At 42.5% G+C, this 121,387-nt stretch overlaps 4 protein-coding genes across 14 annotated transcripts; 2 read left to right on the top strand and 2 right to left on the bottom strand.

Moving 5' to 3' along the window:
• Positions 1-6,829: 6,829 nt before the first annotated feature.
• Positions 6,830-10,211, bottom strand: tnni1c (troponin I, skeletal, slow c). Of its 2 annotated transcripts, XM_071416711.1 has the most exons (6): positions 10,155-10,211; positions 8,890-8,931; positions 8,615-8,746; positions 7,947-8,036; positions 7,607-7,789; positions 6,830-7,452 (listed from the first exon to the last, which is right to left on the bottom strand). In XM_071416711.1, exons 1-6 carry the CDS (start codon positions 10,185-10,187, stop codon positions 7,354-7,356), a joined length of 579 nt encoding a protein of 192 aa, XP_071272812.1. In that variant the 5' UTR covers positions 10,188-10,211; the 3' UTR covers positions 6,830-7,353. The 2 variants fall into 2 exon arrangements, with proteins under 2 accessions (XP_071272812.1, XP_071272811.1); XM_071416710.1 differs by lacking the exon at positions 10,155-10,211 and having other exon boundaries at positions 8,890-9,362.
• A 4,055-nt stretch (positions 10,212-14,266) lies between these two features.
• Positions 14,267-77,432, top strand: c2cd5 (C2 calcium dependent domain containing 5). Of its 10 annotated transcripts, none has more exons than XM_071416700.1 (28): positions 14,267-14,872; positions 16,111-16,219; positions 16,359-16,445; positions 16,814-16,985; positions 18,154-18,249; positions 18,365-18,520; positions 20,355-20,586; positions 25,217-25,377; positions 37,030-37,118; positions 39,813-39,921; positions 53,666-53,719; positions 55,382-55,496; positions 55,625-55,798; positions 56,172-56,363; positions 56,480-56,666; positions 56,811-56,975; positions 58,040-58,177; positions 60,175-60,238; positions 60,351-60,412; positions 65,066-65,164; positions 65,306-65,395; positions 68,040-68,112; positions 68,270-68,362; positions 68,979-69,017; positions 69,387-69,488; positions 71,870-72,066; positions 72,226-72,372; positions 76,007-77,432. In XM_071416700.1, the coding sequence occupies exons 2-28, from the start codon at positions 16,130-16,132 to the stop codon at positions 76,130-76,132; spliced, it is 3,309 nt and encodes a 1,102-aa protein (XP_071272801.1). In that variant the 5' UTR covers positions 14,267-14,872; positions 16,111-16,129; the 3' UTR covers positions 76,133-77,432. The 10 variants fall into 10 exon arrangements, with proteins under 10 accessions (XP_071272801.1, XP_071272802.1, XP_071272800.1 ...); XM_071416701.1 differs by having other exon boundaries at positions 14,267-15,094; positions 69,387-69,458; XM_071416699.1 differs by having other exon boundaries at positions 14,267-15,094.
• Positions 77,433-79,711: 2,279 nt separating this feature from the next.
• lmf2a (lipase maturation factor 2a) lies at positions 79,712-94,477 on the top strand. Its single transcript, XM_071416697.1, has 15 exons — positions 79,712-80,040; positions 86,513-86,629; positions 86,726-86,862; positions 86,958-86,986; positions 87,338-87,531; positions 87,783-87,961; positions 88,083-88,224; positions 88,341-88,466; positions 88,541-88,646; positions 88,788-88,884; positions 89,191-89,373; positions 89,545-89,713; positions 89,856-89,967; positions 90,643-90,751; positions 93,557-94,477. The coding sequence occupies exons 1-15, from the start codon at positions 79,947-79,949 to the stop codon at positions 93,992-93,994; spliced, it is 2,232 nt and encodes a 743-aa protein (XP_071272798.1). The 5' UTR covers positions 79,712-79,946; the 3' UTR covers positions 93,995-94,477.
• Positions 94,147-97,287, bottom strand: miox (myo-inositol oxygenase). The gene is made up of 10 exons (XM_071416698.1): positions 97,104-97,287; positions 96,553-96,636; positions 96,374-96,454; positions 96,008-96,170; positions 95,861-95,928; positions 95,628-95,737; positions 95,357-95,424; positions 95,211-95,260; positions 94,962-95,074; positions 94,147-94,881 (listed from the first exon to the last, which is right to left on the bottom strand). The coding sequence occupies exons 1-10, from the start codon at positions 97,119-97,121 to the stop codon at positions 94,773-94,775; spliced, it is 864 nt and encodes a 287-aa protein (XP_071272799.1). The 5' UTR covers positions 97,122-97,287; the 3' UTR covers positions 94,147-94,772.
• Positions 97,288-121,387: the final 24,100 nt, after the last annotated feature.

The following is a 121,387-nucleotide window of genomic DNA, read 5'->3' as shown; positions in this document are numbered from 1 at the left end:
AAGAATGTGTTCTTAACGGTCTTGCCTAGTTAAATAAAGGTAAAAAAAGAACATTCCTCAAGAAGCTGGTTGAGAGAATGCCAAGAGTGTGCAAAGCTGTCATCATGGCAAAGGGTGGCTACTTTGAAGAATCTCATATATACAATATTTTTTTTATTTGTGTAACACTTTTTTGGTTACTACATGATTCCATATCAATCAATCAAATGTATTTATAAAACCCTTCTTACATCAGCTGATGTCACAAAGTACTGTACAGAAACCCAGCCTAAAACCCCAAACAGCAAGCAATGCAGGTTTAGAAGCACGGTGGCTAGGAAAAACTCCCTAGAAAGGCCAGAACCTAGGAAGAAACCTAGAGAGGAACCAGGCTATGAGGGGTGTCCAGTCCTCTTCTGGCTGTGCCGGGTGGAGATTATAACAGAACATGGCCAAGATGTTCAAATGTTCATAGATGACCAGCAGGATCAAATAATAATAATAATCGCAGTGTTGTAGAGGGTGCAACAGGTCAGCACCTCAGGAGTAAATGTCAGTTTGCTTTTCATAGCCAATCATTCAGAGTATTTCTACCACTCCTGCTGTCTCTAGAGAGTTGAAAACAGCAGGTCTGGGACAGGTAGCACGTCCGGTGAACAGGTCAGGGTTCCATAACCGCAGGCAGAACAGTTGAAACTGGAGCAGCAGCACGACCAGGTGGACTGGGGACAGCAAGGAGTCATCAGGCCAGGTAGTCCAGAGAGAGAGAGTGTGTATATATATATATATATATATATATACAGTGGGGAGAACAAGTATTTGATACACTGCCGATTTTGCAGGTTTTCCTACTTACAAAGCATGTAGAGGTCTGTCATTTTTATCATAGGTACACTTCAACTGTGAGAGACGGAATCTAAAACAAAAGTCCAGAAAATCACATTGTATGATTTTTAAGTAATTAATTTGCATTTTATTGCATGACATAAGTATTTGATCACCTACCAACCAGTAAGAATTCCGGCTCTCACAGACCTGTTAGTTTTTCTTTAAGAAGCCCTCCTGTTCTCCACTCATTACCTGTATTAACTGCACCTGTTTGAACTCGTTACCTGTATAAAAGACACCTGTCCACACACTCAATCAAACAGACTCCAACCTCTCCACAATGGCCAAGACCAGAGAGCTGTGTAAGGACATCAGGGATAAATTGTAGACCTGTACAAGGCTGGGATGGGCTACAGGACAATAGGCAAGCAGCTTGATGAGAAGGCAACAACTGTTGGCACAATTATTAGAAAATGGAAGAAGTTCAAGATGACGGTCAATCACCCTCGGTCTGGGGCTCCATGCAAGATCTCACCTCGTGGGGCATCAATGATCATGAGGAATGTGAGGGATCAGCCCAGAACTACACGGCAGGACCTGGTCAATGACCTGAAGAGAGCTGGGACCACAGTCTCAAAGAAAACCATTAGTAACACACTACGCCGTCATGGATTAAAATCCTGCAGCGCACGCAAGGTCCCCCTGCTCAAGCCAGCGCATGTCCAGGCCCGTCTGAAGTTTGCCAATGACCATCTGGATGATCCAGAGGAGGAATGGGAGAAGGTCATGTGGTCTGATGAGACAAAAATAGAGCTTTTTGCTCTAAACTCCACTCGCCGTGTTTGGAGGAATAGAAGGATGAGTACAACCCCAAGAACACCATCCCAACCGTGAAGCATGGAGGTGGAAACATCATTCTTTGGGGATGCTTTTCTGCAAAGGGGACAGGACGACTGCACCGTATTGAGGGGAGGATGGATGGGGCCATGTATCGCGAGATCTACACCAACAACCTCCTTCCCTCAGTAAGAGCATTGAAGATGGGTCGTGGCTGGGTCTTCCAGCATGACAACGACCCGAAACACACAGCCAGGGCAACTAAGGAGTGGCTCCGTAAGAAGCATCTCAAGGTCCTGGAGTGGCCTAGCCAGTCTCCAGACCTGAACCCAATAGAAAATCTTTGGAGGGAGCCGAAAGTCCGTATTGCCCAGCGACAGCCCCGAAACCTGAAGGATCTGGAGAAGGTCTGTATGGAGGAGTGGGCCAAAATCCCTGCTGCAGTGTGTGCAAACCTGGTCAAGAACTACAGGAAACGTATGATCTCTGTAATTGCAAACTAAGGTTTCTGTACCAAATATTAAGTAATGCTTTTCTGATGTATCAAATACTTATGTCATGCAATAAAATGCAAATTAATTACTTAAAAATCATACAATGTGATTTTCTGGATTTTTGTTTTAGATTCCGTCTCTCACAGTTGAAGTGTACCTATGATAAAAATTACAGACCTCTACATGCTTTGTAAGTAGGAAAACCTGCAAAATCATCAGTGTATCAAATACTTGTTCTCCCCACTGTATATATACACAGAAGAAATACTCCAGATATAACAGACTGACCCTAGCTCCCCGACACACACTACTGCAGCATAAATACTGGAGGCTGAGACGGGAGGGGTCGGGAGACACTGTGGCCCCGTCCGACGATACCCCCGGACAGGGCAAAACAGGCAGGATATAACCCCACACACTTTACCAAAGCACAGCCCCCACACCACGAGAGAGATACCTTCAACCACCAACTTACCATCCTGAGGCAAGGCCGAGTATAGCCCACAAAGATCTCCGCCACGGCACAACCCAAGGAGGGGCACCAACCCGAACAGGAAGATCACGACAGTGACTCAACCCACTCAAGTGACGGACCCCTCCTAGGGACAGCATGGAAGAGCACCAGTAAGCCAGTGACTCAGCCCCTGTAATAGGGTTGGAGCCAGAGAATCCCAGTGGAGAGAGGGGAACCGGCCAGGCAGAGACAGCAAGGGCGGTTTGTTGCTCCAGTGCCTTTCCGTTCACCTTCACACTCCTGGGCCAGACTACACTCAGTCATAGGACCTACTGAAGAGATGAGTCGTCAATAAAGACTTAAAGGTTGAGACCGAGTCTGCGTCTCTCACATGGGTAGGCAGACCATTCCATAAAAATTTAGCTCTATAGGAGAAAGCCCTGCCTCCAGCAGTTTGCTTAGAAATTCTAGGGACAATTAGGAGGCCTGCGTCTTGTGACCGTAGCGTACGTGTGGGTATGTACGGCAGGACCAAATCGGAAAGATAGGTAGAAGCATGCCCATGTAATGCTTTGTAGGTTAGCAGTAAAACCTTGAAATCAGCCCTTGCCTTAACAGGAAGCCAGTGTAGGGAGGCTAGCACTGGAGTAATATGATAAAAAATGTTGGTTCCTAACTGAAGTTAATTTAGCGCTTTATCCAGGTAGCCAGAAAGTAGAGCATTGAAGTCGTCTAATCTAGAAGTGACAAAAGCATGGATATTTCTGCATCATTTTTGGACAGAAAGTTTCTGAATTTTGCAATGTTACGTAGATGGAAAAAGCTGTCCTTGAAACAGCCTTGATATGTTCGTCAAAAGAGAGATCAGGGTCCAGAGTAACACTGAGGTCCTTCAGTTTTATTTGAGACGACTGTACAACCATCAAGATTAATTGTCAGATTCAACAGAAGATCTCTTTCTTTCTTGGGACCTAGAACAAGCATCTCTGTTTTGTCCGAGTTTAAAAGTAAAACATTTGCAGCCATCGACTTCCTTATGTCTGAAACACAGGCTTCCAGGGAGGGCAATGTTGGGGCTTCACCATGTTTCATCAAAATGTACAGCTGTGTGTCATCTGCATAGCAGTGAAAGTTAACATTATGTTTCTAAATGACACCACCAAGAGGTAAAATATATAGTGAAAACAATAGTGGTCCTAAAACAGAGCCTTGAGGAACACCGACATTTACACTTGATTTGACAAACCACCCACAGAGACAAACTGATATCTTTCCGAAAGATAAGATCTAAACCAGGCCAGAACTTGTCCGTGTAGACCAATTTGGGTTTCCGATCTTTCCAAAAGAATGTGGTGATCGATGGTATCAAAAGCAGCACTAAGGTCTAGGAGCACGAGGACAGATTAAGAGCCTCGGTCTGACACCATTAAAAGGCAATTTACCACCTTCACAAGTGCAGTCTCAGTGCTATGATGGGGTCTAAAACCAGACTGAAGCGTTTCGTATACATTGTTTGTCTTCAGGAAGGCAGTGAATTGTTGCGCAACAGTTTTTTCTAATTTGTTTTTAAAGGATTGGCAGATTCGATATAGGCCTATTTTTTTATTTTTTTATATTTTCTGTGTCAAGGTTTGGCTTTTTCAAGAGAGGCTTTATTACTGCCACTTTTAGTGAGTTTGGTACACATCCGGTGGATAGAGAGCCGTTGATTATGTTCAATATAGGAGGGCCAAGCAAAGGAAGCAGCTCTTTCAGTAGTTTAGTTGGAATAGGGTCAATTATGCAGCTTGTAGGTTTAGAGGCCATGATTATTTTCATCAGTGTGTCAAGAAATATAGTACTAAAACACTTGAGTGTCTCCCTAGGTCCTGGTAGAGTTGTGCAGACTCAGGGCAACCGAGTTTTGGAGGAATACGCAGATTTAAAGAGGAGTCCGTAATTTGCTTCTAATGATTATGATCTTTTCCTCAAAGAAGTTCATGAATTTATCACTGCTGAAGTGAAAGCCATCCTCTCTTGGGGAATGCTGCTTTTTAGTTAGCTTTGCGACAGTATCAAAAAATACATTTTGGATTGTTCTTATTTTCCTCAATTTAGTTGGAAAAATAGGATGATCTAGCAGCAGTGAGGGCTCTTCGATACTGCACGGTACCGTCTTTCCAAGCTAGTCGGAAGACTTACAGTTTTGTGTAGCGCCATTTCCGTTCCAATTTTGTGGAAGCTTGCTTCAGAGCTCGGGTATTTTCTGTATACCAGGGAGCTAGTTTCTTATGACAAATGTTTTTTGTTTTTAGGGGTGCGACTGCATCTAGGGTATTGTGCAAGGTTAAAATGAGTTCCTCAGGTGGTTAACTGATTTTTGTACTCTGATGTCCTTGGGTAGGCGGAGGGAATCTGGAAGGGCATCTAGGAATCTTTGGGTTGTCTGAGAATTTATAGCATGACTTTTGATGATCCTTGGTTGGGGTCTGAGCAGATTATTTGTTGCATTTGCATATGTGTTTTTTCATAGTTTTGATGTCTTCACTATTATTCTACAAAGTAGAATGAGCAGGTGTGTCCAAATGTTTTACTGGTACTGCATATTAATAGAAGTCTGGTAAAGCTGAGGATCTCCGGGACAGCTATGAACTTCATGCTCTGTGATCTGATTTCAGGCCTGCCAAACCTGCAGGTGTTGGACCTCTCTAACCAGGTCCTACAGACTGCATGGTTTTGGCATTTTGAGTGTGAACACAACCCTATATTCCCAGGACTCAAAGAACTCATCCTGAGAAAAAACAGGTTTAGGAAACTCCATGCTATCGCCAACCACACCCATCAGATTAAGTGTCTTGAGTTACTGGACTTGAGCCCCAACAGAATTGAGTTAAAGGAGAATTCTTATTGGCCCTCTCATCTCAAACACCTGTCTTCGAGTGAAAACCATTTAGGTAAAGAAGTCTTAACTTATCACAGACAGGGATAGAGCCTCATTCACAATGTATTCCTGCTTCTGACAAACCTGAGCGGTCTCTCTCTTAGTTCAAACAAAATCAAGAGACTGCCTCGAAACCTTTACTTACCATCCTTGGAAGAGCTACACCTGGACCACATCAACTCCTTCCACCAAGACCCTTTTACCTGCGACTGAGTTGTACTGGTTTATGACCAGTTTTGACAAAACGTCAGCAGGTGTTTTTATCTGCCAAACTAGATGGAACAGCACTGTGACTCCTGCAGCAGCAGACCTACCAGGAGTGGCTGGCGGAGGAGCATAAGCGCAGGGTGTTCTGGTCCAGCCTGAGGGCCATGCTGCATCCTGCAGACAGGAACATGGAGATGCACAGGGTGGCTGGAGAAGTTGCTGACCTGTGCCTCTTACACACAGGCTCAGAGAGACACTGACTGACCCAACTGATTAATATTTTCTACAATGTTAGCTAGCTATTTGTATTGCTGTGCCAATGCATAAACTCTTTATTGTGAAATATTGAACAAGTAAACAGTGTAAAACTACACTGACTGTGACAATATGCAGTCAGTCAGAGCAGCTGAATGGGTCTACTTTAGTTTTAGCAATAAATAAAGAGTTTACAGTTTGATGTTCCTAATTTTTTTTATCCAACGTGATGTTATAATACGTTTGTTTGTGGTTTGGTCGCACAAAATTGCAAAAAAACTATTCTGAGTGAGCAAGTATTTTTTTTTAAATCTGTACATATACAGACAACGAGCGAGTGAGCCGACACACAACCCTGTGTTCCACCTCTGCTGGCCTCTGTTTTTTGCATGCCTGAGGTGTTTCTGATTCTCAACCTTCACCTGTCATTCCGAGGTCATTCAGTGATGTTATACTGTGATGTGTCTGAGGCATTTGTCAGAGTGGAATGAATTCTTGGAAGGAACAGAGGCTAAGTATATCCTGGGTCAGAGGTTAACACTGTGCCTCTGCCTTTACACTGTCAGGATGTCTGAAGACAAGGTCATCCCATTCCACACACACTGAAATATGCTGTCAGCTGCCTGCATGGTGGTATGCAGAGTACATTCATCACTGTCAAATTTATATTGAAATTGTCAATTCATAAAATAGAAAATTAAGCATCTAATTGTTTTGTTGACTCATGAGACGCCACAGGTGTAACCGTGTAACTACTATGTTCATAATACAGTATACACATTATGTACAGTAGTCTATAATAGTGGTACTACAGCATGTTGTGCAACTGGCTGTCAAACATTCATACATACAACCTTCGGTTTTTGAATTACAGTGATTTTTAATATGTTTTTGTGGTTATGTCATTTCATTTGGCTATGTTACTACAGGCAAGTCAGTATGTGTAGGCTAAGTCAACACAATTACTATTTACAAGTTTCTGACTTTTTACAAATAACATTGGGCAGTTTAGTATATTCACATTCCTTAAACTTAACTTGATAAAAAAAAGATACTACTTGAGAAAACATTGGTTAGACTAAATACAGTAGTGATTTGATAGATAGGCACTTTTGTAGCTACGCTATAACCTGCGGCAGGCAACATGACCTCTACAGCAGTAATACCTTTGACATAGAGACTCAGAAGTGTGAAGTGTGGTGTCTAAAAGCCCTGTTTTAGGACCTGAGTTGTGCACCTTTAGTTTAGTTCAGTCATGGACACGGGTTTTCCCAGTCCCTCCCACTATATCCACTCTCTATTCTCTCTCCTACATTTTTTTTTTACCCCTCTGTGTCATGGAAGTCTGTGTCCCCACCCCCATGTGGTGAGGAACCACCTTATTGGCCACCGCCAGCATCGAACATCTTCTTCCTGCCCTCCATGCCAGACATGGCCTCCACGTTCTTCCTCCAGTCTCCCACTTCCAGGTTGCCCTCCTGCCGGGGGCAAACAAGACCACATTAGACCAGAAATAACTGCATCAAACCAGTCCTAGCTGGCCAGAATCAATTCATCCCAGATCCCAGTTTTGCTGTCTGTATTCTATGTCTGCATATCTGTCTGTCTGTCTGTAGTTTCATATTTGCTCACCTTCTCCTGTTTGATGTCTTCTTTCTTGACAGACTTGAGGTTGGATCGGAGGTCCATGTGTTCTTTGTGTTTGGTGCCCAGCAGTGCTCTCATCATCTCTTCTGCTGATACTCTGACCTTCCTCAGAGCTGGCTTCTTAAACTTACCCCCCATGTCCATCACCTTCAGCTTCAACTCGTGGATCTGCAGTGGAGGGGGGGATCAGATGACTGCTATTTGTTGTACATGGTCCCTGACATTAAACTAATAAAATGATCATCAATTAGATGATGGATGATTGATGTTTGTTTAAATAGGTGTGAATGTGTGTAGTACTGTAGGTGGTTACGTGGTTTCATACGTCTTTGCCGTTCTTGTAGACTTTGGCCTCACAGTCGTAGCGCTCCTCATCCACTTGGTCAATCCTGGTATGGAGCTGCTTACACAGTTTCTACAACACATACACACAGTATACATGCAGCCCTTATTTTGTACTTTTATTTTATTTTGTACTTTTACCCTTTTTTTCTCCCCAATTTCATGATATCCAATTGGTAGTTACAGTCTTGTCCCATCGCTGCAACTCCACTACGGACTCGGGAGACGCGCAGGTCAAGAGCCATGCGACCTCTGATAAACGACCCTGCCAAGCCGCACTGCTTCTTGACACACTGCTCGCTTAACCCGGAAGCCAGCGGCACCAGCTGGCGACCAAAGTCAGCTTGCAGGCATCCGGCCCGCCACAAAGAGTTGGTAGAGCGTGATGGGACAAGGAAGTCCCGTCCGGCCAAACCCTCCCCTAACCCAGACGACACTGAGCCGATTGTGCGCCACCTCATGGGTCTCCCAGTCACGGCCAGCTATGACACAGCCTAGGATCAAACCCGGGTCTGTAGTGACGCCTTAAGCACTGCGATGCAGTGCCTTAGGCCGCTGCGCCACTCGGGAGGTAGCCCTTATTTCTAATGGTAAAGTACCTCTTTAGTTCTTCATGCTCCTCCCAGATTTGCTGTACTGTCTGTCACTCACCTGCAGCTCCTCCAAGGACAGGCCAGACACCTGCAGGGGCGGGAGCTGCTCCCCCAGGTAGCGAACCTTCTCCTCCTCTCTGGCTTGTTTCTCTGCCTCCAGCTCCTCCAATGCACGTGACAATAGGAGGATCTGGTGGGGGTAGATGTGTGTGTGTCTGTTACTCTGTATCAGCTGTTTTGAGCAGCTTGACGGTGTGGAGGAGATGGTGCTTTTGTGTGTGTGTTTGTGTGCATGTGTATGTGTGTGCATGTGTTTGCGTCCATGCTTGCTACCTTCAGTGACACCTTGCGGGAGGATGAGATCTTGGACTTGGGCTGAAAATATAACAAATAAATTATATTTAAATAAGTGTTTAATAATTGGGGGTGTGACATTCTGTTCCAAGGTCCTAGATTTGGGCCACATCTGTGTAAAGCCAGTGTGGAAGTTTGCTTGTTTCAAAACAGTTGGAATATGTGGTATTGCTCCTTAAATAGATCTGCCTTTTTGGTTCCAGGTATAACTTTTTTTGGTTCAAGGTAGAACTCTTTTGGGTTCCATGTAGAACCCTCTGTGGAAAGGGTTCTACATGGAACCCTAAGGGGTTCTACCTGGAACCAAAAGGGTTGTACCTGGATCCAAAAGGGGTTCTTCAAAGGGTTCTCCTATAGGGAAAGCCAAAGAACCCTTTCTGGTTCGAAATAGCACCTTTTTTTTCTAAGACTGTAATACTGTATATACAACCCTAACCCACATAACTCTACCCCACAAATCCCTACCCCAATAATCCCTACCCCACACAGACTTACCCCACATGGGCCTACCTCACAAGTCCCTACCCCATGCATTTTTACCACACACAGCCCTACCCCTCAAAAGCCTACCCCACACAACCCTACCCCACACATTCCTACAGTCCTACCCAGTGCTCGAGGTGGACTGAAATAGGTGCCAGTATTCAATTTGGGTGCCGGTACTCTTTATATTTAGGTTCCGGTACGCATTATATTTGAGAGCAATGGCCCTACCCCACACATTCCTACAGCCCTACCCCACTCAGGTCTATCCCAGAGCCATAAACATAGAGAGATTGGCGATGGCGGTTTCAACCAAAAAGCACATGAAGACACATTTACACAACATTACATAATTCAGCAGCAGCCATTTTGCTTCTTCCTGGGCAATAGTGGCCCAGCAGTTCACATATTAATTTATTAAGTTAACTACACAAAGCTAGCTAACTGAACTGCAAAAATTATAATGCAAATACTTGTTAAACTGGATTAATAGAATGTTCAGAGGCAGCAACATGGCGTCCAGCTCTAAAATTAGCCAAAGTCTCTATGACTGGCGTGCGGTACCCCACTCAGTCCTACCCACACCTGTCATACCTTTCCCTGAAAAAAACAAACAAGAGAGGTAAAACAAGAGAGGAGAGTTAACATTGATATTGATAACACCTGTAGATGTGTTGGGAGCACTTTGTGTGTTGTGTTGGTAGCAGAGTTCCAGACACATTTCCATTGTAACAGATGGACAATTATTACATTAGATCTACCTTGGTGTGTTCCACCTTTGGAGCCATTGGCATGGGGGCATTCTGAGGACACACACACAGTCAGTACACATACATATCAAAACATTTCATTTTGATTTACTTCAAAAGAGTTAAAAGAAAAACTTACATCACTGCAATGGCCATTTAGAGTTTAAGGAGGGAGAGAGAGAAAGCCACCCATACAGACATACACAGACAGACAGACATATGAATGCATGGACTTCACTCACTTCTGAACAAAACATTAATTTCAATATGACAAATGAGCTATTTAGGAGTAAATAAACACTGCCTATGTAACAACATTCTAAAAAGTAGTACTTACTCATCAGCCATTGTTGAACCTTTGAGAGAGAGAGAGCAGTCTGTTTAGTATCAGAGACATAGAGTCAGAGAGACATCCCTGAAAAACTACAGTTGAGGCATAAACCCCTCATGGTATGAGTATGATAAATTAACATTAACTAGCTACCAATCAGTGCAATACATTACCAAATCAATAATAAGACAGTTTGATTGATAATAATCACTAAATCCTCTACTGATGTTCCCTTACCTGTTTTGCACTGTTAGGTGCTCTCTTTATTAAAAGCTTTTGGACTGAAGGCTTTTATGCAAGCATGTAGGCATCGGCTGGTATATATAGCACACACACACACACACACACACACACACACACACACACACACACACACACACACACACACACACACACACACACACACACACACACACACACACCAGACAATGGTATTGGCTGCCTGTGTGAAGCATGCCATCCCTCCTGTGACACTGCTGTAAATCTATCAGTCCATCATGCGGGATCAACTGGAAATCTCAGACTGTTAACTCATGTTACAGATTCCCACAGCCTGACAAGATTATCACCCAAACAGTACACAAGACACAGCTCTATCATTGTATTCAGTGAAGTTACTGTAATGATCTGGTGTGATCGAGCTGTGCTGTTTGAGTGAGTGTATGTGTGTGAGAGAGAGACACTCTTAAGAGGTACACTCTTAAAAAAAAGGTTCCAAAAGGTTTTTTTGCCTAGGAGAATCCTTTTTTGGTTCCACATAGAACCCTCTGTGGAAAGGGTCCTACATTTTTTTATTTAACTAGGCAAGTCAGTTTAGAACAAATTCTTTGGCCATCATTGTAAATATCAGGAAACAGTGGGTTAACTGTCTTGTTCAGGGGAAGAATGACAGATTTTTACCTTGTCAGCCAGGGGATTTGATCCAGCAACCTTTCAGTTACTGGCCCAACACTCTAACCACTAGGCTACCTCCCGCCCTACATGGAACCCAGAAGGGTTCTACCTGGAACCAAAAAGGGTTCTTCAAAGGGTTATCCTATGAGGACAGCTGAAGAACATTTTGAGGTTCTCGATAGCACCTTTTTTTCGTGAATATTGGGAGAATTTCAATTGCATACTCCTCGCGTCCTCTCTCTTCTCTACTCGTCTCCATCTCAAAACCCATTGGATGAGAAAGCCAGAGGTCCCATCCCTCTAACTTTCTCCTCCAATGGGTTTTGAGAAGGAGGCGAGGAGAGAGAACGCAAGGAGAGTGCAATTGAGATTCTCCCATAGTCTACTGTAAGAGCCTGGGGTATGTTATGTTAAGTCAACAGCAGATGTTCCACTGTGTTCTATTTATTCAGTAACCTTTCTGCTGCTATCTCTGTCTTCAACACAATGCTGCGGCCCGTTCTTCCATCTGTCTCCCACCCAGCCGCTGCCTCACCATAGATCATTCACAGGTGACAGACTCACCACAGCCCTGTGCTATACCCAGCCTCAGTGCTCTCATAACCCTGTACACTAACCTAACCAAACCTTCTCTCATAGCACTGTATCCCAGCCCAAACTAACCCAGTTACAGCCCAGCCCCAACTCCCAAGCTCCAGCCCCATCCTCAGCCCCAGTCTAGCCAGCTTGTCTAGCCAGCTTGTCTTGCATGTGTCTGTGCCCAGAAATCATAATTAATGACTACTCTGACACCACCATAATGTAGCCTCCCCATTGATTTATGCTTTTTCTGGCATCCACAGTGTTTACTGTTTAGAGTCACAAATAAAGACGTTCTCCACGAAGGGCATGCAATGGCAGTCGGGTCTGCAACAGAAGGGCCAGTTGAAGCAGAGGGGTGTTAACCCCTACACCATTAGGTGGTACCACTCATTCCTGACTAGCCAGACTTAGCAGGTTAGCGTTAATGCAACCCTCTCTGAGTCTAGAGACATTAGCACTGGGGCCCCACAGGGTTGTGTGAGGTCTCCCATCTTATTCACACTGTACACAAATGAATGAACCAGCAGTCATCCTGATAATTACATTGTATAGTTTTCAGATGATACCGCCATTCTTGGTCTATTGTATTAAGAGGCTGATACTACTGTGTACAGGTCAGAGATTCAAAGGTTTGTCAAGTGGTGTGATGAGCACAATTTCATCCTTCATGTAAAGAAAACAAAAGAGATGGTGTTTGACCCCATATCTGTCGGTGACCACACACGCCTGTGGTTGTCCACAATGCCAACATAGCATAGGTTAGTTCATACAAATACCTAGGTGTACATATGGACAATGTGCTTAGCTAGAAGGTCCAAGTAGAGAGTGTCAGAGTCCAACAAAGCCTCTATTTCCTACATAGACTCAGGTTTTTGGAGTTGACCAGAAAAGAATGCTCCTTTTCTATCATGCGGTTATAGAGAATATCCTGAGATATGGGATCACAATTTATTTTGGCAATTTATCAGTCCAACTGAAATCTCAAATTGCATGCCTGACACAAACTGCCAAGAAGGTCATGGGTGTGAAGCAACAGCCATCCCTGCAGACAATTTTTGAAAAGACCGTTACCAGACAAGCGCAGAAAATTATTTGTACTTCATTCCATGTATAAGCGCCTCCCCTCAGGCAGACACTATAGGGTCCCTACATGTAAGCTTCATTCCTATGTCTATTGAATACCTAAACAACAATATGTAAAGCTGAGCTGTGTTAGTACGCCATCACCCTCAGCGGGGTCGGAAGAACTCAGATGCCTCCGGTTTTCAGGGGCAGTGGTAAGAGAGCCTGTGATGCAAGGGAAATGTAAGGGAAATGTGCAATATGTATTACGTGGCCATATGAGATGTGTACAATGTGTATGACATGGGTAACGTGCAATGTATATATTATGTTAAGTGTGTAATGACCAGGGTCTATTTTTGTATACAGCAGTCTATTCTCTGTATCCTAAATGCCATCCATTCCTAGGAGTGGGGGTTAGGAGAGGAAGGAGAGACTGAAATGGAAATGAGCTTGGCCACTCAGCCTGCCATGTAACCTTGATAGCGGCCATCGGGTCTTTGGCAGAGAGGGGAAAAAAGGTTCCAAGGATGCTATGGATATCTGTGTGCTCGGAGATTAAAATATCAGCCTATCCCCTCACACACCCCCAGGGACAAACTAACCAGGTGTCAAGAAGAAGGCTTTATAATTTAATTCAGACAAATCTACCTAGCAAACAGCACGGACACACACACACACAGTCTTGTATAACTTGGGACACACAATTCAGTCCGATTCAAAATCCTATTTTCCCTAACCGCTAACCCTTAACCTAACACTAACCCTTACCCTAAACCTAACCTTAACCCTAATCATAACCCCAAAACCGAAGCTAATCCTAACGCTAGCTCCTAACCCTAATTCTAACCCTAACACTAATTCTAACCTTAACCGTAAACCCCCTAGAAATAGCATTTGACCTCCCCAGTTGGTTAAATTGCTGTTTGTTTACTATTCTTGTGGGGACTTCTGGTCCTCACAAGTATAGTTAAACACGTACACATGTGCACACTTACAGCCACACACACATCACATGCACACACTCTATCTTTCCCTCATTGTAGATAATTTTGAAGGGCATAAGTGATACGGCAAAATCTGATGCATATGTATCTATTTTAGTGCATATTACATCTACCGTTATATTAATACTGTACACACTTCACCTCATTGTGTATGGGACAGCCCAACCGGTCGCAAGATGGCGCTATTATTCCTTTTATGTCGTTGTCTGACTAATGTGGCCATCCGGTAAAAAATTACTGGCCCCCATGGACCGGCTTGTACATGAGACATCCTCCATTCAGGGTGCAAAGGCGTTGATTTACTCAACTGTATGTGAAAAAAATCGTGTTTTTGTTTTTTGGATTTTCGGACAACTTCTGGATGTTGCACACCTCTTGCGCCTGTTGTTTACCCCTGGTTGAACATGGTGGGCAACATCAGCAAGTAACGTTAGCATTAGCCACTCTAGCATGGTGGTTGAACATTTTGTTTTATTAAGACAGTATGCATATGTCCCCCGTTTTTTTCACCAACAAGCCATTAAATCGAGCTAAGGAGGTTACGGACACATGTGCAGCCTGAGTGGAGGATGTTTTATGTACGATCCGGTCCATTTGGGACACAAGTGTATTACTTGCTGGCCACAGTAAAGCGTAAGATAAGATTACAAACGACGTAAATGGAATAATAGCGGCATCATGCGGTCAGTTGGGCTAAGTACGAGAAAGCCTAACGTGAAGCCTGAAGATGAAGCCGGTGTTACAGTTTTACATCTCGTGAACAAGATTTTAGTGACCACCTTTCCACCGGAAAAGAAGACAGCGCTGGCTAGCATTTTCCATTCGTTGAGCTGGCCGGGGATGCTAACTGCAATGTGTGTACAGTGGATTTGAAATATGAATTAGCTTATATATTTTTAAGCAGTCAATGGCGATAAAGCGTCGTTAGAGTAAATATTAGCCACATCTACCGGGCTTTTGAGAGAAGATCTCGTCATGTTTGGTATAGATGCGGAGGTCTGGCGCGCGGGCTGTCAACAAAGTCCGGCTGAAAAAACGCTGCTGTTTCCCCAGCTCTCTCTTATGACATAGTCCTGGTAAGGACATTCAATAACGTCTAATAACAGCCAGTTTGTTATACTGTTTGTAACATAACTAGATTTCATTATGTTGTGTGGCGACCCGGTCTCACAGAAATACAGGGGGTAACGTTATCTGCTAACGTTATGCATGCATGCATGCATGTCAGTCAACTGCTGTGCAGTAACGCTAAGCTAACGGTGTGGCTGTTGTAATAAGCTCTCAATTAGTTAACTGGCTGATTAGCAGAATCAGTAGTTGGCTAACTAAGTCTGTCATCCAAGTAACCTAGTTCTATAAACCAGTTAGCTAACTTATCACAGTAACAAGGTAGAGCGACCACTGTTGGGAAGTGCATTAGCTAGCTACGTGGCCAGAATATGTTGCTTTGCTGGTACATGTCAATCTCTGTATGTCAACTGTCACCAACATATGTCAGCTGACCATATGTCAGGGCCAAGCAGGACTAGTATCAGCCTTCTACTACTCAGTAGCCACAACTGCAGTGTGACCTTAGATCTGGTAGCTCATCAATCAATTAATCTTTATTTAATTTAACCAGGTAAGTTGACAGAACACATTCTCATTTACAGCAACGACCTGGGGAATAGTTACAGGGGAGATGAATGAGACAATTGTAAGCTGGGGATGATTAGGTAACCGTATGAGGGCCAGATTGGGAATTTAGCCAGGACACCGGGGTTAACACCCCTACTCTTACAATAAGTGCCATGGGCTCTTTAGTGACCACAGAGAGTCAGGACACCCGTTTAACGTCCCTGCCGAAAGATGGCCCAATCACTGCCCTAGGGATGTTTTTTTAGACCAGAGGAAAGGGTGCTTCCTACTGGCCCTCCAAACACCACTTCCAGTAGCATCTGGTCTCCCGACCAGGACCAACCCTGCTTAGCTTCAGAAGCAAGCCAGCAGTGGGATGCAGGGTGGTATGCTGCTGGCCAGGTTTTATCATTGGTGAATACAGGTAAAATACACAATATTGGTATTGATTTACCTGTAATTCTTTGATCTGAAGGTGATGACAAAGCTGAATCATGCCGGGTAAATTGAAAGCTAAGATTGTGGCGGGGCGTCACTTACCAGTCATGGACAGAGCCAGCGACCTCACTGATGCCTTCGTAGAGGTGAGCATGGTCCATTCTCAGTTTACCCTGAAAAAAACATCAGGTCAACGTAATCTTACAACCCCTTCAACACATATACTTCGTTACAGTGATGCAGTACTAGCCTTGTGGTGTTCTTCATTGATGTTGTGTCTTACAGGTCAAGTTTGGCAACACAACTTTCAAAACGGATGTCTACCCCAAGTCCCTTAACCCACAGTGGAACTCAGAGTGGTTCAAATTTGAGGTAAAATGTGTGAATAGGACTTCTTGACTTATTTCTCTGTGAAGGAAGGTGTTTGTGAATGGCATAGGATTACAGGGTGAAGAAGCTGGAGCAGGGTTCTCCACAAAGAATGTAAGAGGGGCGCTTCGCCACTTTGTGGACTGGCTGCGCCACAATGTTAAATAAACAACTCTATTTGCCATTTTTGCTCTAGATTGCAGGAAATGTCAGTTACATGTGTTAAAAAAATGCTAAAATCTTTGCCCCCCTCCAGGCATCTCCCGGCTGTACTCAGCAGCACCACCTTGTTAAATCCTGGGGTGAACCCGATAGAGTCAACATGATTGTCCTGTATTATTGTTTCCCCAACTTTGTCCCCCCTCCTCTAGGTGGATGATGAGGATTTGCAGGATGAGCCATTACAGATCACAGTGTTGGACCATGACACTTACAGTGCCAACGACGCAATAGGGAAGGTCTACATTGACATCGACCCTCTGCTGTCCAGCGAGGCTGCTACCGTCATCTCTGGATGGTTCCCCATCTACGACACTATACACGGTGCGTTTCTTATAGATACTGAACAAAAATATCAACGCAACATGCAATAATTTCAAAGATTTTACTGAGTTAAACATCATTTAAGGAAATCAGTCAATTTAAATAAATAATTTAGGCTTTAATCTATGGATTTCACATGACTGGGAATACAGATATACATTTGTTGGTCGCATATACCTTAAAGAAAATGGGCCTCATGATCTCGTCATGGTATCTCTGCATTCAAATAGCCATTGATAAAATGCACTTGTGTTCACTGTCCGTAGCTTATGCCTGCCTATACCATAACCCCACCACCACAATGGGGTACTCTGTTCACAACGTTGACATCAGCAAACAGCTCGCCTATGTGACGCCATACATGTGGTCTGCGGTTGTGAGGCTGGTTGGACATGCAACCAAATTCTCAAAAACAACGTTGCACGTGGCTTATGGTAGAGAAATTAACATTACATTCTCTGGCAACACCTCTGGTGGACATTCCTGCAGTCAACATTCCAATTTCGTGCTCCCTCAACATGAGACGTGTGGCATTGTGTTGTGTGACAACTGCACATTTTAGAGTGGCCTTTTGTACCCAGCACAATGTGCAACTGTGTAATGATCATGCTGTTTAATCAGATTATTGATATGCCACACCTGTCAGGTGGATGGATTATCTTGGCAAAGGAGAAATGTGCACAAAATTTGAGAGAAATATGCTTTTTGTGCGTCTGGAAAATTTCTGGGATCTTTTATTTCAGCTCATGAAGCATGGGGCCAACACTTTACATGTTGTGTTTTATATTTTTGTCCAGTGTAATTCCCCATCTACCACACTATACACAGTCAGTTATATACTTCCACTATCTATGACACAAGTTATATACTTACCCATCAACGGTGCATGGCCACAGTGGTACTTTTCAGATGCATAGCCAGGCCTCTAAAGAAATACACAGTGTTCTCTGTAACAGCCTGTAAATGCATTTTGTTCCTCTCTGCTGTAAAAACACTGCCTTACTAAAAGCTGTTATTTAACGGTATCTATCTAGTAATGATGATGTAGCGCCTGTCTTCCTGGTTTGAGAGGGGAGAGGAGTTTGTTTGTGAAGAGTTGGGGTTTCTAGGGTTAGGTGGTGTTTTTGTCTGGGAGTAATGTTTCTGTTCATTCTGTCCTCTCCTACAGGTATCAGAGGGGAGATTAATGTTCTGGTAAAGGTGGACCTCTTCAACGACCTAAACCGCTTCAGACAGTCCTCCTGTGGGGTCAAGTTCTTCTGCAGTGAGTCCTGGTTCCCTATGGGGATGTACTATAGTAGAGAGATCTAGTCACAAGAAATGGCTGATGATGATAATGAATGATGATGATGATGATAAGGTGTTTATGCGTGTATTAGCAACATCCATCCCGAGGTGTTACCGCGCGGCGCTGGTCCATGGTTTTGTTGAGGAGCTGGTGGTGAACGAGGACCCGGAGTACCAGTGGATCGACCGCATCAGAACCCCCAGGGCTTCTAACGAGGCCCGCCAGCGACTCATCTCCCTCATGTCTGGTACATAACCCAGCTATCTAACTCTCTCTACAGTGTGGGTGTATGTATGTATAATATGTATGTATGTATGTATATATATATATATATATATATATATATATATATATATATATATATATATATATATATAGTTGAAGTCGGATGTTTACATACACCTTAACCAAATACATTTTAAACTCCGTTTTTCACAATACCTGACATTTTATCCTAGTAAAAATTCCCTGTCTTAGGTCAGTTAGCATCACCACTTTATTTTAAGAATTTGAAATGTCAGAATAATAGTAGAGAGAATGATTTATTTCAGCTTTTATTTATTTTCTCACATTCCCAGTGGGTCAGAAGTTTACATGCACTATATTAGTATTTGGTAGCATTGCCTTTAAATTGTTTAACTTAGGTCAAACATTTGGGGTAGCCTTCCACAAGCTTCCCACAATAAGTTGGGTGAATTTTGGCCCATTCCTCTTGACAGAGCTGGTGTAACTGAGTCAAGGTTGTAGGCCTTCTTGCTCACACACGCTTTTTCAGTTCTGTCCACACATTTTCTATAGGTTTGAGGTCAGGGCTTTGTGATGGCCACTCTAATACCTTGACTTTGTTGTCCTTAAGCCATTGTGCCACAACTTTGGAAGAATGCTTGAGGTCATTGTCCATTTGGAAGAACCATTTGCGACCAAGCTTTAACTTCCCGACTGATCTCTTGATGTTGCTTCAATAAATCCACAACATTTTTCTTCCACATGATGCCATCTATTTTGTGAAGTGCACCAGTCTCTCCTGCAGCAAAGCACCCCCACAACATGATGCTGCCACCCCCGTGCTTCACGGTTGGGATGGTGTTCTTCAGCTTGCAAGCTTCCCCCTTTCTCCTCCAAATATAACGATGGTCATTATGGTCAAACAGTTCTGTTTTTGTTTCATCAGACCAGAAGACATTTCTCCAAAAAGTACGATATTTGTCCCCATGTGCAGTTGCAAACCGTAGTCTGTTTTTTTTATGGCGGTTTTGGAGCAGTGGCTTCTTCCTTGCTGAGTGGACTTTCAGGTTATGTCGATACAGGACTCGTTTTACTGTGGAAATAGATACTTTGTACCTGTTTCCTCCAGTATCTTCACAAGGTCCTTTACTGTTGTTCTGGGATTGTTTTGCACTGTTCGCACCAAAGAACGTTAATCTCTAGAAGACAGAACGCGTCTCATTTCTGAGCGGTATGGCGGCTGCGTAGTCCCATGGTGTTTATACTTGCGTACTATTGTTTGTATAGATGAAATTGCTTGGAAATTGCTCCCAAGGATGAACCAGACTTGTGGAGGTCTACAATTGTTTTTCTGAGTTCTTGGCTGATTTCTTTTCATTTTCCCTTGATGTCAAGCAAAGAGGCACTGAGTTTGAAGGTAGGCCTTGAAATACATCCACAGGTACACCTCCAATTGACTCAAATTATGTCAGTTAGCCTAACAGAAGCTTCTAAAGCCATGACATAATTTTCTGGAATTTTCCAACCTGTTTAAAGGCACAGTCAACTCAGTGTATGTAATCTTCTGACCCACTGGAATTGTGATACAGTGAATTATAAGTGAAATAATCTGTCTAAACAATTGTTGGAAAAATTACTTGTGTCATGCACAAAGTAGATGTCCTAACCGACTTGCCAAAACTATAGTTTATCAAGAAATTTGTGGAGTGGTTGAAAAACGAGTTTTAATGACTCCAACCTAAGTGTGTGTAAACTTCCGACATCAACTGTATATATATTACACTATAGAACTATTCTATAGTATTAGAGTATATTACATCAGAACTCCCAGGGCTTCTAACGAGGCGTGTGTGTAGGTGAGCTGCAGAGGAAGATTGGTCTGAAGGTGTTGGAGATGGGTGGTAATGCGGTGGTGGGCTACCTGCAATGCTTTGATCTGGAGGGAGAGTCGGGTCTGGTGGTCCGAGCCATCGGCACCGCCTGCACTCTGGACAAACTCATCCCTGGGACTGCTTCCAACACCATCACACACCCCAACACCGCCCCGGCATCCAATGCCTGCAACTCCCCCTCTAAGGAAAGCAAAGAGTGAGTATTGAACGAATGCATGAGCGTGTGTGTGTGTGTGTGTGTGTGTGTGTGTGTGTGTGTGTGTGTGTGAGAGAGAGAGAGCAAGAGAGGGAGAGAGTATGTGTTTATGCCCTGCCTTTGGACTGACTCCTGTGTGTGTCTCAGTATTTCTGCCTTTCTCTACATTTGTGACCAGATTTCTCTGAGGGCGTATGTCAAATTGACATGATATTATTGTATTTGTCACATGCTTAGTATACACTTGTATACGGGTAAATACAAAAAAAATGCAGAGTTAAAGATAACAAATAAATACACAGTGAATAATGAATAAAAATACAGTGTGTAATTTTGTGGCGTCAGTATGCATATGTGTGTGCATGTTATGTGAGGGAAAGGGATGTTGGGGTGTCAGTGTAAGGATGTGTGTGGGTAGAGTCCAGTGTGTGTGCATAGTCAGTGCAAAAAAGGTTAGCCATTTAGCAGTCTTGTTTAGACGTCTTATGGCTTGGGGGTAGAAGCTGTTCAGAGTCTTGTTGGTTCCGAACTGCATTGGTACCGCTTGCCGTGCGGTATCCGAGAGAACAGTCTGTGGCTTGGGTGGCAGAAGTCTCAGAGAAAAATGTGACACCGCCTGGTATAGAGGTTCTGGATGGCAGGAAGCTCGGCCCCAGTGATGTACTGTGCCAAACACACTACACTCTGTAGCGCCTTAGGGTCAGATGCCAAGCAGTTGCCATACCAAGCAGTGATGCAGCCAGCCAAGATGCTCTTGATGGTGCAGCTGTATAACTTTTTGAGGATCTGGACCAATGCCAAATCTTCTCAGCGTCCTGAGGGGGAAGAGGCATTGTCGTGCCCTCTTCACGACTGTGTCGGTGTGTTTGGACCATGATAGATCCTTAGTAGCGTGGACACCGTAGTACTTGAAACTCTTGACCCACTCCACTATAGCCCCGTCGATGTGCATGGGGAGTGATTGGCCCTCCGTTTCCTGTAGTCCATAATCAGCTCCTTTGTCTTACTCACATTGAAGGAGAGTTTGTTGTCCTGGCACCACACTGCCAGGTTTCTGACCTCCCTATAGGCTGTCTCATCGTTGTCTGTGATCAGTCTTACCACCGCCATGTCGTTGGCAAACTTAATGATGGTGTTGGAGTCGTGAGCAGCTACGCAGTCGTGAGTGAACGGGGAGTACAGGAGGGAACTAAGCACATACCCCTGAGGATCCCTGTGTTGAGGGTCAGTGTGGCGGATGTGTTGTTGCCTACTCTTATGAAGCCCAGGTTCCAGTTGCAGAGGGAGGTGTTCAGTCCCAGTGACCTTAGTTTAGTGATGAGCTTCGAGGGTACTATGGTGTTGAACACTGAGCTGTAGTCAATGAACATCCTTTTCACATAGGTGTTCCTTTTGGCCAAGTGGGAAAGGGCAGTGTGGAGTGCAATAGAGAGTGCGTCATCTGTAGTGGCAGTATGTGATTTGGAGTGGGTCCATTGTGTCTGGGATGATGGGGTTGATGTGAGCCATAACCTGCCTTTAAAAACATTTCATAGCTACAGGTGTGAGTGCTACGAGGTGATAGTCATTTAGACAGCTTACCTTGACATTTTTGGGCACAGGGACTGTGGTGGTCTGCTTAAAACATGTAGGTATTACAGACTGGGTCAGGGAGAAGTTAAACATTTCAGTGAAGACACTTGCCAACTGGTCAGCGCATGCTCTGAGTACGCGTCCTGGTAATCCACCTTTTGAGTGTTAACTTGTTTAAAGGTCTTACTCACATCGGCTACGGTAGCATGATTACACAATTGTCCGGAACAGCTGGTGCTCTCACGCATGGTTCAGTGTTGCTTACCTTGAAATGAGCATAGAAGGCATTTAGCTCGTCTGGTAGGCTCGTGTCACTGGGCAGATAGTGGGTGAGTTTCCCTTTGTAATCCGTGATAGTTTGCAAGCCTGCCACATCCGACGAGTGTCAGAGGTGGTGTAGAACGGTTGGATCTTAGTCCTGTATTGATGTTTTTCCTGTTTGGTGGTTCATCGCAGAGTGTACCGGGATTTCTAAAAAGCGTCTTGGTTAGTGTCCCACTCCCTGAAAGTGTGAGCTCTACCCTTTAGCTCAGTGCAGATGTTGCCTGTAATCCATGGCTTCTGGTTGGGGTACGTACGGTCACTGTGGGGACGACGTCGTTGATGCACTTATTAATGAAGCCGGTGACTGATGTGGTGAACTCCTCAATGCCATCCGATGAATCCCGGAACATATCCCGGAACAATCATGGCTAGCCAGGAAAGATCTTGTCTTTCTCCCTATATAGCTCAGTGCTTTCTCCTTGGCTAAACTAGTTTAATGAGTTTACATTTTAGTCATATTTACGGATCCCATACAAGTTTGTAATTAATGCACGTGAACGTTCACATGTTCAAGAAGGCATTTCTGTCCCCCCAAAAATGTATAAGTATTTTTTTCAAACAGACCTACTGTGAAGTAGGAAATAGCATCAAACGCCCCCTATGAGATGTCCTGTCACACTTGGGGTGTGTGTGTTATATCATGTGACAAGGCTATAGTATTTGCCATATCTGAGATATGCACATGGACACACACACACACACACACACACCCCTTCCCCTGTGTCTGTTTGTCTGTTTTCTAATGGTTCTACTCTCTGTGCATTTGCATGTTAGTGCTGCTCTATCTCTCATTTGACTGTGTGTGTGTGTGTGTGTGTGTCTGAGGGCTGTGCATGAGCTTGTTCCTGCTAGTATGGTCGGAGGAGGGGGGGGGGGGGGGGTGGATGAATGGAGAGATAAAAGAAGGTAGGGTGGGTGCCGGTGCAAGCATTTTCTTTAGCTGCAGCATGTAGGTGGGCGTTATAATGCAAAAGGAGGGGGTAGACAACCTCTCCTCTTTATTTTTTCTTGTCTTTTCTTGTGCTCTATTTTTCTTTGCTGCAATGTTGTGGTGTGTTGTTGTGTTTCTCTTCTTCTCTGCCTCTGCTGCACATGGATTGGCTCTTCTCTTGCTGTATGCGTTTGGATTGGTCCACTGTCCGTCTCTACATGGTGATTGATTCAGGTCTCCTCTGGCCCACGGATGTCGCTCCAGCCACAACAGCCCTGTCCACTCAGCCTGCAGTTCTCAGAGACTGTCCCACTCCCAGAACTTCTCTGTCTCTGTCCCTACTCTGGTCTTTACTGGTACGGACAGAGAAAAATAGTGAGAGGGAGGGAGGGAGAGCGGGAAGGCTCTACCCTGGGAGGGAGGGAGTCCCAGAATCTCTGTGTTCCTACATGGGTCTTCACTCGTACATAGAAAGGGAGCGATTTATAAAAGATAAATAAGGAGACAGACATAGAAGAGCGAGGTAAACTGGAGGAAAAGGGAGAGCCAGAGCAATAGAGCATGAGACAGAGAAACTAATGGATAGCCATCGGTGAGATAAATACCAGTCTTTCCCCCCAAAAAAGTAAACCTCAGAGCCCATTCTTCCTTGCCATTGGATGAGAAGATTGTGACATCACCAGCCCCAAATACTTCCTCTTCCTGTGTCCCCCGCAGCCAATCATAGAGCCCCTACCCAAGCAGATCCATCCCTCCCACCTGTCCTAATTTTGCCTGATTCCGTGTAGTTTTTCCCAAAATTCTGTTCTGCTCACAACAACAACATTGGATGTTCTACGTCCACAAAAATGTTTACACCACAACAGGAGACCACTTTTGAGGTCTGGGAAAAATGAAACATTTAAAGTTTGTGTGTAGTTACCCTTTTATTGCAAGTGCGAACCAGGAAGAGACCGTTGTTTGGTGAGTGTTTCTGTAGCGCTCATGTGATTGCAGAGTTTGCAAAACAAATGGCCACAGGATTGATTTAAATGATCATGATATCATTCTGTCTGGTAGGTATAGGCTACTTTTGTAGTTAACATTTAATTGAAAAGGATTTTGGGAAAGCCTTTCCATCTCTACCAGAAGATTGTTATCATTAGCTTCATCGCCAACGGCTACACAAAGTGTAGACATACATGCGCACCGCACATATATACACAGACGTGCATTCCTGTGCCGTTTCTGGGAAATACGAATCACTGATGCATTTCATTCATGTCTTATGATTTAACTCGGGCAAGTTAATGTATTTTCAAGTAAGTTCAATAAATGTTTGAATATTCATTATATTCCGTTTTAATGTCTGGATTCTGAGATTTTGTCCGCAATGCAGATTTTTTAGGGCCCCAAGCATCCCTCTTAGTTCAGTTCAATCAACTATATTTGTCTCCAAGGGGCAGTCACCCGGGAGTCTGTTGGGCTCAATTCCTTTTCAATTCAGTTTATGTTTGAAGTGAATTTAAATTCCAATTCAAGAAACTACTCATCGCTTTAGTGTTGGGTTGGCCCATGTTGTGTTGTGTGTTTCTGCCATGCTTTCCTCCTCAGTTCGATATATCTGTGTGTGCTTCTGTTTACGCTTCATGTGCTTGGCTTTTTAGTTCCGCAGCCCAGTCATTTGCACTCCACGCACCTCTCTCAAACACACACACACACACACACACACACACACACACACACACACACACACACACACACACACACACACACACACACACGGTGAGGTGACTGATGTGTGTGTGTGTGTTCTCCTGGCAGGCACGTGTTCAGTGAGGACCCAACCCACCCCCTCTCCGTCCCTCCCACCCCTCTCAAAACACTTCCTTCCTCCTCCTCTCCTCCTCCCTTCTCTCCATCCAAGCCATGCAGTCGCCAGTCCTCCTCCTCAGACACAGACCTCAGTCTGACGCCCAAGATGGGTAAGACCCCACCACCCTCCTCACCCTTCCTCACACTCTCTGTCTGCTCCTCACCCCCCACTCTGAACCTGACTGTGTTTAATTTTTCCATCCCATTTCATTGATTTATTTCAAGTCATTGTGTTAGAAACACACACACACACAGCAGCTGTGGACTAGAGGTCGACCGAATATGATTTTTCAACGCCGATACCGATTATTGGAGGACCAAAAAAGCCGATACAGATTAATTGGCCGATTTAAAAAAAAAAAAAAAAAAAAAAAAAAAAAATGTTTTTATTTTATTTTATTTTTAATATATATATTTATATATATATTTTTTTACATTTGCAATAATGACAATTACAACAATACTGAATGAACACTTATTTTAACTTAATATAATACTTCAATAAAATCAATTTAGCCTCAAATAAATAATGAAACATGTTCAATTTGGTTTAAATAATGCAAAAACAAAGTGTTGGAGAAGAAAGTAAAAGTGCAATATTTGCCATGTAAAAAAGCTAACGTTTAAGTTCCTTGCTCAGAACATGAGAACATATGAAAGCTGGTGGTTCCTTTTAACATGAGTCTTCAATATTCCCAGGTAAAAAAGTTTTAGGTTGTAGTTATTATAGGAATTACAGGACTATTTCTCTATACCATTTGTATTTCATATACCTTTTGACTATTGGATGTTCTTATCGGCACTTTAGTATTGCCAGTGTAACAGTATAGCTTCCGTCCCTCTCCTCGCCCCTACCTGGGCTTGAGCCAGGAACACATCGACAACAGCCACCCTCAAAGCATCGTTACCCATTGCTCCACTAAAGCCGCGGCCCTTGCGGAGCAAGGGGAACAACTACTCCAAGTCTCAGAGCGAGTGACGTCACCGATTGAAACGCTATTAGCGCGCACCCCGCTAACTAGCTAGCCATTTCACATCGGTTACACCAGCCTAATCTCGGGAGTTGATAGGCTTGAAGTCATAAGCAGCTCAATGCTTGAAGCATTGCGAAGAGCTGCTGGCAAACGCACGAAAGTGCTGTTTGAATGAATGCTTACGAGCCTGCTGCTGCCTACCATCGCTCAGTCAGACTGCTCTATCAAATCATCAAATCTCTATCAAATCTTAATTATAACATAATAACACACAGAAATACGAGCATTTGGTCATTATTATGGTCGAATCCGGAAACTATCATTTCGAAAACAAAACGTTTATTCTTTCAGTGAAATACGGAACCGTTCCGTATTTTATCTAACGGGTGGCATCCCTAAGTCTAAATATTGCTGTTACATTGTACAACCTTCAATGTTATGTCATAATTATGTACAATTCTGGCAAATTAATTACGGTCTTTGTTAGGAATAAATGGTCCTCACAGTTCACGGAACGCAAGAGAAGTGACAAAATTTCCCTAATTATAAGAAATTCATGTTAGCAGGCAATATTAACTTAAATATGCATGTTTAAAAATGTATTATTGTCTATTGATTTTAAAGAAAGGCATTGATGTTTATGGTTAGGTTTGGTGCAACGACAGTGCTAAATCATCACCCGTTTGGCGAAGTAGGCTGTGATTCGATGAGAAATTAACAGGCACCGCATCGATTATATGCAATGCAGGACAAGCTAGATAAACTAATAATATAATCAACCATGTGTAGTTAACTAGTGATTATGTTAAGATTGATTGTTTTTTCTAAGATTAGTTTAATGCTAGCTAGCACCTTACCTTGGCTTCTTGCTGCCCTCGCGTAACAGGTAGTCAGCCTGCCACGCAGGCTCCTCGTGGAGGGCAATGTAAGGCAGGTGGTTAGAGCGTTGGACTAGTAATCGTAAGGTTGCAAAAACGAATCCCCGAGCTGACAAGGTAAAAATCTGACGTTCTGCCTCTGAACAAGGCAGTTAACCCACCGTTCCTAGGCCGTCATTGAAAATAAGAATGTGTTCTTAACTGACTTGCCTAGTTAAATAACTAGGCAAGTCGGTTGACCTCTACTGTGGACCATAGATTTCTGGTGTTGACCACGTAATAACCCGCACACCCCCTAGGGCAGGACATGGTTCCCCCTACTGGTGGAAATACACCCTAGGAACCCCCCTTCCTTCCTCTCTTCTCTACTCCCTTCTTCCTAAAGGATTTGTATTTTCCTTCCTTATGTTTTCCTGTCAGGTTTAAGATCTTCTGACTTTCCTCCGCTGTCCCTTCTCTGCTTTTCTTGATGTCTTCTTGTTTTCTGGCTCACCCTTCTCCTCTCCCCACCTGCCTCTCTGTCGCTCTCTTCTCTTCCTCTCCTTTCTCTCTCGCTTTCCTCACCTTTTTCTCTGCCCAACAGTGACCTCCTCCCAAGAGAGGTTTGTCTCCCGTCCTGAGATCTTCCTCTGTCCCAGTTCCCCTGCCCTCTCCTCCGACTCCCAGCCCCTTCCTCGCTCCGGGCCAATCCTGCGCAGCCTTGTGTCTGCCCCCCCAAGCCAACACCCTGCCCCCTCCCCCCTCTGTCCAATCAGAGGGTATGTGTTGAGAAAGAGTATCATTCAGTGAAGAGCTGATTGCAGCCTTTGGTAGGAGAGTCATGAAGCTCTATAACAGTCCTGACAACACTCTTTTCATAACACTATAACAGCTTGCAGGAGTCACGAAGCCCAACAACATCCTGTATAACACTTGTTACACTTAAATAGTTAAATAGCCTTTTATTATAGTCTCAGGTAGGGCACAGAGTGCAAAAGTCATGAATGTCTAAAACACCTTTTACAAACTCCCTCTATAACCACCCCTTAGAATCCTCTATAACCACCCCTTAGAATCCTCTATAACCACCCCTTAGAAACCTCTATAACCACCCCTTAGAAACCTCTATAACCACCCCTTAGAAACCTCTATAACCACCCCTTAGAAACCTCTATGACCACCCCTTAGAAACCTCTATAACAGCCGTTTACAGTGCGTTGGGAAAGTATTCAGACCCCTTCCTTTTTTGTTACGTTACTGCCTTATTTTAAAATTGATTAAATAAATGTTTTGCATCATCAATCTACACACAATACCCCATAATGACGAAGCAATAACAGGTTTTTTTGAAATGTTTTTAAAGAAAGAGAAATACCTTATTTACATAAGTATTCAGACCCTTGCTATGAGACTTGAAATTGAGCTCAGGTGCATCATGTTTCCATTGATCATCCTTGATGTTTCTACAACTTGATTGGAGTCCACCTGTGGTAAATTCAATTGATTAGACATGATTTAGAAAGGCACACACCTGTCTATATTATGTTCCACAGTTGACAGTGCATGTCAGCGCAAAAACCAATCCGTGAGGTTGAAGGAATTGTCCGTATAACTACGTGACAGGATTGTGTCGAGGCACAGCTCTGGGGAAGGGTACCAACAAGTTTCTGCAGCATTGAAGGTCCCCAAGAACACAGTGGCCTCCATCATTCTTAAATGGAAGAAGTTTGGAACCACCAAGTCTCTTCCTAGAGCTGGCTGCCCGGCCAAACTGAGAAATCGGGGGAGAAGGGTATTGGTCAGGGAGGTGATCAAGATCCCGATGGTCACTCTGACAGAGCTCCAGAGTTTCTCTGTGGAGATGGTTGTCCTTCTGGAAGGTTCTCCCATCTCTGTAGCACTCCACCAATCATGCCTTTATGGTAGAGTGGCCAGACAGAAGCCACTCCTCAGTAAAAGGCAGTTGACAGCCCACTTGGAGTTTTCCAAAAGGCAACTAAAGGACTCTCAGACCATGAGAAACAAGATTCTCTGATCTGATGAAACTAAGATTGAACTCTTTGGCCTGAATGCCAATTGTCACGTCTGGAGGAAACCTGGCACCATCCCTTCGGTGAAGCATGGTGGTGGCAGCATCATGCTTTGGGGATGTTTTTCAGCGGCAGGGGCCGAGAGACTAGTCAGGATTGAGGGCAAGATGGAACGGAGCAAAGAGAGATGAGGTTGGGTGGAAAAAGGACTTGGAGTGAGAAATATATTTTTTGTCATGGGCAAAGAAACTCAAAATGGGTGATTATACTAATTAATACAAATGTTGATCCGATTGTTCAAACTGTGCAAACAGATCCTCAAGGAAGATGGATTCTTTTTTTTAAAGTGTTTTATTTTAAATTGGACCAAAAACAGATCTGGCTAATAAATCTATGTGGTCCAAATAAGGATGATTCACACTTTTTCAAAAAAAATATAATAATCTATTGAGCTCACAAGCTACGACTGAATCTATTATTATGGTGGGAGATTATATTACGGTTTTAAGTACACTACCGTTCAAAAGTTTGGGGTCACTTAGAAATGTTCTTGTTTTTGAAAGAAAAGCACATTTTTTTGTCCATTTTTAAAATAACATCAAATTGATCAGAAATGCAGTGTAGACATTGTTCCTCTGTCCAGTGTCTGTGTTCTTTTGCCCATCTTAATCTTTTATTTTTATTGGGCAGTCTGAGAGATGGCTTTTTCTTTGCAACTCTGCCTAGAAGGCCAGCATCCCGTAGTCGCCTCTTCACTGTTGACGTTGAGACGGGTGTTTTTCGGGTACTATTTAATGAAGCTGCCAGTTGAGGACTTGTGAGGCGTCTGTTTCTCCAGCTAGACACTAATGTACTTGTCCTCTTGCTCAGTTGTGCACCGGGGCCTCCCACTCTTTCTCTTCTGGTTAGAGCCAGTTTGAGCTGTTCTGTGACGGGAGTAGTACACAGCGTTGTACGAGATCATTAGTTTCTTGGAAATTTCTTGCATGGAATAGCGTTCCTTTCTCAGAACAAGAATAGACTGACGAGTTTCAGAAGAAAGTTCTTTGTTTCTGGCCATTTTGAGCCTGTAATCGAACACACAAATGCTGATGCTCCAGATACTCAACTAGTCTAAAGAAGGCCAGTTTTATTGCTTCTTTAATCAGAACAACAGTTTTCAGCTGTGCAAACATAATTGCAAAAGGGTTCTCTAATGATCAATTAGCCTTTTTAAAATGATAACTTGGATTAGCTAACACAACGTGCCATTGGAACACAGGAGTGATGGTTGCTGATAATGGGCCTCTGTACGCCTATGTAGATATTCCATTAAATATCACCCGTTTCCAGCTACAATAGTCATTTACAACATTAACAATGTCTACACTGTATTTCTGATCAATTTGATGGGCAAAAATAAATCATTTTTATTTCAAAAACAAGAACATTTCTAAGTGACCCCAAACTTTTGAACGGTAGTGTACCTCAATGGATTGTAAAGGAAATCGCACTACAAACTATCACACTCAAGCACTTAAGGAGATAACGAAGATCATGGATACATTAGAACTAGTGGGTATATGGAGGCTGAAAAACCCTGACCTTGTGAGGTATACATGGAGGAGGCTTAATCAAGCTAGCCGTCTTGATTACTTCCTACTCTCATTCTTGCTGGCATCAAAAGTTTAAAAAAAAGTATTAATAGGAGACCAAATACGATCGGCCCACCATCTAATTGACCTCCTTATAACTCTTACAGAATTTTCACGTGGACTGGGATATTGTAAATTTAATCAAAGCCTATTGGTTGACATTTTGTTCTTAACTGAGGCAAAATAATTCATAATTAACTTTTTTCTGCTCAACATAGGTACAGCAGATCCCCTTATTGTATGGGACACTTTTAAATATACTTTTAGAGGCCATTCAATACAATACTCATTAAAACAAAAGCAATTTAAGTCGAAAGAGATTAGACTAATAAAGGAAATAGAGGAAGTAACAGCGCAGGTAGATGGTAATGTAAACTGTACTATAGAGGCACAAAATAAGTTAGAGGAAAAACAAAAAGACATGGAAGTACTTATTAAAGAACGATCAAGTGTAATGTATTACAAAAATAAAGCGAATTGGATGGAAAATGGTGAAAAATGTACACTTTTTATTGGATCTTCAACATAGAAATGCTACCAAAAATAATTTACAGAAACTCATTACAAATGGAGTCATCCATGATTCACCAAATTATATTTTGAAAGATGAAGCAAAATATTTTAAGCATATGTTTACTTTTCATTCTCCTCCATTTCCACTGAATGATGTCAACTGTAAGGATTTATTTCCTAATAATAATAATGTAAAATTAACAAATTTACAGAAAGACCTGTATGAAGGCCTTTCTGTAAATGAAGGCCTTTCAAAAAGTCCTACAGAAGAGGACTTTTTGAGGCAATAAAATATTTTCATTCTGGAAAAACACCAGGGTTGGATGGTATACCAGTAGAGGTATATCATACTTTTTTTGATGAACCCAAGATCCATTATTAGCATGTTTTAATTAGAGACTGTCAGGTACTCAACAAGAAGGTTTGATTGAATTACTACTAAAACAGGACCCTGGTGGTAAGTATAAAGATACAGTCCATTTAAAAAATCTGGAGGCCTCTTACACTTCAGTGTTGTGGTGAAATGCATAGCACATAAAATAAATAAGGTTATACCAGGTATTGTTCATCCTAATCAGACAGGTTTTTTTTACATTATATATTGGAGATACTATATGACAATTACTTGAAACAATTGAACATTATGAAACATCAAGGATACCAGTCCTGGTCTTCATAGCATATTTTGGAAAGGCGTTTGATAAAGTACGACTAGAATTTATATATAAATGCCTGGATTACTTTAATTTTGGTGAATCTCTTATACAATGGGTTAAATTTATGTACAGCAACCCCAGATGTAAAATAGTAAACATTGGTTACTTCTCAGAAAGTATTGAGCTTTTAAGAGGAGTAAAACAAGGCTGTCCGTTGTCTCCATATCTATTTATTATGGCCATTGAAATGCTAGCTATTAAAATTAGATCCAACAAGAACATTAACGGTTAGATATTCTGGGGATTAAAACAAAAGTGTCAATGTATGCTGATCCCTGCACAGTCTCATTGAAGATCTTGATGACTTTTCTAGCCTCTCTGGACTAAAACCTAATTATGACAAGTGTACCATATTACGTATTGGATCGTAAAAAAAACAGTGTTTACACTACCTTGTAGTTTACCAATAAAATGGTCGGATGGTCAAGTAGCTATACTTGGTATTCACATCTCAAAAAATATAAATTCACTTACCAAAATCAATTTCAATAGAAAGTTAGCAAAAATAGGTAAATACTTGTCTATTCATGAAGTTGGAAGCTTACATACACCTTAGCCAAATACATTCACAATTCCTGACATTTAATCCCAGTAAAAATGTCCAGTCTTAGGTCAGTTAGGATCACCACTTTATTTGTGATTTATTACTTTTGTTTCTTAAATCACATTCCCAGTGGGTCAGAAGTTTACATACACTCAATTAGTATTTCATAGCATTGCCTTTAAATTGTTTAACTTGGGTCAAACGTTTCAGGTAGCCTTCCATAAGTTCCCACAATAAGTTGGGTGAATTTTGGCCCATTCCTCCCGACAGAGCTGGTGTAACTGAGTCAGGGTTGTAGGCCTCCTTGCTCGCACATTCTTTTTCCAGTTCTGCCCACAACTTTTCTATAGGTTTGAGGTCAGGGCTTTGTGATGGCCACTCCAATACCTTGACTTTGTTGTCCTTAAGCCATTTTGCCACAACTTTGGAAGAATGCTTAGGTTCATTGTCCATTTGGAAGACCCATTTGCGACCAAGCTTTAACTTTCCGACTGATGTCTTGAGATGTTGCTTCAATATATCCACATAATTTTCCATCTTCATGATGCCATCTATTTTATGAAGTGCACCAGTCCCTCCTTCAGCAAAGCACCCCCACAACATGATGCTGTCACCCCCGTGCTTCACGGTTGGGAAGGTGTTCTTCGGCTTGCAAGCCACCCCCTTTTTCCTCCTAACATAACGATGGTCATTATGGCCAAACAGTTCTGTTTTTGTTTCATCAGACCAGAGGACATTTCTCCAAAAGTACGATCTTTGTCCCCATGTGCAGTTGCAAACCGTAGTCTGGCTTTTTTATTGCGGTTTTGGAGCAGTGGCATCTAGACAGAATCACTATCATATATATATAGTATTCTGTTGGTGGCAAGAATTTGACATAATCATTTAAATTGAAAAACTAAGTGTTGAATCAACTGTTGTTTTTTGTACCAGTTCATAAACCATGTGCCATGGAATCGGTACATCGAAAATATCTTCCCATTTATTTTGCAACCTGTATGGTGCAGCTGTCAACATTTTCGTCCTCAAATTAATAGTATATTTTTCTATTTATGCCAATTCCTTTCCGCTAATTTGTATCTTTAATATATGGCACTTGCCTCCTCCATTTTTGTGGTAATGCTGCAATCAGCTGGTTGTAAATTTGGATTTAGCTGATATTCCCATAGATTTTCGATAGCTGCATATGTGACATAACTCCTCCGTCTCTATTCATAACATCATTAATAAACATAATACCTTTATTTATTTTTATCCATAAAGATTTTTTTTTTAATTAAATCAGTATATTTTAGTTTAACCATAACATTTGTTCTATCTTTTCTGGAGGATAAAACAGAAATTGTAACCAGCGTTGAATGGCCTGTTTGAGAAAGGGCTATACTTAAAACAAAATTTCATTTTGTCGTTAATGACAAGTTGTAATCTGTATTAAGGAAAAAAAGGCAATTTTAGAACAATGGATGAGCCTTTCTTAATAATCAACTGGAGAACCATTTTGGGTTTAAGTATAATTTATGTATGAGTGAAGCTTTTAGTGAGAGGTTTAAACCGTTAATATTTTTAGCCCCCCAAAATCATATTCATTATATAAATAGGCACGTTTAATTTTGTCTGACTTATCATTCCCAAAAAATATATATATTTAAAAAATCTGGAGTAGGCAGTGCCATTAGTAAGTAGAGTTGAAGTCGGAAGTTTACACACACTTAGGATGGAGTCATTAAAACTCGTTTTTCAACCACTCCACAAATTTCTTGTTAACAAACTATAGTTTTGGCAAGTCGGTTAGGACATCTACTTTGTGCATGACACAAGTAATTTTTCAAACAATTGTTTACAGACAGATTATTTCACTGTATCACAATTCCAGTGGGTCAGAAGATTACATACACCAAGTTGACTGTACCTTTAAACAGCTTGGAAAATTCCAGAAAAGGATGTCATGGCTTTAGAAGCTTCTGTAATCATTTGAGTCAATTTGAGGTGTACCTGTGGATGTATTTCAAGTCCTACCTTCAAACTCAGTGCCTCTTTGCTTGACATCATGGGAAAATCAAAAGAAATCAGCCAAGACCTCAGAAAAAAAATTGTAGACCTCTACAAGTCTGGTTCATCCTTGGGAGCAATTTCCAAATGCCTGAAGGTACCACGTTCATCTGTACAAACAATAGTACGCAAGTATAAACACCACGGGACCACGCAGCCTACACACCGCTCAGGAAGGAGACTTGTTGTCTCCTAGAGATGAACGTACTTTGGTGCAAAAAGTGCAAATCAATACTAGAACAACAGCAAAGGACCTTGTGAAGATGCTGGAGGAAACAGGTACAAAAGTATCTATATCCACAGTAAAGCGAGTCCTATATCGACATAACCTGAAAGGCCACTCAGCAAGGAATTCACAGCAAAATCTCTCTCTCTCTCATATATATATATATATATATATATGGGGCATACAACAATCTCAGCTCTGTAGATTTTGCTGTGAAGAGACAGAATCACTAGATCATTTATTCTGGTATCTGAATACTTATGTAAATGTAATATCAGTATAAAAAAAAAATGTAATACATTTGCAAACATTTCTAAACACCTGTTTTTGCTTTGTCATTAGGGGGTAGTGTGTATAGATTGATGAGGGTAAAAAAATTCTAGAATAAGTCTGTAACGTAACAATGTGGAAAAAGTCAAGGGGTCTTAATACTTTCCGAAAGCACTATATTTGCACACGTTTTCCAAACCACCTTAGCCCTACTTGACCTTACCCCACTTAACCTTGGGTAAACTGTCCATCCCTGCTGGTATCTGGGCCTCATACTGACTGCCTTGGAGTGACCACCTTTCCCCTGCCCATTTTTCCACCTCAATGTGTGGTTTAAGGCATGTCCAGATCCCCACCCCTGTTTTATGAGTCTATAAGGTGGCATAGTCTGCAGCCTCCCAGGCCAGTGGCAGGTAGAGTAGTGTACAGAGGGGATAATAAAGCATCTATGTGCTATGGGAATGTTGTCATTAACAAAGATGTGGTAATTACAATGTACACTGAACAAAAATATAAATGCAACCATTTCAAAGATTTTACTGAGTTACAGTTCATATAAGGGAATCAGTCAATTGAAATATATAAATTAGGCCCTAATCTATGGATTTCACATGACTGGGAATATAGATACCTTATATATTTTTTTAAATTGGGGAGTGGATGAGAGAACCTGTCCGTATCTGGTGTTAGCATCCCAAACATGCTCAATGGATGGGTGACATGTCTGGTGAGTATGCAGGCCATGGAAGAACTGGGACATTTTCAGCCTCCAGAAATTGTGTACAGATCCTTGTGACATGGGGCGTGCATTATGCTGAAACGAGGTGATGACGGTGGATGAATGGCACAACAATGGGCCTCCGGATCTTATCACGGTGTCTCTGCATTCAAATTGACATCGATAAAATTCAATTGTGTTCGTTGTCCGTAGCTTATACCTGCCCATACCATAACTCCACCGCCACCATGGGGCACTCTGTTCACATTGACATCAGCAAAATGCTCGGCCACACAACGCAATACACGCTGTCTGATACAGTCGAAACCGGGATTCATCCGTGAAGAGCACACTTCTCCAGCGTGCCAGTGGCCATAGGTGAGCATTTGCCCACTGAAGTCAGTTATGACGCCAAGACCCTGGTGAGGACAACGAGCACACAGATGAGCTTCCCTGTGACCGTTTCTGACAGTTTGTGCAGAAATTCTTCGTTTGCACCATCCCACAGTTTCATCAGCTATCCGGGTGGCTGGTTTCAGACGATCCCGCAGGTGAAGAAGCAGAATGTGGAGGTCCTGGGATGGCGTGGTTACACGTGGTCTGCAGTTGTGAGGCCGGTTAGACGTACTGCCAAATTCTCTAAAACAACATTGGAGGCTTGTGGTAGAGAAATGAACATTTAATTCTCAGGCAACAGCTCTGTTGGACTTTCCTGCAGTCAGCATGCCAATTGCACACTCCCTCAAAACTTGTGGCATTGTTTGACAAAACTGCACATTGTAGTGACCTTTTATTGTCTAGCATGAGGTGCACCTGTGTAATGATCATGCTGTTAAATCAGCTTCTTGATATGCCATACCTGTCAGGTTGATGGATTATCTTGGCAAAGGAGAAATGCTCACTAACAGGAATGTACACATGTGTGAACAAAATTTGAGAGAAATAAGCTTTTTGTGCATATGGAACATTTCTGGGATCTTTTATTTCAGCGTATAAAACATGGGACCAACACTTAGCATGTTGCGTTCATATTTTTGTTCAGGATAGATATTAGCCGAGTAGTCTAAGGGATACGATTAATATGGGATTTGCATGGTTGTCGAGGCGTTCCGGCTCACACAAGCCAAGGCCTGGCAAGGGTACTTACTTACTTCCTATGGTTTTTGAGGAATGCCTGCTGTCTGTAATGAAGCGTTGTGATTGGTGAAGTGTTAATCTCTAATCCTATCAGGGATGGGGAGTGGGATCAGCGTTGGGAAAGAGGCAGGGCCTCTGAAGACCCTCCTCAGACAGCAGGCCCAATCAGCATTGGAGCAGAGGGTACGCACACACACACACCGCACACACCGTACGGCATTGTGCTGTGTGAAAGGGTAATTGTGAAGTGTGTGTGAGAGTGAAGTATGATTATGTAAGAGTGAATAATGTTCCCTTTCTCCATCCTCTTGACCACTCCGTCCTCTCAGGGAGCCTCATCCTCTGGTATATTTGTAAACACCAGGGTATGTCTCTCTTTAACACACACTCACTGTTGTGGATGCTTCTATCAAACCTGTCTTACCTGTCTGGGTTCTGCTCAGGGGTTCTACTCTTGAGTTGGGCTGTTTCTCAAAATTCTACAGTGACTTCATCTTCTCCATCTGCACTGATCTGGTAACAGGACAGGAAGAAGCAACATGGAGGATACCTGCTAGCAGTATGCTTTTACCTGTCCAGTTCTGTCATTTGTCACCAGTGCAGATAGAGGAGAGAAGAAAGGTAGATAGTTGAGATGCAGCCTTAGTCCCCTGATCGATGGTAACAAGCACGCTCCACTCCGTTACCATGGCGATATCACAATCACTCAGGTTAGGAAATTGCTGGTCTAGACCAGTATGCTGTAGCAGTTCGTATGCATAACATTGGCATGGCTGAAACACACAGCCTCACTCTGCATGGGGAGATGCCGTCCCACTCACTACCCCCTCATCTAAATGACACCTGTCCTGGATCACACTTTTCACACCTGGGTTGACTATTGACCGTCACAGCAGGAGGCTGACTCTGTCAAACAATGACATTTTCAATTAAACTCTGCATTGTATTACTGGTATGCTGTTATTGTATAAACGGTATATCAGGGTTATTCAAATCCAGACCTCGAGTTCTGTACTGTTGGTTTTCATCCTTCCCCTTCTAATCAGGGACTGATTCAGACCTCGGTGATAATCAATTAACTGAACTAACTAGCAGGGACAAAAAGCCAACCAGCAGACCTCCAGACCTTGACTTGAGGCCTGTTGTATACTCTGTCTGCCTGTCATCTGTCTAGTTGTGTATCTGAGGTAGAAGAGATGAACCAACACTAACTCATTTAGCAGATTACTCTGCTGCTGCTACTAAATTAATGACATATGTTAATACTACTTTCAGTCAGTGTGGGTTTTTATCATCCATTTTATGCCCTTACAACCCTGCATCTTTTTGTATGATGAGGATAGGGTTGAGCGCGCAATCCTTAACATCTTATGGCTGCAATCCCGTTAACGGGATGATATGACAAAAGCCAGTGAAAGTGCAGGGCGCCAAATTCAAACAACAGAAATCTCATAATTAAAATTCCTCAAACATACATGTATCTTATACCATTTTAAAGGTAATCTTGTTGTCAGTGTTCGATTTCAAATAGGCTTTACAGCAAAAGCACCACAAACGATTATGTTAGGTCACCGCAAAATCACAGACAAACACAGTCATTTTTTCAGCCAAAGACAGGAGTCACAAAAAGCAGAAATAGAGATTAAATTAATCACTAACCTTTGATGATCTTCATCAGATGACACTCATAGGACTTCATGTTACACAATACATATATGTTTTGTTCAATTAAGTTCATATTTATATCCAAAAACCTCAGTTTACATTGGCGCCATGTTCAGAAATGCCTCCAAAATATCCGGAGAAATTGCAGAGAGCCACGTCAAATAACATAAATACTCATCATAAACTTTGATGAAAGATACATGTTTTACATAGAATTAAAGATACACTTGTTCTTAATGCAACCGCGGTGTCAGATTTCAAAAAGCTTTACGGCAAAAGCACTATATTCAATAATCTGAGGACAGGGTTCAGCCACAAAAGGAAGCCATATTGTGCAGTCAACAAAACTCATAAAAAGCATTATAAATCTTCACTTACCTTTGCTGATCTTCGTCGGAATGCACTCCCAGGACTCCCACTTCCACAAGAAATGTTTGTTTTGTTCGGTAATGTCCATCATTTATGTCCAAATAGCTATTTTTGTTAGCGTGTTTGGTAAAAAATTCCAAAGTCAGGAAGCGCGTTCACTAAAAGCAGACAAAATGTCAAAAAGTTCCGTAACAGTCAGTAGAAACATGTCAAACAATGTATTGAATCAATCTTTAGAATGTTTTTAACATAAATCTTCAATAAAGTTCCAACCGGAGAATTACATTGACTTCAGATGTGCGATGGAACAGAGCTCCCTCTCATGTGAACGCGCATGGTCAGAGCATGGCCAGGTCATGGTAGACCTGACTATTTCCTGTCTCCTTTGGCCCCACTTCACAGTAGAGGCATCAGACAAGGTTCTACAGACTGTTGACATCTAGTGGAAGCTGTAGGAAGTGCAAACTCATCCATATCCCACTGTGTTCAATAGGGGCTGTGTTGAAAATCGACCAACCTCAGAATTCCCACTTCCAGTTTGGATTTTTTCTCAGGTTTTTGCCTGCCATATGAGTTATGTTATACTCACAGACATCATTCAAACCGTTTTAGAAACTTCAGAGTGTCTTCTATCCAATACGAATAATAATATGGATATATTAGCAACTGGGACTGAGGAGCAGGCAGTTTACTATGGGAACCTCTGTGCACCTTTCATCCAAGCTACTCAATACTGCCCCTGCAGCCATAAGAAGTGAATTATACTGTTTCCATGGTAACCAGCGTTCACGGAGACAGGTTTGACCCCTAACCAGACTTTTTTCTGACCCTGTGTATTTTCAGGAGTTCCCCTTCTTCACGTTGACTTGTTTTCCCCCCGGCTTCCTGGTTCACATCGGGGGAGTGGTCAGCGCCCGCTCGGTCAAGCTGCTTGACCGCATACACAACCCTGGTGAGTTCCCTACAATCGCACAGTCCCAGCTATTGGAGAACACAGCAACGTGTGTTACAGGTTGTAATCCATGTTGCAGTGTAGGTTTTGTTTCCAGGCTAGTTAGATTATGACATGACCGATCACTCTTGTTAAAGAGATGTTTAAACTCAATGGGATCATCTGTATTAAGGATCAATAAATGGCTAGAGGGGTAACACACATAGTGGGATCAGTGTGTTAGTCTGCTAGAGTTTATAAATATTAGCGATGTGGCTATATCATTGATCCTATTCTGTGTGTGCTAGCACCAATGATTTATATACATTATTGGTCCATTACCCCCCCGATTCTACACCCTTCTCCCCAAGTGTGTACTACTTCTCCCGAAGGGTGGAGAGTGGGAATAGCCTACAGCCCATGTTTACAGCAGGTGAATCCTTCTACAGTTGCTTCCTAAAGCCTGAACCACCATGTTCCAGCGAAAGAGAAAGGGAGGTTCACATTAGGCCTTCAGCCCTATCCTGCCCTGTAGGGAACTGCTAAGCCCTAACAACTGGGAAAGGAAAGGGAATACCTAGTCAGTATTACAACTGAATGCATTCCACCGAAATGTGTCTTCCACATTTAACCCAACCCCTCTGAATCAGAGGTGCGGGGGGCTGCCTTAATCGACGTTCACGTCGTCAGTGCCCAGGGAGCAGTTCTTGGTCTGGGTTAACTGCCTTGCTCAGAAAGGGCAGAACGGCAGATTTATCCACCTTGCCAGCTCAGGGATTTGAACCAGCGACCTTTCGGTTAATGGCCCGACGCCCGGGTCACTGATACTGGGTCAGATTATGTTTTCATCCTCCTAATGGTTAGGATTTTGGGTGGGTTAATCGGATCCTAGATCTGTGGTTACGGGGACTTGTATTTGCTAGTTGTGTGTGTGTAGTAGCTTCCTCTCTGTGCTGTGTGTGGTGTTTGCTGCCCCCTGGTATTGAGGTTTGGTAATGCATGGCTGGGGTGTGCTGTGGCTTGGCTGTGTCGTGTGTTGGGTCTTTTGGGCTGAAGGAGGCTCTGGCCTGATGTGGTCTGTACTCCAAAGCCTTAAGGTGGCTACAAGCTTCACTCCGTTGATGGACGTGCATGCATGTGCAAGGGGGCGGAGGCAGGTTTTTTTATGGGCAGCACGCACTTTTGTCCACATAGACGTTGCGTTCCACATAGAGAGGAAGTCCACCTTGGTTAGTGTATATGCACTATGGGGCTTGGAGAGCCAGAGCAGTTTACCAAGCAAGAGGGTCCGTGGCTCTCTTTGACTCTAGCTAGTAGGGATGTGCTGTATCCTGATGTTCATAACCGTCATACCGTTTCTGTACCATACCGGAGTATACGGTATAACCGGAAGTGCACACAAGGGGCACTGTACATTTTTTGGGAGATGCACAAAACGATTTAGGCAACAGGGATCTACATCCAGGAGGGGATTGAATGTCTCTGCTGTAACCAAGAAGCTTGATCTTGACATTTAGCCACTTAGCTAGAAAGTTAGTAAACCAAATGCATAGCTGGAGCACTGAGCAGGATATCATTTATTTGACACATCTTAGGTTTCTTATAGTTATACTTAACTTATAGTTAGTTATAAGCAGTGACGTAGCACGGGGAAAAAACAAAATAATAATATTATATATATATTTTTTAAATGGTATTGAAAATCTTACCGTTATTTTTAAATACCCCAGTATATGGTATAAACTGTATATTGCCCATGTCACGTTCGTTGAATAAATAAGTGGACCAAGGCGCAACCTGAGTAGAGTTCCACATTTTATTACAGGTGAAACTTCCAAAAAAACAACAAAGATATATGAACGTACAGTACGTAGCGCACATAGGCACTAAACAAAACAATATCCCACAACGCAGGTGGGAAAAGGGACACACTAAGTATGATCCCCATACTCAGTACTTCAGCTGCCTCCAATTGGGAACCATACTCACACACCAACATAGAACTATAATAACTAGAAAACCCCCCTAGTCACGCTCTGACCTATTACACCATAGAGAACCCCGAGGGCTCTCTATGGTCAGGTCGTGACAGCCCAAGCCTCGTAGCTACTGACGACATTTTAACTTTCTGATCCGGTGTTATATGCCTTTTGTGTTTACAAATATTAGCTAGCTGAATGTCTGGCTAGTCTGGTGTTCTATGCTTTTCAATGCAATTTTTTTTGCCACAGAAGCAGTAGCCAACATGACTCTCATGAATTGCAATTGCTAGAGCTTGAACAGCAAGAGTTTAAACTGCTCTTACTACTCAGGAGGATAAAAAGAAAGACTGAGAAAATGGCAAGAAGTTCATCCACTGAACACTGTAAGAGACATTTTCAGTACTTTCGGATGTCTGTTGCCAGATTTGACAACTTGCTTCAGCGGCGTTGGAATTATCAATTTTGTGCAGGAGCTGTCGACGGAAGACATTCGGGTCCAAGCTCCGGCAAACTCAGGCAGCGAGTACTACAACTACAAGGGCTTTTTTCTCATTGATCCTAATGGCAGTCTGCGATGCAAAGTACTGCTTCACCATGATCGACGTGGGCTCATATGGTTGGAAGGGAGATGCGGGAATCTTCTCACAAAGCAACTCCGGTTCCCTACTCATTGCAGGCCAGCTACCACTACCAAGGCCAGAATGCTTGCCGGGGATTCAGAAACCCGGGGCCATATGTCTTTGTGGGAGACGAGACATTCCCCTCTGAGGGTAAATCTGATGCGACCATATCCAGGTAAGATGCGGTAAATACATGTGACTATACATTAGGGCGGACCCCATTTTTAGTCGACTGGTCGATTGTTTGGTCAATAGGCTGTTGGTCGTCCGAGATTTCTTTAGTCGAGCAGTAGCAAAATAATAATAGTAATAATAATCATGGTGTACAAGACACCTGTCTGATTTGCGCCTTTCTGAGTGGACTGATCCATTGTGAAGGCCATTGTGGTGGCACAGTCCATCAGTCCTCTTAAGGATCTGACCTTTTTTTTCTCTTCAATTTTCACCTAAAATGACATACCCAAATCTAACTGCCTGTAGCTCAGGAACTGAAGCAAGGATATGCATGTTCTTGATACCATTTGAAAGGAAACACTTTGAAGTTTGTGGAATTGTGAAATTATTGTAGGAGAATATAACACATTAGATCTGGTAAAAGATAATACAAAGAAAAAAAACAACTGTTTCTTTTGTATTTTTTTTGTACCATCTTTGAAATGCCAGAGAATCGCCACACTATTATTCCAGCTTATGCACAATTAAGATTTTGGCCATTAGATGGCAGCAGTGTATGTGCAAAGTTTTAGACTTGATACAATGAACCATTGTATTTCTGTTCAAAATGTTGTATCAAGACTGCCCAAATGTGCCTAATTGGTTTATTAGTAGATGTTCAAGTTCATAACTATGCACTCTCCTCAAACAATAGCATGGTATTCTTTCACTGTAATAGCTACTGTAAATTGGCAGTGCAGATTAACAAGAATTTAAGATTTCTGCACATATCAGATACATCTATGTCCTGAGAAATGTTCTTGTTACTTAAAACGTCATGCTAATCACATGAGCGCACGTTAGCTCTACTGTCCCGTGGGGGTGGGGGGCGATCCCATAGAGGTTAATAAGATGTGCTACTGAAAATGTATATTATGTAAGAATGGTGCAACACAAATAAAAATGATATTTTATAACATGCGCTTTCTCCTGCATTGGATAGTGGTCGCTGTCCGCGGTTCTGAAACACAGTGGCTGTTGAATTGACGACTTTTCCTAGACCATGTTGCTATGTGCATAATAGCAAAGTTAACCAGCATATTGGTGTTGAGAACAATGCTGCGGAGGCTGCAGCAGAGTTAGGAGATGAGAAAACAGCCCTTACCTTAACTGTCTATGAAAAGTGAGGAGAGCGGAAACCCAACTTAATTAGGTGTATAATCAATAGCCTAACTGTTAAATGTGCCTGGATTCCATATATATCCATATCTACAGAAATAAGACAGATCCTGCTTCTGTTGCCTGTTTGAGTGTTTGGTTGATAGCCTACTGATTCAGTGAGAACCAAGACTCACGCAACAATTTCACATATTCTGCTGTTTTTAATCTTTGCTCTGCTGTAATAAAGACTTTACACTTTTTTTGTTAGACCAGCCTCTGGTATTATTTATAATTTATGTAGTATTGTTTACACTGTTCCAAATTGTCAGAGATTGTATTTATAATAATAATAATAACCCTCATTTTCTCTTGATCTCCTTCTTATTGTTATTATTACTGTTATTATTATGATCATCAATATAATAAGTAATGTCGTTATCATTAGTAGGCTTAGTATAGTAGCCTTGTATAACCACCATCGAGCTGTAGGCCTGAGAGTGCATTCTGTTTAGTCTTAATACCATAACTTACTTAGGCCTGTATTTCAATACTTATATAGGATACTGTATCAATAAAAAATGCATTAGTTAATGTCATCACACAGCATACGAGTCATTCATGATGTGAAATGCAATCAAGCGTTTTAGTTTTAAAATAACAAAGCAACCATTGAATAAATAGCGTAAACAATAAATAGGCCTAAACCGTTCCATTTCAGAAATTGCATTCACGAATGAATGCAACTATTTTTAGTTTTTGCTGTAATAAAGGCTTTACAAAAAAACTGAACGTTACATCAGATTCTCTGGTACGCTTATAATGTATTTTGTGTTGTTTACATTGTTCCAGAAGGTCAGAAAAATGATATTGTAATCTAACAGCGCCTGTTTGACACACATAGGCCTAATATGCACGCAGAGCTTGCTCCATCCATAGTTTTTTTTAAATCTCCAATATTTTCCGTAATTAGTCAAATTTATTCCACACATCTGACTTCCCCTTTACCTCCTGCGCAACCAGTAAACATTCCCCCGTTTAGAGTTTATCACGTCCTCTGCATCCATTTTGCTGTCATGTGTTATGGTGTTCAGAGTTTGTTATAACCAATTTATTTTTGTGAAATGATATGCTATAGGTCAGGCCCTATTGGTCAAGTGCGAAGCATACATGTGTCACATAAAGAGAGCAAGGGTTGAGGGAATTGAGGGAATGGGTTTTTGAATTTCTTTCAGAACTTTTCTGAAAGAAATGGCTGTAATTATGTTGCAGCTTCAGCAACACTGTGCTAGTCTGTTACTCGCTGTATTTCTTTTAACACAGCACTGCAAGTCTGAGCCAGTCGGCACAATCAAATCAATTGCGTTCAGACTCCCTCTAGTCTGATTGAGGTCAGGGCTTTGTGATGGCCACTCCAATACCTTGAATGTTGTACTTAAGACATTTTGCCACAACTTTGGAAGAATTTTGGGGTCATTGTCCATTTGGAAGACCCATTTGCGACAAAGCTTTAACTTCCTGACTGATGTCTTGAGATGTTGCTTCAATATATCCACATAATTTTCCGTCTTAATGATGCCATCTATTTTGTGAAGTGCACCTGTCCCTCCTGCAGCAAAGCACCCCCACAACATGATGCTGCCACCCCCGTGCTTTACGGTTGGGATGGTGTTCTTCGGCTTGCAAGCCTCCCCCTTTTTCCTCCAAACATAACGATGGTCATTATGGCCAAACCGTTCTATTTTTGTTTCATCAGACCAGAAGACATTTCTCCAAAAAGTATGATCTTTGTCCCCATGTGCAGTTGCAAACCGTAGTCTGGCTTTTTTTATGCCGGTTTTGGAGCAATGGCTTCTTCCTTGCTGAGCGGCCTTTTAGGTTATGTCGATACAGGACTCGTTTTACTGTGGATATAGATACTTTTGGTGTTTATACTTGCGTACTATTGTTTGTACAGATGAACATGGTACCTTCAGGCGTTTGGAAATTGCTCCCAAGGATGAACCAGACTTGTGGAGGTCTACAATTTTTTTTCTGAGGTCTTGGCTGATTTCTTTTGATTTTCCCATGATGTCAAGCAAAGAGGCACTGAGTTTGAAGGTAGGCCTTGAAATACATCCACAGGTACACCTCTAATTGACTCAAATGATGTCAATTAGCCTATCAGAAACTTCTAAAGCCGTGACATAATTTTCTGGTATTTTCCAACCTGTTTAAAGGCACAGTCAACTCAGTGTATGTCAACTTCTGACCCACTGGAATTGTGATACAATGAGTTAAGTGAAATAATCTGTCTGTAAACAATTGTTGGAAAAATGACTTGTGTCATGCACAAAGTAGATGTCCTAACCGACTTGCCAAAACTATAGTTTGTTAACAAGAATTTGTGGAGTGGTTGAAAAACAAGTTTTAATGACTCCAACCTAAGTGTATGTAAACCTTTGACTTCAACTGTATATGCAGAGCTGTGTTCGGGTCCATTCGGTAGGCTTTGGCGGTATACCGTATATACTGTATACTGGGGTATTTGGAAAAAGCCCTGGGATGGTTTTTCATTACTGTCAAAACTATTCGTTTTTCAATTAATTTGAATATTTCTTTTTAAAAGAATTGTTAAAGGGTCTATTTTGGATTTTGGCAATGATGCCCTCTATCTACTTCCGCAGAGTCAGATGAACTTGTGGATACCATTTTTATGTCTCCGTGTCCAGTATGAAGGAAGTTAGAGGTAGTTTCGTGAGCCAATGATAACTAGCGTTTGCACAAGAATGGAAGTATATGGGTATCTACTAGCATGCTAGAATATACCCATAGACTTCCAGTCATTGTGCTAACTCTAGTTAGCAATTTCACTAGTGTTAGTTAGCAGCTTCCTTCAAACTGCATGCAGAGACATACAAATGGTATCCATGACTCCATCTGACTCTGGGGAATTAGATAAAGGGCCTCATTGCCAAAATCCCGATGCTTCCTACTAGTGTTTTTTTCCTCCTCGGTTCTTTTCACATCTACTCCATGTACACATGCTGCTCTTCCTTCAGAAAAGCATGCATCCCAAATGTGTTAATTTGGACAATTTCTCTTGTTCACTTTCGCATGTAAATGTCCACACTCACCAAAAATTACATTCGGTAGCTACTAGCTATGCCGGTAATACCGTAAATCCCGGGATGAGACAAGGACGGTATGACGATATGAAAATGTTGAGCCTACCATTCGGGTTCACTCAGGTCTATCAGCTATAGTTACATAGACCCGATAACAATCAAACAAGACCTGACCCGAGGGAAAAGTTTACATTTTGGGCCCGGACCTGTTCAGGTAGGGGTGGACCCATGAAAACCTCAAGGCCGGACAGATTAATATTTCTCACTTGCAATTTCTTCCATCCAGAAAAGAGCGGATTTAACATGTTCAAACTAGTTTTGCTAAGCATCACAAATAGGGCTGTGGCGGTCACAACATTTCATCAACCGGTGATTGTCAAGCAAATGACTGTCGGTCTCACGGTAATTTACCGTTAATTAACATAAACACATTTAGCATCTCCTGGCTTCCACACATAGCCTACAAGCCACTGATGCTGACTTTTGGAACATCTACATTTGAAAAAGTCTAATAAATCAATGTAATATAGCCTACACCTTCACAATAAATCCATTATTTATTTTAGATGGGTCTAAAGAAGCATGATATGAAGAAAATGTAGTCTATTTCAGAAGAACAGAATAGCATACTCTGAGTTGTCCTTATGTTAGGTGGGCTACACTAGTTAATTTAGCAGACCAGATTTGCTTCGAATTCCGTGGCATTATTTTATAATATGAAGAATACAATTAAACAAAGCTGAATAAAATGGACTGGATATTTTCTACAAACGATTTGAGGGAGTGCGCAAATGCGGCTGGGTTGAGCGGTTAACAAAGAAATGGGTATTCCTATATGCCTAATTTAGTTATTAATTTAAATGTTGGGCTATATGATTTCATTTTTAATACATTGTAAGGCTGCATGATGCGACTCTAATGATTTGAGAAAAGTTGCTTGAAAGGCATGAGCTCTGCTTAGTTTTTTTGTGCAGGCTGTACACGCTACATCAGTCACTCATTCACAATTTGACAAGCACTTGATAATGCCTAGAATTTCACGGCGGCATCCCCCTGTGTGGCCGTAATGCACCCTAAAAAAATCCGGTCTTTAAAAAAAAAAAAACTGTTTTTCTCACAGGCTACAAGTGAAGACCGACACATCGGGGATGCAACTGTGCACGTCTTTATCCAATTCCGAGGTGCATATTGAAGATATTGGAAGAACTGTCCACATTTACTTTTCGTCAGCCAATAAGATGAGTAGGCCTAACAAACAGCAAAAGCACTAGCCTATGTAAATCTACTATCCCCCCATAGTACAAAGGTCGACCTATTCCAATCTGTGCGAGAAATTGAATTTCTAAACATAGTCTGGGACAGTTGTGGGATGCGATCGTTCCCAAATCAATACAGCCATTAGCATTAAAAAAAAAACGTTTTACATAATGTGGCTGATGCAACAGATCAGAAGGTTTAGCTTAAAATGTTTATAAACTATTAGGCTATTTCTTCACAAAAGCTCAGCAATGCGCACATGGTAGTAGGCTATAAGCGGTATGTTCCATTAGTGGAAAACACCATTATCAAAAGTGACCGCAAATGCAATAATGCATGTAATGCTTTTATTATAAAGGTGCATTTTTATGGTGAAAATTATCTTCCCCAAACTTGAAACACTCGCTGCTTATGTTTGCCATTTAGGCAATACACCCCTTGTAAAACGGATCAATGTGCTTAATTTTAAGAAGTTATTTGGCCACTTTAGTTGTGATACAAACCTTATTAAAACATATAGGCCGATGGGCTAGGCTACATGAGGTGTGCGACTATGATTTTAAAAAAAGTCGCAAAAAAAGTGATAGGCTAATATTGTCACTCATCAGACTATTCTTGATTTTATCTTGTCTTTACATGCAGCACCAGTCAAAGGTTTGGACACCTACTCATTCAAGGGTTGGTCTTTATTTTTACTATTTTCTACATTGTGGAATAATAGTGTAGACATCAGAACTATGAAAAAACACATATGAAATCATGTAGTAACCAAAAAAGTGTTAAACAAATCAAAATAGATTTTAGATTTTAGATTCTTCTAAGTAGCCACCCTTTGCCTTGATGATAGCTTTGCACACTCTTGGCATTCTCTCAACCAGCTTCATGAGGAATGCATTTCCAACTCCTCTTAAAGGAGTTCCCACATTCTGAGCTCATGTTTTCTGCTTTTCCTTCACTCTGCGGTCCAACTCACTACAAACCATCTCAATTGGGTTGAGGTTGGATGATTGTGGAGGCCAGGTCATATGATGCAGCACTCCATCACTCTCCTTGGTCAAATAGCCCTTACACATCCTGAAGGTGTACATTTCATCTATGCACTTAAATAGCGAATGGAGGACACTTTTTGCTGTGTTTTATTTTCATGCCAGCCAGGTAGGCTATACTCCTGTTGTAAATATAAGTAAAGTGCTTAATATTAAGAAAGTTGAGAAATAAATATTGTAGGCCTAGCCTATAGAAAGCTGATCCTCCTCTTTTTACTCGAGGCCATCACTCTGTTTTCTTGCGCAATTGCATAGCCTATTGAAAGGTTGCGCAACATGAGTTCATGGGCTCTCATGAAGTGTTTTATTACATTTACATTGATGCCAGAGTGATTAGAGGGACAATAGTGCTGAGTTCCAGGCAGTTAGAACGTTTGGTAGGCTACTAATGACCATCAGCAGCATCAGATATAGTAGAAGCCTTATTACCGTGACTAAACGGTCACGTGGAATTTGACTGCCTTCCTGACTCGTGACCTCCGGTGTAGCGGTAATACAGCAACCGCAACAGCCTTAATCACAAACACACACACTGAAAAAAATAAGTTCTTCAACGTCGACAAAACGAAGGAGCTGATCGTGGACTACAGGAGACAGCAGAGAGTGCGCACCCCCACCACATCGACGGGGCTACAGTGGAGAGGGTCAAAAGCGTGCACATCACTGACTACCTGAAGTGGTCCCTTCACACAGACCATGGGACTTCTTCAACGGTATCGTTGAAGGGTACGGCAATTGCACCGTCCACAACTGCAGGGCTCTCCAGAGGATGGTGCAAGAGCTTTTTAGGGCCTTGTTTGTCTGAGTACTAGTGTTACACAGTATACCGAAATCTCTGTACTTTTGTGATACTAGATCATGAAAAACGGTTTGATACTAGAATTATTTTTGGTACTTCTGTTAATTGTGTCTCATAGATCAAGCCTGTCTATCAGCTCAGCCGACTCTTTTTATTTTAGTTCGCACCGGCTACATTATGTTAGCTCCCCATTCATGCTACACATAAGTAAACACACAATGCGACACAGCATGTAGAAATGTTGAAACTTTTAACTACTGTTCACAAAACAATGTCCATACAGGCTAGAACACTTTACAATGGAAGAAGATACCGGTAGCTTCCAGCTTTGTAGGTAGCCTAAAGTCCGGCAGATGGCGATATTGAGTCGTTTCATCTTACCGTCCAAACACATTGTATGCAGCCGGCAATACATTCATATCCCTGGTGGACCGGTTTGTTTCTCGCCCCCACCTCAACTGACATTTTTACCCTGCCCCCACCCCAATGGACATTTATCATGCTGAATAGCCACCACTAGTCAGCCCACTGCTCCCCCTATGGACATTTACCCTGTCCCCACCCCAATGGACATTTATCGTTGCCACAGTTGTTAATATGTATATATTAAATGCTAATCACGGATGTTGTATATCGCGTTCAGCCAAGCTCAATAACTCAATGCATGCACACACTTGTATTGAATATGCATTCACCTGTATTGTGGATAGGCCTAGGCTACGTCTTGATTTACCCAGTTTTGATTTATAGTTAAAATAAATAATGTAGTTAGGTTAGTAAAAAAAAGTAAAAGTTAATGCATACATGGCTGTCTTTGAAAAATGTTGATGCAAAATGTTTTCAATGTAATGATAATGAACTCAAAAGTTGCCTAGAGCAGTAGCTGAGTTGTTCATTTTGTGACTTTGGCTAATATGCCTTATTTTTTTGCAGTGGTATTGAGTGTTATGATGGTATCAAACATTGTGATACTAAACCTGGTATTGGTATCAAAGTAAAAATTCTGGCATCGTGAAAACACTATTGAGTATTGTGAGAGCGGTAGATTTGGCTTTGGAACGAGAGGTGAAGTGCAGTGGAAGTGAAGTTGTCTGTCAGACTCCTGATTTGAAAGCAGACTTTACACCCAGTAAAATATTGTCAGTGTGTCATCGCAGTATCACCCTTTCCACAGAGAGCAGCAGCTTTCTGTCTGTCTGTTGTGGTGTAGTGTTCAATGTTACATGGTTAGGAGAAAGGTTAATCAGACAGTTATTGCAGGCTCTCTTCTGGGATGTAGAGCTGTGGCGGTCCAGAGAGGGTCCAGGACCATTCAGCAGGCTAGATGGTGCGTATACCTGAAATGAACAGTTGTGGAAAAAGATCCCTAAACATTTTCGGGGGTGAAAGAAGTTGAACATTCTTATATTAATCAATTTCAGACATGAAAACATAATCTATGAATGTAATTGTGTAATTTTATGTATTTGGGATGTTTTCAGTGTATTTTGAACACTCAGATGATAAAAAAGAGTGCACAAAAATTACAAAAAGTTTACTTTAATTAACTGATTAAACTCTGACAGCCCTAGTATTTTCACCTTAACTCTCAGTACTGTAGAAAAACATTAGCCCTAGCCTAAGTTTTAGACTGTAGAGATACAGTGCCTTCAGAAATTATTCGTACTCCTTGATTTATTCCACATTTTGTTGTGTTACAGCCTGAATTCAAAATGGATTCAAAGTGAAAACAACATGGTCACGTGAAAATGAAATATAGAAATATCATATTTACATAAACTACCGGTCAGAAGTTTTAGAACACATTCTCATTCAAAGGTTTTTCTTTATTTTTACTATTTTATACATTGTAGAATAATAGCGAAGACATCAAAACTATGAAAAAACACATATGGAATCATGTAGTAACCAAAAAAGTATTAAACAAATCAAAATCTATTTTATATTTGAGAATCATTAAAGTAGCCACCCTTTGCCTTGATGGCAGCTTTGCACACACTTGGCATTATCTCAACCAGCTTCATGAGGAATGCTTTTCCAACAGTCTTGAATGACTTCCCACATATTCTGAGCACTTGTTTGCTGCTTTTCCTTTACTCTGCGGTCTGACTCATCACAATCCATCTCAATTTGGTTGAGGTTGGGGGATTGTGGAGGCCAGGTCATCAGATGCAGCACTCCACCACTCTCCTTCTTGGTCAAATAGCCTTGGGGTGTGATGGGTCATTGTCCTGTTGAAAAACAAATGATAGTCCCACTAAGCCCAAACCAGATGGGATGGCATATCGCTGCAGAATGCTGTGGTAGCCATGCTGGTTAAGTGTGCCTTGAATTCTAAATAAATCACAGACAGTGTCACCAGCAAAGCACTCCCACACCATAACACCTCCTCCATGCTTTTGGGTGGGAAATACACATGCGGAGATCCTCCGTTCACCCACACCACAAAGACACGTCGGTTGGAACCAAAAATCTCCAATTTGGAGAGTTTCCACCTGTCTAATGTCCATTGCTCGTGTTTCTTGGCCCAAGCAAGTCTCTTCTTCTTATTGGTGTCCTTTTGTAGTGATTTCTTTGCAGCAAATCTCCTCTGAACAGTTGATGTTGAGATTTGTCTGTAACTTGAACTCTGTGAAGCATTTATTTGGGCTGCAATTTCTGAGGCTGGTAACTCTAATGAACTTATCCTCTGCAGCAGAGGTAACTCCGGGTCTTCCTTTCCAGTGGTGGTCCTCATGAGAGACAGTTTCATCATAGTGCTTGATGGTTTTTGCGACTGCACTTGAAGAAACTTTAAAAGTTCTTGAAATTTTCCGTATTGACTGACCTTTATGTCTTAAAGTAATGATGGACTGTCGTTTGTCTTTGCTTATTTGAGCTGTTCTTGACATAATATGGACTTGGTCTTTTACCAAATAGGGCTATCTTCTGTATACCAACTCTACCTTGTCACAACACAACTAATTGGCTCAAAGAGTCTTTCTGGGTAAATCTCTAAGAGCTTTCCACACCTGGATTGTGCAACATTTGCCTATTATTTTTTTTCATAATTCTTCAAGATTTGTTAAATTGGTTGTTGATCATTGGCCATAGATGTTCAAGTAGATTTAAGTCAGAACTGTAACTCGCCCACTCAGGAACGTTCACTGTCTTCTTGGTAAGCAACTCCAGTGTAGATGCGGCCTTGTGTTTGGGTTTATTGTCCTGCTGAAAGGTGAATATGTCTCCCAGTGTCTGTTAGAAAGCAGACTAAACCATGTTTCCCTTCAAGGATTTTTTGTGTGTTGGCCAGTGACAAAAAAAATCGAAATTTAATCCATTTTAAACTGTAACACAACAAAATGTGGATAAAGTCTAGGGGTGTGAATACTTTATGAAAGCAGTGGATCTGCTAGTGCATGCCTCTTCTCGTTCTCACCTCTTTAGGCTATACCTCTCTCCCTCCTCTAATTCCACAGCATCTCTCTTGGATCATTCTTCTTCTCACCCTGTCTGCTTTTCTCTCCCCCTCTCTGCTAGGCTCTGGTATTGACTCAGTGGTCTGTCTTTGCAATGACTGTGGTGCTGTTGTCTTGTGTTGTAGTTTGTATCTTCTCTTTTTCTCTCTCTTTCTGTACTAATGGTGTGTGTTGTTCTGGCCCAGCGTTGGGTAACACACGCTCTTACAAACTGCTAGACTGGAATAGTGTTGCTGCAGGTACCTCCCTCCTTCTACTGGTTTCACACACTGGAGACATGGCAGCTCACACACACACACACACACACACACACACACACACACACACACACACAACTATGGGTGTGCAAATATCTTGTTAAACCTCCAGGCTAAATCTCTGTTACTAGCCAATCTTTCACTGAGCTGCCATCTCTCTCTTGTCTTTGTGTGTGTGTGCTGAGCATGTGCTACCCCCCCCCCCCCCCCCCCCCTCCCCGCCTGGCTAGCCCACCCTACCAGGCTGCTCCTGCTACGGCAGTCTGTAACGCAATGCATCCCTAATGCTCCCCTAACCCAGCAAAGCATCTTCATTGTGGACAAACCTGTCCAGGTTCACACAAAGATAGACTGGGCATGTGCATATCATCCCTGGCTTCCACTGGGCCGTATTCATACAGGGAGGGGGGAAGAGACAAGAGAATGGAGGGGGGTACAGGAATGGAGGGAGGGAGTGCAACGGAGAGTAGTGTAGTGAGATAAAGACGGCTGAGGTGGTTTAGACTCTGTGATGAATGAATATGGCCCTCCTCTGCCCATGAGCGTGCACGTGATGTGAGCGTCCCTATGAGACATGCTGCTTCTTTTAGAGAGGACGCTGCTCTGGTTCTCTTACGCCTGATCCATCCATCTTCCTCCCGTTCTCTGTTTTTCTCTTTCTCTCTCCCTTCCTTCCTCCCATTTTCTCTCTCTCTCTCTCTCTCTCTCTCTCTCTCTCTCTCTCTCTCTCTCTCTGTCTCTCTGTGTCTCTGTGTGTGTGTGGGTGGGCATGTGGCCTGTCCAAGGAGGTATGGCGTGGACCAATGGTCATTATTAAGGACCATGGTTCAGCCTCCACCAGGTGTCCCTCATGTAAATATGATGAATGCTCTGAGATGGTCTCCTCTCCTCCTTTCCTGGCCTTATGTGAAGCCAGGGTTGTGTTCAGGGGGCACAGAACCTGGAGGTAACGTTTTGAAACAGGAAGGCACTCCCTGAACTTGTCCAATAAGAATATTCTTATTTGTTTTCCATTTTCAAAATGTTTAGCTTTGGTGTGCCCTACTGAACCCCTCCCGTTATGGGCATGAAGGTAAGGAGATGTAGGGGACTTGGGACGCCACCCCACTAGATCCCTGTCTTCCTGTGATTGGCTGGCCTGGAGATAATGCTATAGGAGATGAGAACAGCCCAGACACTTACTAAACACCTTCATTGTCTTCATATTTGTCATCAACATCATGTTCACTGTGTTACAAACTGACAGTTGGCTAAGTGGTATCTGCTTGCTATGATGCACCTTTTAGCCCAATCAGCTAAATGTGTCAGTTGATTCTCTGTTGGTCAGACAGACAGATCTATTTGCTGATAGTCGCTAGTTTCTAATAGTCAGTCGTTTCCGATAGTAGCTAGTTTCCGTCACTAATTTCTGATAGTTTCTTCTAAAAGTTTGTTTGCGATAGTCAGTACATTTCTGAAAATTGCCAGTTTCTAATAGGTGCTAGTTTCTAATAGCTGCTAGTTTCTGATGGTCAGCTCATTTCTGACAGTCGCTAGATTCTGGTAGACAGTCAGTCAGGTAGCCAGCCAGTGTGTCTGTGTGTGTGTGTCGCTATGTATGTGTGACTGTGTGTATCTGTGTATGACGGTGTGTGTGTGTTGCAGACGAGCCAGAGACGAGGGACGCGTGGTGGGAGGAGATTCGTCAGGAGATCAAGTCTCATGCCAAAGCCCTGGGTTGCCACGCTGTGGTGGGATACAGCGAGAGTACCACCATCTGGTACATTACACACACCATACTTAGACCAAAGCTCTATTTCAAAGTCTGTTTGTTGGGCAAAGAAAGTGATCTAATTGTATACTAATTTTAACATCCCCATATCACCCTCTTCTCCCCTCCGCCCACAGTGAGGAGGTGTGTATCTTGTCTGCGTCGGGCACGGCGGCCATGTTGAATCCCAGGTTCATGCGCGAGGGCTGTTTGGACGCCGGCGGCAGCGACCACAGGTTGTCACGACAACCACCCCTCGGCATGGTTGGGTCGGAGAGGGCAGAGGGGGAAGTTAGCTCAGCTTGGCTGGGGTAGGAACACACATATACACACACACACTGTGTTGGATGGGTGTTAGTGTAGGGGTGAGAGAACTTGAGTGGCCGGGAGGGTTTTGGACTAATTAACCTAGTCATGGGTTGCTTCTAAATGGACAGTGGTGTAATGAGGCAGTAGGGAGCCTAGCGGTTAAGAGCGTTGGGCCAGTAACCGAAAGGTCGCCGGTTCACTGAGCTGACTAAGTGGAAATACTGCCGATGTGTCCTTGAGCAAGGCACTTAACCCTAATTGCTCCTGTCGCTCTGGATAAGAGCATCAGCTAAATGACTTAATGTAAAATGTTAATGAATGAATGAATTTCATAGCTTTTTAGCATACTTTCTGAGCAGTGTGTGTGTATTCCAGGTTTGATGATGCGTCACCTCCTAGCTGTGGATTTTGTCACATCCCATATGATGAGTTCAACATGCCGTTCCCAGCTCAGCTCACATACTGCTACCACTGTAGGAGACAGAAGGTCCCTGACGTGCTCTTTACTACCATAGACCTACCTGCTGAGGCTGCTGTTACTGGGAAGGGCTGCCTCATACAGGCCAGGTAACGCACACTACCACTACAACCATATATCCTGTCTTTGTGTTGTTCCTCTAAACTGTTTCCTATGAAGAAGGTGGCCCAGGGAGGTGTGTGTGTAATGTTGTGTTATATTGCAGGTTGTGTCGTATCAAGAAGAAGGCCCAAGGCGAGGTGAATGCCACAGCCATCTCTAACCTCCTCCCCTTCATGGAGTATGAGCTCCACACCCAGCTGATGAACAAACTGAAGCTGCGCTGCATGAACGCTCTGTTTGGGCTCCGCATTCAGATCAGTGTGGGAGAAAACATGCTCCTAGGACTAGCTGTAAGTCCTGTGTTTGAGTGTGTGTGTCTGTGTCTCTCCTTATGTCTGCTACAAGGTGTGTATCTGACGTGTGTGTGTATGTCTGTCTCTTTCTCTGACGTGTGTGTGTATGTCTGTCTCTAACTCTCTGACGTGTGTGTCCAGTCTGCAACGGGTGTGTACCTGTCAGCTCTGCCAGCTCCAGGTGGTATCCAGATAGCTGGTAAGACCCCCAGTGACCTGAGCTACGACCAACACATTTCAACCATGCAGAAACGCATCAATGACACCATCGCCATGAACAAGGAGCTCTACAACATACACCCCCCGGTGAGAGAGAGACAAACACACACACAAGTCTGTGTGGAACATCATAGTTAATTCCTGTCTGTGTCTTTCTCTGGTTATTAAGAAGTTATTTACGTTGGACCCTGAGGCGTTCACCGGCCTGAATAAAGTACTAGCATGCCCAATTAGAGTGATGCATGACACATTAGCCTCTCTATTAATCACAGCTTTATATGAGTACCTCACCCTCTAAAATCACAGCTCTATCTCAGTACACCCACTCTAGAATCACAATATATGAGTAGTCCTACAATTACAGCTCTATGAGTATCACAGCTTGACAGTAAATGTGTATACTCTAAAATCACAGCTCTGTCTAAGTACAGTCTAGATTCACTGCTCTATGATAGTCTAGATTCACAGCTCTAGGATAGTCGAGATTCACAGCTCTATGATAGTCGAGATTCACAGCTCTATGATAGTCTAGATTCACAGCTCTAGGATAGTCTAGAATCACAGCTTTATGATCGTGTAGATTCACAGCTCTATGATAGTCGAGATTCACAGCTCTAGGATAGTCTAGATTCACAGCTTTATGATAGTCTAGAATCACAGCTCTATGGTAGTCTAGAATCACAGCTCTATGATAGTCTAGAATCACAGCTCTATGATAGTTGAGATTCACAGCTCTAGGATAGTCTAGATTCACAGCTTTATGATAGTCTAGAATCACAGCTCTATGGTAGTCTAGAATCACAGCTCTATGATAGTCTAGAATCACAGCTTTATGATCGTGTAGATTCACAGCTCTATGATAGTCTAGAATCACAGCTCTGTCTAAGTACAGTCTAGAATCACAGCTCTATGCGAGTACATTAAAATGTGTGTGTGTGAGTATCACTAATATAGAAACGTACTCCGATGATTGCACAATATTGGGTGTGGGTAGAATTGGGTGTGATAAGGAATGACCTACTTCTACCTAGTGTGAGGTTTGGACTGATGGTGTTTCTATGGTGACTAACTCAGCGGCTCACAACCCGGACAGGGATGGTCAGACACACACACAAACACACATTGTTGAGTTGTTGTTATTGTTGTTATAGGATTGTATAGAGGAGGTGGTGGGGTCTCCTATCCCTGACAGACAGCGGTCCAGACTGTTCAGGTCTACCTCTGAGAGTTCAGATGAGCTGTCAGAACTAGACTTGTCCCACGGCAAGAAGGACGCCTTCGTACTGGAGGTACGGTTGGCTGTGTGTACTGTACTGTAGGGTGTGTGTACTGTAGGAGTGTGTGTTATGTTGGATGTGTAATTGTAGTGTGTGGGCTTACTCTATGATCTGTATAGGATCTCAAAAAACCAAGCAACACCTCACGGCACAACACCTCTCCCCCATGTGACCTACTTGTTGTGTGTATGTACTGACATGTACAGTGGGGCAAAAAAGTATTTAGTCAGCCACCAATTGTGCAAGTTCTCCCACTTAAAAAGATGAGAGAGGCCTGTAATTTTCATCATAGGTACACTTCAACTATGACAGACAAAATGAGAGGGAAAAATCCAGAAAATCACATTGTAGGATTTTTTATGAATTTATTTGCAAATTATGGTGGAAAATAAGTATTTGGTCACCCTCAAACAAGCAAGATTTCTGTCTCTCACAGACCTGTAACTTCTTCTTTAAGAGGCTCCTCTGTCCTCCACTCGTTACCTGTATTAATGGCACCTGTTTGAACTTGTTATCAGTATAAAAGACACCTGTCCACAACCTCAAACAGTCACACTCCAAACTCCACTATGGCCAAGACCAAAGAGTTGTCAAAGGACACCAGAAACAAAATTGTAGACCTGCACCAGGCTGGGAAGACTGAATCTGCAATAGGTAAGCAGCTTGGTTTGAAGAAATCAACTGTGGGAGCAATTATTAGGAAATGGAAGACATACAAGACCACTGATAATCTCCCTCGATCTGGGGCTCCACGCAAGATCTCACCCCGTGGGGTCAAAATAATCACAAGAACGGTGAGCAAAAATCCCAGAACCACACGGGGGGACCTAGTGAATGACCTGCAGAGAGCTGGGACCAAAGTAACAAAGCCTACCATCAGTAACACACTACGCCGCCAGGGACTCAAATCCTGCAGTGCCAGACGTGTCCCCCTGCTTAAGCCAGTACATGTCCAGGCCCGTCTGAAGTTTGCTAGAGAGCATTTGGATGATCCAGAAGGAGATTGGGAGAATGTCATATGGTCAGATGAATCCAAAATAGAACTTTTTGGTAAAAACTCAACTCGTCGTGTTTGGAGGACAAAGAATGCTGAGTTGCATCCAAAGAACACCATACCTACTGTGAAGCATGGGGGTGGAAACATCATGCTTTGGGGCTGTTTTTCTGCAAAGGGACCAGGACGACTGATCCGTGTAAAGGAAAGAATGAATGGGGCCATGTATCGTGAGATTTTGAGTGAAAACCTCCTTCCATCAGCAAGGGCATTGAAGATGAAACGTGGCTGGGTCTTTCAGCATGACAATGATCCCAAACACACCGCCCGGGCAACGAAGGAGTGGCTTCGTAAGAAGCATTTCAAGGTCCTGGAGTGGCCTAGCCAGTCTCCAGATCTCAACCCCATAGAAAATCTTTGGAGGGAGTTGAAAGTCCGTGTTGCCCAGCAACAGCCCCAAAACATCACTGCTCTAGAGGAGATCTGCATGGAGGAATGGGCCAAAATACCAGCAACAGTGTGTGAAAACCTTGTGAAGACTTACAGAAAACGTTTGACCTCTGTCATTGCCAACAAAGGGTATATAACAAAGTATTGAGATAAACTTTTGTTATTGACCAAATACTTATTTCCCACCATAATTTGCAAATAAATTCATAAAAAATCCTACAATGTGATTTTCTGGATTTTTTTCCTCATTTTGTCTGTCATAGTTGAAGTGTACCTATGATGAAAATTACAGGCCTCTCTCATCTTTTTAAGTGGGAGAACTTGCACAATTGGTGGCTGACTAAATACTTTTTTGCCCCACTGTATGTGTAATTGATAGATGCACACACACACTACATGTTAATGTTTTTAAATGTATGGAAATTGTAAAGTCTTTTGTCATAATGTATTTTTGCTTATGTGTTGGACCCCAGTAAGACTAGCTGTACCATTGGCGTCGGCTAATGGAGATCCTAATAAATCACATCAAATCTGTGTGTTAATGCTTTTCTTCTCATGTCTTTAGATTGATGACACTGATGCAGTAGAGGACATCCAATCCCTACTCACTGATGCCCCCATGCCTGCAGGTACACACACACACACACACACACACACACACTGTTCTACTATAAATGTTCTATTCTATTCAGCTCTGCTCTTTTACGATGTCCGTCCATCTACCTGTCTCTCTCTCTCAAGGGTTCTACAGCTGTAACACAGAGATCATGCCTGGGATTTACAACTGGACTTCAGGGCTACAGGTCAGACTCACACACTGAAACACTGCTGCTGCTACTACTACTACCACTACACTTCTACTACCACTACTACTGTACTTCTACTACCACTACTACTGTACTTCTACTACCACTACTACTGTACTTCTACTACTACTACTACTGTACTTCTACTACCACTACTACTGTACTTCTACTACCACTACTACTGTACTTCTACTACCACTACTACTGTACTTCTACTACCACTACTACTGTACTTCTACTACCACTACTACTGTACTTCTACTACCACTACTACTGTACTTCTACTACCACTACTACTGTACTTCTACTACCACTACTACTGTACTTCTACTACCACTACTACTGTACTTCTACTACCACTACTACTGTACTTCTACTACCACTACTACTGTACTTCTACTACCACTACTACTGTACTTCTACTACCACTACTACTGTACTTCTACTACCACTACTACTGTACTTCTACTACTACTGTACTACTATTACTACTACTACTATCTACTACCACTACACTTCTATTACCACTACTACTGTACTTCTACTACCACTACTACTGTACTTCTACTACTACTGTACTACTATTACTACTACTACTATCTACTACCACTACACTTCTACTACCACTACTACTGTACTTCTACTACCACTACTACTGTACTTCTACTACTACTGTACTACTATTACTACTACTACTATCTACTACCACTACACTTCTACTACCACTACTACTGTACTACTATTACCACTACTACTGTACTACTATTACCACTACTACTGTACTTCTACTACCACTACTACTGTACTTATACTACCACTACTACTGTACTTCTACTACCACTACTACTGTACTTCTACTACCACTACTACTGTACTTCTACTACCACTACTACTGTACTTCTACTACCACTACTACTGTACTTCTACTACCACTACTACTGTACTTCTACTACTACTGTACTACTATTACTACTACTACTATCTACTACCACTACACTTCTACTACCACTACTACTGTACTACTATTACCACTACTACTGTACTACTATTACTACTACTACTGTACTTATACTACCACTACTACTGTACTTCTACTACCACTACTACTGTACTTCTACTACCACTACTACTGTACTTCTACTACCACTACTACTGTACTTCTACTACTACTGTACTTCTACTACCACTACTACTGTACTTCTACTACCACTACTACTGTACTTCTACTACCACTACTACTGTACTTCTACTACCACTACTACTGTACTTCTACTACCACTACTACTGTACTTCTACTACTACTGTACTACTATTACTACTACTACTATCTACTACCACTACACTTCTACTACCACTACTACTGTACTACTATTACCACTACTACTGTACTACTATTACTACTACTACTGTACTTCTACTACCACTACTACTGTACTTCTACTACCACTACTACTGTACTTCTACTATCACTACTACTGTACTTCTACTACCACTACTACTGTGCTTCTACTACTACTGTACTTCTACTGTTCTACTACTACTACTGTACTTCTACTACTACTGTACTTCTACTACTACTACTACTGCTCCTCACAGTTGGCCCAGCGTCGTCCGGATTTTAAAAATGTACTTCTACTACTGTACTACTTCTACTACATCTACTGTGCTACTACTACTACTACTGTTCTACTACTACTACTGTACTAGTACTACTACTGTACTACTACTACTGTTCTGCTACTACTATATTACTTCTACTGTTCTACTACTACTACTACTGTACTACTTCTACTCCTACTACTGTTCTACTACTACTACTGTACTACTTCTACTACTGTTCTACTACTACTACTGTACTAGTTCTACTACTACTACTATACTAGTACTACTACTCTACTACTACTACTATACTAGTTCTACTACTATACTAGTGCTACTAATATACTAGTTCTACTACTACTACTACTATTCTGCTACTGTACTACTTCTACTACTGTTCTACTACTACTACTGTTCTGCTGCTACTATATTACTTCTACTGTTCTACTACTACTACTGTACTACTTCTACTCCTACTACTGTTCTACTACTACTACTGTACTACTTCTACTACTGTTCTACTACTACTACTGTACTAGTTCTACTACTACTACTATACTAGTACTACTACTCTACTACTACTACTATACTAGTTCTACTACTATACTAGTGCTACTAATATACTAGTTCTACTACTACTACTACTATTCTGCTACTGTACTACTTCTACTACTGTTCTACTACTACTACTGTACTACTTCTACTACTGTTCTACTACTACTACTGTACTAGTTCTACTACTACTACTATACTAGTACTACTACTCTACTACTACTACTATACTAGTTCTACTACTATACTAGTGCTACTAATATACTAGTTCTACTACTACTACTACTATTCTGCTACTCCACTACTTCTACTACTACCACTGTTCTACTAAATACTACTATACTAGGTCTACTACTACTACCATTCAACTACTACTACTATACTAGTTCTACTACTACTATTATTCTACTACTAGTACTACTGTACTACTTCTACTACTGTTCTACTACTCCTACTATTGTACTACTACTACTACTACTACTGTTCTACTTCTACTACTGTTCTACTACTACTACTGTTCTACTACTACCACTACTGTTCTACTATTACTACAACTACTACTGTACTACTACTACTGTTCTACTACTACTATTGTACTACTTTTACTACTACTACTATTCTACTACTACTATACTAGTTCTACTACTACTGTGCTACTACTACTCCTACTACTCCTACTATTGTACTACTACTACTGTTCTACTTCTACTACTGTACTACTTCTACTAATACTACTACTACTGTACAACTTCTACTACTGCTCTACTCCTACTACTGTACTACTTCTTCATCTACTACTGTTCTACTACTACTACTACTGTACTACTTCTACTATTACTACTATTCTACTACTACTATACTAGTTCTACCTCTACTATTATTCAACTACTACTACTGTACTACTACTACTAGTACTACTCCTACTATTGTACTACTACTACTGTTCTACTTCTACTACTGTACTTCTTCTACTAATACTACTACTACTGTACAACTTCTACTACTGCTCTACTCCTACTACTGCTGTACTACTTCTACTGTTCTACTACTACTATTGTACTACTTTTACTACTACTACTACTATTCTACTACTACTATACTAGTTCTGCTACTACTACTACTGTACTACTACTGCTCTACTACTACTACTACTACTACCGTTCAACTTCTACTACTGTACTACTTCTACTAATACTACTACTACTGTTCTACTACTACTACTGTACTACTTCTACTATTACTACTATTCTACTACTACTATACTAGTTCTACCTCTACTATTATTCAACTACTACTTCTGTACTAGTACTACTCCTACTATTCTACTACTACTACTGTTCTACTTCTACTACTGTACTACTTCTACTAATACTACTACTACTGTTCTACTACTACTACTGTATTACTTATACTACTACTACTGTACTACTACTACTAGTACTACTACTACTACTGCTCTACTACTACTAGTTCTACTCCTATTGTACTACTACTACTGTTCTACTTCTACTACTGTACTACTTCTACTACTAATACTACTACTACTACTGTTCTACTACTACTGTACAACTTTTACTACTACTACTGTACTTCTTCTACTACTGTTCTACTACTACTAGTACTGTTCTACTACTCCTGTACTACTTCTACTACTACTGTTCTACTACTACTACTACTACTACTACTGTTCTGCTACTACTGTATTACTTCTACTACTACTACTACTACTACTGTACTACTTCTACTACTACTACTACTACTGTACTACTTCTACTACTACTGTTCTACTACTACTACTGTACTTCTTCTACTACTACTACTGTTCTACTACTCCTACTACTGTACTTCTTCTACTACTACTAGTACTGTTCTACTACTCATGTATTACTTCTACTACTACTACTACTGTTCTACTTCTACTACTTTTCTACTACCACTACTACTGTACTTCTTCTACTACTACTATTATTCTACTACTACTACTGTACTTCTTCTACTACTAATATTATTCTACTACTACTACTATACTAGTTCTACTACTACTATTATTATACTACTACTACTATACTAGTCCTACTACTACTATTATTCTACTACTAGTACTACTGTACTAATTATACTACTGTTCTACTACTACTAGTACTACTCCTTCTACTATTGTAGTACTTCTACTTCTACTACTGTACAACTTTTACTACTACTGTTCTACTACTACTGTACTACTACTACTACTGTACTACTTCTACTAATACTACTACTACTGTACAACTACTACACAACTTCTACTACTACTAATGTTCTTCTACTGTGCTACTTCTACTATTTTACTTCTACTACTACTGTACTACTTCTATTGCTACTAGTGTACTACTACTGTATTACTACTAATGCTGTACGAGTGTACTACTACTACTTGGCTGTTACTACTACTGTTCTACAGGTTATTGAGAGATTATAATATGTTTATATTTCGTTCTTCGCCAATACCCCCCTCCCTAGATGTTTACATCTGTCAGGGTCTACAGACTCAATAATGCCAATCTGACCAACCAGGGCCTCAACAAGATCTTCACTGACCTCTGTGAGAATTTACTCAAGGTAAGACCACACACACACACACACACACACACAATGGGGATACGCTGGTCAAGCCCAAGCATTGTTGTTCCTCTTACTTAATCTACGTAATCTTTAACTTCTGTATTAAATTGAACTGTCTGCTTTTATTTGTCTGTGTAGAGTCTATACTTTAAGTTACGTTCCATGATCCCCTGCTGTCTATGCCATCTCAACTTCACTGTAGCCGTACCAGAGGAAGAACTCATACAGGTGAGAAGACACACACCTAAGCACACCTCTCCTATTTTTGTCCATCTTTCCTATAAACATTTTGGTCAGTATTAGAGCTGGGAATTGCCAGGGACCTCACGATACGATATTATCAAGATACTAAGGTGCTGATACGATATGTATTGCGATTCTCACGATTCCATATGTATTGCGTTTCGATAAAGGTGTTTTATTGATTTGATGTTCAAACATATTGCTCACTATGCGTCTGCTGCAGAGAGACGAGAGAGCATGAGAAAATTAGTTTTGATCACTCAGGGAAATAAGTGCTGAAAACATGTTGGCTCACTATTTAAAAAGAAGATGGAGAATAAGCTATATTCCTCAAACTCAACGCTGGGCCTCGAAGCCAGTTTCACTGCGTTTTTTAATTGTTCCCCTCTAATCCGGGACTGATTTCAACCTGGGACACCAGGTGGGTGCAATTAATTATCAGGTAGAACAGAAAACCAGCAGGCTCCAGACCTTGTAGGGTAAGAGTTGAATAACCCTGGGTTTAGGGCTGGGCGATATATCTAATTAATTAGAATGTATATTTGTGTGCCATATTCCAAATGCCTGTATCGCAAGAATCAAGGTTTTGTTATTTTTTAGTTTTTTTTAGCATTTATGTCCGCTTGTTCTCATGTTGTATTTTTGGTTTCGGCTCATTCACTCCTCTTGTGTTGTGTGCACCTTCCCATTTACACTAGAGATCTGTATATAATGACGAAATGCATGTCTCCGCCCTAACAATGCGGGAAGGCAGACGACAAGCTTAGGTTCAAAAATAGCCCCTAGAAAATGCATTGCCCTTATTTTGGACAAGATTTTAGCGAGTGAAACCTTTCACCACAGATAGAACAATGAGACAGATATTTCACTGGATGCATAAATATGAAGCATCTGCCCGGCGTTTCCACTAGTGAGAGGAAGCCCAGGGGCCAGCAGTGAAAGGAGATGGATTTTGGCCAACATTCTGCTAATTTTCTCATCGATTAAACATTTGATCTCAATACAGTTTTCTGTTTCCAAATCTAGCATCTGTTTTGAACAGAGGGGACTAAGTAGAGTAGACTTTGCCCTTTGTTACAGTTTTTCAAAATTGCGTCGTTTAGAAGGAGTGCAAAGGCGAATTGATTTATTGCACACACGCGCTTCACAGAGTAGGCGTTCCTATATGCAGATGATGCTAGAACAGGCAAATAGGATCTCGCTAGCTCGTGCTTGTTCTGCCCAACTCCTTGCTTGTTCTGCCCACTATTACTCATTTGTTCTAATTGGAAACGACAGATTGTGGTCTATCTTGGTTTAGTTAAAAAAATCTTTGCTTTCAACTTCGCCTCTTCCTCTATGGTTTACACACACACCAAGCCCCTCCCCCTGCCTCCATTCGCCAACGAAGTTGATCTTCCTCTCTGACAAGCGGTTTCAACTCGCTATTTGAGATTTGGTCCAACAGAATCGGTCACATGGACACCAAAAAACAAAGTGAGACATTATTTTACTGGAGAAGTTAACTTTTCTAACGATACCATTTTATTTCTCAACTACCCAAATTGTGTGCAGAGCAGACACTACTAAAACGAGAGTATCAATGAACATTGATTCTGGAAAATGAATTATGTTTGTCGTGCGCGGCATTGTGGTACCACATACTGCTAGCAGCATTTTAGTCAAAGACTGTTAACTAGTCTGTTTTATAAATGTGCAATAAACATAAAACACAATTATATAAGGAATTGGCAACTTGTTTCCATTCTGAGAAATAAGGTAGGCCGCTTGATTTCAACATGTGGACAGGCTAACATGCTTTTCAAAGAGTTGGAGACAGACCGAATGGTGTGTTCATAACAATTCAACTGTTCAACCTTGTTAGCTAGCAAATAGATCCCAAGTTGGCGAAACTTGAAATATGAAGATTCGCTGACTAATCACTGACACGTGAGCTTGAGAGATTGTTGATGAGACCTGTGTTTAAAAAATGGTGGAGTCTAATGGCTGCTACAAGATGTTAGTCATTATTAGTGAATGTGCATTATGCATGGTTCTAGTTAAATTTGTAACAAAAAAGGGCATTTTCATAGACAGACTTGAAAGCCAGATCAGTGATTATTGCAAAAAATCAGTTTAAACTATTTTGATAAAATTCTTAAATTATTACTGGGTCTTATGGTTGTGGAAGGCTTATATTTAGCCTAGGTATAACTTCACAAGCCCTGAATTCCTTAGATTATTGCTGACTATTTGAAATGCAGTGTATTTTACCTTTAATTGTACAACAACGCGTATTAAGTAAAAAAAAAATTCAAAATCTAGATATATATCGTGAAACTCCTATATGTTTTTAAAAATCGAGATAAGATTTTTAGGCCATATCGCCCAGCCTTACCTGGGCTATAGGATGGGTTTTAGTGCTTGTACAGCCGACTAGCGCTAGCTAAAGATACCTTTTTAAGAAGTCGATACTTTGAGTCAAATATCAATATAATATCCAAAAATAATACTGCGATATGTAACTGTATACATTTTTCCCCCTATCACTTTACCTGACATTTGTGTCAATAAATGATAGTAACAAGGTAATGATAATTTCATTTTCTCACATACCCTCTCCCGTTTTCTCTCCCCCTGTCCTCTCCAGGTGGCGGTGACGGCTGTAGCCATGAGTTTTGACAAGGAGACTCAGCTGGCAGCAGACAAGGCTCTTAACAAGGGTTAGTATTCTCAAAGGCTGTAGGTCAGGGGTTAGAGATAAAGGGATAAGGGTCTGGAGTTATGTAGAGCTGAAGGAGACGAGACACGAGTTAGTGCACTTGGGTGGGTTGAGGAGTGAAAGAGATTAAACTCTGTGTGTGTTTGTTTGTTTTCCAGGGAGTGGAGAGAATGAAGAGCAGCTACAGTTTTCTATGGAGCTGTGTGGAGAGTCAACGTCCTCCAACAACCAGCCTACAGCCAAACCTTCAGGTACACCAAACCTTACCCGTTATAATCCCGGATCACTAACAACTGTCTAACCTTTAACCTCCAATAGCCATCCCTCAGCAGACAAAACATCAGAAATCCTCTAACCGCCTGGAACGTCTCACTCCTTGAAGCTCCCTTAACCATATTGTTCTATTCTCTGTCCTCTATTTCAATATGTTCTGTAGTAGTTGTGTTAAACATGACTTTACCGCCTGTGACTGTATGACCAGGTAAATAATGTAACTGTATAACCAGGTACATCCTCTCTCAGGTGTTTTAGACTTGCAGCCATGTGTGTGTGTGTGTGTAGAGCTATGTGGAGTAGCACTGTGATGACTATAAGAAAAACAATCCTGCTCTTCACTGATCTGGAGAGAGAGCTGGGGTTAAACCAAAATGGCCGCCCTCCACCTTCTCCACATCAGCCAGGACTAGGAGCTAGACCTAGGAGATAGGATTTAGAACTAGGGAACAAGATGTGGATATAGGACCAGGTATAAGGAAGTGTCTGTAAGGTATTGAGATACAGTGTGTTGTATCTTGCTGAGGCCTGAAGAGTCAACATCAGTGGTTGTGTGTGTGGCAGTGCATCATGGTGTGTGTGTGTGTGTTACAGGTGTTCCAGAGAGTGCCATGACCCACTCATCGTCTCGAGGTAAGCCCCCCCCCCCCCCCCCCCTGCTGCCATGGCTACCACGGCCCTGTTTTAAGTTCTCATCCTTTTGTTCTCCTGCTCCGCCCCAACCTCCTCCTTTATTTACTCTATATTATTTTTCATTATGTGTCTATATTATTTTCTATGTCATGGGTGTATGCGGTTTTCGGTACGTGTGTGGTGTGTGTATGCACGCGCCATGTATGCGGTGTAGATGTTGTGTGTGTGTGCGAGCTTGTGCGTGTGTGTGTGTGTGTGTGTGTGTGCGAGCTTGTGCACGTGTGTGTGTGTGTGCGAGCTTGTGCACGTGTGTGTGTGTGTGTGTGTATGTTTCTCCAGTTTCCTCGGTTGATTACGGTTCCTTTGCAGACAGATGCAGCACCTGGCTAGAGCTGCTTAGGCTGAAAGCTCACACCATAAGACGAGGATCAGTTAAGACAAGTAGGAGGACACAGTCGCTAGCAAACTCTGGTACACACACACACACAAACATACACATCCCTCCCCAATTGCCGCTGGGGGGCGGAGCGTCACAGATCATGCACCAGCTGATTAACTAGAGTGTGAAAGTTGAAGCCCCGCCCCTCAGAGGAATAACCAACCAACAGCCAGCGTATAACCTCTGACTCTGTCGCCATAGTGACAGACATGGAGGAAGTAAACATGAAATAGGATCTTAAAACACACTAAAAACATATCTCACTAAAGCTGGCGACTTGGGGGAATTGCAGTTTGATGCTACATAAATTAACTTTGTCATAAACTGTGATGATAACTGGGAAAAATTAACTGGGATTAAATGAAAGGACACATCTCAAATCACACCCTATTCCCTTTAATGCACTACTTTGGACCAGAGCCATATGGCAGATCCCTGTGTAATGCTCTAACTAGGGAGTGGGGAGGGATTTGAGATGCAGACTTAATGTTATTCAAATTGGCTCTGAAGGTTCCAGGTCAGATTGAAGCATCATTCACTATGTTACCAGATGGAACATCTTTCACACTCTGGCTTGATTGAATCATTCTGCTTAGCAGACTGCCTAATTTGTTTCTGTTTTGTATCGATCGTACACACACACACACACACACACACACACACACACACACACACACACACACACACACACACACACACACACACAGGTAAATGCATGCACACATACGCGCGCGCGCGCACACACACACACACACACACACACACACAAGGCCTGGCCAGTCTGTCTGTCTGTATGTACGTCTGTCTTGTCTGTTTGCAGAGGCTGTATGGTTGTTTGCCTGTCTGTCACTGAATGGTGCATGGCAGCTCACGCTTTCATCACTGTGATTATACTGTCATCATGCTACACTGCTGCGCATTCTCTCACACACACACACAAACAAACTCACAACTTATAGTGAGTGGTTCAATTGGGATTTGGGAGGTGTGGGGTCCCTAGTTTGTGGGCGCGCCGAAACAATATATACTGACAAAGACACCTATCACAGAATAGGTCGCTGCGGGACCTACACATTTTTTGATAGAATGACTGTAAGGTAAGTTATGGCAACTTTTTAAATGGACACTTTACTCAACTGAATCAAATATATAATTTCCCCCTCCAGAAATGAGCCCAATAACATATTTCTCCATATCGTCAGGCTGTAGCCCAACTGACGCAGTATAGTGGCAATACATAAATAGGCTGAAGCATAGGGTTTCCCATCTGTATTTACCCCATTGGGCTGATCATTAGCTTGACCAAACTCTAAAAATGATCTTGTTGCTAGTTAGCAACATATTGATGGCTTGAAAGTCCCCAAAAATGTGCCACTGGCACTCATCAAAGGACCATGTACAGTGAATATAATGTAGGCCTACCAGTTACACCTGGTTACACACAGGTCTCCCCATGCATTCAACACTGTTGGCTAGTGCTAGATGTGCATAAACCTAGCCGCTTAAAATGGTGCAATTCACACATTTTTAGGAGTTGAGAAATGAGCATAGTAAAAGATCCTCCTTTTCAAAACTGCTTTCAAAAGTGTGTTTTCCCACCACTGCATTAATAATGCTGTCATGCCCTGACCATAGAGAGCTTTTTATTCTCTATGTTGGTTAGGTCGGGGTGTCACTAGGGTGGGTTATCTAGGTGATTTATATATCTATGTTGGCCTGGTGTGGTTCCCAATCAGAGGCAGCTGTTTATAGTTGTCTCTGATTGGGGATCATATTTAGGCAGCCATTTCCCATTGTGCTTTGTGGGATCTTGACTATGTATAGTTGCCTGTTAGAACTATTGTTAGCTTCATGTTTCGTTTTGCGATTTATTGTTTTTCTTTGAGTTTCTCTTCTAAATAAAGAGGATGGAAACATACCACGCTGCATCTTGGTCCACTCCTTATAACACTCGTGACAAATGCTGTACATTGACTGGGCATGCATGTTTCTCTTCCTGTGCAGAAATTTGAATGCTCCTTACTCTTGAGAGAAATATTATTTTCTCGTATAGAATGTGACAAGCTGACCAATTTAATAAATAAACTATTCTACTATGGGGTTGTCTGATTTTGCTGTTGTTTACTCTGAGGAAAAAGAAATGTGGACAAAAGAAATTCATTAGATATCCCTAATTCAAATGTGCATTTCCAAAGTTACCGGCTCTCATTTGGATCTGGCCTAAATTTAACCCGTTTGTAGTTTGCATTCAAACTCCACACACACACTCTATATCCATTTCCTCCAGCTCATAGCTCATCATATCCTCTGTTCTTTGTAGCACCATTTAAAGGCTGAGTCTGGTATCTCCATCCCTCCCTCTTTTTCTCGCTCGCTCCCTTTCTCTCCCCCATTCTCTCTCCCCCTCCTCCAGTCTCGTCCTCAGAGCGCTGCAGTCCTCTCCCAGAGGTGCGGTCCCGGTCCCTACGCTCCACCAGGTCGTTGCCATGCGGTGCCCCTGTTACCGTGGTGAAGATGACTCCTCTGTCCTTTCTCCCCAGGACGCGCATCGTCAAATACTTGGGAATCATCAACATGTTCTTCATTAGAGAGACCACGTCACTACGAGAGGTACACACACACACGTTTGTGCAATAGATTCCTGCAGGTGTCATCAGAGATGAGTAGGAAATGATTACATGTCTTTCTGTGGTGTGCGTAGTCTGTTCCTCTGCTAGCTCATTGCAATGATTTCGCAAAGGTTAACATATTTACCTGTGTGTGTGTTAGGAGGGGGGTGTAAGTGGGTTCCTGCATTCCTTCATAGCGGAGGTGTTTGCCATGGTCCGTGCCCATGTAGCAGCTCTGGGGGGCAACGCCGTAGTGTCATACAGCATGAAGGAGTGTGTCTTCATGGAAAACCCCAACAAGAACCAGGTACACACACACACTGTTAATTTGCTCTGTTAGTTAAAGAACTGGAGGCCTATAGTATTGTTCTGTTTGAACTACAATATTTTCTCAAAGAACCATCAGGTTAACCCCTTACACTCGTGGAACTTGACCTATGTGGTTTGGGCCAAATTGAAATGAACTATAATAAGCATAGGTTTTTCAAGCAGAAATTTGCTTCCTGCAACACAAACCCAAAAAGGTTCTGGGACACTGTAAAGTCCATGGAGAATAAGAGCACCTCCTCCCAGCTGCCCACTGCACTGAAGATAGGAAACACTGTCACCACCGACAAATCCACTATAATTGAGAATTTCAATAAGCATTTTTCTACGGCTGGCCATGCTTTCCACCTGGCTACCCCTACCCCGGTCAACAGCACTGCACCCCCCACAGCTACTCGCTCAAGCCTTCCCCATTTCTCCTTCTCCCAAATCCAGTCAGCTGATGTTCTGAAAGAGCTACAAAATCTGGACCCCTACAAATCAGCCGGGCTAGATAATCTGGACCCTCTCTTTCTAAAATTATCTGCTGAAATTGTTTCCACCCCTATTACTAGCCTGTTCAACCTCTCTTTCGTGTCGTCTGAGATTCCCAAAGATTGGAAAGCAGCTGCGGTTATCCCCCTCTTCAAAGGGGGGGACACTCTTGACCCAAACTGCTACAGACCTATATCTATCCTACCCTGCCTTTCTAAGGTCTTCGAAAGCCAAGTCAACAAACAGATTACCGACCATTTCGAATCCCAACATACCTTCTCCGCTATGCAATCTCGTTTCAGAGCTGGTCATGGGTGCACCTCAGCCATGCTCAAGGTCCTAAACGATATCTTAACCGCCATCGATAAGAAACAATACTGTGCAGCCGTATTCATTGACCTGGCCAAGGCTTTCGACTCTGTCAATCACCACATCCTCATCGGCAGACTCTACAGCCTTGGTTTCTCAAATGATTGCCTCGCATGGTTCACCAACTACTTCTCTGATAGAGTTCAATGTGTCAAATCGGAGGGTCTGTTGTCCGGGCCTCTGGCAGTCTTTATGGGGGTGCCACAGGGTTGAATTCTTGGACCGACTCTCTTCTCTGTATACATCAATGATGTTGCTCTTGCTGCTGGTGAATCTCTGATCCACCTCTACGCAGACGACACCATTCTGTATACTTCTGGCCCTTCTTTGGACACTGTGTTAACAACCCTCCAGGCGAGCTTCAATGCCATACAACTCTCCTTCTGTGGCCTCCAATTGCTCTTAAATACAAGTAAAACTAAATGCATGCTCTTCAACCGATCGCTGCCCGCACCTGCCCGCCTGTCCAACATCACTACTCTGGACGGCTCTGACTTAGAATATGTGGACAACTACTAATACCTAGGTGTCTGGTTAGACTGTAAACTCTCCTTCCAGACTCACATCAAACATCTCCAATCCAAAGTTAAATCTAGAATTGGCTTCCTATTCCGGAACAAAGCATCCTTCACTCATGCTGCCAAACATACCCTTGTAAAACTGACCATCCTACCAATCCTCGACTTCGGTGATGCCATTTACAAAATAGCCTCCAATACCCTACTCAATAAATTGGATGCAGTCTATCACAGTGCCATCCGTTTTGTCACCAAAGCCCCATATACTACCCACCACTGCGACCTGTACACTCTCGTTGGCTGGCCCTCGCTTCATACTCGTCGCCAAACCCACTGGCTCCAGGTCATCTACAAGACCCTGCTAGGTAAAGTCCCCCCTTATCTCAGCTCGCTGGTCACCATAGCAGCACCCACCTGTAGCACGCGCTCCAGCAGGTATATCTCTCTGGTCACCCCCAAAACCAATTCTTCCTTTGGCCGCCTCTCCTTCCAGTTCTCTGCTGCCAATGACTGGAACGAACTACAAAAATCTCTGAAACTGGAAACACTTATCTCCCTCACTAGCTTTTAGCACCAGCTGTCAGAGCAGCTCATAGATTACTGCACCTGTACATAGCCCATCTATAATTTAGCCCAAACAACTACCTCTTTCCCTACTGTATTTATTTATTTATTTATTTAGCTCCTTTGCACCCCATTATTTCTATCTCTACTTTGCACGTTCTTCCACTGCAAATCATCCATTCCAATGTTTTACTTGCTATATTGTATTTACTGTGCCACCATGGCCTTTTTTTGCCTTTACCTCCCTTATGTCACCTCACTTGCTCACATTGTATATAGACTTATTTTTCTACTGTATTATTGACTGTGTGTTTGTTTTACTCCATGTGTAACTCTGTGTTGTTGTATGTGTCGAACTGCTTTGCTTTATCTTGGCTAGGTCGCAATTGTAAATGAGAACGTGCTCTCAACTTGCCTACCTGGTTAAATAAAGGTGAAATAAAATAAAAATAAAATAGGTATGACCATGGTAGCAATTCGAAGAGTACACATTGAAGGTTATGGGTAAATGACCAGACTCCAAACATTACACTGTTGATTTGATGTGCTTTTTATATTTACTGTACTTTTCACAGCATTTGTCAATAACGAAATCTGAAAATACTCTGGATTTATTCAGTAACAATAAGAATATTAATTGAAATGTTGGATTAGGTGCAAGATAAGAAAACAAGATTACAAGGGTTTGAGTGAGAGGTTGTCTTGAAGTGCCACACACCTCTCCAAACTGTAGACAGTTACTAAGTCATTTCAATGCACTTTTATGACACAAGGAAAGAGTCTTCAACTATAAGGTGCTTTTTTTTAGCTCTCTTTAGCACACTTGTAGTTTTTTGTTTGGAACACAGCACTGCGTCCTCACCATCACACAATTTTGATGTTTATGCAATCCCAAAATGTTCCGTTATAAATGACAATCTGGGTCAGGTGGGCATCATTTGATATCTTATTCTATTGCCAACATGGCTAGCTAAGTTATAAAATATGATCTCACAGTGTTGGGCTTTCAAAAGGCACTTCAGACAAACAGATTGTAATTTTAGTGAGCATAGTATGGAGTCATGAGTGCATTCAAGTGCGTGTTCCACGGCAAATTTTCTCCACAATATAACAAACATAGGTTCATTCTGTTCAGGACAACCCAGGGTATAAAGCATGTTTTCCTTGTAATTGGATCAAACATAACAATCACAAACGTTGATTCTGTAAATTAAATGAGTTTTCAAAAAGGAAATGTGAGGTGCATGGGTGTGTGGTTAGCTTGCATGACATCAGTGGTATTTATTATATTCCTCAACATCTCATATTTTAGAACAAATCAACTCCTCTCGATTTACAGCATGTCCCTCACTCAGAGAACAGATGTGCAAAAGTAGCCCAGTTAGCAGGAGGGATGGGGAGCATGTTGTTTCACGTGATGCTCAAGTTTATAACGGCTGTCAGTCAAAACTCATACAGTGCTGTGAAGTGGATAACTGGAGCTCTGACGTCATGTATATCATGTTACCGTACAGCCACTGTGTTCCAATTTAGGCGCTTATCAATAACAAAACCTGACATTTTCAACCCGTGTACGGGATGACGGGCTGTGAGTGGAAAGGGCTACAGACCCTCATGTCTGTCTTCTCGTTCTATCTCGCCCTTCTCTCTCTCTCTTTCCCATTTCTCTCTCTCTCTGTCTCTCTCCAGGCTCAGTGTCTGATTAATGTTAGTGGTGATGCTGTCATCTTTGTCAGAGAATCAGACCAGGAGGCCATACCCCCTCTGATTACGAGCGGACAGACCAGCACCACTGGGGCTGATGGGACCACATGACACTCACTCACGCACACACACACACACACACACACACACACACTTGAGTCTAGCCATCCAAATAATTGTGATTTATGTCTGCCATAAACAGACTAGTTGATGGAGAAATTGTCTCTTAATTGTCCATTAAGGCACTCTACATAAGCCATTTAAAGGCATTATGTCATGTCTGTCTGTTGGTGATATAATAGACATTCCAATACATGGTGAAGTTTTAGGCAGCTAAAAGACTGATTGCTCTCCATCCAGTCACTAGCCGGCCATTCTAAAGTGTACAGGGTAGTCATTAGTAGACAGCCATGAGTACCATACTCAGTACAGCAGGGTTTCCCAATAGGCAGCCCGTGGGCCAAATTCGACCCGTGTGGTTTTATTTTGCCCACTCAAGATTTCGGCGCAAAAAAACATGGTTTTATATCATTTTTGTTCTTTGACATAAGACTGTAAAATCACCAGGAAATTAGCTCAAAGTGATTTTAATTTAGGAAATCTGTTTCCAAGTATTCCCACGCATAGGTATAGGCATATGTGATCGTATCCCAATTTAATCAAGGTTTGAAATTATTCTGTTTTTGTGAAATACTATATCTGTTTGGGATTCTTGCGGTCAATTTGCAGGGTACTAATTATTTATAACTATTTTTCGGATCCCCGACCATCTGCTCAAGGAAATGTAGGCCCACGACTTTGGGGATTGGCCCACGAATTGGGGACCCCTGCAGTACAGGGTAGCCACTACTGAAGATGGCCATGGTAGAGAGAACTAAATTGAGTTTAATTGTGTCACTGTATGACAATGTTTTTGGCAAACATTCACACAAACATACACCCACCCCGTGGACAGCCTCCTGTCACACTCCTGGCTGTCCTGACTGCGGCCTCAACGGTGTCCATACTACTGAACTCTCCTGTTTTTAACAATCATGTAAATGCTGGGAAATAAACTTATTGCGATGACCTCTTTTTGTTCATAGTCTGGGTGCCACGATAACTTTTATTTGTGTAAATGTACTCTAAAATCTGATTTTAGTATTTTTATAAAGTAAGAGTATATTAGTGGTGTCTAATTTTGCATGTCTAATGAAGTCCTTGAAGTTTGATTCATTGTGTAAGAAGTAAGAGATGCATTCTACTGTTAATGAATACAACCTGTTTCTCTTTCTCTGTAAGACTTGAATGTAAATACATATAGAGTGTGTTGCTTAGTGTCTAGCAGCATGTATCTACTATTGCCATGACTGTCAGCTTGTTGCCTGAGATAAACAGTACTGCACAATAAACTGAACTACAGTGAAAAACAGCCTGCCAATGTCTGGTCCTGTCTCTCGGTGCCTATCAATTATCTCCTGTTATAAATGGTTTTTACTGAAAGCATTTTCATGTCAAAGCAGATAAGATTGTTTTGAAACTGTGATTATGTACATGACAAGGAAAGATCAAGTTACACAGAGGTGCGTTCAGTTCGCTTAAACGTTTGATACGTTGCGGAACGGTGTGTACTGAGCGACACGTTTCCCCAAAACGTATTGAACAGACTTTGACGTACGTTTGGTGGGTGAAGCTTGAAGTGGCCATGCTGACACGGTTCCCCAACCCCTCCGGTCCTCACTATCTGGGCAAGTGGCAAAGTAATAAACCCTGCCTATTTATCTAATTACATTTTAATATTGGCCCTAATCTTAAACACACTGCGAACCTAATGATTAACCCTAAATTATAACCAAACAATTTTCTGTTGTCGATATAGATAATGTTCGTCATCAAGCTCGAGACCCTGGGTCTCGACCCCGCCCTGTGCAACTGGGTCCTGGACTTCCTGACGGGCCGCCCCCAGGTGGTGAGGGTAGGTAACAACATCTCCACCCCGCTGATCCTCAACACTGGGGCCCCACAAGGGTGCGTTCTGAGCCCTCTCCTGTACTCCCTGTTCACCCACGACTGCGTGGCCATGCACGCCTCCAACTCAATCATCAAGTTTGCGGATGACACTACAGTGGTAGGCTTGATTACCAACAACGACGAGACGGCCTACAGGGAGGAGGTGAGGGCCCTCGGAGTGTGGTGTCAGGAAAATAACCTCACACTCAACGTCAACAAAACAAAGGAGATGATTGTGGACTTCAGGAAACAGCAGAGGGAGCACCCCCCTATCCACATCGACGGGTCAGTAGTGGAGAAGGTGGAAAGTTTTAAGTTCCTCGGTGTACACATCACGGACAAACTGAATTGGTCCACCCACACAGACAGCGTTGTGAAGAAGGCGCAGCAGCGCCTCTTCAACCTCAGGAGGCTGAAGAAATTCGGCTTGTCACCAAAAGCACTCACAAACTTCTACAGATGCACAATCGAGAGCATCCTGTCGGGCTGTATCACCGCCTGGTACGGCAACTGCTCCGCCCACAACCGTAAGGCTCTCCAGAGGGTAGTGAGGTCTGCAGAACGCATCACCGGGGGCAAACTACCTGCCCTCCAGGACACCTACACCACCCGATGTCACAGGAAGGCCATAAAGATCATCAAGGACAACAACCACCCAAGCCACTGCCTGTTCACCCCGCTATCATCCAGAAGGTGAGGTCAGTACAGGTGCATCAAAGCAGGGACCGAGAGACTGAAAAACAGCTTCTATCTCAAGGCCATCAGACTGTTAAACAGCCACCACTAACATTTAGCGGCCGCTGCCAACATACTGACTCAACTCCAGCCACTTTAAAAATGGGAATTGATGGAAATTATGTAAAAATGTACCACTAGCCACTTTAAACAATGCCACTTAATATAATGTTTACATACCCTACATTACCCATCTCATATGTATATGTATATACTGTACTCTATATCATCTACTGCATCTTGCCATCTTTATGTAATACATGTACCACTAGCCACTTTAAACTATGCCACTTTATGTTTACATACCCTACAGTACTCATCTCATATGTATATACCGTACTCTATACCATCTACTGCATCTTGCCTATGCCGTTCTGTACCATCACTCATTCATATATCTTTATGTACATATTCTTTATCCCTTTACACTTGTGTGTATAAGGTAGTAGTTGTGGAATTGTTAGGTTAGATTACTTGTTGTTATTACTGCATTGTCGGAACTAGAAGCACAAGCATTTCGCTACACTCGCATTAACATCTGCTAACCATGTGTATGTGACTAATAAAATTTGATTTGATTTGATGTTGACTACGCTGCGTCCACATTTAGTGGGAACCAACGATGTATATAAACCCTGGATTGCTAGTTGCTATGGATTGGGCAATGAGAGACTTTGAAGTCACTGGATCAGCCATATTGGCACTCCCGGTAGAAGCAGTCCTTCAATTAAATCTTTCAAGGACAGAATTACACGTATTTGTTGGTGTAGCGGGGACAGTAACATTAGAGCTTTCAAAAATGTATACTTTGAGAAAAATGTTTTTATATGTTTAGCTCACATAATGTCATGTGTAAGTATACTAAGGTGTCTGTAATAGAAAAAATGTGGCAGAAATGTAGACATTGAATGCATTTCTATAGCTTCCAAAATATTCTTTTGAATGGCGGAAGTGCCAAGATCAGATGGAAGTGCAGTTGCTTCAAAACAGCACTCCCGGGAAGTCTAGTGTATATAAACATAATTGGTGGGAACCCATGCCCACGCCTTTACCCCAATATCAACATTTTGATCCACCGATAGGGACTTGTCTCCAGGTTATGTGAAAATCCCACACCGACTTCCCGTTCCACTACAGTAGACTACTGTCGCGTTCTGCAGAAACAGATAGAGATCCCAGGAAGGGCCTCCACACAGCAGACATGGGCTACATTACTCTGCCACGCCGCCTGTTCCTTTGGTGCATGGCTCTCATCTACATGGTAGCCTTCGTCTCCCTCTACCTGCAGATACCAGGTGAGATATCTAGTTAGCTGACCCATTTAGCTAGCTAGTATAGCTTCTTGACAGTTATGAGTGTTATGGTATGCTAGCAGCTGTTAGCCAGCTAGCTAGCCTCCTATAGCATTGTACTTGACTTTGAAGTCAAACATATTTCAAGTTTCATTGCTTTTTTGCATTGGGAACGTGTTCCCCTGTAGCTAGCTAGCTAGCTAAGCAACTTGTTACTCTGTTGCTAGTTAGTTTAGCTAAGTATTTTTAGCCAGATAACGGTAGACACTAATTCTATTTTATTATACTTAGCCCGACTTCTTTCTGTCTCTAGACACGGGCCACATATCTTTTAAGTAATTTTTTACTTTCCTGACCAAGGAAAACTTAGTTTTATATTGGATATTCGATATTCTCCATAATAGTTATTGAACCAAGCTTGCCATGACTATGACGATGGTATACTCTGAATCAGGCGGATAAAAAAAAAAAAGTGAAATCCGAAATCGTATTATGATCTTAAATAGCTCTTACACCAAGTGTTCCATGACTAAAATTATATATTCTGAATTGGAGGTGGATGGACAAAAATCCACGTTTTTTCTGGATGACTATGGAAATGATATATTCTGAATCTGGGGAAAATGGACAAAAATCTCCCCAAAACTGTGTGTAATTAAATCATTGAGTGGAACACATTCTATTTCAGTGACAGCAATATGGGAAGGAGGGGGAGAGGTTGTTCTTAGATTTAAGGAGTAATGGTGTTAAAAAGCTTAAATTAACTGCTGATATAATCTTTAGGGGATGTAGTATTTAATTATTTATTTTTTGAGAATTAGTAGGATTTACACCTTCCCTGTCTCTGGTCCACGCTTGAGTCAAATTGGTGGCGGTAATCCACCTTAAAGTTTGTTTCCAACCTTAATATAACATCCACAGAAGAGGAAGAATCAATTTTGCCTGTATCCCCCGGCGATTACACGTAGACCGCATGAGAGGAATGTACCCTACGACGAGAGGCATAGACATTTCGTGAGGTAGCTCTACCAGCTTGAAAGTTGCAGTAGTAATTAGCATTATTGAAAGTATGCAGTTTGAAAGCATAAACAAAACTGCTGAAATTTCCAAAAATAATTAAGCTGTGGATTTTCTCCATCCTCCCCTGATTCTGAATATATAATTTTCATAGTCATGGCACGCTTTCTGTAAGAGCTATTGAAGATTTAAATTCCAAATCTTATTATAAAAACAAAAAGTTTGTCAACAACACTTCAAATTAGTGGATTTGTCTATTTTAGCCACTCCTGTTGCTGACAGGTGTGTAAAATCGAGCACACAGCCATTCAATCTCCATAGACAAACATTGGCAGTAGACTGTGGCACAGTCATAGGAGCTCCCCCGGTCAACTGTAAGTGCTGTTATTGTGGAGTGGAAACGTCTAGGAGCAACAACTGCTCAGCCGCGAAGTGGTAGGCCACACAAGCTCACAGAACGAGACCGCCGAGTGCTGAAGCACGTAGCGTATAAAAATTGTCTGTCTTCTGTTGCAACACTCGCTACCGAGTTTCAAACTGCCCCTGGAAGAAACGTCAGCACGAGAACTGTTTGTCGGGAGCTTCATGAAATGGGTTTCCGTGGCTGAGCAGCACAAGTCTAAGATCACCATGCGCAATGGCAAGCGTTGGCTAGAGTGGCGTAAAGCTCGCCGCCATTGGACTCTGGAGCAGTGGAAACACGTTCTCTGGAGTGATGAATCACGCTTCACCATCTGGCAGTCGAATCTGGGATTGGCGGATGCCAGGGGAACGCTACCTGCTTAAATGTATTGTGCCAACTGTAAAGTTCGATGGCGGACGAATAGTGGTCTGAGGCTATTTTTCATGGTTCGGGCTAGGCCTTTAGTGAAGGGAAATCTTAATGCTACAGCTAGGGTTGCACATTTTGGGGAATATTCGGAGGTGGAAACTCTTTCCATGGAAATAACGGGAATATATGGGAATTAACGGAAATATATGCAAATTAATTTTAATACCATTTAAATGTAGTTTTTTTTGTGTTGGATATATTTACCATATCATATGGAGACATAATTGCAAATGATTAAATCCTTCCAATAGAGAGAGAGAAAAAAATATTTAGTTACGAATTGAACTTTAATTAAATGAGTTGACGCTTCACATTAGAGGTCGACTGGCCGAATGGCCGATTTTCAAGTTTTCATAACAATCAGAAATCGGTATTTTTGTGCGTCGATTAAAAAATATATATATATTTTTTTACACCTTTATTTAATCTTTATTTAACTAGGCAAGTCAGTTAAGAACACATTCTTATTTTCAACAACAGATTTTTAACCTTGTCAGCTCGGGGGATCCAATCTTGCAACCTTACATTTAACTAGTCCAATGCTCTAACACCTGATGACATTGCACTCCACGAGGAGCCTGCCTGTTACGCGAATGCTGTAAGCTAAGGTAAATTGCTACCTAGCATTAAACTTATCTTATAAAAAAACAATCAATCAATGACTGTCATTGCTCCAATGTGTACTTAACCATAAACATCAATGCCTTTCTTAAAATCAATACACAAGTATATATTTTTAAACCTGTATATTTAGCTAAAAGAAATCCAGGTAAGCAGGCAATATTAACCAGGTGAAATTGTGTCATTTCTCTTACGTTCATTGCACGCAGAGTCAGGGTATATGCAACAGTTTGGGCCGCCTGGCTCTTTGCGAACTAATTTGCCAGAATTTTACGTAATTATGACATAACATTGAAGGTTGTGCAATGTAACAGGAATATTTAGACTCATGGATGCCAACCGTTAGATAAAATACAGAACGGAATCAACGTTTTGTTTTCGAGGTGATAGTTTCCGGATTAGTCAAAGGTATATGGTTTAGAGAGAAATAGTCGACTCGTTATAATTCCTGTAATAACTTGCGGCTGAACTTGAAAGGGCTTCCTTCGTTATTTTACCGTTCATGTCTTCCATAGAGAATGTCTTGATCTACTTCAAATAAGGTCTGTGTTTCGCGGAGGAGCAGACTGACAGGGGACCATGCAGACAAGCTCTGCTTTCTGCACTACAAACCAAAACTTCTTAACTGGGAATATTGAAGACTCATGAAAGCTGGTGGTTCGTTTTAACATATGTTCTCATGTTATTTGAGACTAAATTGATTTTATTTATGTATTATATTAAGTTAAAATAAGTGTTCATTGTTCATTCAGTATTGTTGCAATTGTCATTATTACAAAAATGTGTGTGTGTGTATGAGATATATATATAGATTTTCTTAATCGGCCGATTAATCGGTATCGACTTTTTTGTCCTCCAATAATCGGTATCGGCGTTGAAAAATCATAATCGGTCGACCTCTACTTCACATGGGATGATTTCACTGAACAACAAAAGAAAGGGAATATTGAATGAACCCCAATGATCCATCGCATCTCCCAAAAACGTTTTCATCTATAAAATGATAGTCTAGAAACTAAAGCTTTGGTTGTCTTCTTCTCAGGCTTCCATGTCTCCTCCCTGTACCTCCTCAATGTCCACCTCTTGAACATCAGACTTGGAGGCCTCATCTTCACTGTCACTTTCCAACCTTGTTTAGGATGGCTCGTTGTCAGGCTCAAATAGCCTCAAATTTGCCCGGATTGACACCAATTTTCAACCCCTGTATTGGTCAGCCTGTTGCGTACTTTGGTGTGTGTGTTCCCAAAAAGGACCAGAGGCGGCTGATGTTGGTAGGATTTGGAGGATGATGGAGGCAACAGGGGAAAGAGCCTCAGTCCCTTCCACCAGGTGGCTGATGAGATGTGTTGGCACGACTGCCATATTGCATCTCCATCCCAAAGCCCTTGCTTGGAAGTGTACTTCACCAGACTGCCAAGAACCTTGCCCTCATCCAGGCCAAGGTGGCGAGACACGGTAGTGATGACACCATAGGCCTTGTTGATCTCTGCACCAGACAGGATGCTCTTGCCAGCGTACTTGGGGTTCTAAATGTACGCTGTGGCGTGTATGGGCTTCAGGCAGAAGTCTTCATGCTTTTTGATGTATTTCAGAACTGCATTTTCCTCTGCTTGGAGCAGCAGTGAAGTGGGCATTGCAGTACGGATTTTTTCTCTTACATATGCAAGCAGAGTCTGAACATCAGACAGGATGGCATTGTCTCCTTCAATCCATGCAATGGCTACTGCTTTAGGTTTCAGGAGTTTCAGGCTGCTTACCTCTCTCCCAAAATAAATCACCAAGGAGGATCCTCTTGATGTGGCTGTCCATATCGGCAGACTGTGATATGGCCATTTCTTGGAGAGACTCCTTCCCCTCCAGGAGACTGTCAAACATGATGACAACACCACCCCAGCGGGTGTTGCTGGGCAGCTTCAATGTGGTGCTCTTATTCTTCTCACTTTGCTTGGTGAGGTAGATTGCTGCTATAACTTGATGACCCTTCACATGCCTAACCATTTCCTTGGTTCTCTTGTAGAGTGTATCCATTGTTTTCAGTGGCATGATGTCCTTGAGGAGCAGATTCAATGCATGATGGGTGTGATGTGAGGGCAGGGCCCCTCCACTTTAGACCAAGCAGCGTTCATGGTCGCAGAATTGTCTGTCACCAGTGCAAATAGCTTCTGTGGTCCAAGTCATTGATGACTGCCTTCAGCTCAGCTGCAAAGTCGAGACCAGTGTGTCTGTTGACCCTTGTGTCTGTGCGCTAGTAGAATACTGGTTGAGGGGTGGAGATTATGTAGTTAATTATTCCTTGCCCACGAACATTCGACCACCCATCAGAGATGATTGCAATACATTCTGCTTTCTCTATGATTTGCTTGACCTTCACTTGAACTCTGAATTCTGCATCCAGCAAATGAGTAGATAAAGCATGTCTGGTTGGAGGCGTGTATGCTGGGCGAAGAACATGCAGAAATCTCTTCCAATACACATTGCCTGTGAGCATCAGAGGTGAACCAGTTGCATACACAGCTCGAGCAAGACATTCATCAGCATTTCTCTGACTACGTTCCTCCATTGAGTCAAAAACACTTCAGATTCCAGGAGGAACATGAGATGTTGCTATCAATAAAGTGTCTGATTCATCATTTTCACCACGAATAGAAGTAGAGGGACTTTTCTCAGAGGTTGCTTGTTGTGAGCGCTGAGGGAACTTTATGCATTTGGCCAGATGATTCTGCATCTTTGTTGCATTCTTCACATATGATTTGGCACAGTATTTGCAAATGTACACAGCTTTTCCTCCCAATTAGCTGCAGTGAAATGTCTCCACACATCAGATAGTGCCCGTGGCATTTTCCTGTAAAGATTAGTAAAAAATTAGTTAAAAAAACAATACAATTCCATGTACAGATAAATAGTTAAGCAGTTACATTAAACAACTCCTTTGTAATAAGTTTTAAAAAGAAACATGTATGGAAACAGGTGAATGAACACTCCTCAGTTAGCAGGCTCAAGCAAGCTAAAACCCACATGGTAGCCAAAACTAACTAGCAGAAATTAACAAGTTAGAAATGATTTAAACACACTTTGCTGTAGGCTACTATTTACTAGATAACAAAATATCATGTCACAAAATATATTCACCCCTCCCAGTATTGTAATCAAAACTTACCAGAAAGCCTGTTGTCCTTGGCTCAGACAGTAGCAGTGTGGACTCAATAGCATCTCATTAGTGTGCAAGATCTTGAGAATAAGCTGTACATGTGATGGAAGAATGCACTGTGCATGCAGAGGGTTGCAATTCCATTGAATTGGGGATAGTTTAACCAAAATATTACACAAGATCCCACAAAAAAGGTTCACTGTTATAAGCTAACTTTTAGCTTGGAAGATGAAAAATTGGAAAATTTCCAGAAAGTTTCCTAGCCTTTGCAACCCTAGCTACAGCATAAAATTACATTCTAGACAATTCTGTGCTTCCAACTTTGTGGCAACAGTTTAGGAAGGGCCCTTTCCTTTTTCAGCATGACAATGCTCCTGTGCACAAAGCAAGGTCCGTGCAAAAATGGTTTGTCAAGATCGGTGTGTTTGATGGGGTTAAGCCTTGATCTCAACCCATTGAACACCTTTGGGATGAATTGGAGCGCTGACTGCAAGCCAGGCCTGATCGCCCAACAGCAATGCCCGACCTCACTAATGCTCTTGTGGCTGAATTGAAGCAAGTCCCCGCAGCAATGTTACAATATCTAGTGGAAAGCCTTCCCAGAAGAGTGGTGGCTGTTATAGCAGCAAAGGGGGGACGAGCATACTTTTGGCCATGTAGTGTACTATCTTCATAGTCATGGTATACTTGGTTCAATAGCTATTGAGGAGAGGGAACCAAATGTCCAATATAATACAAATGTTATCTAGGTGTTCGGTTAGGCTAGATGGGGTTTTCCTCCTATGGAACTACATCCTAAAGTAAACCTCCAGTACAAGTTACTTCTTCTCCCTGTTGACAAGGTGTGTGTTTTCCAGGCCTGTATGGAAATGATGGCCTGTTACCAGCACGGTGGCAACTGCGGTACAGTGGTAAGGCTCTCTGGGAGCAGCTCCTCTCCTCTCCCACCTTACTGTGGCTCGCGCCACGTCTGGGTGAGTTCCTAAACAACATTTTAGCAATGTGTTGTGACTAACTGATCATTTGAATCATAAATCGAATAGATTCTAACAGTGTAAACTGTATTCTAGGTCTTGACACCCAGACTGCCATGGAGCTGCTCTGCCTGCTGGGGGCAGCACTGAGCCTGGCTGCTACAGTACTGGAATCACTCAGAGACAGCTTGGTGTTTCTATTTCTCTGGATCATGTACCTGTCAATGTACCAGGTCAGTTATACCACACACACACACACACATACACACTGCTGTAGCGGGAGCCAGTATACAGTACGCCTGATCTCTGACTCTGCCTGTTGTTCCAGGTGGGACAGGTCTTCCTCTACTTCCAGTGGTGAGTTGTGTGTGTGTGTTTGCCACACCCAGAGAGTGAATGCCACCCTGAGGTTGCATGTTAATTAACACCCCAGTACTGCTGTTAGCGTGTGTATGAGACTGAGTAGTCTTGGCAGTCAGCTGATGTGTATGTGTGGTTGGTGCTCCTACTGCTGTGCAACTGCATCTGTCAGGTGCCAGATTATAAACACTATAACACATTGATAACAACATCACCATAGTAGCATCATGATGAAAACACTACAACATTAGCCCTGTCTGGGCATGCTCAGTCTCTGGGTCCTAACACTCTCCACCTTGCTCATTCTCCCTCCCCTTCTCCTTTCCCTTTCTCTGTGACTGCATCCAGGGACTCTCTTCTCCTGGAGACTGGGTTCCTCTGTGTGCTCATCGCCCCGGTGACGTCTTTGCGGGGGTGGCGAGTGGGCAGGGAGCACGACCCTGTGACCTTCTGGTTGGTCCGTTGGCTCCTGTTCAGACTGATGTTCGCCTCCGGAGTCGTCAAACTCACCTCCCGCTGCCCTACCTGGTGGGGCCTCACAGGTAGCTGTGTGTGTGTGTTGCATAATTGCTGAAGCAGGTTACCTAACTCATCAGACGTTACTGCCGCTCAGACTGCTGTTTCTGAGCGTCTTTCTCTCCCCCTGATGTACCACAGAGACCCAGTGTATCACACCGTCTCTGGCCTGTGCGTGCGTAACATGTATATCTCTCTCTAGCCCTAACATATCATTGAGGCCCAGTGTAGCTACTGTTGATGTGTGCCTCTAACATGTGGTGGTGTGTGTCTCTAGCGCTGACATATCACTACGAGACCCAGTGTATCCCTACACCCTTGGCCTGGTTTGCCCACCAGCTGCCCGTCTGGTGGCATAAGCTGTCTGTGGTAGCCACCTTCGCCATTGAGATCGCTGCTCCATTCCTCTTCCTCAGCCCTCTACGTCGACTTCGCCTCGGGGCCTTCTACATGCAGGTCAGATTAACTCTGTGTATGTTGTAGCATTTTGTCATCAACAGTTTGGGGACTTGGTCTGTCTCCCCCCTCTGGCGGTTAGGTGAAGTGCAGTGTTTTCTGTCACCCCTGTGGTATTTAGGTGGTACTGCAGGTGCTGATCATCCTGTCTGGAAACTATAACTTCTTCAACCTCCTGACTCTGACAATGTGTCTGTCTCTGCTGGACGACGAGCATATATACTTCTGGCTACGCAAGAAATACACTCCTAACCCTAACCAAGGTACACACACTCCGACACATACACACTGTGTAGGTAACTTGCATTGAGGACAGTCAGTCAGTTACTGGAGGCAGGATGTGACATGTACTCCCTGGTTCTGTCTCTGCTCCAATCAGGTTCCTTGTTGTGGTGGGCAGGGTTTGTGGTGGAGATTGCAGTCTGGGCTCTAATTGGCTTCGGAATGGTCACATGGTTTGACCTGCAGATCAACTGGGACAAGGGGACTGTCTCCTCCAGGACAGGTGTGTGTGCGTGTCAGATATCAGCTGTAGTAGATAATCATTGTTTTGACTCTTATTGCTGGTTATCTCCTCAGTGTTTACCTTCCACCAGTTTAACCAGTTCCTGAAGACTGTCACCTTCCCCTCGGTCTGGCTGGGAGTACTGTCTCTCACCTGGGAACTAGTCTCTTCCATGTTCAGGTAACACACACACACCTCTCTGGGAAAGTGGTATGTTCTGTGTGTTGTCTTGGTGTGTGTAGAGTGTTTCTTCAGGAGGCTTTGGGATACTGCTGTGTGTGTGTGTGTGTGTATTTACATGTGTGTCTGTGTGTTCTGTAGGTGTGCGTGTGTGGAAGGGTTCTTCAAGAGGTTTTTGGGTACAGTCCAGTGGACAGTGTTTGGTGCTGCTGCTGTCTCTATGTTTGCCATCAGTCTGGTGAGTAGAACACTCTAGAACATTGGTTCCCAACCCTTTTCGTTTACTGTTCCAACTGAATTTAGCTCTGCCTGGAGTATCCCTGAAGTACCCCTTCATGTGTGACTCATCTCGTGAGTCTTCTGAAGTACTCCCTATGAATAGGCCAAGTACCCCCAGGGTTCTTAGTACCCCTGGTTGGGAACCACTGATCTAGAGTAATGGTACCTGCTCTCAGGTAAGGCATGTCATACTTTGTGTGTTCCAGCATGTTCTTGTTCACCTTTATAGAGTATGATTCTAACAGCAGTGTGTGTGTTTGTCCAGGTCCCATTCACCTTCATAGAGTATGACAGTAACGCCAGTGTGTGGCCGGGGGTGCGTCAGGGTTATGATGCGGTCAGTCGTTACCAGCTGGTCAACTCCTACGGCCTGTTCAGACGCATGACTGGGGTGGGGGGGCGGCCCGAGGTGGTCATTGAGGGATCCATGGATAAAGTCACCTGGACGGTAGGGGTGTGTTTGTGTGGGAGAGGTGTATATGGAGAGGTGTATTTTTTGCCCGTTTGTAATGTTTCTGTAATCTGTTTTAAAGCGGAAGTTAACCAAGGCATCTTTTTCCCCCATCCAACTTTAATTGTCTCCATTGTCCTACCCTCTCTCTCCTCCTCCCTCCTCTAGGAGATAGAATTTATGTATAAGCCAGGGAACCTCAGTGCCCCTCCCTCGGTCATCACCCCTCATCAACCACGGCTGGACTGGCAGATGTGGTTTGCAGCCCTGGGAACACATACGCACTCTCCCTGGTTCACCAGCCTAATGTACAGACTGCTGCAGGGCAAGAGGGACGGTAGGGTGTACACACTTCTTCTTTTTGAGGTTAATGGCAGTGCATTACTGCCAATACAGCCACATTAACACAAACTGTATTGTATTTACTGTATTGTAAAATATCTTAACGTTTGCCCCTCACTCTCTCTCTCTCTCTCCAGTGATTGAGCTCATCCAGTCAGATGTGTCTCAGTACCCGTTCCACCAGCAGCCTCCCACGTACCTCAGAGCTCACCGCTACAAATACTGGTTCACTAAAACACTAGCTGATGGGTTAGTACATACTCACTCTCACACACATACACACAGAGAACTGATGGGTTAGTACATACTCACTCTCACACACATACACACAGAGAACTGATGGGTTAGTACATACTCACTCACACTCACACACATACACACAGAGAACTGATGGGTTAGTACATACTCACTCACACTCACACACATACACACAGAGAACTGATGGGTTAGTACATACTCACTCACACTCACACACATACACACAGAGAACTGATGGGTTAGTACATACTCACTCACTCTCACACACATACACACAGAGAACTGATGGGTTAGTACATACTCACTCACTCTCACACACATACACACAGAGAACTGATGGGTTAGTACATACTCACTCACTCTCACACACAGAGAACTGATGGGTTAGTACATACTCACTCACTCTCACACACATACACACAGAGAACTGATGGGTTAGTACATACTCACTCACTCTCACACACATACACACAGAGAACTGATGGGTTAGTACATACTCACTCACTCTCACACACATACACACAGAGAACTGATGGGTGATGAGGTAGTTGATTCATGTTGCGCAGCAATAATCTGAATGTCGACATCTTTGAGGAAATGCAGAAATCATCAGTTAACATGCGCGAGTCAGTGTCACAGCTGACATATTTTATGTGTGTGTTGTAGGTCGTATCCTCAGCGCTGGTGGAGGAGGGTGTACATAGAGGAGTTCTATCCCACAGTGTATCTGGGCGACACCTTCCTGGAGAGCATGCTTAGCCAGCATGGACTCAAGGTACAGTGCATTTGGAAAGTATTCAGACCCCTTTACTTTTTCCACATTTTGTTACGTTACAGCTAGTGATGACATTTTTGGCCGATAACGATATCTGATATTTTCCTTGCCAAAAAAAACTATACCGATATTTCAAATTTTAGCGGCCTTTTAAGCATTTAAGTACAGTTAAATAGTTTAAACACACTGACCACAAGGTTATTTGGTTGGAATTTACATATGTCCCCATTACCAGTAAAAATCTAAACCTATGTCTTTCAATTACTTGCTGTTTTGTTCATTTGTTCAGTCTCAACCAGAATTTCATCATACATGTCAAGCAGTGAAGTTAAAGCTCTGTCTTTCCATGCGTGGCATTTTCCTCGGTGCGCACTGTCACTGTCCGTTTCCATCCTGTCCAGCTGTCTGTAACATTTCACGTAAACCCTCTTTCTTGTCTGCATCGAAGTAGTGGTCCTTGTACCTAGCATCAAGCATGGTGGCGACACAGTAGAGGCTCAGAGAGAATGCCACCGAATCGCTTGTTCAGTCTCTAGTAGAGTACTTTTCCAAGTTAACCCGACGGTCTGTGTTGGCATTTTTGTTGAGCAGGCGTTTCAATGCCATGACAGGGTATCACATCAGCTGCAGACACAGTTGAGCTTATTTCTCCAGTCAGTTGTTCAAATGGAGCTTGGAGTGTTCATGTTTCAAACATGTTCTGAAATAGCAGCAGCGGTATAAGAACCAGCACATTCTTGAACATGCAATACGGCTTTCCTCAGTATCGAAATCCTTGTCGTCCCTCTGTGCTGTCAGACTCAGCATGCTCATGGGGCTGACATCACTGGTCCAAATGTCAGTCGTGAAGCTAATAGCAAGTAGCTCATGGGTGTGTTTCAACAATACTGTGTAACTCCGGTAGGGCAACATCTGAAAAATAGCACCTACTTGGTAGTGTGTACCGGTGCTCGACCAGTCGGCGAAAGCCAACATCATCCACAACAGAGAACGGTTGATTGTCAAGGGCCATGAATTCCATTATCTTGCCGATAATGGGTTTTTCCCATTAGTTGTCTCGCTGAAATTTTCTTACTCTTTCAAATGACTGATGGACTTGTTGACTGCCTCGATCCACACAGCAGACATTTTGGTCTAGATTAGGAATAAAAGTGTTGCACGTGTAGCGGATTGTAGTGTTGCATATCATCTACCTACGTTATATAGGTATGCACGTCAGCTTTGACATCGGTTTTGCACACCGGTGTTAAACTAGACATTGGGCCGATGTTGGCATTTTGAGCTAATATCGGCCGATTCCGATATGTTTACCGATATATTGTGCATCCCTAGTTACAGGGATAAAACTGTTTTTTGGAAATGTTTTGCACATTTTATTAAAATACAAATCACATTTTACATAAGTATTCAGACCCTTTACTCAGTACTTTGTTGAAGCACCGTTGGCAGCGATTACAGCCTTTAGTCTTCTTGGGTATGACGCTACAAGTTTGGCACACCTGTATTTGGGGAGTTTCTCCCCTCTCAGATCCAGATCCATTCAGGTTGAATGGGGAGTGTCGCTGCACAGCTATTTTCAGGTCTCTCCAGAAATGTAAGATCGTGTTCAAGTCCGGGCTCTGGCTGAGCTATTCAAGGACGTTCAGAGACTTGTCCCGAAGCCACTCCTGCATTGGCTTGGCTATGTGCTTAGGGTCATTGTCGTGTTGGAAGGTGAACCTTTGCCCCAGTCTGAGGTCCTGAGCACTCCGGTGCAGGTTTTCAACAAGGATCTCTCTGTACTTTGCTCTGTTCATCTTTCCCTCGATACTGACTAGTCTCCCAGTCCCTGCCGCCGAAAAACATCCCCACAGCATGATGCTGCCACCACCATGCTTCACCGTAGGGATGGTGCCAGGTTTCCTTCAGACATAATGCTTGGCATTCAGGCCAAATAGTTAAATCTTGGTTTTATCAGACCAGAAAATCTTGTGGCAAACTCCAAGCAGACTGTCATGTGCCTTTTTCTGAGTGGCTTCCGTCTGGCAACTTTACCATAAAGGCTTGATTGGTGGAGTGCTGGTTGTCCTTCTGGAAGGTTCTCCCATCTTTGTCAGAGTGACCATCGGGTTCTTGGTCACCTCCCTGACCAAGGCTCTTCTCCCTTGATTGCCCAGTTTGGCCAGGCGGCCAGCTCTAGGAAGAGTCTTGGTAGTTCCAAACTTCTTCCATTTAAGAATGATGGAGGCCACGATGTAGGGGACCATCAATGCTGCAGAAATGTTTTGGTACCCTTGCCCAGATCTGTCCCTACACAATCCTGTCTCGGAGCTCTACGGACAATTCCTTTGACCTCATGGCTTGGTTTTTGCTCTGACATGCACTGTCATCTGTGGCACATTGTATATAGACAGTTCTGTACCTTTCCAAATTATCCAATCAATTGAATTTTCCACCGGTGGACTCCAATCAAGTTGTAGAAACATCTTAAGGGTGATCAATGGAAACAGGAGGCACCGGAGCACATTTTTTTTATCTCATAGCAAAGAGTCTGAATACTTTTATAAATAAATTGTTTCAGTTTTTATTCTCTAAAAACCTGTTTTCGCTTTGTCATTATGGGGTATTGTGTGTAGATTGAGGATTTTTATTTATTTAATCCATTTTAGAATAAACGTAACAAAATGTGCAAAAAGTCAATACTTTACGAATGCACTGTAACTAACTACCCGTAGTTCTCAGCAAGCACTAAGTGTGTGAGTCCTGTATGTCCTTGTGTCTGACCCGTGTGTGTGTGTGTGTGTGTGTGTGTGTGTGTGTGTGTAGGATAAGTCCCTCCCTCGGCGTGTGTCTGAGGCAGCTGTGCCCCAGGTGGTGAAGTGGGTGCGCTCTCAGGTGAGGGGTGTGTCTGCCCCCCTGCTGCTCTGGAGCCTCCTCTTCTGCAGTGTCACCCTCTGTCTGCTCCGGGGACTGCAGCTGGAAATTACACTCAAGACCAAACCTACTGCAGCCAAGGCTGAACCAAACTCAAAACCCACAGCTACACCCCACCAGCCTGATGCTAAGGAGGCCAATTCCAACGACAAAGATGGTCTAGGACAAAGACAGGAGGAGGAGCGGAAGGAGGTTGATGCAGAAGAGGATGATGCAGAAGAGGATGAGCGAAGGGGGGAAGACGAGGAGAGTGAAAGAGAAGAGAACAATGTAAGAGATGAAGTGGAAGAAGAAGAGGATGGAGAAGAAGAGGAGGGGAGTGTTGACTGACTGTCTCAAGAAATAGTTTCCTCCTGACCCCTGAACATGGGATTTGGTAGCCCTCCCTTCCACTAACTCTCTGTGTCCTAGTACTCAGGAGAAAGCTGCCTGTCTTGCCTACCTGTCTGCCTTTCCCTAACAATAACTTTCTCACCAAAGAATTTCGTTGATGTTTTATTCTACATTTGACAATCACTTTATTTGAAATGAATAGACAAAGTTTTCCAATTATCTATAGTATTATTACAATCAAGAGAAAATAATAGTGTCCTTGTAATTGTACATGTTTACGTGTGTGTGTGTGTGTGTGTGTGTGTTAAAGGGTGTTTGGTTTGCCACTGTGGTCCTTTGCTTTGCTACCAGATATAATGTACTGAATCACCAATTCTGCACTTTCCCGCCAAGCGTCTTTCCACGTTTGAAAAAACATCACATCCATGAATGGAAAATGTTAATGTTTTTGTATCATTTATAATAAAGATAGGAAATGTATCCATTTGGTTCTTCATTATTAGACAAATTCAAAATGATCTGACAGAGAATTGTAAACCATATGAATTGTAATCGGCATTCTAAGCAACAAACAACACTTTTAGAATGTTCTGTCATTAGAATATAATGTAGTTGACATACAGATGATGACAACATGGTAAAGGCTATCCAGGTCTGTTGAAGATAAAGCTAATAGTGTTACCCATATCTGAGGAGATGCCCTGGTGTTGCTGCTGGATATGATCTCTATGAAGGTGTGAGAGAGGGCGGAAAAGAAATGAATTGTATGTGTGTGTCACCACTTCAGTACCCCAGGACAGTACTTGTCGATGAGAGACTGGTAGTATGGCTTCAACTTCTCTATGTCAGGCAGCTCAGTAGTCTTGGTGTAGAGGTCAAACTTACTGTAGGGGTCAAATGTTCGAGGTCAAACTGACTGCAGAGAGGCTAGAGAAAATATATTTGTGTGTGTGTTGAGACGTACTTGAACTCGCGAACCCAGGGAATCATGCGCATGTCCTTGTCATCACAGAGGTGCGTGTAGTCTCCATGGGAGTGCCAGGGGTAGAAGGAATGGAACCGGATCATATACAGACCCTAGAGAGGGAGAGCGGAGGAGTGAAGACTTTTAGGTGAGTTAACACTCTGAGCAGCAGTCTTAAACTAGAACCACTGAGTTTTTGTAAACCTGTATTCTCTTTGCTAATGTAGAACCATAGACCCCCTTTCTCACCTCTTCTGGGATGGTGCACTTGTTGAACTTCATGACCCTGTAGAGATACTCTGGAACAAACAACACAGACAGCAGTTCAGTAGTGTTACTGTGCAGGCCCATGTGCCATACAGTGGTGACTGTGTGTATGTCTCTGTGTTACTCACCATCATGGCCCCAGGACATGAGCACATTGTCCAGCCCACAGTTTGGCTTATAGATCCCACACTCAGAACTAGAGCGGGGGAGGAGAAGAGAGGTGATCATCTGAATTAAGTATATAAGATGGCACATTAACTTTTTGTATATACGTGTCTGCTAAATGGCATAATGTGAACACTTCTCCAGGCTGGCTTGTAGCCGGCATGTTGTGCAGTGAATGATGGGGTTTGATAAGACTTTTTGATTAGATTGGTAAAAAGAGAAGTGTAACAGTACTTGTAAGCAGGGTTTTTGTCATCGGGGTTGTCCACGAAGGTACTGCCTCGAAACACAATGCCATTCTGGAACCTGCACCCCACTGGGAATGTGTCCCCCACTACAGCCCACTGCAGGACAGGGACACAGTGCAGTTAGCCTAGCGTTGCCTAACATTACAGGCCATTTTACCACTGCTGTTAGCGTAGCCAAGCATCACAACCTGTATCAGGGTAACATTGAGAGGCATTCACCTGGGGTTCCCCTGACAGAGCCATGATCTTCCCAATGTCATGGATCAGCCCCACCAACTGGAACCAGTCTGGAGAGGGAGGAGAGATAAGGATTAGAGTTGTGAACCATGTGTGCATGCGTGCTTGTGTGTGTGTGCGTGTGTTTGCCTTCGTGGGGGTGTTCCCTGCGGATGCCCTCAGCGGTCTGAAAGGCGTGGTATGAGTTGGGGAAGTCGACGTCGGGGTCGGACTCATCAACCAGCTGGTCCAGAGATATGACGGCTTCCATCACCTCCATCTGGGCATGCGCACAACCTGACCACTCAGAGTGCTGCAGAGGAGAGGAGGAGTGGGGAAGGTTAATGAGTGGTATGTTCATGTTATCTGCAACATTAGACGATATTACATAACATCTTACATGTTAACAGTCACAGTTACACTCCTCGTTAAACATTACAGGTTGGTTTAGCCTGCTCTACTGAAACACACACACAGTTGTTTGCATTTGCGCTGAACCTGTCTTGACAGACTCACCTTCTGCTTGACAAAGTCCAGGGTCTGGTTGGTGTGCATCAGCTTGTATGTGTTATACACACGATCAATCAGACTCCCGCTCTGTTACATACACACATTACAGATGTGTTGTGATTACCAGCCTTAAAACAGTAATATTATGTCGCAACCATGGTAAAAAATCATACTCCTTTGCTGACCTCAAAATTCCTGTATTCTGTCTTGTCCTTGTCTTTCTGCTCCAGGTCTAAGATGGGGCGGTATGCTAGAGATGGGTCTGGACCCTGAAACAGATAGACAGAGGGACAGACAAAGAAAGTAAAGTACACATTTTAACATGGCGAATGTGATAGAAAACACCATACGTTTCAAATAGAAATATTAGACCTACAAAGTTTTAACCTGTAGCAGTAGATCACACAAAATATTATTTGATTATCAGATGCATAATGACACCAAGTTAAACTTATGATAGACAGACACATACAGACAGACACCTTTGCTACAACAATCCTGCAGAAACAGGCATTGTGTGGGTTATATTAATTATATTATATTAATATTGTAGGCCTTGATGCATTTTTTGTAAGGATCTGAAATGTCAGTGTAAATTAAAAACTTCAGAAGCCTTTTTAAACCTTTACATTTCCTGCATTACAGGAAAGTTTTACTGCAACAGGCTGATCAAGTGAAGATCCTACATCTGTAATAGCTAAATATATTTTTTCTACTTTTCTACAGTCATACGTACAATATTGACGACCCTCATGGTGAGGTCAGTCCGTCAGTCCGTCCGGGTATGAATAAGTATGGGTCTGCTGGCTCCTCTAAAGTGCAGCCCCAGACCCTGTCCTGTATATACCCCTCTGGTTTAACAACACTTATGTCATACACCCTCACAGCATACAGGTAGTGATAGTTTAACTCAGCCCCCACTGAGATAACGACTAACGGGGTTCATCTGGCTGGACTACTCTGTGTGTACGTGTGTGTGAGCGTGTTTGTTTTCCTTGAGAGAACAGTGAGTCTTTAACTATGATCAGCAGGTATCTGGTTTGGGCTGGTCTTGAGAGTTGTGTTTGTGTGCGTATTTGTCTCTGTGTTATTTATTATAATTTTTTAAATCTCTTATTTAACTAGGCAAGTCAGTTAAGAACAAATTCTTATTTACAATGACGGCGTACCCCGGCCAAACCCGGACGATGCTGGGCCAATTGTGCGCCGCACTATGGGACTGCCAATCACGGCCGTTTGTGATACAGCCTGGCCTGGAATCGAACAAGGGTCTGTAGTGATGCCTCTAGCACTGAGGTGCCGTGCCTTAGACCGCTGCACCACTCGGGAGCCCCTGTTGAGTGATGGAATGTCTGGCTTTTTTCCAACAGAACAAACAACAAAACAAACAGAATAAAAACATACATTTTTTATGCTTGAAAAAGAGGAATGGAGAGAGAACCAGAGGTGAAGGTCATGCGAAGAGACAGTGAATGCCTGCTTGAACTGTATTACCCCAGGTAACGTGAGGTTACCAAATCATTCTACATTCAGTGTTGGGAAGCTACTCTGAAAATATTATTTACGAATCTACCAATTACTTCACACTTGGAAGAAATTAAGCTATACTAAATCTACCCTTAAGATATCAAATCAAATTTTATTGGTCACATATACATGGTTAGCAGATGTTAATGTGAGTGTAGCGAAATGCTTGTGCTTCTAGTTTTGACAGTGCCGTAATATCTAACAAGTAATCTAACAATTCCACAACAACTACCTAGTACACAAAATCTAAGGCGATGGAATAAGAATATGTATGTACAGTTACATATATGGATGATCGATTGCCGAGCGACATAGGCAAAATGCAATAGATGGTATAAGATACAGTATATACATATGAGATGAGTTGAGTTGTTAAAGGGGCATTATTTAAAGTGACTAGTGATCCATTTATTAAAGTGGCCAATGATTTGAGTCTGTATGTAGGCAGCAGCCTCTCTGAGTTAGTGATTACTGTTTAACAGTCTGATGGCCTTGAGATAGAATATGTTTTATAGTCTCTCGTCCCAGCTTTGATGCAGCTGTACTGACCTCGCCTTCTGGATGGTAGCGGGGTGAACAGGCAGTGGCTCGGGTGGTTGTCCTTGATGATCTTTTTGGCCTTCCTGTGACATCAGGTGCTGTAGGTGTCCTGGAGGGCAGGTAGTTTGCCCCCCGGTGATGCATTGTACAGACTGCACCACCCTCTGGAGAGCATTGCGGTAGAGGGCGTAATTTTTTTGGGGGGGTAATTTTTGCTCTACCCAAAATTACAAACAACTAATTGCAGCATTACCACTAAAATAGACGAGGCAAGTAGAAGGGGGAAACAGTAAGGAACTTGTATATCGGCCCTGTATTAAAAAACATAAATGGTTAAAGAAAAGTGTGATAAATAAGAACATATACCAATTTAATTTAAGGACCAAAAAACTGACAGCTGTGCCATATAAGTTGCAAAATAGTTGGGAAGAGATTTTCGATGTACCCATTCCATGGCACATGGTTTATGAATTGATACACAAAACAACGCCGGATTCAAAACTTCGAATTTTTCAACTTAAATTACTATACAAAATTCTTGCAACCAATAGAATGTTATGTATTTGGGGGATACAATCTTCCCAGCTCTTCAGATTTTTCTGTGAGGAGGCAGTGTCATTAGATCATTTATTTTCGTATTGTCCATATGTAGCTCGTTTTTGGTCACAGGTCCAGGAATGGCTGAAGAATTGCAACATTTGCCTAGAACTAACACTGCAGATAGCAATACTGGGTGAGTTGAAAAGCTATAGTCAATCAATCAATAATATAATTATTTTAGCAAAATATATTTAAAAAATATATTTTTAATTTACAATCTGTAGAAGCTATGAGAATAGAAAGGTTCAGTACTTTTGAGAAGCATCACAGCACAGTTGAAAATATATGGCAAATAGAAATCCAAAATGGATGGTGTTGAATGGAGCTGAAGGGTGGGACTAATAACAAGATAACCAATGTAAAACATACGGGGTCTGTAAAATGTATATAGGTTCAGAAATGTTGTGAAATAGCAGTTACAAATAGAAATCAAACTGGATGGACATCAGAAATGGAGGAAGGAATAAAAACAAACAAAATATAACTATTGTAAAATAGATTGTGTCTGTAAAATGTGTATATAAGATGTATAAACTGAAGGTAGAAGCCTAAGTGTTATTGCTTATTAGTTTACTCCAATTGGGGGAAGGGTGGTAGGGTTTGTGGGGAATAATAAAGGTAAATTCAACAAAAAAAGTATCTATATAGGTATGTGTATGTATATATGTGTATATGTATGCATATGTGTATGTATATGGATATATACACTGCTCAAAAAAATTAAGGGAACACTTAAACAACACAATGTAACTCCAAGTCAATCACACTTCTGTGAAATCAAACTGTCCACTTAGGAAGCAACACTGATTGACAATAAATTTCACATGCTGTTGTGCAAATGGAATAGACAAAAGGTGGAAATTATAGGCAATTAACAAGACACCCCCAATAAAGGAGTGGTTCTGCAGGTGGTGACCACAGACCACTTCTCAGTTCCTATGCTCCCTGGCTGATGTTTTGGTCACTTTTGAATGCTGGCGGTGCTTTCACTCTAGTGGTAGCATGAGACGGAGTCTACAACCCACACAAGTGGCTCAGGTAGTGCAGCTCATCCAGGATGGCACATCAATGCGAGCTGTGGCAAGAAGGTTTGCTGTGTCTGTCAGCGTAGTGTCCAGAGCATGGATGCGCTACCAGGAGACAGGCCAGTACATCAGGAGACGTGGAGGAGGCCGTAGGAGGGCAACAACCCAGCAGCAGGACCGCTACCTCCGCCTTTGTGCAAGGAGGAGCACTGCCAGAGCCCTGCAAAATGACCTCCAGCAGGCCACAAATGTGCATGTGTCTGCTCAAACGGTCAGAAACAGACTCCATGAGGGTGGTATGAGGGCCCGACGTCCACAGGTGGGTGTTGTGCTTACAGCCCAACACCGTGCAGGACGTTTGGCATTTGCCAGAGAACACCAAGATTGGCAAATTCGCCACTGGCGCCCTGTGCTCTTCACAGATGAAAGCAGGTTCACACTGAGCACATGTGACAGACGTGACAGAGTCTGGAGACGCCGTGGAGAACGTTCGGCTGCCTGCAACATCCTCCAGCATGACCGGTTTGGCTGTGGGTCAGTCATGGTGTGGGGTGGCATTTCTTTGTGGGGCCGCACAGCCCTCCATGTGCTCGCCAGAGGTAGCCTGACTGCCATTAGGTACCGAGATGAGATCCTCAGACCCCTTGTGAGACCATATGCTGACACATGCACATTTGTGGCCTGCTGGAGGTCATTTACTTATTTTCCACCATAATTTGCAAATAAATTCATTAAACATCCTACAATGGGATTTTCTGGATTTTTTTCCCTCATTTTGTCTGTCATAGTTGAAGTGTACCTATGATGAAAATTACAGGCCTCTCTCATCTTTTTAAGTGGGAGAACTTGCACAATTGGTGGCTGACTAAATACGTTTTTTGCCCCACTGTACATGTCAGTACATACACACAATAGAATATATCTGTGAAGGTCCCTGTGTGGTTCATGGACACAGGTCATAGCTCACACACGGAGAGAGAGGGCTATGTAAACCCATACATCCAATTTAGGAACAGATGGAGTATAGCAAGGGTTGGAGTTTCTGACTGTGTTCCCGGGCAGAGGAAGTATTGTATAAAGGTACGAATTAACATTAAAACGGTAAAGTCCCAGGATTTCGGGTTATGGTATGTTGGCTTCGACCAGGTTTCAACTGATACTATGGTACCATTCCAGGTAGCAGAGGTTAGAGCTGGTAAGGAGACTATGGTCGGCCAGAGTTCAATTCATCTCCCTAACACCACGGACATTCCTAGTATAAACATCCAGGGTAAAGGACCTGTACGAATAGTTCAGACAGTTACCTTAAAGAAGTGATAGAGGTGGAGACTGGGTTTGGGGATTCCAACTTTGGTTAAAAGGTATTCAATATACAGCCAGATCAGTAGCGAAAGAAGAATGTTAATGTCTGTGCTACTGCCAAACCACAGCTGACCACCATCTCCTTTCCATTTGATGGAATTGATATACTCAGGGGAATGGCCTGTATGATAAAGCTGTTCATGAAGGCAGGGAAGCCAGACAATGACAGTTGCTTTGATCTGCATAATCTTTATCCCCATGTGCCCATTACCTCCATTCCTCCTTTCACAGTTACAGAAGGACACTATTATTATAGGGCCTGGCACATTACAAACGGATGGGATGAAGGGGAAGTAAGACCTGACTGGATGGTTGACTTCCGGGGATTTCAGTAAGATAAAAAGGCCCAGAGCGGATGTCTGGTTGTTATGTGGAGGGATGAGGCTGTGGCCTGACCTGCCTACCAATTGGACCGAACTCTATTGATCTTTTGACAATAGTATTTACATAGGATAGTATTGGATATGTTATTGGCTGAAAAGGGTGGCGTGTGCGTCTTATTCGGAGCAGAATGTTGCACATTTATTCCTGATAACACAGCTCCAGACGGATCAGTGACCAAGACCCTGACTGGTTTAACCACCTTAACTCACGAATTAGCAGAAAATTATTGGGTAGATACTTCCCTGACTAATTGGTTTGACAGTATGTTTGGAAAATGGAAAATTGTCATAATCACTGTGTTGTGGGCCAATTTCACCTGTATGAGTGTTTTGATTCTGTGTGAATGCTGTTTGATTCCGGGTGTGAAAGGTCTCATTTCCAGGACTCTGGAGAAATCAAGGACAATATTGATGATAAAGATACGGACCGATTCCAAGTTCTGACCAGTGGGAGGATGAATACTGGTTCCCAGATCGAGGATGGATCCGACTACTTTGAGACATTATAAATATTAGGTCCCATCTTGTGTTGATACTTTTTATGTTAGACTGTTTCTTTGATGAATATTATAGTTATGATTCTGATATAGGCCTGGAACAGCCATTATAAATACATATATTGATGTAGTGTAAGATGTTGTGGTTGATTTAGGTAGTATTTGGAAAACAAGAAATATTTCTAATAAAAATAGAATTGTGCTTTTTAATATTTCTAATAAAACTAGAAGTACGATTAAATTTTTATGAATAAATGACTAAAATATGTATACATTTGACTTAGATGTTACTGTATGAATGAAACTTATTATAATCATAATGCTGAGTGTAATATGTTCCTTGTTAGAAAGAATGGGTTTATCTTCAGACAGGCTTGAATGATGTATCTACCCAGGGAGGGGAAAGACCTTGGGTTGGTTGCAGATAGTTTAACAGGTGGCAGACAGTAATGAGAACGCTAACTATACTGCCATTGTATAAGAGAGGAGGATGGACATTAAAACCTATGACATCATCTTTATTATATAACCTGATGTAAAATGTATTATGATCAGTACTCTCGAGAATAAACGCTATTGATTGATTGATTTTGAGACTGATTTCTGTCCATTTTATGCTGATAAGTATCTTACAAATTCTTATGTATGGACAGAGTGTTTTAATTGAATTGGTTGATAAACATAAAGGAATTAAAATTCCTTTAACAGTGAGTCACGTATGTGGGGACTGCTTCAAGACTGCTTGGAAAAGCATTCCTCATGAAGCTGGTTGAGTGAATGCCAAGAGTGTGTAAAGCTGTCATCAAGGCAAGGGTGGCAACTTTGTAGAATCTCAAATATAAAATAGATTTTGATTTGTTTAACACTTTTTTGGTTACTACATGATTCCATGTTTGTTTTGATGTCTTCACTATTATTCTACAATGTAGAAAATAGTAAAAATAAAGAAAACCCCTTGAATGAGTAGGTGTGTCAACTTTTGACTGGTACTGTAGTTAAATTGCTAGTTGAACAACATGTAGTTCACTACTCCCCAACTCTGTCTACATTTACTGTACATCTGTATACAGGGCATAAGCAACATAAGGTCACTTAGGGACCCCAAAAAGGAACTCAAGTCAGGGTCTCAACTTACTGTTGAAAGTAAGAATAGTAGAATACTCCAGGTGCAATTTCGAATGTGGTTGTGCATCAGAATTGTTTCTCTTTTTATACCAGTCAATCAATTAGCTGACAATTAGCCATGATTGTGGCAAAAAAATGTATGATTCTTTTGTTTAGTCAGCTGACCTCCAGGGGGCCCTCATTGATTTTGTTAGTCATTCTCGCTCAGATACAGTATCATATTAACATGACATAAGTCATGGCAAAATGTGTATAATTTGTGGAAATTAGCTTTAAAACTGCAAAAATGTCTCCTACAAATGGAAAAATGGGTAGAATTGCAGGAAATTAGCTGTAAACGAAACATTTTTCCTCTCTCCTCAATGGCAAAGTGAGTCGAATTGCATTACTTTTGTTATCAAATTGCCACTATTTCTCTCTGCACCATGACAAAATATATACAACTGAAGAAAAGGAACTTTAATTTAAAGAATGTTATTCACCATCAAGAGGGACACAAATGTTTTGCCGCGAGGTGGGGGGGGGGTCCTCAACCAAATCACGCTTAGGGCCCCCAAAAGGCTAGTGCCTTTATATACTGTAACAGTTTGTCTGCCCTTGTCCACACCAACCCCCTAACCCCTCTTTACACCCAAGTCTTGTTTGTAAATGTGTGTTTGTGTGTGTGTGTGTGGAGGGGCTTGTGACGTACCATATCTGTATCACTGTGTCAGACGGAGACTGAGCAAACAATCTGTACTTTAAAGCTCACATTCATAGATTTTTCAGTCTGAGATGTTTAGCATGACAGCAGTGGAAATGAGTGGAATGATAGCTAAACTAGCCTGATCCAAGACTATCCTGACCACTGTGCTCTCGTGTAGCGAAACAGAATGTAACCTCATGATTTCAGGAGGGTTGTATGAGGCTAGAGAGTCACTACAGTTGAATTAGTTTGACATTATTGTACAGCAGTCAAAAGCAACTGGGTGGCTCAGTAGCATACATAAGTCTATCATCACTGTACACATCTATACGGTCACCCACCATAGGGGGGTCCTTATAATTAGCTAAATACATATCCCTATCATCATGTACGGCATTGAGATTGAGTCTGGCAGTGCAACTTGTTGCTCTGTTGTAGCCATATGTGTATGGATATGGTGATGGATGGGTTACCTCTGTATAATGTAGAGCACTTTTAGAGTTGGAGAAAATGTAATTTTAAAATAACAATACAATCCTTATAAAACAGTAGGCCAGTCCATTACCATTAATGCATTTCAGACTACTGACCCCCAGAGGGCCCCCTCGTTCTTCTGGTCACCCAGTGTGAGACTAGGTTTAGTCTGTGTATGGGCATTGGTACGTGAGGTCACTTTTGTACAGGTTATGTGGAGACTGGCCCACTACATTGGCGATGTCATTTACAAAATAGCCTCCAACACTCTACTCAACAAATTGGATGCAGTCTATCACAGTGCCATCCGTTATGTCACCAAAGCCCCATATACTACCCACCACTGCGACCTGTATGCTCTCGTTGGCTGGCACTCGCTTCATACTCGTCGCCAAACCCACTGGCTCCAGGTCATCTACAAGTCTCTGCTAGGTAAAGCCCCGCCTTATCTCAGCTCACTGGTCACCATAGCAGCACCCACCCGTAGCACGTGGTCCAGCAGGTATATCTCACTGGTCATTCCCAAAGCCAATTCTTTTTTGGCCGCCTCTCCTTCCAGTTCTCTGCTGCCAATGACTGGAACAAACTGCAAACATCTCTGAAGCTGGAGACTCTTACCTCCCTCACTAGCTTTAAGCACCAGCTGTCAGAGCAACTCACAGATCACTGCACCTGTACATAGCTCATCTGTAAATTGCCCATCCAATCTACCTCATCCCCATACTGTATTTATTTATTTATTTATCTTGCTCCTTTGCACCCCAGTATCTCTACTTGCACATTCATCTTCTGCACATCCTACCATTCCAGTGTTTAATTGCTATATTGTAATTACTTCGCCACCCTGGCCTATTAATTGCCTTACCTCTCTTATCCTACCTCATTTGCAAATGCTGTATATAGATTTTCCTACTGTATTATTGATTGTATGTTTGTTTATTCCATGCGTAACTCTGTGTTGTTGTATGTGTCGAACTGCTTTGCTTTATCTTGGCCAGGTCGCAGTTGCAAATGAGAAGTTGTTCTCAACTAGCCTACCTGGTTAAATATTTTGAAATAAATATTTTAAAAACATGCACATACACAGCCAACATCTCAGATGGTGACCCTGTGGCCCCATAATAAATCAGTTGTTGACCTCTGACCCTGACAGTAACCTGATCCCCAGTGGTCAAACCCAGATCTCATCAGCATGTCTGTTTAACAGGGATATAACCAAAGGAGGTTGGTGGCACCTTAATTGGGGAGGACGGGCTCGTGGTGATGGCTGGAGCAGATTGGATGGAAGGGCATCAAATACATCAAACACATGGGTCCCCAGATCTTCAAAAAGTTCTACAGCTGCACATCGAGAGCATCCTGACTGGTTGCATCACCGCCTGGTATGGCATTCGACCGCAAGGTGCTACAGAGGGTAGTGCGTACAGCCCAGTACATCACTGGGGCCAAGCTTCCTGCCTTCTAGGACCTATATACTAGGCATGTCAGAGGAAGGCCCACAAAATTGTCAAAGACTCGTAACCCAAGTCATAGACTGTTCTAGGTCCAAAAGGCTCTTTAACAGCTTCAACGCCCAAGCCATAAGACTGCTGAACAATTAAATTATTATTTTTTCTCCATTGAACCCCCCCCTCGTCTTTGTTTTTACACTGCTGCTACTGGCTGTTTATTATCTATGCACAGTCACTTTACCCCTACCTACATGTACAAATTACCCCCCACATTGACTCGGTACCGGTACCCCCTGTATATAGCCTCGTTATTGTTATTTTATTGTGTTACTTTTAAAAATATATATATTTTCTACTTTCGTTTATTTCTTAACTCTATTTTCTTAAATCTGCATTGTTGGTTAATAACCTCTAACGAGTCACAAACCCGGATCCGGGATCCCCCCCATCAAAAAAGCTGACTAGCATAGCCTAGCCTAAAGCCACAGGGATATCATATAATAAAATGTTCATGAAATCACAAGTCCAAGACACCAAATGAAAGATACACATCTTGTGAATCCAGCCATCATTTCTGATTTTTAAAATGTTTTACAGGGAAGACACAATATGTATTTCTATTAGCTAACCACCTTAGCAAACGAAACTTTTTTTTCCCACCATTTTTTTCCTGCATAGGTAGCTATCACAAATTCGACCAAATAAAGATATAAATAGTCACTAACCAAGAAACAACTTCATCAGATGACAGTCTGATAACATATTTATTGTATAGCATATGTTTTGTTCGAAAAATGTGCATATTTCAGGTATAAATCATAGTTTTACATTGCAGCCACCATCACAACTCTCACCAAAGCAACTAGAATAACTACAGAGAGCAACGTGAATTACCTAAATACTCATCATAAAACATTTATGAAAAATACACAGCGTACAGCAAATGAAAGACAAAGATCTTGTGAATCCAGCCAATATTTCAGATTCTTTAAGTGTTTTACAGCGAAAACACAATTTAGCATTATATTAGCTTACTACAATAGCCAACCACACAGCAGCATTGATTCAAGCCAACAATAGCGATAACGAATAAACCAGCAAAAGATATTTATTTTTTCACTAACCTTCTCAAACTTCTTCAGGTGACAGTCCTATAACATCATATTACACAATACATATATTGTTTGTTTGAAAATGTGCATATTTAGCGGCACAAATCGTGGTTATACAATGAGAATAGTAGCCAAGCTGCCAACAAAATGTCGGGAGAAATCTTGGGAGAGGCACCTAATCTAATCAATAACTAATCATAAACTTGACTAAAAAATACAGGTTGGACAGCAAATGAAAGATACATTAGTTCTTAATGCAACCGATGTGTTAGATTTTTAAAATTAACGTTACTACGACATACAGCGTGCGTTACAGCGAGACCGTGCCGAAATTAATGGCGGAATTATTGTTTAACATTTTTCAACATAAATACGAATTAACAGCATAAAGACTTCTTACTATTTGTTGAGCTTCCATCAGAATCTTGGGCAAGTTGTCCTTTGTCCATAATAATCGTTGCTCGGCTGTAGAATGTCGTCTTCAACCGTGTAATTAGCAGCATACATTAGCTATGTGGCCCAGACATGCCCAACTCTTCAAAACGCAGCACAAAGAAAATTCCGAAAATCGCAATATACTCATATAAACTGATATAACTCGGTTTAAAATAACTACGTTATGATGTTTCTAACACCTATATCGAATAAAATCAGAGCCGGATATATCTAACGCCGATAACATGAGCTTTTCAGAATGCCATCCTGAGGTCTGCTTTGCGCCCTGACGAACGTTGAAAAGGGTGCACCCCTCGTTCCAAGACCATTTATACGGCCTCAGATCTACCTAGCAACACCATTCAAATCCTCACTGCTTACTGACATCTAGGGGAAATCGTATGCAGTGCATGTCGACCAATAGAATAATTGCAAATTAATTAACTGACCCTGGAACAGAGTGCCTGATTTCAGATTTCTCACTTCCTGACAGGAAGTTTGCTCCAACTTGAGTTCTGTTTTACTCACAGATATAATTCAAACGGTTTTAGAAACTAGAGAGTGTTTTCTATCCAATAGTAATAATAATCTGCATATTGTACGAGCAAGAATTGAGTATGAGGCAGTTTAATTTGGGAACGTTTTTTTACAAAGTGAAAACAGCACCCCATATTGACAAGAAGTTTTAAGGGCTTGTAAGTAAGCATTTCACGGTTGTATTCTGTTGTTTTCAGCTCCGTTTTAGCTATCTCCCCTCAGCAGCCTCCACTGGATGTAACACTTCCTCCTTTTTGAGACCCTGGTGTGTGTGAGTGTGTGTGTGTCAGTGGAGGCTGCTGAGGGGAGGACAGCTCATAATATTGGCTGGAACGGAGCGAATGGAATGGCATCAAACACATGGAAACCATGTTTGATGTAATTGATACCATTCCATGGATTCCGCTCCAGCCATTACCACGAGCCCGTCCTCCCCAATTGAGGTGCCACCAACCTCTTGTGCTGTGTGTGTGTGACTGCATGCCAGGTCTGTCTGTCTGTCTGTCTGTCTGGGATATAACACTTCCTATTCTCTGAGAGGCTGGCGAAGTGAAGACCAGGTGTACAGACCAGGAGGCCTTGAAATCTTTAAATGCTAGTGGCCTTTTTAGATGTTTAAGTGATGGTGTGTGTGAGAACGGCCGACATATTAACTCTTGGGATTTGTGAGGGCTGCTGTGTGTTTACTAAGGAACCAGTAGGTAGTTATGTGTGTGTGTGTGTGTGGGGGGGTGGGGGGGTTGCCCATTACCCGTTACCCGTTACTATGATGTGTGATTTACTGTGAAGGTGTAATGTAGACCACACAAGTCCCTAACACAGGATGGCTGTCAGTCCCGTCCCCCCCACCACCATAAACATTAAAGGTTCCTTGTCAACCGAGGATGCTTTTACATCCACCCTACCACCCCCCTCCACGGCAACCAGAGAAAGTCCTAACCATACCACCCCTTCCCCGTGGGCCTAGAAGCAAAGAAAGTTTAAAAAAAATATGAAAATAGGTATGTACAGTGTGTTTGGAAAAAATTCAGACCTCTGGATTTTTGTCAACATTTTGTTACATTACAGCCTGGATTAAATAAAAAAAGAGATGTTTGATCAGGTTTAAGTCTGGCTGGGCCACTCAAGGATATTCAGAGACTTCTGCGTTGTTTTGGCTGTGTGCGTTGTTTTGGCTGTGTGCTTAGGGTCGTTGTCCTGTTGGAATGTGAACCTTCGCCCCAGTCTGAGGTCCCGAGAGCTCTGGAGCAGGTTTTCATCAAGGATCGCTCTGTACTTTGCTCTGTTCATCTTTGCCTCGATCCTGACTAATCTCCTAGTCCCTGCCACTGAAAAACATCCCCACAGCATGATTCTGCCACCACCATGCTTCACCGTAGGGATGGTGCCAGATTTCCTCCAGACGTGACGCTTGGCATTCAGGCCAAAGAGTTCAATCTTGGTTTCATCAGACCAGAGAATCTTGTTTCTCATGGTCTGAGAGTCTTTAGGTGCCTTTTGGTAAATTCCAAGCTGGCTGTCATGTGCCTTTTACTGAGGAGTGGCTTCCGTCTGGCCACTCTACCATAAAGGCATGATTGGTGAAGTGCTGCGGAGATGGTTGTCCTTCTGGAAGGTTCTCCCATCTCCACAGAGAAACTCTGGAGCTCTGTCAGAGTGACCATCGGGATCTTGATAACCTCCCTGACCAATGCCCTTCTCCCCGGATTGCTCAGTTTGGCCGGGTGGTCAGCTCTCAGAAGAGTCTTGATGATTCCAAACTTCTTCCATTTAAGAATGATGGAGGCCACTGTGTTCTTGGGGACCTTCAATGCTGCAGACATTTTTTGGTACCCTTCCCCAGATCTGTGCCTCGACACAATCCTGTCTCGGAGCTCTACGGACAATTCCTTTGACCTCATGTCTTGGCTTTTGCTCAGACATGCACTGTCAACTGTGGGACCTTATATAGACAGGTGTGTGCCTTTCCGAATCATGTGCCTTTTCAATTGAATTTTCCACAGGTGGACTCCAATCAAGTTGTAGAAACATCTCAAGGATGATCAATGGAAACAGGATGCACCTGAGCTCTATTTCAAGTCTCATAGGAAAGGGTCTGAATACTTATGTAAATAAGGTATTTCTGTTTTTTATTTGTAATACATTTGCAAAAATTTCTAAAAACCTGTTTGCCCTTCATCATCATGGGGTATTATGTGTAGATATACAGTGCCTTCAGAAAGTATTCACACCCCTTGACTTTTTCCACATACATTTAAAATTTATTAAACTGAGGTTTTGTGTCTTTAGTCTTCACACAATACCCCATAATTTCAAAGTGGAATTATGTTTTTAGACATTTTTACAAATGAGTTCAAAATGAATAGCTGAAATGTCTTGAGTCAAGTATTCAACCCCTTTGTTGTGGCAAGCATAAATAATTTCAGGAGTAAAAATGTGCTTAACAAGTCACGTAATCATTTGCATCGACTCTGTGTGCAATATGGTGTTTAACATGTACCCCACACATACAATTAACTGTATGGTCCCTCAGTCGAGTAGTGAATTTCAGACACAGATTCAATCAGAAAGACGAGAGGTTTTCCAATGCCTCGCAACGAAGGGCACCTATTGGTAAATTGGTTAAAAAAAAGGCAGGAAGGCTGTACAGAATAAAAAATATTCCAAAACATGCATCTTGTTTGCAATAATGCATTAAAGTAATACTGTAGAAAATGTGTCAAAGCAAGTAACTTTTGTCCTGAATACATAGTTTTTCACACTTCCCGGGAACCCCCCAAGTCTGACAGCAAGGAAATCTCCAGTCCTTCCCAGCTCAAAGGTGTGCTTACTGCTCCCTGTGTTGTGTGGTGACTTCTCAAAGTTGTAGCAGCTCAGCCATTGTTGATGTGGCACTTCAGGGAGTCTTGGGTCATCTGATCACAGGATCATTCTCCTTGGTAGCCCCAATTGAGAGCCCAATCTTCTCAACACTTCTCTCTGAAGCTCTGGGATGTCAATGTAGTCATTTGTAGTTTTCAATGCGTAGACACTTCACCTTCAAGGCTTGCTATTGTAGAGTCTTCTTTAGCTGAAAGATATAACAATATTTGGTGATTATTTTGTCTATAGAATTGTATTACTATTAGTGCAGAAATGTAGTGTGCAGAGCACCTTATGAAAATATAACAGCAATAACATGTCATGAGTTCTAGTAAATGTAATTGTTTTAGTTTTACATCATACAAATAATTTTCACAATCTAGATGACAACTCACACTTACATCATGTTGCCCTACGCATTCTACAAGGCTGGATGATGGTTACAAAGGTTGTAGTCAAGTGCTGCCAGTAGGGGTTCCAGCCTCAGGCTGGAGAAGGGAAAGCAAACTGCCTACATGAGTATGTGATTCTGGAATGTCTCCAGCTCAGATGTAGACCTAGATCAGGGTAGGCCTACTCCAGTCCTCAGGGGCCTGATTGGTATCATTCATCCCCAGCCCTATAACTGTCACACCTTATTAAACTAATTGCATTCTAAACTGAAGACCATGATAAGTTGATTATTGGAGTCAAGCTAGCTGGGGAAAAAGTGTGTCACCAATCAAGCCCCCAAGGACTGGTCACAACTTGTAGACTTGTTTACGTGCTGCTGTGCAGTTTGTTGCTAACCTTACTTTGCTACCTGCCAACTTTACGTTTTTAACTTTTTAATTATGGATTTATATTTACATTTTATCCCTCGCTCAACTTTTTTCATTCAACTTTTTCATCCCGGACGCTTTATCTGGACGTGGTTCGTCAGGACCTCCACCAGCCGAAGCTAAGTAGTAACATTAACATTATGCCCTCTAATTGCAGTCACTGTACTCATAATACAGGAGAACGATCGCCTAATGGCGAGGATAGCTGTGCTGCAAGCCCAGCTTCAGACATAATTGTTAGTCAAGGGTAATTTAAGTGTAGGATAGGATGAAACAGCGTCTGTGCCACCAGTAAGTACAGATAGTAGTATAAATCACCCCGCACAGTCCCTGCAGCAGAACAATTTTCTCATGGCTTCTGGAAGGAAATGCTGTAGGAATGCTCAACCGGTGTCACTCATTCAGCCACAGAAACTTTCAACTGGTTCTCCCCCTTACGCAACGGGTCGGAGTCAGAGGCAGAGCCTTTTCTGGTCTCTCCTCCTCCAGTTACGGGGTCTGAGATGCTGAAGCCTCCCACCATTAGTTCTGACAAATTGAAAACCCAAGTCATTGGCGACTCCATTACCCGCAGTATTAGACTTAAAACGAATCATCCAGCGATCATACACTGCTTACCAGGGGGCAGGGCTACTGATGTTAAGGCTAATCTGAAGATGGTGCTGGTTAAGGCTAAAACTGGCGAGTGTAGAGAGTATAGGGATATTGTTATCCACGTCGGCACCAACGATGTTAGGATGAAACAGTCAGAGGTCACCAAGCGCAACATAGCTTCAGCGTGTAAATCAGCTAGAAAGATGTGTTGGCATTGAGTAATTGTCTCTGGCAGCCTCCCAGTTAGGGGGAGTGATGAGCTCTACAGCAGAGTCTCACAACTTAATCGCTGGTTGAAAACTGTTCTCTGCCCCTCCCAAAAGATATAATTTGTAGATAATTTGCCCTCTTTCTGGGACTCAAGCTTCCAGAAAATTGGAATGGAAATGGCGCTACACCAAACTGGAAGTCTTCCGACTAGCTTGGAAAGACAGTACTGTGCAGTATCGAAGAGCCCTCACTGCTACTCGATCATCCTGTTTTTCCAACTTAATTGAGGAAAATAAGAACAATCCTAGATTTATTTTTGATACTGTCGCAAAGTTAACTAAAAAGCAGCATTCCCCAAGAGAGGATGGCTTTCACTTCAGCAGTGATAAATTCATGAACTTCTTTGACGAAAAGATCATGATCATTAGAAAGCAAATTACGGACTCCTCTTTAAATCTGTGTATTCCGCCAAAGCTCAGTTGTCATGAGTCTGCACAACACTGCCAGAACCTAGGATAAAGGGAGACAGTTTTTTAATACTATATCTCTTGACACATTGAAAATAATCATGGCCTCTAAACCTTCAAGCAGCATACTGGACCCTATTCCAACTAAACTACTAAAAAACTGTATCCTGTGCTTGGCCCTCCTATGTTGAACATAATAAACTGCTCTCTACCCACCGGATGTGTACCAAACTCACTAAAAGTGGCAGTAATAAAGCCTCTCTTGAAAAAGCCAAACCTTGACACAGAAAATATTTAAAAACTATCGGCCTATATCGAATCTCCCATTCCTTTCAAAAATGTTAGAGCTGTTTCGCAGCAACTCACTGCCTTCCTGAAGACAAACAATGTATGCGAAACGCTTCAGTCTGGTTTTAGACCCCATCATAGCATTGAGACTGCACTTGTGAAGGTGGTAAATTACCTTTTAATGGCGTCAGACCGAGGCTCTGCATCTGTTCTCGTGCTCCTAGACCTTAGTGCTGCTTTTGATACCATCGATCACCACATTCTTTGGAGAGATTGGAAACCCAAATTGGTCTACAAGGACAAGTTCTGGCCTGGTTTAGATCTTATCTGTCGGAAAGATCTCAGTTTGTCTCTGTAGATGGTTTGTCCTCTGACAAATCAACTGTAAATGTTGGTGTTCCTCAAGGCTCTGTTTTAGGAACACTATTGTTTTCACTATATATTTTACCTCTTGGTGATGTCATTCGGAAACATAATGTTAACTTTCACTGCTATGCGGATGACACACAGCTGTACATTTCAATGAAACATGGTGAAGCCCCAAAATTGCCCTCGCTAGAAGCCTGTGTTTCAGACATAAGGACGTTCAAACGTTCTATTTTTAAACTCGGACAAAACAGAGATGCTTGTTCTAGGTCGCAAGAAACAAAGAGATCTTCTGTTGAATCTGACAGTTAATCTTGATGGTTGTACAGTCGTCTCAAATAAAACTGTGAAGGACCTCGACGTTACTCTGGACTCTGATCTCTCGTTTGACGAACATATCAAGACTGTTTCAAGGACAGCTTTGTTCCATCTACGTAACATTGCAAAAATCTGAAACCTTCTGTCCAAAAATGATGCAGAAATATGTATCCATGCTTTTGTTACTTCTAGGTTAGACTACTGCATTGCTCTACTTTCCGGCTACCTGGATAAAGCACTAAATAAACTTCAGTTAGTGCTAAACACGGCTGCTATAATCTTAACTTAAACCCAAAAATTGTTTCATATCACTCCAGTGCTAGCCTCTCTACACTGGCTTCCTGTTAAGGCTACCTATTTTTCCGATTTGGTCCTGCCGTACATACCTACACGTACGCTACGGTCACAAGACGCAGGCCTCCTTACTGTTCCTAGAATTTCTAAGTTAACAGCTGGAGGCAGGGCTTTCTCCTATAGAGTTCCATTTTTATGGAATGATCTGCCTACCCATGTGAGAGACGCAGACTTGGTCTCAACCTTTAAGTCTTTATTGAAGACTCATCTCTTCAGTAGGTCCTATGATTGAGTGTAGTCTGGCCCAGGAGTGTGAAGGTGAACGGAAAGGCACTGGAGCAACGAACCGCCCTTGTTGTCTCTGCCTGGCCGGTTCCCCAATCTCCACTGGGATTCTCTGCCTAAAACCCTATTACGGGGGCTGAGTCACTGGCTTACTGGTCCTCTTCCATGCTGTGCCTAGGAGGGGTGCGTCACTTGAGTGGGTTGAGTCACTGACGTGATCTTCCTGTCCTGGTTGGGTTCGTGCCGTGGGGGAGATGTTTGTGGGCTATACTCGGCCTTGTCTCAGGATAGTAAGTTGGTGGTTGAAGATATCCCTCTAATGGTGTGGGGCTGTGCTTTGGCAACGTGGGTGGGGTTATATCCTGCCTGTTTGGCCCTGTCCGGGGGTATCGTCGGACAGAGCCACAGTGTCTCCCGACCCCTCCTGTCTCAGCCTCCAGTATTTATGCTGCAATATTTTGTGTCGGGGGGTTAGGGTCAGTCTGTTATATCTGGAGTATTTCTCCTGTCTTATCCAGTGTCCTTTGTGAATTTAAGTATGCTCTCTCTTTTTCTCTTTCTCTCTCTCGCTCTCTCTCTCGGAGGACCTGAGCCCTAGGACCATGCCTCAGGACTATCTGGCCTGATGACTCCTTGCTGTCCCCAGTCCACCTGGTCGTGCTGCTGCTCCAGTTTTAATTGTTCTGCCTGCGGCTATGGAACCCTGACCTGTTCACCGGACGTGCTACCGTGTCCCAGACATGCTGTTTTCAACTCTCTAGAGACAGCAGGAGCGGTAGAGATACTCTGAATGATCGGCTATGAAAAGCCAACTGACATTTACTCTACCGACCTGTTGCACCCTCTACAACCACTGTGATTATTATTATTTGACCCTGCTGGTCATCTATGAACATTTGAACATCTTGGCCATGTTCTGTTATAATCTCCACCTGGCACAGCCAGAAGAGGACTGGCCACCTCTTGTAGCCTGGTTCCTCTCTAGGTTTCTTCCTAGGTTTTGGCCTTTCTAGGGAGTTTTTCAGAGCCACCGTGTTTCTACACCTGCATTGCTTGCTGTTTGGGGTTTTAGGCTGGGTTTCTGTACAGCACTTTGAGATATCAGCTGATGTACGAAGGCCTTTCATAAATACATTTGATTGATTGATTGATTGGAGTTGACCATCCTAGACCTAGATCAGAGATAAAACGAACTAAATTTAGAATGCTGTGTTGTGCAACAGCTGACTAAAGACAGTGCATTCAGATGAAGAACACGCAATGTGCAGTTAAGAACATTTACACGATAACACTTTTTGCAACTGTAGTATCCTTAAAGGCTTCTTAGAATTACGACTCATGAGACTTACGTACGGTTTAGTATTTAATTGTAACTTATAATTACATTCTCTTATGCACCTGGCTTAAACTACCTGAAGCTTTCTTAATCATAGTTATATAGGCAGACATAGATAATAGCTACGGATAGCGGGAAGCAAACCCCCGTCTTGAGTCAATACTGCCATCTATTGGTAAACATAAATATACCAGGTTACTACATTCCCCCCCTTTAAAGCTAATAACCCAATGTAATTCATTTCTGAGCTATGCTATATTCTTATTTACATTTTTTTCAAAAATGATCTCCTTTAGGATCTGAAAAAGTCTGGCGGACGTCTCTCTCTAATAGAGCGTCTCAGAGGTGGTGTAGCTGGTGCCACCAGATCTTCACCCCTTGATGGTGAAACAAAGTCCTTTTGTGGAGACTTCACAGGAGGAGGTCGTCCCGGACTGGTGGTCTCAGGAAGTTGAGCATTGTTGGTCTCAGGTGGTTTGTCCAACTGCAACTCTGGGGAACGTTCCAATGTCCTGTCCTGCTCGTTTAAGAATTGATCCAGATCTCCGGATGGAACTGGAATTCGAGCTCGGGTCTTATCCACGTGTCTCCTTAGTCTTTGTCCACTTCCGATGATCACAGTATAAGATACTGGTCCTGAGCAATCCTCAATGGTAGCTGGAATCCATTTAGGACCAAACCCATAGTTTCTTGCATAGACATCATCTCCAGGTGAGAAACTTCCGAGTTTGGCTCGGGTGTCATGATTCCATTTTTGATTCCATTGCTTTTGTTGTATTTTCATTTTCAGGTCTGGTCTGATGAGATCCAAGGTTGACCTTAACCTCCTTGACATCAACATTTCTGCAGGTGACAACCCAGTCGTAGCTTGAGGAGTAATCCTGTAGCTAAACAAGAATCTTGACACCTTTGTTTCAATGCTGGGCCCTTGCATCTTCCTCATCCCCTCCTTCAAGGTCTGAACTGCACGTTCTGCTAATCCGTTTGAAGATGGGTGAAAAGGGGCCGACGTTACATGCTGAATTCCATTTTGTTTCATGAAACTTGTGAATTCAGTGCTTGTAAAACAAGTAGCATTGTCACTAACCAACATTTGAGGCAATCCCATAACACTGAAGCTTTGTCTCAACTTCTCAATCGTAGCGTACGATATTGACGTGTTCATGGGGTAAAAATCCATCCACTTTGAATGAGAATCAATCAGCACAAGGAACATTTTTCCTAGGAAAGGTCCAGCGTAGTCCACATGTAGTCGTGTCCATGGTTTTTCTGGCCATTCCCATGGATGTAATGGCGCGGTGGGGGGTGACTTCCTGTTACTCTGACAATCTTGACACCGGCTAACCTCATTTTCCACATCATGGTCCATCTTTGGTCACCAGACATATGACCTCGCTAGGCCTTTCATTCTCGACATACCTGGATGCGACTGATGCAACAACTTCAGTAGCAACCCCCGCCCTTGTGGTGAGATCTACTCTTGAACCCCACAGAAACTACTCTTGAACCCCACAGAACACATCCATCTCGAACACTCAATGCCAAGCGGCGAGTGTAGTAAGGCATGATCTGAGGCTCTGTCACTGTAGGCCATCCTTTCAGGATAAATTCGTGCACTTGTGATAACGTCACATCCTTTGAAGTCCATTGCCTGATTTGTGCTGTGTTCACCGGTGCATCATCCAACACATCGATCATCAAAACCTGGTCATTTTCTTCTTCCTGAATGATGATTTCTGGAACAGGCAGCCTACTCAGAGCATCAGCATTCCCATGGTATCTACTTGGTTTGTAAATTATTCTGTACTCGTAGGCCCTGAGCCACACATTCCAACGTTGAACTCTTGGAGAGACCATTTGTGGTACTGGCTTTTGTTCATGGAACAGAGAGATCAGAGGCTTATGATCTGTCACAATAGTGAATGTTCTCCCGTACAAGTATTTGTGGAATCTCTGTATTCCGAATATGACAGCCAGTCCTTCCTTGTCCAGCTGAGAGTACTTTTTCTCCGCTGGCGACAACGTTCTTGACATGAACCCGATAGGTTTCTCTGCACCATTCTCCATCCTGTGGGATAGCACCGCCCCCACACCATACGATGAGGCATCACACGATAAGATGAGATCTCTGTCTGCTGAGTAGTGCACTAGCACTTCAGCTGATTGCAGTAACACCTTTGACTTTGCAAAAGCTTCTTCCTGTCTTTCTGACCATTTCCAGGCCACATCCTTCCTTAGCAGTTGATGTAGAGGAGCTAAGAGGGTAGAGAGGTTCGGGAGGAAGCGATTGTAATAGTTCAGTAAGCCTAGATAGGCTTTCAGCTCTGTAAGGTTTGTCGGAGCTGGAGCTTCCACAACAGCCCTCACTTTAGCTTTGACAGTGTGTAACCCCTTGGCATCCACCTTGTGACCCAGGTACTGCACTTCATCAGCTAACAGTGTACACTTGCTCCTCTTCAGCCGGAGACTGGCATCCTCCATCCTCCTCAAAACTTCACCTAAGTTTCTGAGATGTTCCTCCTTCGTGACAAGAATATAGTCGAGGTAAACTGCTACCTTGGGTATCCCCTGCAGAATTCCCTCCATAGTTCTTTGGAAGATAGCTGGTGCAGAAGACACCCCGAAAGGTAAGCGTTTATAGGTAAACATCCCTCTGTGGGTGTTTATGGTCAGGTACTTCTGTGAAGCTTTATCCATTAGCACTTGCTGATATGCGTGACTCATGTCCAGTTTTGTAAACTGTTGCCCTCCGGTTAACGTTGAAAGCAAATCCTCCACTTTGGGTATGGGGTACTGCTCCAGAGAGGAAACTCTATTTACAGTCAGCTTATAGTCACCGCATAATCTGATTGAACCATTTGGTTTTAGCATGGGAACAACTGGTGCTGCCCACTCAGAAAACTTGACAGGTACAATTATATCCTCTGCTAAGAGTCTGTCAATTTCCACATCCACTTTAGGCTTCATGGCATATGGAACTGATCTTGGCCTATAGAATCTGGGAGTAGCGTCAGCAGCAACATGAATGGTAGCTTGGACCCCTTTTAATGTCCCTAGCTCTTTTTTGAAAATACACTCATGCTTTGAAAGCACCTGCTGTAGTGTCAATGTCTCTGTGGTGACATGTTTGATTTCATCCCAGTTCAATTTTATTTCCTCCAACCACCCTCTTCCTAGTAAGCTGGGGCCAGTACCTTCCACTACTAAGAGAGGCAGATTTTTCTTTTGTCCATGATATTCCACTTGAACATCAGCAACTCCAATCACAGTGATCTTCTCCCCTGTGTACGTTTTGAGTTTAATGGGGGTGTCTCTCAGTTTAGGCACTTCAACGGTTTTCCACTTCCTATAGAATTGGGACCTGTTCATCAGAGTGACACTACATCCTGTGTCTAGTTAAAACGGTACCTTCAATCCATTTATTCCCATTTCCACAATGAAAGGCTCCACCTTCTTCATATTCGCCCCCTGTACACTGTACATTGAGAATGCTTGCTCTGCGTCTGCGCACTCACTTTCACTTTCTATCACTTGATTAGAGCGGTAGCTAGAGCGTCTGGAGGTACTCGGTTTTCTGTCCGTCCTCTTTTCTGCAGCCCGTGGCTTTTTTTTATTGCGGCACGCCCTCGCAATGTGGCCTTTTATCCCACATGCATAACACTTTTCGTGTTTGAATTTACAGTCAAACGCTGCGTGTTTGCCTTTGCAACGATAACAGTCTCTATTGGCTGCTGCACCATGGCTTTCTGTTCTTTGAAATTCTATGCGCTCAGCGCTGCTCTCTTTTATTGTATGGCACGCAGTTGCGCCCCTTGCCTGCAAATCCAGTGCATTTCTATGGCCTGGGCCAGTTTGAGTGCATTCTCAAACGTGAGATTAGGCTCTGATAACAATCGTATTTGTATCCTGTCATCATTAATCCCACACACCAGCCGATCGCGTAGCATTTGCGATAATGTATTCCCATAGTTACAGTCCAATGCTTGTTTTCTCAACTCAGCCACATATTCCCACACTGATTCGATAGGTTTTCTCATGCGTGAATCAAACTTGAATCTTTGTACTATTTCACTGGATTTGGGGTTTAAGTGATTTTTTAATAGCTCGACTAAATCTATGAATGACTTTTCTCCTGGTTTATCTGGGCTCAACAGGTTTCTCATTAAGCTGTACGTCTGTGCACCGACAACGCTTATGAGTATGGTTTTCTGTTTAGCGGCATCAGTTATTTCATTAGCAGCAAAGAAATGTTCCATTATTTCACAGTACTCCTCCCATTCCTGATTTTTAGGATCAAATGGTGGTGGCGAGCCTATTGTTGCCAAAGCCATATTTTCCGATTCTTTCTCCCCTCACACAGTCAATAATTTGTCCTACCCGTATCCAGGGAATCAATCCTTCAGAATCTTCCACCGTTCACTTGAGTCTCACCTCCCGCACTAAAAAAAAAAAAAATCCAACGCAGTTCTCCATAGTTATCCCCATCGCCAAATATGTAGTATCCTTAAAGGCTTCTTAGAATTACGACTCATGAGACTTACGTACGGTTTAGTATTTAATTGTAACTTATAATTACATTCTCTTATGCACCTGGCTTAAACTACCTGAAGCTTTCTTAATCATAGTTAAATAGGCAGACATAGGAAATAGCTACGGATAGCGGGAAGCAAACCCCCGTCTTGAGTCAATACTGCCATCTATTGGTAAACATAAATATACCAGGTTACTACAGCAACTTTGCAGTATTTTTTTATTTTTTGTGTGTGTTATTTCTTACATTATTAGCCCAGAACATTTTCTGTGTTATTACATACAACCAGAAATAACTTTTGGATATCAGAGTGGCGGTAACCTTTTTATGTAACCTTTATTTAACTAGGCAAGTCAGTTAAGAACAAATTCTTATTTACAGTGACAGCCTAGGATCAGTGGGTTAACTGCCTTGTTCAGGGGCAGAACAACAGATTTTTACCTTGTCAGCTCAGGGATTTGATCTAGCAACCTTTACGGTTACTGGCCCAACGTTCTATCCACTAGGCTACCTGCCACCCCACTACCTGCCACCCCTTACCACTCAAATGAGCCCAATATATTCATTTTGACAATAGGTGTTCTGACGGTTAAAGCACCTGGGATGTTAGTCCATCTACTGAGGTCGGATTGAGTTGATTTGGGCATTCTGTAAAAGTTTCTGCCAATGGTTTTATCTAAGGAAGGAAGTATATATACTCCCAAATATTCTAAAGGGGAAACGATTGGGATTCCATAAAAGTAGAGATGGAGCCCTCTGTTGGGGTCTTGAGAGGCAGTAGGCTGATTTGGTTAGATTCATTTTATAATTTGAGATTAAGCTGAATTTCTCTATGATCTTCAATGCGTTTGGAAGCGATTGAGATACATTGTCTAGCAAAACACTGTCCACGTAT

The sequence above is a fragment of the Salvelinus alpinus genome, chromosome 9 (genome assembly GCF_045679555.1).
Source record: "Salvelinus alpinus chromosome 9, SLU_Salpinus.1, whole genome shotgun sequence".
Lineage (NCBI taxonomy): Eukaryota > Metazoa > Chordata > Actinopteri > Salmoniformes > Salmonidae > Salvelinus > Salvelinus alpinus.
The sequence above is the reverse complement of the archived record's forward strand: the minus strand, read 5'-3'. Positions and strand labels throughout refer to the sequence as shown.

Coding starts and splice junctions, on each gene's coding strand:
- tnni1c (XM_071416710.1), bottom strand. CDS start 8,991: ATGTCACACCCCCAATTATTAAACACTTATTTAAATATAATTTATTTG. Junction 8,747..8,889: donor CCCGCAAGGTGTCACTGAAG/GTAGCAAGCATG, acceptor TACCCCCACCAG/ATCCTCCTATTGTCACGTGC. Junction 8,037..8,614: donor TGTCCTTGGAGGAGCTGCAG/GTGAGTGACAGA, acceptor TATGTGTTGTAG/AAACTGTGTAAGCAGCTCCA.
- c2cd5 (XM_071416700.1), top strand. CDS start 16,130: ATGCCGGGTAAATTGAAAGCTAAGATTGTGGCGGGGCGTCACTTACCA. Junction 16,220..16,358: donor TCACTGATGCCTTCGTAGAG/GTGAGCATGGTC, acceptor TGTGTCTTACAG/GTCAAGTTTGGCAACACAAC. Junction 53,720..55,381: donor CTGGAATAGTGTTGCTGCAG/GTACCTCCCTCC, acceptor TGTGTGTTGCAG/ACGAGCCAGAGACGAGGGAC.
- lmf2a (XM_071416697.1), top strand. CDS start 79,947: ATGGGCTACATTACTCTGCCACGCCGCCTGTTCCTTTGGTGCATGGCT. Junction 89,968..90,642: donor ACTAAAACACTAGCTGATGG/GTTAGTACATAC, acceptor TGTGTGTTGTAG/GTCGTATCCTCAGCGCTGGT. Junction 90,752..93,556: donor TTAGCCAGCATGGACTCAAG/GTACAGTGCATT, acceptor GTGTGTGTGTAG/GATAAGTCCCTCCCTCGGCG.
- miox (XM_071416698.1), bottom strand. Junction 96,455..96,552: donor CAGAATACAGGAATTTTGAG/GTCAGCAAAGGA, acceptor TGTATGTAACAG/AGCGGGAGTCTGATTGATCG. Junction 95,738..95,860: donor CTCTGTCAGGGGAACCCCAG/GTGAATGCCTCT, acceptor CCTGTCCTGCAG/TGGGCTGTAGTGGGGGACAC.